The sequence below is a fragment of the Eschrichtius robustus genome, chromosome 16 (genome assembly GCF_028021215.1).
Source record: "Eschrichtius robustus isolate mEscRob2 chromosome 16, mEscRob2.pri, whole genome shotgun sequence".
Taxonomy (NCBI): Eukaryota; Metazoa; Chordata; class Mammalia; order Artiodactyla; family Eschrichtiidae; genus Eschrichtius; species Eschrichtius robustus.
The window spans coordinates 15063864-15200237 of record NC_090839.1 but is presented as its reverse complement, the minus strand read 5'-3'; the positions used below and the strand labels follow the sequence as shown (position 1 = coordinate 15200237).

The window sequence follows — 136374 nt, the reverse complement described above, 5'->3', positions numbered from 1 at the left end:
CAAACAGACCAAGGTTCAAACTAGCCCTCTGACTTACTCTGGGACTTTGGGCAAGTTATTTAAACTTTCTGACTGCAGAAAGAGAAAGACAAATACCATATGATATCACTTATATGTGGAATCTAAAATACGACACAAATGAACATATCTACAAAACAGAAATAGACTCACAGACATAGAGAACAGGCTTGTGGTTGCCAAGGGGGAGGAGGGTGAGGGAGGGATGGATTGGGAGTTTGGGGTTAGCAGATGTAAGCGATTATATAGAGAATGGATAAACAACAAGGTCCTACTGTATAGCACAGGGAACTATATTCAATATCCTGTGATAAACCATAATGGAAAAGAATATGAAAAAGAATGTGTGTATATGTATACTTGAATCACTTTGCTGTACAGTAGAAATTAACACAACATTGTAAATCAACTATACTTCAATAAAATAAAAATTTTTTAAATAAAAAATTAAAAAATAAACTTCTGACTCAGTTTCTTCATCTGAAAAACATGGGACTTCTCAAGGCCACTATGAGGATTAAATGAGATTGTGCATGGAAAGTTCCTAGCTTGGCGCCTGGGACATAGTGCTCAAAAAGTGTTCCCTGTGAACTCCTATGGGGGGGTTTCGTCATTCTTTACTGATGCTTGTGAATCTAAATGAGGCTGCCCTTCTCTGCACTGACCTCTTTGACAAGAGGGCCCCTTGCCTGGGGCCTCCTGCCCCTCTCATCCCACGTGCACCACTCCCCACTTACACTGTGCCCCACCAGACAGCAGTGAGATCCAGAAGGACGACAGGGAGAGGATGCAGGGGTTCATGGTGCTGTCAGGGCTCAGCGCACGTGTGGAGCTAGGGACTTCTACCACCAGATGGTCAGGAAAGGGATGGAGAAGGGAAGACTTGCAAGACTCACTGGCTCTGGTCAAAGAACAGGTCTTGGTCAACCCATACTTGAGGACTGGCAAGTGTCAGAACCTCAGAAAATCCTGCCCAGGGTGAGGATTTATTAGAGGAGGTCATCGAGTGGACGTGACCGCTGGTTGACCCGTGCATGGAATCCGGGCAATCGGAGGCTCCTCACCCCCTCCCCCGTGCTTGGAATGTACCTTCTGCCCACTGTTCCCACAGTGGGAGGTGTTCCAAGGATGCAGCCTTAAGAGAGGGATGCTGTTGAGACCATCTGCACGGTGTACGGTGTACGCGGCTGAACCAGGCTAAGGCCTCCCGGTAAACTTTTAAGCTTCTGGAGGCGGGTGCAGAGATTGGCTGGTCTCGAGCCCGCCCCCAAACAAACAAGTAAGTTCCCTTGCTGGTTAAAACTGCCGCCTACCAATCCCAGTGGTCTGCCTCTTTCTTCTCTCTCTGCCCTCTGTGTGCCCTCCAGAGTAAGGGGCTGGTTTCAAATTTCACCCAGGAAGTTCACAAGGTGAACCAGCAGGAAGCTGAGAATTAGGGAGGGGGAGGTGTGTGGCTTTTCTACCAGGTCAGAAGCTAATTTCAGGGTGTAAGGTTAGGGAGTAGGACCAGGGTCCACAGAGGCCTTACGACTCGCAGGAAGGAAAGGTTCTGATGGCTTCTTTGGTTTAAGGTACAACAGTAGGAAAAGCTGCCTAGAAAGGTCTTGGAGGCGCGCAGCGGGGAGGGGTGGGGTGCTGTAGGGTGCCAGACGTGGGATTTGGCCTCCTCTCAGCCCTTGACCTCCAGCTCCAAGTTCAAATTCAGCCCTTCAGCCCTTTCCTCCTCTCTCTCTCTCTCTCTCTCCCTCCCTCCCTCCCCTTTCTATCTTCCTCTCTCTCTCAGGAACTTGCTACCTATAGGCAGGTCAGCAGCTCCCATGCAGACAGGATGGGCTGCCCCAGATGAGAAGGAAAGACCTGGAAGGGACCCCTCTCCCAGTGCTCAGCCTGAGCTGCACCTGGAGCTCACACCTCCCTCTCCAGTCCTGCTCCCCACCCGGCAGAAAATCATCCTACAGTATTTTAAGATCCCCAGATTATCTTTCATTGAAAACTCTTCCATATTGATTTTTCCAACTAGATGCATGTATAATATTATTTTGATTGTTTTAATAAACAATAATTAACAAATAAACATTGCTTATCCAATAAATAATGATAAGCAAAACAATGGAAGAGGGATTGGCTAAAATGTTCATCAGCCCATCACAGACCCCGCTCCTTCCCAGCTCCCTGCAATGTGAGCCTGGAGCCATGGGTGTCCCTAGGATGACCACCCCGAGGCTCACGCCAGCCACTCATTTTCAGATCAGGCAATGCTGTCATATGTCTCCTCTACTCCAAGAGATGAATGTTCTAAACCAGCAGAAACCAGAATACCACATGCCAGTATGAAGACAGAAGAGGAAAAGGGGGCACAAAAACTCAGCAGTGGTGAGAAGTTTTTTTAAAATTTATACTTCACCTTTTTCCATTAAAGTTGGGAATTACAAAAGCATTTCTGCAATATTCAACATGAGCAGTGATACCTTTTTTTTTTCTTGATACAAAAGCCCTGCCTACTTAGAAATTTCTGTCCAAATTTTAAATGCGTATGTCCTTTGACCCAGTATGGTACACACAGTTCATTACCTACCCATCCCAAAAGCATTCCCTCCTTCCTTCTTGCTAATAGAACCTCGATTTTTTTTTTTTTTTTAATTCTCAGCGCTTTTTTTTTAAGTTGTGTATTTTATTTTTTTTGGCTGCATTGGGTCTTCGTTGCTGCACGTGGGCTTTCTCTAGTTGTGGTGAGCGGGGGCTACTCTTCGTTGCAGTGCACAGGTCTCTCATTGCAGTGGCTTCTCTTGTTGCGGAGCACAGGCGCTAGGCGCTCGGGCTTCAGTAGCTTCAGCACACAGGCTCAGTAGTTGCAGCATGCGGGCCCTAGAGCACGCGGGCTTCAGTAATTGGGGCACATGGGCCCAGTAGTTGTGGCTCGCGGGCTCTAGAGCACAGGCTCAGTAGTTGTGGCACACGGGCTTAGTTACTCCGCGGCATGTGGGATCTTCCCGGACCAGGGATCGAACCCACGTCCCCTGCATTGACAGGCGGATTCTTAACCACTGCGCAACCAGGGAAGTTCCATCAATTTTTTTTTTTTTGGAAGTATAGTTGATTTACAAGGTTGTGTTAATTTCTGCTGTACAGCAAAGTGATTCATTTATATATATATACATTCTTTTTTCATATTCTTTTCCATTATGATGTATCACAGGATATTGAATATAGTTCCCTGTGCTATACAGTAGGACCTTGTTGTTTATCCATTCTAGAACCTCAATTTTTATAGCCACGTGGTCACCTGCCTCAGCCTCAGGGATGAAGCAGGATTAATTTAAGATCTTAGGTCACTTTCCCATTAGCGTTTGCAGATATTTGCTTTCCGGGCCTTCCTTGCAGCTCCAGCCAGTGAGATGACAAGGGAAGCCTGGGAAGGCCGTGACTTCTGGGGAAGCCACTCTCCATCAAGAAAAGGAGAGCATGGTTTGCTGTACAGGTCTTTTCACCACTGCCCTCTACACACAGCTTCCTGTTGTGACATCTAGAGCTGCAGCATCCATCCCATACCCATGAGGTGACCGGCACAAGAACAAAAGCCAGCATACTGAGGATGGTGGAGATGGAAGAAGTGACTCTGGCCATCAGTGTTTCGGTCCAGCTGCTGAACCAGCCTCACTGCCTCTCTCCAGACTCTGACGTGAGAAAATTAAATGTCTTTATTGGCTAAGCCACTATTAGTTGGGTTTTCTATTAATTGCAGCCCAACAAACTCCTAATGGGATAGACTTGGGAATTACATTCATTCTTTCATTCATTCAACAAATATTTACTGAGAGCTTGTTTTTTGCCAGGCTCTATTTAAGAAACTAGAATTCTACTGCTAAGAATTTACCCAGATTTATCTGCAAAACTAGGCCATGATTTTTTTTTTTTTTTTTTAGGCCATGATTTTTATATGTGCAAAAATGTTAATGTCCAACAAGAGGTAACTGGTTAGTTATTTTCATGGAGCTCTATTAAAAGAATGTATGTGATGGCATAAAGGATCTCCAAGATATAGAATATATTTTTTGTCTACATAAAAAATATTCTTTTAAAAAATTATCTTGGTCCCAAGAACCTAAAGACACCCCTCCCTACAGCAAAGCTATCTGGAGGGGACAAAACACCTGTCTTGGAGCCAAGGCCTGGCCCCCAAAGAAGGTGAGCCAAGGTGGGACCATCCAAGTGACTCAAAAAACTAGCCACTCACCCCAGTTCCATTCCCCAACTCATATTCTCCAACAAAAGTAAGGTCAGCGGGGCTTCCCTGGTGGCACAGTGGTTGGGAGTCTGCCTGCCAATGCAGGGGACACGGGTTCGAGCCCTGGTCTGGGAGGATCCCACATGCCGCGGAGCAACTGGGCCCGTGAGCCACAACTACTGAGCCTGCGCGTCTGGAGCCTGTGCTCCGCAACAAGAGAGGCCGCAATAGTGAGAGGCCCGTGCACCGCAATGAAGAGTGGCCCCCACTTGCCGCAACTGGAGAGAGCCCTCGCACAGAAACGAAGACCCAACACAGCCAAAAATAAATAAATAAATAAAGGAGTTTCTTTAAAAAAAAAAAAAAAGTAAGGTCAGCAAGTCCAAAAAGAGGCCTGACTGTCCCACTCCTGGACAAGTCTATGGCAAGTCACCCCGGGTTTGGCTTCCATCCTTCTCCCCCCGGCCACTCCCAACCAGCATCCATTTCCAGTGTTCTCAGAAAGAAGGGATCCCCTATCCTTCCTAAATAAGTCAGTCCCATAATCCCACAGCCACGTTCAGACGCCCTTGCTCTCTTTCCTCACCTTAGCCCTCAAAGAGCACAGACAAGAGGGTCAGCATCGGCCTTTATTGGGGAAAAGAAGCACCACACACCCACTGCCCAAGCCCAGGGCTGGGTTTCCTACGCTCAGGGCAGCAGCAAGAACAGAAACAGAGCAGAGAGGGCAATGAAAGTCCCTGGGGGTGTCACAAGCCCCAGGACATCATCCTCTCCTGGCTACCAGGACAAGGCCCCTGGAGTCACCAAAGAAACTCAGGACACATCAGGACAGCTAGGGCACCGGGATCTCTGCAAGTAGAAAAACATCAGGTCACAACTGTGCCCTCCTGGCTCCAGCTCCCCAACATGTTTTTTTTCCCTTCCACCCTGGAGAAGTTTGGCAAAGATTGCTCTCAAAGGCCTTAAATGGCTCCCTGCTTCCCAGACAATCCAGTCTAAACTGGTATTGAAGACTCTTATCATTCATTGACCAACCTTATATTTCCTGTTCAGAAAACAGCCTGTCTGTTCCCTTACCCACTCTTCTCACCACCTCCATCCCAGCTCCCCAAACACGTCACATACATTACCCCCTCTGTGCCTTTGCTGACCGTCACCAGACCACCCATGCAGCATGTTCTCTGTGCTCTCCTCCCTTGGTCACATCCTGCCTAGGCCTTAGGGCCCAGATCAAATCCTACTTCTAGGAGAAGGACCTTCCCAAGGAGCCACACTTACTCTCATCACCTATACACGCATACTGCCTATACAAGGGTTCTTGATCTGTGACATAGAATCTTTCTCTCCAACTAGACTCTCCAGGGCAAAAACTGTCTTGCCCTTCTGGAGTCCCCACCCAGCACCTAAGCCAGTGCTCTGTACATAGCAGTTAAGGCCGTTGTTATTGATAACAATGGGCTGTACTCACCTAATTCAAAATTAGACCTGATGGTCCGGTTGGGGTTCAGGGCCAGCTCGGGTGACAGGACTGGCGGGACACAGAAACGGCCACAGCCCGACTTGCAGCACTTTTCCCCAGCTTGGCAGTTCTCATCCGCCATGCAGCTGACAATGCACAGGCCCGCCAAAATTTTTGGACAATCACCACCCCGCCCTGTGGGATAAACAGGCATAGGTATAGAGACAGGAGGGTTGGCTCCAATGACTCCAAGTTCCCATCTGGGACTTAGAGGCTCCAGATAAATCCATCCCTGATTCTAACTAGATCTTAACCAAAGATCTGGCTGGGAAACCTTGAAGTTCAAGGATCCGAGCCCCTGCAGGGCCCCAAGAGAGCATCTGGACTAATGATTTCCAAATGGTGTCCCACAGGGAGTTCCCTAGAGGTACCTTGGGACTTGATACCTCTGGGGGTTTGGGGCTGGGGCTGGGTGGGATGCAGAAGGAGCAAGGCTCCCAGAGCACCACCCTCTCCCCCTATGCTTGGGCTTCCTACTAACACCCACTGCCTTCCTCTAGTTCTTTCAATGCCAACATGGGCCCCTTGGTCCTTGGAGGAGGGTTGCTTTGGGTTGAGGGGCTAGGAGGAGTGGAAAGATGAGAACCCTGACTCCTCCCACGAAGAGAAAGAGAAGGAGGCCACAGATGGCTCCCTCCCAAGCCAACCCTGGGACCCCAGGAGCACTCAAGTCTTCCCCAAAGAGCCGACATACCTCCCTTAATGTCTCCATGGCAGGCACGGCCACAGCCGGTGCTGCAGCACTTATGCCCCTGAGGACAGGATGCGTCCCCATCACACAGCTCTTCACACGGAAGGGGGTCGGCAGGACACTCACCGCCAAACTCTGCCATAAAATCAGAGCATTGGGGCCCAGAGGTGTTCAAGCCCCGTGTTTCCAGTTATTTTTATTGGGACTCTGAGTACAAAATACATTTTCCATTGAGTCCCATGTGTATTTTATACCTATTTATGTGTAAAATGTACATATTTATGTGCATACATGTATATGCAATGCTGACACTTTATATTCTATTTCTTTTTTTTTTTTAATGCCGACTGCAAAATACTAAATAGATATCCAGACTCACAGACCGAAAAGCACTGTTGAGGTCTAACACATTGTGGCAAACGCACTAGCTGCCACCGCCATATTCATCCTCCCTCCTTGCTTACTGTGGTCGACATCAACACTGCTGGCTGCTGGAATACATGCTCTTGGGTAGCCCCCTCCCATACTGTCTCTGGGCTTGACTGGGTGACTTGCTTTGACCAACAGGACACCAGCCAAGTATGATGCAAGCAGAGGCTTGAGCAACACTTGCATACTGGGGCTTGAACACTCCCTCTTGGAAACCAGCCACCATGCTGTAAAGCAGCTTGGGCTAGGCTGCGGGATAATGAGACGCCTCCGGAGGGAGAACCTGGAGGAGGAGAGGCCATCCTGGACATTCCAGCCACAGTGGAACTTGCCAGGGAGCTCCCAGCTGCATGAAGGACCTCAGCTGATCCACTGGGTATAAGAACTGCCCGGCTAAGCCCAGCCAAGCCAAGCCAACCCACAAACCCACACAACTGTGAGAAAGAATGCACTGTGTTAATGTTGATGACTTCAGGACTGGGGCTTTGGGGGAAAAAAAAAAAAAAAAAGAATGCACTGTGTTAAGTCGCTAAGTTTGGGGATGGTTTGTTAGGTGGCAATAAATAACTGAAGCACTTGTGAATAGACTCCCAGGCTTGTTCGGAGAGGCAGTGAGGCCAGTCAGCTAAAATGATTTGCTTCCCCCATATTCCCTTGTAACTAGGGGTGACCACAAACTAAGATATAAGCTGGGAAAACTTTTGCATTGTTGGTTCAGGGAATACAACTGTCAAACTGCCCCCTCGTTTCTTGCTTCTTCCAGTCCAAAGACAGACAAGGAATCAGAGCAGCCTTCTTGCAACCAGGAGGCAACCAGTGTGAAGACAAAGTCAAGAACTGCAAAGGAGAGAGAGAGAAATTGCTTCATCGTGAAGCCACCACACCAGCCCTGGCGCTGACTTCAGGACTTCTTGTTATGTGAGAAAGAAAAATCCCTGTTGGTTTCATTTTCTGCTTCACGTAGCCAAACACATTCTTGATGTGCCCTTTCACAGCCCCTAAGAAGATAATGGAACTCAGAGAAGAGAAGGGGTTGGCCCAGAACTGCAGAGTGAGTCAGCGGCAAAGCAGGACAAAACTCAGCTTCTTGGTTTGCAGTGAAGCACTCTTTCTACTACACCATCCTTAAGATATGTGGGCAACAGGCCAGGTCCACGGGGGCAGGCACACCCAAGAAGTCACATCCAAACCAAACCCACTCACCATGACTCATTCCTCTCAGTGTTTATTTCAAGTTTTTTAAATGGAGGGGAAAATGACAGGCAATTCAAGCTTTGTAGAAAACCAAGACAGGACTGGCCCAGTGCCTCTGAGAAAGAACATGTACATACAATTAGACACAGCTGGCTCCGGGAAGTCTGACATGATGGAAGAAGCAAGTATTGGACTCCAAGAGAATACATGCAGCTAAACAATCAAGATATAGTAACCTGGCATCCTAGGATTTTTCGGAATAGCCCCTATTTCAAATATTTTTTGCCATTGCCCGCTTGTGTCACGACTATGTGTCTTGATATTTTTTATTCAGAAAATATGGTCACTGTAACCACCAGATGTATCTCTCCACACCTCCCCACCTGTCTGACAAACACTAAAATCCATTTAACAAGGAACAAAGCCTTTTATCCCACGGTTGAGAAGGCTGGGCATAAAAAAAAATCTCCCTGGTAGGGAGAAACACAGCAAAATAAACTTCTCACCAAGTCATACCGTGTGCCCTAGAGTGGAGGCCTAGAATACCACACTTCCCAGATGTCACCATTTTTCCGTGCCTGACTCTGAAGTAACCAATGCCAGGAGCACCCTGCTACCTCGGCCCTCATCCTCAGGACCAGGCGTAGAGACCAAAGCCCTACCCTCTGCCAGGCCAGGCTTCCTTGAGGTCCCTGGGGTTTTGTCAAATAGTAGAAGCAATGAAGGGACCCCTGGAAGACAGGTTGAAGCCCTGAGGGTCACAGCACATCCCCTCGGACCAGTGCCCAGCAGAGCCACCCAGTCTAATACCCTATCTGATGCTTGAATCCCTGCCAAACAATCCCCTCCTCTCAGCTTGAACAGCTGGAATTAAGGGGGCTTCAATACCTCCAAGCCAGACTATGCCATCCTTATACTCCAGCTAGACAGCCTTAGTTATAAAGGAAGTCCTTCTTTATACTCAACTGAAATCTGTTTCTATTCATTGGTCCTTTTCCTATTCCCAGAGACCTGGCAAAAACATGGCTCATGCCATCTCTTTAGCCATCCTCTGCCTTTCACTGTCTTAGCTTTGCCAGGCTAGGTAAGCTCAGTTCCTCATAACACATGGTTTCCGGTCACCTCACAGGTATGTTAGCAGGAATCAGGATGAGAAATAGGAATGATAGCCAGAACGGGGATGGTCATCCCTAGCCTCCAGATATGCCCCTATCCCAAGATCCCAAGCTATCACCAGAAAAGTAGAATAAAAAGCTGAAGCCTAGGAAATACTCACACTTAGTCTTTACCGTTGCCCCAGCTCCAACCTTCCACTAGGGAAGAACAGCAGCTGCTGGCAGAAAAGTGAAATTTCAAAACTTCTTAAGCCAAGAAGGGCCCTCTGAGCCTTCAGAGCTACTCCTCTTCTCTTGTAAACAGACAGACACCCAGAAGGGGGAAGGATTGGCCTGAGGCCAATGGTCACAGAATTGGGTCCCAAACCCCCAGCTCTGACACTAGGTCCAGTGCCCTTTAATCCACATCATGGTGATCCCCTGCACTCAGCAACGATCACCCAAAACCGAATCAACAAGCACTGGGACTCAGCTCAGTTCTGCCAAAAGACCCAGTGGTAGACAGTTTTAGGGGTTAGGAAAACTTATAAATAAACTAGTGTGCCTGGAACCCCCAAGACCACTCCTAGTTTTGGTGATTCACTAGGACTCACAGGACTCGGCATACAGTTGTACCCATGGCCATGATTTACGACAGCACAAAAATACAAAGCAAAATCATCAAAGGGAAGAGGTGCACGAGGTGAAGTCCAGAGGAAGCCAGGCGCAAGCTTCCAAGAGTCATCTCCCAGGGGAGTCACACAGGATGACTTCATTCCTCCAGTATGGAATTGTGACAATACATGTGAAGTGGTATCTACCAGGGAAGCTCACTGGAGACTTAGGGTTCTTCCTGCAGGCTGGTCACATGGGCGCTCTCTGCCTAGCTCAAACCACTGTTATTAGTTACGGTGGCAGGAACCGTCTCAAAATCCATTCCCAGAAGCCCACCAAGGCCAATCTTGTGAGCAGGCCTTTCTGAGAATATCAGTCTTGGGCCTGCTGTGTCAACTCTTAGCTAGCTGTACAACCAGCAGTGAGGTTTCAGAAAAGGGGACCCAAACACACAGGGAGCCCATGCCATCAATGCATATGAAGGACACAATGTACATGTCGTGGGACTTCCCTGGTGGCGCAGTGGTTATGACTCTGCGCTCCAGGGCTTCCCTGGTAGCTCAGTGCCTAAGAATCTGCCTGCCAACGAAGGGGACGCGAGTTTGAGCCCTGGTCCAGGAAGATCCCACATGCCGAGGAGCAACTAAGCCCATGCGCCACAACTACTGAGCCTGCACTCTAGAGCCTGCAAGCCACAACTACTGAGCCCACGTGCCACAACTACTGAAGCCCGCACACCTAGAGCCTGTGCTCCGCAACAAGAGAAGCCACTGCAATGAGAAGCCCACGCACCGCAAGGAAGAGTAGCCCCTGCTCGCCGCAACTAGAGAAAGCCCGCACGCAGCAACGAAGACCCAATGCAGCCAAAAATAAATAAATAAATAATAAATAAATTTATTTTAAAAGACTCCACACTCCCAGTGCAGGGGACCCTGGTTCGATCCCTGGTCTGGGAACTAGATCCCACATGCATGCCGCAACTAAGAGTTTGCATGCCACAACTAGGGATATGGCAAGCCACAACTAAGGAGCCCGCCTGCCACAACTAAGACCCAACACAAATAAATAAATAAATAAATGTTTTTTAAAAATAATAATAATGCACATGTCGTAATAAGCAAAACAGAGGGTCACGGGGGATCAGGAGGGTTCAACTTTCATGCAGTGGGAGGGGCGCCATGAGGGAGCCAGAGGGGACAACTCTTAGGCCATAATCTGAATCTTCACTCCAAAATCTCCCCCTTCTCAGTAAAGACCACCACCATCACCCAACAGCTCCAGCCAGACACTCACCACCCTTTTTGACACTTCCTTTTCCTCAACACCCACATTTGCTAACTTCTTTCCCCGGGCCTGTCAGCTTCACCCTCAAAAGTACTTCAAGTCTGCCACTCTTCCAGGTCTGCACTGTCACCACCCTGGTCTGAGCCATGATCACCCCCCATCCAGCCTGGCATATTGGCCTCTTAACTGGCCTGCCATCTTCTACATTCGCCCCATCCATTCTTCAGACACCAGCAGAGTAGCCTTTTTAAAATGAAAACTGGATCAGGCCTCTCCTGCTTTTATAGCCCCCTTTAAAGGCCTCCCACTGCACTTACAATAAAGCCTTAGACAGAGGCCCCGGAGACTCCCCCAAAGCCTGGACTCTGCCTCAACTGGAACCACCTTCCTTCTCCATCTCTTTTCTCCAGCCACACTGACCTTTCAACTCCTTAAAATAGTAAGCCCTGCCCTACTCTACTGCTTTTGCCCCTGCAGTTCCCTCTTCATAGCACTCCACCCAATGGCCAGCTCCTTCTCATTCTCCAACTTAAAATGATACCTCCTCTTTCCCTCTCTTTTCTTTCCCTTCATTGCACTCATCACGACTGGTGGTTATTATTGCTCGTTTATGATTATTTACTGTGTCTCACGTCAGAGGGTGAGCTCCATGAGAGCAAGGGCCGTGGCTACCATGCTCACCCCAGGATGCCCAAATGCCAGGTAGGGTAGACACTCAATATGTATTGAATCCATTTATAAGTGAGCAAGTGAATAGACAGGCCAGACCTCAGATAGTCGGGAGGGAACCTGAACAGCGAGGTGCTGGGCATAACTATATGAGCTGTCAGGCATTATTTGGCAGGTTTTGTACAAGTTTCTTATGTACATTTCTTCTCAACTGCATGCTGTAGGCTGAATATTTGTATTCTCCGAAAATTCATATGTTGAAACCTAATCTCCAAAGTGAGGGTATTTGGAAGTGGGGTCTTTGGGAGGTGATTAAGTCAGGAGACTGGAGCCCTCATGAATACTAGTGGCCCTTACTGCCCTTCTGCCACGTGAGGTCACAGCAAAAAGACGGCAGTCGACAAACCAGGAAGCAGGCCCTCCCAGACACTGAACCTGCTAGACCTTGATCTTGGACTTCCCAGCCTCCAGAATTGTAAGAAATAAATTTCTGTTGTTTATAAGCCACCCAGTCTATGGTATTCTGTTATAGCAGCCCAAATGGACACTGCATTATCACTCTATGAGATAAATACCCTTATCTCCATTTTAAGAATGATAAAAATGAGGTTCAAAGAGATGAAAGGACTCGTCCAAGGCCACAGAGCCAGCAAGCAGAGGAGCCCGGTTCAGGCTCAGACCCGAACTGCCTCAGGGGAGCAGGTCCCAGGGTCTACCCTGTGCTCTCAGGCACCCTGACATTCCTCCACGTTACCAAACAGACAGGACAGGCTATGGTAAGCTTCTGGCAAATCAGAGCTTAATGAAAGCAGAGATTATTCACAGCCCAGGAAGGGGAGTTCCCTGTGCAGTGGGCTGTAGCAACGAGTCCCGCTGGGTGAGTGGGCCAGCCCTCCTCCAGGACTGGAACTGTAGAAAAGTAGTTAGCTAATATCCCAGCAGAAATATTACTTCCCACCAGACGAGGAACCCCACTCGGCCAGTGGGCTCTGGGAGAGGTGCAGAGAGATCACGACTCTAACCTGCCAAGCTCCAAGGAAAGAGGAAGCCCCATCTGGGCTGGCCAGGGCCCAGGGCAACTCACCAAGCTGCCTTGCCTGGCTGCCAGCCTCACCCTCAGCCCCCGCAATTCAGCCATCACCTTCAAATACTGCGAAGATTGTACCAGGCCTGACAAGTTGACAATGAATGACCCGCATGAGACAGATTCCCAGGCTCTGGTTCCAGAGCTGGCCCTCCAGAGTCCTGGCAAAGAGTACAACACTCTATTCTCCCTTATGGGCAGGCTGCCCAAGGGAGCTGCTGAAGCCAGGCGCAGACAACGCCACTGGGTACAGGGAAGGGGCCTGCTACCTGGGGAGGTTTGGCTGGAAGGAGGCCAGCCTTCACAGGAACCCTGAGTTCAAAGTAAAAGATGCAGATAATCAATGGCCTGTTCTCTCCTGACAGAAGGCAAAGAACTGGGGACACGAGTGATTAAAGGAGAAGAGACCCCCCAAAAGGGGAAAAAAAGAGGTGAGCTAAATTTCAAGAGCCAACCTAGGAGACAGGAAGCTCTCTGGGTGTATCTAGCCCAGAGGCAAGATCGGAAAGGAGACTTGGATTTCGCCTCTCAAGCCAGCATACCCTTAGGGATGCCTCCTCTACAGAGCCGAGCACAGCCTGCGCCGCAGCGCTTCCGCCTAGCCAGACAGGCAGAATCCCCCTGGTATGGCTCTTGGCATGGGTTCTTATTGCGAGGGCATTTTCCTTCTTTCACTGCAAAAGTTATCGCTTGAGATTGGGGTAACTGGCAAGGCCTCAAGAAACAGGGAATGGAAGGCAAATGTACTTCGGGGACTCTTAGTCTCTCCAAAATTCCTGTCAAAAATATTTCTGGGGCTTCCCTGGTGGCACAGTGGTTAAGAATCTGCCTGCCAATGCAGGGGACACAGGTTCGAGCCCTGGTCCAGGAGGATCCCACATGCCGCGGAGCAACTAAGCCCATGTGCCACAACTACTGAGCCCGCGAGCCTAGAGCCCGTGCTCCGCAACAAGAGAAGACACTGCAATGAGAAGCCCGCGCACCGCAACGAAGAGTAGACCCTGCTCGCCGCAACTAGAGAGAGCCCACGCGCAGCAACGAAGATCCAACGCAGCCAAAAATAAATAAATTAAATTATTTAAATAAATAAATTTAAAACAAAATATTTCTGCAACCACTTTCCCCTTCTCCCACACAGCCGCTAACATGCACCCAGCACCACACACAGACCAGCCACTCTGCAGAGAGAGAGACAGAAAGCTTGGGGCGATCCTATTCTCACCCTAGGGTGAGAGCCCTCAGGAAAAGCTAGAACCTCTAGTAAGCCAGACTGGAAGTGCTATCTCCTTGTCCAGAGAGGACAGAGAAAGCCAGGAAGACCTATCCTGGCTGTCCCAAGAATCTATGCGTCCAGTTCTGTTCTACAGAGAAGACCATCTCCCCAAATGAGGACCCTCACTCTGGGAGGAGGCAGGGGATGACTTCTCCTCTAGTCATTTTCTATTGCTGTTAGCCAGGGATCCCAAATGATAGCTCACCATGCTCTCCTGCAGTCACCCAGGATGCCACGGACCCAAGAGCAAGAAGTGCCTTCAGGAGGAAGAGGCAGCTTGACATGATGATGATGCTGAGGGTAGAGATGAGAACTCAGTTCAGGCCAGACGTGTACACCTTGCCTTATATCAATACATCAACCGAGGGAAGGGCAAGACTAGGGGATTGGTCTCAGGCCAGCCACAAAGTTTTCCGTTTCACTATAATCCCCAAGGATGTCTTCTCCTGACAAGAAGAAAAGTGACTGGTTGCTGGTGTGTGGGAAAATTCCTGGCACTACCAAAAGACACACGTGATGGGAATGATCAAACTCTGCAATATACACAACATCCCTGGACAATGATGAGGAATCTAATGGGCAGCTGAGAAAATGGAGGGATGGCCATTGGATAAAGGATCAAAGAGAGCCCTAGAGGGTTTTGGAAGGACACAGCTACAGCTGTAATGAGAGAGGAAAGGACTAGAGACACAACTAAAGAAAAGAACCAAAGCTAATAAAATGCACTGTGGCTCCTGTCCATCCTAGCAACCTAGAAAACAGAGAATGGAACAGACTGCTTGGAAACTATCCAAAAACTACAGAAAAGCAGTGTTTAGATTTGTTCAGAACTAATATAAATGCACCAAAAACCTACATCTTGGTCCCTCTAGCCCATACAGGGCATTCTTGGACTATATGAAGGTTAGTCGACAAAACCCGAAAGAACAGTTGCTATGACTCAAGTAGTAACCTAGGTCATATATACTCCCTTTCTTTATCTCTTCTTCCTATATTTCTTTTTATTTTTCTTTATCTATTCCTTTGGTCAACCATGATACCTAACAGTGTCCACTGGCATTGCTTAGCCTAATGAGGTTAAAGGGTAAAAACCTCCTTAATAGGGACAAAGAATTTGGTACCAGAAAGTTGCCTTATTGTTTTAAGGCTGATATTGGAGCGTGGAGATAATTAACATTTATTGATGACCTAACATGTGTTTTATACACATTATTTATTTTATGCCTCACAATAATCTTGCAGAAGTAAGAAAACTAGTTCAGAGGGAAAATTAGCCAAGGTCATTAAGCTAGTAAGTGGTGGCTGCTGGAATTTAATAATAGTAATGACAGATAACATTGTTTGAGGGTTTACTACTGCCAAGGTTCTAAGTACTTGACATGAATTAACTCAATTAATCCTCATTGCAACCCTATGTGTTAGGTACTATTATCCCCATTCTACAGATGGGGAAACTGAGGCACAGAAAGAAATGTGGGTCACAGCTAATAAGTAGTAGAACAAAGGTAAGCAGTCCAATCCCATAGTCAATGTTACCACCATATCATAATGGACTTGAACTCAGATCTTTCTAACTGCAAAACTCATGCACTTTCTACTACCCCATATTATGACCTGATAAAAGTAACTTTATCTACCACCCATAAGTAGATCCAATTCTATTCAGGGACGTCTTACCTCTAATGCAGAGCTAAAGGGGCTCTGGGGAACTCCACAGCTGTTAAATCCCTGCATCCCCAGCCCATCCCAGTATCACCCATCTGGGGAGAGAAGCCCAGAATCTTCATTCAGATGCCTTCAGATGCCTTCAGACGCCAAGAGGCAATCCCTGGGGTCAAGGCCTGAAGAGACCGCTGGGTGAGTGGGATGGCATGGGCCAGACCCCCTCTTGTTGGGTTTCGGGATCCTCACATTAGGCCCATCCAATTCCGGGGGCTGAGTGCCAGGCATATTAAAATCTAGTTTTCCGGAGACAACTGCAGACGCCTCGGTACCAAACGCTCCCCTCCGCTCCCCAACACCGGCCCGAGAAAACCTGCTCCCCTCCTCCTGCCCCGCACTTCTCCACGGGCCTTGGCCCGGCCAGAGAAAGATCCTTGACTGAACACCCACAGTTTACACCCGAGGCGCGGCCGCTCCCGAGAGGGAGCCTGGCCAACCTACACACAGGGCCTCTAAGCTTCTGGGACCCGGCGAGACGCGGCGGCTCGGTTCCCCTGGTAACCCTGCCGCTCGCTGCGTCGCGCTTCCGGAGCCTGCGGGCGGCGCGCTCCAATGACGTCACAGGGAGACTTTCCGGCCGGTGGCAGAGTCGGGCTGAACTTGTGGGGGCCGGGGGCGCCATGGGGGCCACTGGCGACGCCGAGCAGCCGCGGGGACCCGGCGGGGCAGAGCGGGGCGGCCCCGAGCTGGGAGACGCCGGCGCAGCGGGGCAGCTGGTTCTCACGGTGAGGGCGCCCCCGGGGAAGCCCCGGCCAGGCCTGGGCTCGGGCCCTACAGGGCCTCGGGCTCCCGGGACCCTGGCCCGCGGGCGGGAGAACGAGGCGGCTGGTGTTGCCAGGGGTTGGCGTTGTCGCAGTGCGACGACCTGGCTTCATATTCTGGTGCCGCCCTCCTAGCTAGGTGACGTGGGCCGGCCCTGTCAAGCCCCTGAGCTCCAGTTTTCTCTTCTCGAAAATGGAGATACTAGTCCCTGCCTCGTAAAGTTGTGGGAAAGGATATAAATGCGGGTAAAGCGCCCAGCGCATCATCTGGCACAGAGTAGGCCCTCGGTAGACACTGATTCCCTTCCTCCACCCGTTCCTGAAAAAGTGGGGTTGGGACTTGGAGGCAGGAAGCTTTTCCTTGGTTCCTGTTCCCTGGCAGGGCCTTCCACTGCCCTCCCCACTACCCCAAGCGGGGAGAGACGGTGAAAGCACCTGAGAAGCAGGGATGTCTAGGTATAACTTAATACCCACCCTCCACCTCCACCCCAGCGTCACGGACCTCGGTGACATCTACTCCCTTGGTCTCCACAGAACCCTTGGAACATAATGATAAAGCACCGGCAGGTGCAGCGGAGGGGCCGCCGGTCACAGATGACAACAAGGTAAGGCTGGCCTTGGGTGGGACTTCCCCTCCCAGGCACTGGCTTGGGAGGCAGCTTTTGGGTCCCCACTGCACAGAGCTGAGAAACAGATCATCAGCCAATAGAAAGAAGAGATTCAGGTTCCATAACTCTGTGTGACCTTGAGCAAGTCATTTCCCTTCTGAACTCGGAAGAGGGGGCATGTTGATTCAACAATGCCCAAGGTCCCTAACATTCACAGGCTCTGTGTTTGAAGCCTCCAAAGAGGCAGAATAGCATGGAAGTTAAGAAAAATGTGGGGCTAATAGTATCCATCTCAGGGAAGGGAGAGAGCACAAGATGGGTCTTTGGGATGCTGGTTATATATGTTTCTTGACCTGAGTAGTGATTAAAATGATGTTCACTAAAACTGTTAAAGTGTATAGATTTTTTCTGTGTTAAGTATTATACTTCTAAAACACTTTAAAAATAATGCCATTCCATAGAGTTATGAGTATGAAATAAAGTCCTGCATCTATGTGGTTTGCAGAGCACCTGGGCACATAGCTAGTTTTCTGTAAAAGCCACATGTTATTGTCATTAAAGGGTCCTATCTCAATAATTGGCTGGGCAGAGTAGGAAAGGATATGTTTGGGACATGCCTCCTGACTGTGTCTCCTTCCTGAATGCAGTTTCACAGATCCTGCCATCTCCATGGATCTCCTCCGAGCTGTCCTGCAGCCTAGCATCAATGAGGAGATCCAGACTGTCTTCAACAAGTACATGAAGGTGAGAAGGACACAAAGATAAAAAATTAACAGGAATAAAGACTCATGGGCAGTCCTTTCCTGCATCACAGTCTCTCTTTCTAGTACACACAGATAATCGAAAGTTTTCCAATTCTGAACCCCCCAAGAATGTTTTTCCTCTTTGGGGGTAATTTGAATTCCTCTTCTTGTTACCAAACCAAACTCGGGTCTTACTGCTTGCCCACGTGCAGTGAAGCCAATCTACTGTCACTGGGTTGTGGTGAAGGAAAGTGCAGCGTTTATTGCAGGGCACCAAGCAAGGAGTCCAGGACAGCTAGTGCTCAAAACACCCCAAGTCCCCGATGGGTTTCAGTAAAGCATTTTTAAAGGCAGAGTGAGGGAGGGGCATCCCAGGGTATGTGATCAGCTCATGCACCATTCTCTGATTGTTGATGGTGAGGTAACAGGGTGGTGTCACAGGGGTTAACATTATTAATCCTTAGGCTCTGGGGGCTATGTGCTCATATTCATCAGGTAGTTCATTTCTTCCCTTTGGTGGTGGATTTAGCATCCATAAGACAATTCAGGAAATGTGCATCAGATACTGTTATCTAGTAGGTACTTCAGGGAGGAGCTAAAGCAGAGGATGTGAGGGAGGGGTCTGTCCCTGGGAAGGCCCCGTAGGGTCCTGCTCCATTACATTTGGCCAAGCTATTGTGAGGATGAAGTGACTTAAGTGTAATGTGCTCAGCACTGTGCTTGGAATGCAGGCGTTTTTACTACTTGGTTAATAATATCACCATTATTACTATTTAAAATTCTTTTCAAGATCTATTAATAAACTTCTGCATGGCTCTACCTGGATGTCCCATGGGTGCTTCAATCCCAGCATATTCAGGACTGAACTCTTTTGTTTTTCTTCCTAAACCTCCTCCTCTTATGTTTATTCATTCATTCAAAAAGTATTTACTGAGCACCTACCATAATGCAAGCACTATGCTAGGCACTTAGGGATGTAGCAGTGAACAAAATGGACAGTGTCCTTACCCTCTTTAAATAAATGTGTACTTTGTCAGGGAATGCCAGAGAGAACGGGAAGAGAGTGACCTGTAGGGAACAGGGATGCTATTTCATAGCTCGTGGCTAGGAAAGCCCTCTGATAAGAGGACATTTGAGCAGAGACCCAAATAAAGTGAGGACAGAACAAGTCGTGCAGATACCTGGAGGGAAAGCAACCCAGGCAGAGGGAACAAGGGCAAAGGACCTGAGGCAGAAGCATGCTTGGCACATTCAAAGCAGCAGAGTGGCTGGAGCCAGCAGAGCCAGAAGGAGAGGTGACCAGACAGGTAACACACTCAGCTCAGGCAGAACTTTAAAGCCGTGGTGAGGACTGTGAATGAAATTTATTACTTGCCGCATCAGGAAACAAAGGATGTTGCAGCCATCAAGCCATCACATTACAGCCACCCCGATGTTGAGCCATGAGGGAACTCAGGATAGAAACAGGATGCCTGCCATCTAGCGGTCAACTGCTGCAGCCACCCTTGACCGTGCACCTTGAGGAGACTCGGGATGAGAAAGCACAGGATACTGGTCCCAGATAGCTGAGGTGCATATCAAAGGAATAATTTCAGTGAGCCCGGACTCTTGCATCTTCCCATGCATAGAAAAGTGCTAAATTCCTTAATTTGAGATGTCTGGTTTTCTTTATTTAAGAGTAATCTTTTGATCTTCCGACTACCTGGTCTTTGTTGCAAAAACTCCTATATCTCCTGGCTCCCCCCACTTGCCTCTTTGGATCAGTCCCTCAGAGCTCTCTGAGATGCTGTGTCCCAGGCTTACGTTCTCAGTTTTGTCCGCTGAATAAAACATAACTCTCAACTTTCAGGTTGTGCATTTTTTTTTCCAGTCGACAGGACTTTGGGTTTTATTACAAGTAAAATAGAGGCTTTTGGAGAGTTTTGAGCAGAGTTCATGATCTGAACACTTTTAAAAAGTCACTCTGACAGTTGTAAAGAGAATAGACTTCAGGAGGACCAATTAGGAGGCTTGAGATGATAGCGGCTTGGGTGTTAGCAGTAAAGGTGTTGGGAAAGAATCAGATTCTGTATGTGTTTTCAGGGTAGCAGCAGGATTTGCTAATGATTCAGATGTGCTGGGTAAAAGAAAAAGAAGTAAACAACTCCCGAGTTATTTGCCAGGGGCAACTGTAAAGATAGGATTGCCATTGACTTGATATGAGGAAGATGGGGACAAGCAGGGGAAATCAGGAGCTCAGTTTTGGATAAGTTTGAATGGGACCATCATTCACTTAGAAACCAGAGTCCAGTGGCTCTGCCCTCTGCTCCATCTTCCATATCCAGTAGCGGGGTCCTGTGCCTTCCACCCCACAATCTGACAAGCATACCCTTATTCCTTGCCTCTGCCTTGGTTCAGGCCTTCATAATTTCTCATTCAGGCTCCCACTGTAATCCCTAACTGCCTCTGTTCTTTCCCTCTTTCAATCCACCCTCCATACAGCTGCCAGTGATCTCTCAAAGGTAAACCCATTGGTGTCACTCCCCTCTTTAAAATCCCTCCACGACCTTCCGTTTTTTTCTGAGTGAAATCCAAATTCCTTAACGTGGCACATATGGTCCCCTGTGATCAGCCACACTCCCCTATATACCTAGTTATTCCTGCCCCTGACTTCTGCACATCCCAGAATGCACCAAGTATTCTCATACCTCTGCACCTTTACATGTGCAAAAATAAAGGGGTTAAGCCCCTAGGAAAAGGCTAGACCAGCATTCAATCCAGGATTGTCTACCTCCAAAGCACTTTCCTTGTTGCTTGTCCCAGTAGTGGATGCCATGATTCAGGAACTTTCTCTCCTGAACAAATGCTGGATAAACACAATTTGTGGCTTCACATAGTCTGCAAAGATAAGTCCTTGCCACACTTGTTTTTATTTTTTTAATTTTATTTTTGGCTGCGTTGGGTCTTCATTGCTGCGTGCAGGCTTTCTCCAGTTGCGGCGAGCGGGGGCCACTCCTCTGTGCGGTGTGCAGGCTTCTCACTGCAGTGGCCTCTTCTGTTGTGGTGCGCGGGCTCCAGTAGTTGTGGCACATGGGCCCAGCAGTTGTGGCGCACAGGCCTAGCCACTCCGCGGCATGTGGGATCTTCCCAGACCAGGGATCGAACCCGTGTCCCCTGCACTGGCAGGCGGACTTCCAACCACTGTGCCACCAGGGAAGCCCCACACTTGTTTTTAGACAAGGTACAAATGACTTGATTACATCACAGCTTCAGATAAGTCCAGGCTCTTGATCGACCTCATCTGATCACTTTGTTTAATGATGTTCCAAATCTCAGCTACCCATTTTCTTAAAAATGTTTAGAAAAATAACTTCTAGAAATGGCTGATTTTATCCAAGACATTGTGAATTTTATTGATTTATTCCTGTTATTACTAAATGCATGCCCCTTTAAAAAGAATATTCTAATAATATAGCCCAGGAAATGGATTTATGGGTGGATAAATGGGATGGGTAAATGGATACATGATAGCAAATATAGCAAAATTGTGGACTAGGTGGTACGTATTAGTATTCATTGACTGAATAAAAGTAAAAACCAAAGTCACTAAAACTCACCTCCCAGAATGCCAAACTGTTAACAATGACACAGTCTCCTATATTTATTTGTGTGTGTGCGTGTGTGTGCGCGTGCACTCACTCATGTTTAAAAAATACGTAGGATTTACGCCAGGGAATTTCCTGGCGGTCCAGTGGTTAGGACTCGGCACTTTCACTGTTGTGGCCCAGGTTCAGTCCCTGGTTGGGGAGCTAAGATCCCACAAGCCACATAGCGCGGCCAAAAAAAAAAAAAAAATACGTAGGATCATTTTACACACACTGTTCTGCAATTCAGTTTTTTCATTTAACAATATATTTTCATCATGTTTCTAGGTCAGTACATAATAGCTCACCCTGATTCTTTTGTAATAGCTGCACAGTAATCTATTGTATGGATGTACCACAATTTAATGAGCTAGTCCCTAGAACATTCGGATTACTTATAGCTTTTCTCTCTTACAAACAATGCTACATTGAGCACTTTGAATGTATATCTTTGTTAACCTGTGAGAGTATTTCTGGGGGATAAATTTCTAAAGATGGAATTGGTGGGTAAAAGTGGAAACATATTTTTCCCTCAAGAAAATTTCTCTCCAGAAAATTTGGTTGTTCTTGTTGTGTTGTTTTTGTTTGTTTTCGTTTTTGTTTTTTTGGCCACACGCCACACAGCAGGATCTTAGTTCCCCAACCAGGGATCAAACCCGTGCCCCCTGCAGTGGAGGCACGAGTCTTAACCACTGGACCGCCAGGGAAGTCCCTCTCTCCAGAAAGTTTGTGCCATTTTGCATTTCTACCAGTAGTGTTTGAGAATTCCTTGTTCATGACTGAATTTCACTCTCATGTCTGGAGGTAGCTTACACTCACCCCTACATATTTGTTGCCCTGCCCACCTCACAGGCTGGTTCTAAAGTATCCAGATCATTTTAACTAGCTTTCACATAGTCAGTAGTCGGTATTGAACCACCAGTATTAATCTCGTTTTTTGTTTTGAAGTCAAACTCACCTGATCATTTCATTTAATTTTGCCTGTAGAATTTTCCTCCTAAACTCTTGAGGTCTCTAATCCAATGCTTTCACAGTCTTCTCCTTGGTTTGATGTTAACAACAAAGGCATATATATAAAATTCTGAACATAAAATGATAGTACTTCCCCATAGTTGTCTCCCACAGGAGGAGCATGCGTTATAGGTTCCAGAATTTTTCTGTTCACCAGAGAGAACCAACACTTTCTTCTAGAGACATGGACTGTTGTTACAAATGTGCTCCGGGTGTCTTGGTTTGGGGCCTCATGTCACCTTATCCCTTGGTGTTTTCAGGCTCAAGCTGTCCCTCTTACCCAATGGAGGAACCTTCTGCCTTTCCTTTCCCCAGCCAGCTGGGACTGCTGACATCCTGGGGCCCTGGCCAAGTCTCACCCCTCCCAGTCTACAGATGTTTCTTTCAGACTGGGCGAAGTCAGAATTCAATTAGGCTTTTCCACTCTCCGGGTCTTTTCTGGCCTCCCTGACCTGTTCATCTCAGGCACTGGTGTGGTTTTTTTTCCTTCTGTGGAAGTAAGACATGTACATTATAGAAACTGAGAAGACAGATAAGCAAAAAAAAAAAAAAAAAATCATATCACAGCTTTTACTCTAATATATTCTTACAGTTATACAGTTTGCTTTTTTGCTGTTTTACATAAATAGGCTCACACTATCCCAGACTATTTTATAACTTGCTTCCTTCACTTGACAAAATATCATGAATACCTTTTCGTGTCAAAAATATATTCTCCTAGGGAATTCCCTGGCGGTCCAGTGGTTAGAACTCTGCACTTTCACTGCCGAGGGCATAGGTTCAATCCCTGATCGGGGAACTAAGATCCCGCAAGCCGTGTGGCACAGCCAAAAAAAAAAAAAAATTAGCTTTATGGCTTTGCCAGAGGAGTTTTACAGCACCTCCAAGATGGTTCTCCTCCTTAAGAGCGTATAGAGTGGGGAAACAGAGCCTGGGATATGAATCTAAGTCTGGCTGATCGCAAAGCCATGATCATAATCACCTTTCCTTTCTTTCTGAGGTTAGGAGGAAAGCTTCTGTTTTATATTCTGTTCCCTTCAAATTGATGCAGATTAGCAGGACTTCTGACCTTGTCTTCTATTGTACTTCTCCCTAGTTCTTCCAGAAGGCCGCACTGAACGTACGCGACAACGTCGGGGAAGAAGTGGATGCAGAGCAGCTGATCCAGGAGGCCTGTCGGAGCTGCCTGGAGCAGGTGAGATCAAAGAGGAAAGAGATGTAGACACAAGGTTTAGCCCTCAGGGCTCAGCAAAGAAATGTGGTCCCATCATCAGTGGTATTTGGAGGGATACCCGGCGAGCTACTTACATCTAGAAAGGGCTTAGAGCTTTGCTGACAGAAGGGAAGGGAGGTAGCTACTAGATGCCAGCTACTGTGGTAGATGCTTTCACCTGCGTTAGTTCATTTACGTCTCAGAAGAAACCTGTACAGAAGGCATGTTTCCATCCCTAGTTTACAGATGAAGAAATTGTGGCTTGGAACAAGCGAGAGATAGAATAGCTAAGGTCTGGCTCTCCTCTGCAAGTGCTTGGTGATTTGATCCTTCAAGTAATCGCAGCCCCTTTTGGTATCATGAGAACTGTCACCCTTTCTGCCTCCCTGCCTCTCGAGGTCAGGAGTCATGACATCAGGTCTAGAAATGGCTGTGTTCTCAAGATAGTAGGGAACCAGTTTGCATGTGTCAGCTGCTGTTATTAATAGGAATTGTCAGCATCACCCAGATTCTGTGCTTGACTGTGAAGCCATTAGCTGTCAGAGATGGAAATTTCTTCATAACCATAGCCACAAGGGCAGGCTTGAGTTCAGTCCCATGAGGGTAATTATCGTGAGATGAGAGAGTAACATCTTCCGGGAGGTTGGCTGACTAGCTACTCAGGCACAGCCTCAGAAATGAGCAAGACCAAGGCCTAGACCTCAGCTTTGAAAAAGCAGAACTCCATCCTGTGAGGGCAGTGAAAGCTGATCTGGTTCTCATAGACTATTAAATTTAAGCTAACCAAATTCATAAGAGGCCATTTCATTAACTCACTCTGGGACTGTAATATGTTATAATCAGTTGTGACATGTGCTGATAATAAAACATGGCAGTTTGCTAACACTAATCTTATAAGTTTGAGCTGAATCAATATTAAATTGATAAAACCTTCACTCTCATTTGCATCCTGAAATGCTTTCTTGAATTTATTTTTCTCTTCACCTAGTATGTGTTGAGGGCCTACTATTTGCCAGGCCCCAGCAGTGCTGTGCAATATGAACACAGTCGTTGCCCCCAGAGCCCTTGACATTACGCCAGTGATCATACAATAGGTCTATAATCAGAAACTGTTATAAGTGCTACAAGCATAGGAGGCGATGAGAGAGTACACTAGAGGGTGCCGAGCCCAGGGGCAGGGCAGAGTGGAGAAAGAAGGAAGCCAGTGTTGTTGGTTTTCAGAGATTGGAGAGGACGGCAGAGCACTGCAAACCAAGTTATAGGTGTGGAATTTTAAGCAGAAGAGCTACCTAATGAAATTTGTATTTTCAAGATCACTCTGGCTGCCATGAGGAGACTGGCTTGGGAATCTGCCATGGAGATTGAAAGGGAAATTTATGAGACCATTCAGGAGTCCCAGTGAAAGGTGAAGATGGAGTTAGGCATTGGGCATAACCTCCACTCGCTGAATGTTCATACCTTTCCAGGCTTCTGAGTCCCCACATCCACTTTCCAGAGTTCCCCCCTTCCAGTACTGATGTAACTGGGAAGCCAGAGTGTGGAACAGAAGATTATGTGGTCAGAACACATGGAATCAGAGCATAGGAAGGTAGAAAGCCCAAAGTCTAACTTAAAAACCGACGAATCAAGAAATTTGGGGGAATTCCCTGGCAGTCCAGTGGTTAGGACTCCACGCTTTCACTGCCAAGGGCCTGGGTTCAGTCCCTGGTCGGGGAACTAAGGTCCCAAAAGCCACGAGGCACGGCCAAAAAAAAAAAGAAAGAAATTCTGAAGAAGGCTTTTAACCTTTCTGACCCTCAATTGCCTCATTTCTAGATTTTGGACTAAGACCACTGTTTTGCTGTGAGGATTAAATGCAATGATACACATAAACCACCAACACCGAACGGCTACGTACAGAGCATACTAGATACTAAATACGTGGCAGTGACATTCACAGTGTGGTACATATTGCTGCCTCACAACAGAGCCTCACTTTCAGGGGGCCAGGATACGTAGAAGCTCCATATCTAAACTGCATGCAGAACTTCTTGTTACAGTAAAAGATTCTTCAGACTGGACATGATAGAATCAGACTAGACTGTTTCTTGGTTTTACTGGGATTAAGACTTGATTGGCTTGTTTTCACTTTTGAAACCCTATCTTGCCCATCTCAGTGGCATTTCCTAATCTCCTTCACTGCCTCTTTACAGCTGTTTCTTAGGGAGAAATGGCTGATCTTATCTATGGCACGTGGCCTTGGGGTTTTTGATTGATTTTGTTTTGCAAAGTAGTTGTTATTTCTTCATTTTATTTATGCAAGTAGTACACATTCACTAAGAAAAATGTGGCATAGTAGCTAAGAATGCAAGATTTCTCTTGATTCTGACTGCGCAGATTTGAGTCCTGGCTTCAGCACTGACTGGCTGTGTGACCTTAGGCAAGTTGCCTCACGTCACTAAACGTCAGATTTCTCATCTGCGAAGTGGAGACAGAGGCTCTACCTCATAGGACTGTTGTGAGAATTAAATGTGGCAGTACTCTTAAAGCATTTAGATCAGTAGCAAAGACTCAATAAATGTTACTTGCTGCTGGTGTTATATTAAAATTAGAAAATATAAATTACAAAGAAGAAAATTAAAATTTCTCATAATCTTACTGCCAACAATAACTTCTATTAACATTTTGATGTGTTTACCATTTTTTCCCCTACGTATGTTTATACACATGTGTGTTCATTCACTGGGACACTGGGAATACAATGGAGAACGAAACAGACCACCCTTGAACCCACAGTCCCCTTCAGAGGCCACGCTATTTCTCTGTTCCCTTTTATAGCCAGACTTTAGAAAAGGTTGCTATCCCTGACTCTACTTTGTCACCTCCCGTTCATTCTATTAGTTCTTTCATTTGTTTTTTTTGTCATCCCCCCCCCCCCACCTAAGCCGTGCGGCACAGCTGATTGAACCAGGGCCCTTGGCAGTGAGAGGGTGGGGTCCTAACCACTGGACTGCCGGGGAATTCCCTGTTTTGGGGGGGTTTGGTTTGTTTCTTTTTCTTTGATTTTTTTTTTCTTTTGTTTTTCTTTTGTTTATTCCATTCATTCTTTCACTCACTTTGTTTTGGCTTCAGTCCCCAACAATTCACGGAAACCCCTCTTATATCAGGGTCACCAGTAACCTCCATGTTGCTCAGCTTACTCAACTTCTTGGTGGCATTCGTCGCAGGGGATCATTTGATGTTTCTTGGAACGCTCCCCTCTTGGCTCCAGTGCCTTGACTTTGCCCCAGCCTCATCGGTCACCCCTCCTCACTTTCCTCAGCCAGCTCTTCTTCTCTACTGCTAACGTGACGTGTTCCCAAGTTCAGTCCTCAGACCTGTCGACTTAAAGAAAAACACACAACAAACACACAACATAAGAGTTGCAAGTTAAGTTTTATTCAGGGACTTCCTGAGGACTATACCTAGAGACAACCTCTCAGTGGCTCTGAGGGAACTGCTCCGAAGAGGTAGTTTATATACGATTTTCGGGGGACTGCAGTCAAGCACACGTCTTGGTGAAAGATGAGTGCTGATCACAAAGAACAGGCATCTCAAGTGAATGGTTTTGCTGCTTTTCTGTGTATGGGAAGATGCAAGAATCTGGGCTCATTGAGATTCTCCCTGAGATATGCATCTAACTGTCTAAGGGCCTGTTTATCCAAAGCACAGAGTGCCTCATCCTGTTTTTCATCCTGAATTTCTCTGGGGTGCACTGTCTACTTGCAGTGGGTTATGACTTAACTCTTGTAGTGCTGAGTGGTGAACAGCGCTCTTTGTTTTGCTTTGTTCACAAATCCCATTTCTTCTGTGGCTGCCTCTCGTTCTAGGTGATTTCATCTAGTCCTGTGGCTTTGAGGCCAATTTAACTGTTGATGATTTCCAAATGTATATCTCAGCCCTGAGCTACTTCCCCTCTTGCCTTCCTCCACTCCATCCTCACAGCAGCCAGACCCATCTTTTTAAAGATGAATCAGATTGTGTCACTCTCCTCCTTAAAACCCTCCAGTGACTTCCCATTGCTGGCAGAATAAACCCTAATGCCTTACCATGACCCACAGAGCCCTACCTAGACCTCTCCTGCGTACTTCTTTAACTTATCTCATCCTACCTCCCCCTCACTGACTACATTATAGCTGTATAGGAATCCTTTCTGCTTCTCCAGCACACTGAGCTCGGGGCCTTTGCACTTGCTGTTCTCACTGCGAGGCATGCTGTTCTCACTGCCTGGCATACCCTTAACTCTTTGCAAAGCTGGTTCCTTCTTTTCGTTAGATTTAGCTTAAATATCACCTCATCAGAGAGGCCTTCCTTGGCCACACCATCTAATGTAGTGCCCCCCACCCCGCCGCCATCTTACTCCCTTCCCACCTCCATTTAATCTCTATCACCTTACTTGTTTATTCAGCCATTTATTTCAATCTGAAATTATTAGTAGTACACATGTTTATTTTCTACCTCCCTCCCATCCCCAACCTCTGCTAAAATCTTGAGCTTTATAGCAGTTAAGACCTGATCTCATTCACCACTGTATTCCCAGACCTAGAATATGACTCTTAATATGTGTACATTGTTTATTGAATGATTGAGTGAATGAATGAACATGGCAAATGAACAAGCAGGGTTCCTGCTGTCATAGAACCTACAGCCTAGTTAGGCAGACAGGTCTGAATTAAATTACCACACAGATGTGTGCAAAATTACACACTGAGATTTGTGCACTCTTCACTGAAAAGGGACAAAGCTTGGAGGAGGAGATCATGAGTTCAGTTTTCAACTTCGCAAATTTGAGACATCTACACATAGACATGGGGCAGACCGTTACATAAATCTGGAACTCAAAGGAGAGGCTACCACTGAAGATAGAAAATTAGGGAGACATCAGATGATAGTTGTTAACTGAAGCCATGAGCATAAATGAGAGCAGACAGAATATCTAATGAAAAGAACCAGATTGAGGAGGATGAGCCAGCAAACAAGGCTAAGAAGGAGTGGCCAGAGGGCTTCCCTGGTGGTGCAGTGGTTAAGAATCCGCCTGCCAATGCAGGGGACACGGGTTCAATCCCTGGTCCGGGAAGATCCCACATGCCGCAGAGCAACTAAGCCCATGCCACAGCTACTGAGCCTGTGCTCTAGAGCCCGTGAGCCACAACTACTGAGCCTGCGTGCCACATCTACTGAAGCCCACACACCTAGAGCCCGTGCTTGGCAACAAGAGAAGCCACCGCAATGAGAAGCTCACACACCGCAAGGAAGAGTAGCCCCCGCTCACCGCAACTAGAGAAAGCCCGCGTGAAGCAACGGAGACCCAACACAGCCAAAAATGAAAATAAATAAAATAAATAAATTTATAATTTAAAAAAAAAAAAAAAAAAAAGGTGGCCAGAGAAGTAGGAGGAAAACCAGGGTGTGTGGCCACAGGAGCCAGTAGAAGACTGTTTCCGGAAGGAGAGAGCTCTCAGGGCTGTCAAATGCTGCTCCGAGCGGTCACGTGATCCTGACTCTGCACAGGCCTGCAAGGCCCTGCCAGCCTCCCCACGCTCCTCGCTCACCACTCTCTCCTTCTCCCATTACTTAGAGGCCATCCTCTTCTTCTTCAAGTGAGCCATGTCTGTTCCCACTTTAGGGCTTTTGCACTCCTTCCCGCGGCGGAAACACGCTTCTCCTCAGCCTTTTCTACACGTGGCTCCTTCTTCACAGCTCAGCTCAGAGGCTCCCTTCTCAGCAAGGCCTTCCCTGACCACCTACTCAAAAGTAGCCCTCCCCTCTGGTGATCTTCCGTCACATCTGCCTAGCTAGGGTTTTTCCTTCTCAGAGAAAAATTCATGATTCGAAATCACCTTGTTTATATGTTTGTTTATTTGCTTATCATCCAAATCACCCACAGAATATGAGCTCCACAGAGTAAGGCCCTTGCTTGTGCTATTTACTGCTGTGTCTCCAGCACTTACATACTAGGCACTCGATATTTATTAAGCGAAAAACAGCAGCTTACTGAGGAATATGTTTAATATCAGTGCATTTAGTTAGAAAAAATATAGAGCATATGTTTACATGGAAAAAAGTGAGGAAGAATTTACATTGAAATGTTAATAGTATTCTGTGGGTACTGAGGTTTCAGATTGGATTTTTTTTAATTTTGCTTATTTACATTTTTCTAATTTTTCAACAATGGTCATGAATTATTCAAGTTTTTTTAAAAAGATATCTATTTGTATACATATCTCAGGGTCCCTTTGTACTGACCATGAAAGAGTTTTAACCCAGTTTGAAGTTGTGTCTATAAAAATGGGGGCAGAGAGGCTTACCCACCAAAATAGTGAGTGTTAACGCTTGGTCTTGTCCCTTCAGGCTAAACTACTGTTTTCAGATGGAGAAAAAGTAATACCCAGATTGACCCATGAGCTTCCAGGGATAAAGGTCAGAGTCACTGTGTCCTCGGGTCTTGGAGGGGGAGACCGATCAGACTGGGAGGCAGGTGAACTCTGTGGCCTAGGGGAGGCTCCACGGACCACCCATTTGTGGGACCAGGTCTAAATAGCATCATGCTGGGAGTCCCAGCTCAGGGAGGGGCTGGAGGGTGTGGTCCAGGGGCTGTGTCTTCTGCAGCCCCAGGGGACCCGCAGTTCCCGGCCACTGGCCTCCCACTGACTCCTCTCCCTTCTCCTGCAGCGTGGCCGGCAGGCAGAAGACGAGTGTGCCCACCGAGGAAGCCCCATTCCCAAAAAGGTAAACCATCTCCTGGTTTTCTGGCTGGGGAGAGGGCCTGCAGCTCCAGCAGGGGGTGGGCTTCCTCAGCACACCTTTGGGCCTTTCTAGCCTGAGAGGCAGGTGCCCTGGGAACAGTCACCCTCCCTATTCACTCTCAGGCGTTATTTGGTCTCGCTGGGAAACCATCTCCTTCAGGTGACCCTGGACCTGCCAGTGGGGTGGGGGCTTCCACAGGGTCAGGCCACTGACACCTGTTCTTTATGGCAGAGGAAGGGACGGCCTCCGGGACACATCCTGTCAAGTGACCGTTCAGCCGCAGGCATGGTGTGAGTAGGGGCCAACAGAGCCAAAGGGAGGAGCTGGGAGGGAGTGGGCCGGGAGGAAAAGAGGCCAGAGTTCTCTGCCTGGCAAAAGCAGATCCATCTGTGCCAGGTCCCCGTGGAGGAGCGCTCTCTAGTCTGAGGGGTGGGGAAAGAAGGCAGTGAGGCGGATGTCGTATCCTGTTTCTACCCCAGAACGGTTCAGCGCAGCTTCATTAAACACCAGAGGTTTTTTTATTGGTAGTGTGTATTGAATGCTTGTAATGTGCCATAACTGGTCTAAATACCTTATATATACTTTATCTTTTAATCCTTACAACCACGCTCTAAGGAAGGTATAATTAATTTTGCAGATAAGGAAACAGAATTACTTGCCCAAAGTCAGACAGCTAATAAAGGGCAAAACTGTACTACATTGCCTCCAGGATGGTCATTTTCAAAGATTTTTGAAGCGACAGAATCTTTTTCTCAAACAGAGCTTTACGTGGGAGCCTAATATGTAAAACAGATAAAGCCACACTGGTCTGGGAATTCCCTGGTTGCCTAGTGGTTAGGATTCTGGGCTTTCACTACCATGGCCTGGGTTCAATCCCTAGTCGGGGAACTGAGATCCCGCAAGCCCACACAACGCGGTGGGGAGGCAGGGAAGCCACACTGGTCTGCCTAAGAGAGATGGAGATAGTTGGAAAGCACCGACTTAGGAGACAGACTAGCGTAATCCTCATACCTTAGATTTGTCCCCTGCCCGAAGCAAGTTCATTCCTCACTAACACAAGATAGGGAGTTGCTGCTGTTATCTCCTCCTGGCAGATGAGAAAACTACAGCCCAGAGAGGTTCGTGGACTTGCCCACACGGCTAGGTGATAGCAGAGCGGGTCCTCGAATGGCTCCTAGTCCCCATGCTTTTTTCCCTTTGCACCTCCTCTAACGAGCACCAGGAAGCAGTCCACCCAGGGCTGGAGTGAGAGTGTGTGAGGAGCTTCCACCAGCAGCAGCAAACCGTTTTCCAGTCCTGGGCCTGATCTTGGAGAATTCACCTTTCTTCTTTCCCTCCAATCAGATGGAAACCAAAATCCTGTGAACCAATTCGTCGGGAAGGCCCTAAGGTATGATTATGTGAGCATGGCAGTGACTGCTGTCCCAAGGAGACCCAATCCAGGCTCTGGGCTCCACCTTGAGGGAAAGGGGCTGGGGGTGGTGAAGGACATGTGCATGCCATTCCAGAGCCATTTTCACCTCCCACCCCACCTCCCAACTCTGGCCTTCCAGAAGCATCCCAAGTAAGGACTGAAATTAGGGGCAAAACAGAGAGAGGGCTTGGTCTTTGCTGAAGCCTTCTCCCTGTAAAAGCTAGTTGTCACTAATATTTATCCAGTACTTAATATGTCATAGGCACTGCCCTAAATCTTTTGTATGGATTCCCTCATTTAATCTTTATAACAACCTTATGAGATAGATTCTGTTACCCTTCTATGGTTCAGGAGCTTTCTTTCCTACCTCCTGGGCAGAAATTATATTATTTTATCTGGTTATCTTATACACTTGATACACCTGAAGACACTAAGGACCACAGAGTTGCCCAAAGTCACGTACTGCGTAAGTGGCAGAGCCAAGTGTCAAACCCAGCCAAGGTCCGTGGACACCAGTCTGTGCTCTTAACTCTGTTGCCTCCAGAACAGTTGTTTGCGAGCTTTTTTAAGAGTAGAATCCTTTCTTCAACTAAAATCATACATGGAAGCCCAGTAAGGTAGGTGAAAGCTCCACTGTCCAGGTTGCAGCTGTGTCCAGTAGAAATGGTCCACCACTTATTGTACTGGCCCTCTGCTTCCACCAGTGACCACACCTTTCTTCTTCAACTCTGCTCCCTTAGAGTCTCCTAGACCTTTCTTTTCCACTCCAAACACCCCTTCTCTCTCTCTGGTGAGTCCTTCCTCAGCAGTGACCCACACAAGTGGGCATTCCCCAGAATTCTCTCCACTGCCCACTTCTCCACCTAAAGTTTCTCTCTGGATCTAAAGCATCCACTTGTATGGTTTCGGGGACTAGTACGTGCTGAAGTTGCCTTACCTCTTTGTTTGTCGCACGCCTCTCTCTCTAGTTTGAAGTTTGTATATCCTACTGTCTGCTAGAGCTCTCGACCTGGAATCTCCATAGAATTTCAAACTCAGCATATCCAAAATTGAAATCAACCTTTCCCCCAGACCTGCTACAACCTTTTCTACTTGAGTCATCTTTGCCTCTTTGTTTCCTTTTTCTCCAGACATCCAGTCAAGTCCCGGATGATGCTACCTCCTAAATACGTTTCTCACAGTTCCTATTCCCTCTTTTTCATCCTACTGCCATCCTAGCTCCGGCCTTCATCTTTCAAAACTGCTCTAATTACAACTGCCTCTAGACTGCCCGCCCAGCCTGTAGTCTCGCCACTTCACGCCCGTTAACCACGTTGCAGAAGAGCGAGCTATCTTGAGCACAAATCCGGCTCTCCCTGTCTAGAGGCCTTCAGTGACTCCCCATCACCGACAGAATGAACGAAATGAAAAGCCGTCCACATGGTGTACAAGGGCCCCCAGCCCCTCTCTGCTTTCCTCTCCAGCCTCATCAACTGCCACTCCCTAATTTGCTCTCTGTCTTTTAGCAACACAATTGCTGTGGTTTCTCCAGCAAGCCAACGCAACTCTCACCTGCCTTTGTTCATGCTGTCCCTCCTTCCTCCCCTCTACTCTGTCCAGCTTGTGCTCTCCCTGTCAGAACCAACTTTGGAATTACCCCTTCAAGGAAGCCGTCCTATTACCCTCCCTTTGGCTCCCATCATGCCTTGCACTCATCTGTGTCACTGCCCATCTCATGATGGTATCATTATCTGTACCTACGTCTGTGGCCCCCTGGAGAACAGAGACTATCTCCAATTCATTCCTTTACCCTCCACCCCACCCCTGCCCCCCTTATGGAGCAGAGGACCTAGCATATTAAAAGTCCTCGGTTTCTTGAATCAGCTGTTTGATGAACAGTGGACAAGGGTGGTGGTAGGAGAGGGCCAGGGAGGAGTGTTTCTGTCCTGCCCAGCAGATAAACCTCAGCCTCACCGGCCTCTCTATTTTTTGCACAGTGGGACCCAGCTCGGCTGAATGAATCTACCACCTTTGTGTTGGGATCTCGAGCCAACAAGTAAGTCTAAAGAGTTTTGGTGCTGAGGGAGGGAAGCTCGGGGGCCCACCACTAGGACCGCAACTGCTGGGATCCTTACCACTCATCTGTTACTTTGCAGGGCCCTAGGGATGGGGGGCACCAGAGGCAGAATCTACATCAAGCACCCACATCTCTTTAAGGTAGGTGAGTGCTGGGAGTCAGGCAGACCAGTGCAGTGGAGTAGGTGGCACTGGGAACTCTCAGTGGCACAGAGGAGCTTGGAGTAAACACTGATCAGGGAGTCAGGACATCTGGGTTCTTGTGCCCCTCTGCCCTTAACCTTTACCTTTGGTAATTTACTCAGCACCTCTGTGCCTCAGTGATAATAGTGACTTTCCTCGTATGTTTATCGTGTACCAAACACGGTTTTAAGTGCTACACTTACATTACCTCTTGGAATTGTCCTTTAAGGTAGGTATTGTTACCCTTATTTTAAAAATTAAAACAAAAAGAAAGATTGAGGAAGGCTAAGTGACTTGCCCAAAATTACTCAGCTAGTAAGTGGTGAGTTAGGATTCTGTCTTCTGCAAAGCCTGAGATCTTAACCACTGCTGTATTCAGTTGTCTATAAGGTACAGAGATTGGAGCAAGGCAGCAGTTCTAACCTTTTTCAAAGACAGGACTCCTCTCCTGAGCTATGCTTTGGTGTCCACTGTTTGAGAAAATCTTGGGGGTGGGGGGGGCATGAATTCACCCTCTTAAATGAATTTGTATTTTATCAGTCACAGAAGCATCCAGATATATTAGAAAAAAAGTAACGTGCATGTGTTCAAGTTACATTTTTTTTTGCGCCTATGTGCAAAGCTTAGTGCCCCTTGTCAGAACTACGCAGCACCTTGGGGTCCCAGAATCATGGGCTCTGTCTACTACATTCTGTGCAAGTTCAAGTTCTTCAAAGGACAGACCTACTTCCTCTATTTTTTCAGTCTTATGTTGTGGAATTCCCAACACCTGGACAATTTGGTGTGCTTGCTGCTACTTCATTTTCCTCTCTTAGTGTCTTCACTCCTGCTGTTCCCTTTGATGGCCTTCCTCCCCTACCCTTTTCTCTGCCTGACTCTTCTGTAAGATCTGTGTCTTCCAAGACCCTTGCTTGCATCATCTGCCAAATGGATATGCTCTTGGACCTACTTCCAATTCCTGTTGCACAATGGTTAAGAGTATCATTTCAGTCCTGGTTCCATTACTTACTAGCTGTGTGACCTTGGGCAAGTGGCTCCACATTTCTGAGACCGTTTTGTCATCTATAAAATCAGAATGATGCAAACCAGCCATTTAGGGTTGGTAGAATTAAGAGAGAATGCAGTAAAATATAGCCATTTTTGGTAATAACTTTAAATGATGGAGTATAAGCTATAAAAATATTGAATCATGTTGTACACTCGAAACTAATAGAATACTGTAAATCAGCTGTACTTCAAGAAAAAAACAACTGACTTCCTCTGTAAAAAAAAAAAAAAAAAGAGAGAGCGAAAGAGAGAAAGCACAGTAAAGCTCCCAGACAGTGCCTGGCCTAGAAAGGGCTCAACAAATGGTCATCATTACCAGCATACATTCCCAATTCTTAGACCCATCATTTTTAATAAACTCCCAACCCACACTGTCATTGCCAGTGGATGCTATCTCATTTTAATCTTTCCAGGCTAATAAGTGGAAGGAAAATATTTTTGCTGTTTTACTTTTAGTTCTTTATTAGTGATAATAAGCATCTTTTCATCCATTTAGAGTCTATTTGTGCTTCTTCTGTAAACTGCCTATTATATCTTTTGCCCATTTTTCTGTCCTTCTAAAGGCATTATTCAAATTTTCTTTTCCTTTTTAACTTTTGTTAAATTATAGAAATAATATGTAAACCCATTCTTGTTGTAAAAAGATTCAAACAATACACTGAAGCTAATAGGGAGCAAAACACAAAGCTCCTCTTAACCCTTGAATCTGACTCTCCTCCCCTAGAGGTCACCCCCAGCAACATGGTAGCATCCTTCAGTCTCCTGTCTATATGTGTGTGAGTGTGTGGGTGTGTCCTTGTCCTTTAGTGATATTTTGTTTATGTTATTGGGCTCATACTATATATATTCTGATTTTTTTTTTCACCCCAAAGTTCATTCATTCACTGAAAAAATATTGAGTGCTGAGCATTCTCAAACTGCCAGAGATACAGCAGTGGACAAACAGACACAGATAACGCCTTGCCCTCATAGAGCTTACATTCTAACGCAGGGCAAGCTATGGTCTGTGGACCAAATCCAACCTGTAGCCTGTTTTTGTCCAACGCAGAGTGGTGACATTTTTTAAGGGTGATTTTTTTTTAAAAAGAAAAAAGAAAAGAAAAGAAAATGAAGATTATGTGACAAAGATGTATGTGGCCACCAAAGCCTAAAATATTGGGTTGGCCTAAAAGTTCGTTTGGGTTTTTCTGTAACATCTTACAGAAAAACCCAAACGAACTTTTAGGCCAACCCAATTTTTTTTTTTTTTTAATATTTATTTATTTACTTTTGGCTGAGTTGGGTCTTAGTTGCGGCACGCAGGCTTCTCTCTAGTTGTGGCATGCGGGGTCCAGAGTGCACGGGCTCTGTAGTTGTGGCACGCGGGCTTAGTTGCCCCACAGCATATGGGATCTCAGTTCCCCGACCAGGGATCGAACCCGCGACCCCTGCATTGGAAGGCAGATTCTTAACCGCTGGACCACCAGGGAAGTCCCTGGCCAACCCAATATTTACAGAAAAAGTGTGCTGGCCACTACAGATCTAGGGAATAATATCTTAGCATTTTGTCCATGTTATTAAGTCTCCCTCATTTTACTTCTAACAACTGTGTAGAATTCATAGAATAGATTTTCTATCATTTATTTCATTGCTCCCTTACTTATAGATGTTGAAGTGTTTTCCGACAGTTTTGCTGTTATAAACAGTGCTGCACCAAACATCCCTGCATACATGTGTGGGTGATTGTGAAGGATAAATCCCTGGAAATGGGATTGCTGGGTCAAGAGGTACACTTTCAAATTTTTGATTAATATTTATATTACTTGGGAAGTGAACTAATTAAACTACAGATTAAAATAATTAAATCTGTAGTAACCATACAGATTTCCCAGCTTGGTCTCCATTTCAAATGATCTGCCTATTTTATAAAACCTACCTTTATTGGGCACTTATGTGTCATATACTATATTTACCACCTTTTATGCACTAGCTCCTTTATTCTTAACAACAACCCTATAAGATAAGTGTTAATACTCTCTGTTTTACAAATAAAGAAGCTGAGACTTGGGGCTTCCCTGGTGGCGCAGTGATTAAGAATCCACCTGCCAATGCGGGAGACATGGGTTTGAGCCCTGGCCTGGGAAGATCCCGCATGCTGCAGAGCAACTAAGCCCATGCGCCACAACTACTGAGCCCACGTGCCACAACTACCAAAGCCCGTGCTCCTAGAGCCCATGCTCCACAATGAGAAGCCACGGCAATGAGAAGCCCATGCACCACAACGAAGAGTAGCCCCCACTCGCCACAACTAGAGAAAGCCCGCGTGCAGCAACAAAGACACAACACAGACAAAAATTAATTAATTAATTAATTTTTTTAAAAAAAATTTGAAATCGTATCAAGTATCTTTTCCGACCACAACGCTAGGAGACTAGATATCAATTACAGGAAAAAAAACTGTAAAAAATAAAAACACATGGAGGCTAAACAATATGCTACTAAATAAGCAAGAGATCACTGAAGGAATCAAAGAGAAAATCAAAAAATACCTAGAAACAAATGACAATGAAAACACAACTACCCAAAACCTATGGGATGCAGCAAAAGCAGTTCTAAGAGGGAAGTTTATAGCAATAAAATCCTACCTTAAGAAACAGGAAGCATCTCAAATAAAAAACCTAACCTTGCACCTAAAGCAATTAGAGAAAGAAGAACAAAAAAACCCCAAAGTTAGCAGAAGGAAAGAAATCATAAAGATCAGATCAGAAATAAATGAAAAAGAAATGAAGGAAACGATAGCAAAGATCAATAAAACTAAAAGCTGGTTCTTTGAGAAGATAAACAAAATTGATAAACCATTAGCCAGACTCATCAAGAAAAAAAGGGAGAAGACTCAAATCAACAGAATTAGAAATGAAAACGAAGAAGTAACAACTGACACTGCAGAAGTACAAAGGATCATGAGAGATTACTACAAGCAACTCTATGCCAATAAAATGGACAACCTGGAAGAAATGGACAAATTCTTAGAAATGCACAACCTGCCGAGACTGAACCAGGAAGAAATAGAAGATATGAACAGACCAATCACAAGCACTGAAATTGAAACTGTGATTAAAAATCTTCCAACAAACAAAAGCCCTAGACCAGATGGCTTCACAGGCAAATTCTATCAAACATTTAGAGAAGAGTTAACACCTATCCTCAAACTCTTCCAAAATATAGCAGAGGGAGGAACACTCCCAAACTCATTCTACGAGGCCACCATCACCCTGATACCAAAACCAGACAAAGATGTCACAAAGAAAGAAAACTACAGGCCAATATCACTGATGAACTTAGATGCAAAAATCCTCAATAAAATACTAGCAGACAGAATCCAACAGCACATTAAAAGGATCATACACCATGATCAAGTGGGGTTTATTCCAGGAATGCAGGGATTCTTCAATATACGCAAATCAACGTGATACACCATATTAACAAATTGAAGGAGAAAAACCATATGATCATCTCAATAGATGCAGAGAAAGCTTTTGACAAAATTCAACACCCATTTATGATAAAAACCCTGCAGAAAGTAGGCATAGAGGGAACTTTCCTCAACATAATAAAGGCCATATATGACAAACCCACAGCCAACATCGTTCTCAATGGTGAAAAACTGAAACCATTTCCACTAAGATCAGGAACAAGACAAGGTTGCCCACTCTCACCACTATTATTCAACATAGTTTTGGAAGTTTTAGCCACAGCAATCAGAGAAGAAAAAGAAATAAAAGGAATCCAAATCGGAAAAGAAAAAGTAAAGCTGTCACTGTTTGCAGATGACATGATACTATACATAGAGAATCCTAAAGATGCTACCAGAAAACTACTAGAGCTAATCAATGAATTTGGTAAAGTAGCAGGATACAAAATTAATGCACAGAAATCTCTGGCATTCCTATACACTAATGATGAAAAATCTGAAAGTGAAATTAAGAAAACACTCCCATTTACCATTGCAACAACAAGAATAAAATATCTAGGAATAAATCTACCTAAGGAGACAAAAGACCTGTATGCAGAAAATTATAAGACACTGATGAAAGAAATTAAAGATGATACAAATAGATGGAGAGATATACCATGTTCTTGGATTGGAAGAATCAACATGGTGAAAATGACTACACTACCCAAAGCAATCTACAGATTCAATGCAATCCCTATCAAACTCCCACTGGCATTTTTCACAGAACTAGAACAAAAAATTTCACAATTTGTATGGAAACACAAAAGACCCCAAATAGCCAAAGCAATCTTGAGAACAAAAAATGGAGCTGGAGGAATCAGGCGCCCTGACTTCAGACTATACTACAAAGCTACAGTAATCAAGTCAGTATGGTACTGGCACAAAAACAGAAATATAGATCAATGGAACAGGATAGAAAGCCCAGAGATAAACCCACGCACACATGGACACCTTATCTTTGATAAAGGAGGCAAGAATATACAGTGGAGAAAAGACAGCCTCTTCAATCAGTGGTGCTGGGAAAACTGGTCAGGTACATGTAAAAGTATGAAATTAGAACACTGCCTAACACCATACACAAAAATAAACTCAAAATGGATTAAAGACCTAAATGTAAGGCCAGACACTATCAAACTCTTAGAGGAAAACATAGGCAGAACACTCTATGACATAAATCACAGCAAGATCCTTTTTGACCCAGCTCCTAGAGAAATGGAAATAAAAACAAAAATAAACAAATGGGACCTAATGAAACTTAAAAGCTTTTGCACAGCAAAGGAAACCATAAACAAGACCAAAAGACAACCCTCAGAATGGGAGAAAATATTTGCAAATGAAGCAACTGACAAAGGATTAATCTCCAAAATTCACAAGCAGCTCATGCAGCTCAATAACAAAAAAGCAAACAACCCAGGACTTCCCTGGTGGCGCAGTTTTTAAGAATCCGCCTGCCAATGCACGGGACACAGGTTCAAGCCCTGGTCTGGGAAGATCCCACATGCCACGGGGCAACTAAGCCTGTGTGCCACAACTACTGAGCCTGTGCTCTACAGCCTGCAAGCCACAGCTACTGACCTCTTGTGCCACAACTGCTGAGGCCCGCGCGCCTAGAGCCTGTGCTCTGCAGCAGGAGAAGCCACCGCAATGAGAGGCCTGCGCACCGCAACGAAGAGTAGCCCCCGCTCGCTGCAACTAGAGAAAGCCCACGCGCAGCAACGAAGACCCAATGCAGCAATAAATAAACAAACAAACCAAACAAATAAATTAATTAATTTAAAAAAAAACAAACAACCCAATCCAAAAATGGGCAGAAGACCTAAATAGACATTTCTCCAGAGAAGATATACAGATTGCCAACAAACACATGAAAGAATTCTCAACATCATTAATCATTAGAGAAATGCAAATCAAAACTACAATGAGATATCATCTCACACGGTCAGAATGGCCATCATCAAAAAATCTAGAAACAATAAATGCTGGAGAGGGTGTGGAGAAAAGGGAACACTCTTGCACTGTTGGTGGGAATGCAAATTGATACAGCCACTATGGAGAACAGTATGGAGGTTCCTTAAAAAACTAAAAAGAGAACTACCATACGACACAGCAATCCCACTACTGGGCATATACCCTGAGAAAACCATAATTCAAAAAGAGTCATGTACCAAAATGTTCATTGCAGCTCTGTTTACAATAGCCAGGACATGGAAGCAACCTAAGTGTCCATCAACAGCTGAATGGATAGAGAAGATGTGGCACATATATACAATAGAATATTACTCAGCCATAAAAAAAAAGAAATGGAGTTATTTGTAGTGAGGTGGATGGACCTAGAGTCTGTCATACAGGGTGAAGTAAGTCAGAAAGAGAAAAATAAATACCGTATGCTAACACATACATATGGAATCTAAGGGAAAAAAAAATGGTCATGAAGAACCTAGGGGTAAGACGGGAATAAAGACACACTAGACCTACTAGAGAATGGACTTGAGGATATAGGAAGGGGGGAGGGTAAACTGTGACAAAGCTCACAAAGAGTGGCATGGACATATATACACTACCAAATGTAAAATAGATAGCTAGTGGGAAGCAGCAGCTACATAACACAGGGAGATCAGCTCGGTGGTTTGTGCCACCTAGAGGGGTGGGATAGGGAGGGTGGGAGGGAGGGAGACGCAAGAGGGAACAGATATGGGAACATATGTATACGTGAAACTGATTCACTTTGTTATAAAGCAGAAACTAACACACCATTGTAAAGCAATTATACTCCAATAAAGATGTTAAAAAAAAAAACTTAAAAAAAAAGAAACTGAGTCTCAAGGAAATCATTGCCTACATTTACACCACCTGATAAGTAGCAGAAACCAGAATTTCTGAACCAAATTCTTTTCTTTATTTCTTTTTTTTTTTTTTCTTTAAACTGCCACCCCCTAAAAGCCCACCAGGCCAGATTGGCCACCCTCACATGCTCACCTGCAACCTTCCCTACCACGTGCATTCCCTGTGGGCTGAGCTCTGAACCCCACAGCTAAGTTCTTAACCACGATGCTATTCTGCCTCCTCCAGGGCATGAAGTGTCCTGATTTTTGTTTTAGAAAATTTGGTCACCATAATAGTCACATGTGTTGTAAGCCACCTCAGATCATTTCTTCAAAGAGGGGTACAGCTCTAAAATAGTAGTCACAGTCTGACCAGTTGCCGGAAGTGCTGTGTTTTGAGAAAGGAAAGGGAGTTCCTTGCTGGTCTGGTGGTTAGGACTCAGCACTTTCACTGCAATGGCCTGGGTTCAATCCTTGGTTGGGGAACTGAGATCCCGCAAGCCACGTGACATGGCCAAAATTCTAAAATTTAAAAAATTTTTCGGATTTCCGTGGCGGTCTAGTAGTTAAGACTCTGCACTTCCAGTCAGAGGGCGCAGGTTCAACCCCCAGTCAGGGAACTAAGATCCTCCATGTCACGTGGCGCAGTCAAAAAAAAAAGGTTAAATTTTGAAAAAAGGAAAGGGGCAGGAATGAGAAGTGTACTAAACCTCGGGGAATTGGGTCCGCTACCCTGGCCTCCTCCTGGGCTCAGCCCTGCTTGCTCTGAAGAGGTTGGTGAACCCTCTCCATCCACCAGGCTAGGACGAGGTCTTGCTGCTAAGAACTGCTCAAGCGCCAAGAGTATGCTCTGGACCAAATGAGAAAAGCCCATCACACCAGGCTAACATCTCCCCCTGTGACTTCATCCTTCACAGTACGCAGCTGACCCCCAGGACAAGCACTGGCTGGCCGAGCAGCATCACATGCGGGCAACAGGGGGGAAGATGGTAAGTATTGCCACACGTGCCACTGCCAGAGACCCACCCTGCCCAGGGACCAGGGCTATTGGTGGCAGCTTACCCCCAAATCTGAGAGACTCCATGCCCAACAAATGTGAGAAAGGAGACTTGTAAGAGTAGAGAGGGCCCATTCCTTCATGCTGAAGACCAGAATGTGATCCCTGGCTTCCCTTGCCTGACCCCAGGTCTCCCACACACCTCCCCCTCCCCTTCCACAGCACACTCATACGTAGATCATATTAGCTGTATGTAAGAATGGCAGGTACAAGACTCCCTGAACACTGCTTTCCCATCATGTGCTGCCCATTGACAGATTTCACTCCTCCATCACAACTCTTCCACCAGACGCAGCTATGGAATCTCTTCTCAACACTGTGCTCCAGGCCGCACCCCTTGTCAGAAGGAATTAGCACATGCAGTGAAACTTGTTTGCCACACCTGGCAGCCCCTTCCAGAATCACTTCTACTTAAAGAGTTCTTAGCTCAAATCAAGCAACAACCTTAGGAAAATCATCGTTGCATGTGTTCTAAAACTATCATGGAGGGATTTGTCCATCACATGCCCTCTCCCCCACCTGAAGACTCTCTTAGTCCCACCGCTGGGACTGCTCCTATTAGGATTCAGTGGCCTCGGGACTTCCCTGGTGGCTAGTGGTTAAGAATCCACCTGCCAATGCAGGGGACACAACTTCCAGCTCTGGTCTGGGAAGATCCCTCATGCCGCGGAGCAGCTAAGCCCGCGAGCCTCAACTCCTGAGCCTGCACACCTAGAGCCTGTGCTCCACAACGAGAGAAGCCACCGCAATGAGAAGCCCACGTACCACAATGAAGAGTAGCCCCCGCTCTCCACAACTAGAGAGAGCCAGTGAGCAGCAGTGAAGATCCAACGCCGCCAAAAATAAATAAATAATTAAATGTATTTTTTAAAAAAGAATTCGATGGCCTCGCAAACCAGTATGCCATCTCCTTTCTGGCAATGAAAGCTATCTTTTATTTTATTTTCTACTATATTTATGCTACACTCTCAAAAAAGATTTCAGGAAACTTAGCATTGACACATACATAAATAAGAAATAGGATAAAAAGGCAAGGCAGGATCTAAAATTAAGCCACAAGAAAGACTAGTTTTAAAAAAGGGATTTTTTAAATTGCCAGCCCAGGAGACCAGTGCAAGTCTATAGGTTTTCAGCTGCAGGCCCCACTCAAGGACACCTGATCTGTCACATAGTTCACAGTGCCCCTAAGATGAAGACAGTCATATGACTCAAGGGACACACAGTTACTCCTGACCCTAAGACTGGAAAGAAATGTCTCCCATAGAAGACTCTCTCGTGATGGACAGCATCCGCCACATGGTAGGCTCACAAGAGGGCTCTCCTGCTGCAGACCATGGTGTTGTGCTACAGCAGTTCTGCAGGCCCCCGGACAACACAGCCCAGTTAACGGACAGCAGTGCGGTTTATCATGTTTTCCCTTTTGCCACGAAGTTCAAAACCAAATTATCTTAGTTCCAGAGTTCACATGTGGCTTCCTCCTAATTTCCTATTTCCATGTATATTTTGCTACCTCTGGCCCTTTCATTTTAAGCCACCTCAGGGTCTCTTTGTAAAAGGGACGATGGCTATAAGTAAATTAATCATCATTCCCCGCTCTCCCACCCATAAATTTTCTACTTGAGTGAAAGATTGTCTCAAGAAACTATTCCCCAGACAGCCTCTCCCTACTTACTCTCCCTTGCTAAGTTATAAACTATGACTACACGCCCCCACCTTCCAGCTCTTACATTAAGGAGACGTTTAATAAAGTATTAATCAAGTTGGACTGAAATGAATCAGAGGCAATGACGACTCTCCTTTGCTCCTGCCCCAGGCCTACCTCCTCATTGAGGAGGACATCCGGGACCTCGCTGCCAGCGATGACTACAGGTAAAACCTGCCCTCCCCTCCCCTGGGATGAGCCTGGACCTACATTCTCCCTTGCTCCAACTCTCCTCCTCAATGTCTCTTCCAGAGGATGCCTGGACCTGAAGTTAGAGGAGCTGAAATCCTTTGTCCTGCCCTCCTGGATGGTTGAGAAGATGCGGAAGTACATGGAGACACTCCGGACAGAGAATGAGCATCGTGCTGTCGAAGCGCCTTTGCAGACCTGAAGCCAGGTTGCCTGGCTACAGCTGGCAGCCCTCCTCCAAGGCCCTCTTACCCACATGGCTGAGGCCACTGCTGGGACTACTCCTAGATGGAGCTCAGAGGCATTAAAGCTATGCCTGGGCTAGTTTGTAGTGACTCACTGCAGAACACCCCCAGACTGGCATGTGGTTCTATATTTGTAAAGTTATTGGGATAAGAAGCAATTAAACAGTTTGTAATAAACACAGATGGTGAGCCTGCTGTGAGCTCTGCCTGTGCATGCTGACAAAACATCAAGGGCTCTAGAGGAAGTGGGTGTAGGAAAAAAGGACCAGGCGCCCTTCCCCCACCCCACGTTATCCCCAGGAAGCCCAGTGCCCCATGCGTATCTGCTTTGTGAGACGAAGCTGGGGACACCATGTACCTTGCCAGTCTTCCCTGTCCCTTTGTTTCTGCTTCGTCACCCAACTAAGGTATGGAAGTAGCAGAATGTGGTGATGGCTGGCACCATGGGAGGTTGATGACAAACCAGAAGAAAAATACAAGGTGGCGTTTGTTACCCCCATTTTACAGGTTAAAACACTAAATTATGTGCCCAAGGTAACACAGCAAACCGTTGGAGAGGCAGCCGATGAACCTGTTTTCCAATGAGGAGTCCCTGGCCCTGGCTATCAGCCTCTAGTTTTTCCCCTCGCCTGAATGTTCAGGCTCTTAAAGCCCCAACCAAAGTGCCCAGGACATTAATAACAGGTGGAGGAGCTGGGGTTTCCGGTTTGAGGGACGAGTACCAGGGCCCCAAGACTGGAGACCCTCCCTTCCCCTGGGAGTAAGGGATCCTGGCCGGTCGTGCCGGGTGTTCACGACAGTAGCCAGGCGTTTGACCTAAAAGGATTCATCCCACGTGGACTTTTTCTAGGCCCTTTAATGGTCGGCGTTTTCCAAAGGCGGCCAGTCCGCTACAGCTTCGTTAATTAATGATAGCCTCACCTGCCAATCGCCCATCAGAAGCAGGATCCCTCCGCCCAATAGTGGTACGCTGGTGGGTGGTTCTAGCAGTTGCCCGGTGACAGAGTGCTCTGGCGCGCCCCATTGGCTGGATCAAACCCAAGCGAGCTGCTGATAGGCCAGCGCTGCCGGAGGGTTACAATTCAAACGCGGGCGGAAGGGTCCGGGAAGCCGCAGTTGCAGCCGCGGTCTCCGTGTAGTCCGAGTTCCTGTCTCCCTTCTCAGCGCCACCCGGATGGCTTCCCAGAACCGCGACCCAGCTGCCGCCAGCGTTGCCGCCGCCCGTAAAGGAGCCGAGCCCAGCGGGGGCGCCGCCCGGGGCCCCGTGGGCAAGAGGTGAGTGGTGCGGAGGTAACAATCGCCGGGCCTGGCACAGCCTGGGCCTTTGGGGCCGAGAGCGAAGACTTCCGGGACCCCCACCTCCTCCTGGAACGGGTGAGATATGGGAGGTAGAGGGACACGCCAGGAGCTCGACTGCTCTTAGAGACCCTCCCGAAGGAGGACGGAAGGGGTATGGCCGCTGCCAGGATCCTCCGTCGGTGAACCAAGATGAAGATGCTTCGGGGACCTTCGGTGTCTTGGCTGGAGGACGGCGGGGGAGGAGGAAGGAAGGAGGGGAGAAATTGAGATCCGGCACGGAGAGAGACGCCAGAGAAGCAGACGAGGTTAAGAATAAGCCAGAGCCGTCCTATGGGAGCCTGGAATTAGGGAGGGTGAGGAGGACTCACTACGACCCTCTTGTGGAACTGGGGGTGACTGTGCCCCCAGCTGAGTCCGACTTCAGGGTAGAGGGAGGCCTCTGTGACAGCTGCTCCAGAGAGATTGGGGTGGGAGGAGATGCACCACCTGGAGCCCTGACCCATCCAGACTCCCAGGTGACCCCGAGTGCTCTTTTTGCAGGCTACAGCAGGAGCTGATGACGCTCATGGTGAGTGACTGATGCCCGGAGCCCCAGCCAGTTGGTCCACCCTCCCACCTCCCAGTCACTTATCAGTAGCCTCCTCTTCTACATCAGGCTCTTTGATAGACATGGGGGTAAAAAGATGAGTCCAGCCTGTTCTCTTTTGGGAAGAGGCTAATCCACCTCACCTACACACCTTTTCTCCAGACAGTCTCTACTCCCAGTCCCATTCTCCCACAATAAAGTTATCCCTGAAATACGGCTCTCATACAAGGCCCTCCCCCTGCCCTGCCTGGTCCTACTTCCCTGGCCTAAGGTTTATCCACACCCAACTCTCCATCCTTCTTAATATTTCGAATCCTGTCGCACCTCAGGATGCTTCCTTCCTGGACGATCTCTTCTACGTTAACCCTGGATATTCAAGTCAAATCCTTCAATGACCATATTGTTTATGTTCCCAGTCCGTGAATAGTCTCTGGGCTTCGTGTGTAACCAGCACTCAGTAGCATGTTGAGTTGACTTCCCAGCAGCCAGCATTGTGGTTACAGAGCTGCCTTCTGCTTCCCTGCACAACCCCTCCCTTCTTTGCCTGGCGATGATCATCCCAATACTCCCCGGAGAGGCATGCTGAGCCCCGAGGATATAGCCATTTCCTCAGGAAAGCCTATCAATTTGGCCTGGTTGCTTTATTTTGGATCAAAATGTGATGAGGTTAAGGAGAAAGGGTTCACCCACTGGCCCCCCAGGAGCGTACGCTTCAGCCCAGCGTGTGTTGTGTTTCCTCCCCAGATGTCTGGCGATAAAGGAATTTCTGCCTTCCCTGAATCAGACAACCTTTTCAAATGGGTGGGGACCATCCATGGAGCAGCTGGCACAGTAAGTATAGGGTTGGGGTAGGTGAGTGTGACTTAGCTGAGACTGGGGAGAGGTGGGAGGTGAAACCCAAGTGCCGGGTCTGCTTCAAGTCTTTTGGCTGGCGGGACACTCCCCTGTGCCTGCTCTCGTGCCCTGAGCCTGTGGCCCTGATCTCCCTCTCTGTAGTAAGAGGCTGTGTTTAAGGCAGGGCTCTCCATCTTAGATGCTGACAGGGGGCCAGACAGCAAGGAAAAGAATGAAGGACAACTGAAGACTTAGGCCAGTGGGCCTTAGACCAAAGGATCACTGATGACCCCAGTGACCAGATATGAGAGAAAGTACCAGACCGGTTTAATGCTTTCTCTTCTGTCAAGTCCCAGACAAACTCAGGGGTCCTGGCAAGTCCCTTATGTGGGGCTTGGGCTGGGAACTGAGGCTCAGGGTGGAAGGGTTACTCCCCGAATCTCTTTCTCCAGGTATATGAAGACCTGAGGTATAAACTGTCCCTGGAGTTCCCCAGTGGCTACCCTTACAATGCACCCACAGTGAAGTTCCTCACGCCCTGCTACCACCCCAACGTGGACACCCAGGGTAACATCTGCCTGGACATCCTGAAAGACAAGTGGTCCGCCCTGTACGACGTCAGGACCATCCTGCTCTCCATCCAGAGCCTTCTCGGAGGTGACTGCCGAGACCGGCCCCTCCCCTGCAACCTGGGAACCTGTCAGAACTCCCCCGGGCGGCCTCTTCTACCCGCACCTGACCGTCCTCTTTCTCTCCACCTGCAGAACCCAACATCGATAGCCCTTTGAACACACATGCCGCTGAGCTCTGGAAAAACCCCACAGGTGAGTCCTTTGTCCTTCTCAGGGCACCAGGCCATCCCTCCCCAACCTTCAAAGCCTCCCTCAAACAACAAAAGGATTCCAGTGACTTGGGAATATGTCCTTGGGGGGCAGGTAACCCAGTTCCACCTCTCCCTTGGTGTTTCTGGTTTGCCTGTTTGCTATAAAATCGGGAAGAACCAACCCTTTCCACATTAATGTAGGTTGGGGAGGCTTTTTAAGTAGAAGGCAAAGCTTTGTGCAAATGACTTGCTCGCTAAGGGCCCCTAGTCCCCTCCCCAGCCTCCCTGGAAACAGAGCCCGTCCAGGAGTCCTGGCTGGGTGGGCAGCAGAGGGTCAATCTGTTGTGCTGGGAAGCCCCTCCCCAAACTCCTCCCATGTTTATATCCTTGCTGCCCTCTTATCCATCTTAACCCCTGTCGTCATCACTCGCTGAGACCTGCCTGTTCTCTTCCAGCCTTTAAGAAGTACCTGCAAGAAACATACTCAAAGCAGGTCTCCAGCCAAGAGCCCTGACCCAGGATGTGCAGCTCTCCTTCTGTTGTCTTTTTATTTTTTTTCCCTTAGATGGTCTGTCCTTTCCTCGATTTCTGTACAGGACCCTGTATCTTATCTGTGGTGTCATTTTTGTTTTGTTTCTGTTTTTTAAATTAAGTGTCTGGTTAAGCCCTTGTGATGAATATATTAAATAAATACATTTTGGGGTTTTTTAACAAGTTGCTGTCTTGTAGGTACCCTAGGGTTGAAAGTGCTCAGGATCGGCAGAGGTCAGGTGTAGGATCTGGGTTCTTGCCCTGCTCCTCTACCCAGGGAGTCGGAGCAGCTGATAGGCTGTAGGGCTGCGCAGTGGGGTGACAGGATTTGTTCCACTGCAGCCTTAGTTATTTTATGGCTCTGCATCTGTTTCCTCATCTATAAAATGGGTGTCACAAAATGCCGATTTCTGGGCGTTCCCTGGCGGTCTAGTGAGTAGGATTCAGCGCTTTCACTCCGTGGCCCAGGTTCAATCCCTGGTCAGGGAACTGAGATCCCATAAGCCGTGCAGTGCAGCCAAAAATATAGATAGATAGATAGATAGATAGATAGATAGATAGATAGATAGATAGATAGATAGATAGATAGATGAAAATTAATTTAAAAAATAAAAAACAATAACAAAATGCCAATTTCTGTGGTGTGATGACATGCACCAAGAATGTTAGCAAATACAGGAGTTGTCCCAGGTGTGTTGCAGATGAGGCTGAAACAGACATTAGGCTGAAACAGCTAGAGCTGTAGAGAGAGTGTGTGTGTGTGAGTGTGTGTGTTGGAGGGGGTTGGGGGGGGGGGATCAGCCACCTACTTTCTGACTGTAGATGTTTTGACCCTGAAAAGGAGCAAGAGGACGTTCAGGTGACCCTACAGCAGGCCCAGGGTCCGCAGAGACAGCCAGGGGAAGCTTTCTGGACTGAGGTCACAACTCGCCCCTTGCCCCAGGTCACCCATAGATGGCTCCATGCTCCACAGGGGCACGTTCACCTCCTGCTCCATCTCCACCAGCAGTTGCTCTGTCTGCTGCACCACTGGCCCATCCGGCCCCTTGGGCCATCTTTCCACTGGCCTGCCACAGGCCTTTGGGGCTCCTGGGAGGAAACCCCTGTGCCGACCAGCTGGGTCCAGGTAGGCTGAGGTGCTGGGCCCAGCCCAGGTCCTGCAGGAAGATCTAGGTGACACACCCAGGTGCGCTCCAACAAGGCCTGAGTGTTGGCTACTCACCTAACCTGGTCAGCTCTGCCTGCAGCTGGTTGTGCAGGCCTGGGGGTGGGGGGAGAAGACAGCAAGGAGGTCATCAGGAAGGTTCTCACCCACACTTCCCTCCTGCTCCAGCTAGCCCGGACCCCTGTGCCCCCAGCGAGCAGCCACATGTGGAATTGGATTGGAGTTGTCAGGTCTGGGATTAGAATTTGGATGTCCTCTAATCAGTTCCTTCATCTCAGATTGTGCTGTTGGCTCCCTCCTTGGGGCTTGGACCGGTGTTGCTCAATCTACTGTGCATGTAAGTCTGCCTGGGTGGGGGACTTGCCGGGTGACGCAGTGGTTAAGAATCCGCCTACCAATGCAGGGGACACGGGTTGGATCCCTGGTCCAGGAAGATCCCACATGCCGCGGAGCAACTAAGCCCGTGCGCCACAACTACTGAGTCTGCGCTCTAGAGCCTGAGAGCCACAACTACTGAGCCCGCGTACCACAACTACTGAAGCCCATGTGCCTAGAGCCCATGCTCCGCATCAGGAGAAGCCACCACAATGAGAAGCACTCGCACCGCAACAGAGTAGCCCCCGCTCGCTGCAACTAGAGAAAGCCCGCGCGCAGCAAGGAAGACCCAAGGCAGCCTAACATAAATTAAAAAAATTAAAAAATAAATCTGCCTGGGATCTTATTCAAATACAAATTTTGATTCAGTTGGTCTGGGTGGGGCCTGAGGCTCTGCATTTCTAATCAGCTCCCGGGTGGTGTCATTGCTGTGCTCTAGTTAAAGGTATAGAGCAGTGTTCTTGAGGTGTGGTCCTTCCACTTTTCATCTGGAACTGGTTAGAAATGTAAATTCTTGGCCCCAATAAGCTCTCCAGGTGATTCTGATGCTCTCTCAAATTGAAAATCACGAGGCTGGGACTTCCCTGGCAGTCCAGTGGTTAAGACTCCTCACTTCCACTGCAAGGGGTGAGTGTTTGATTCCTGGTCAGGGAACTAAGATCCCCCATGCCGTGCCACACAGCCAAAAAAAAAAGACAAACACCAGGCTGGAGGATGTCTGAGATGAGCAGAGCTCAGAACCTGACACTTGGTTCTTAATAAATGCTGGCCAAAGTGGATGTATCTTTGCCTTCCTTAGGAAGCCTCTCTATGTGGTTTCCTGGACCATGGTGTCTGATTCCCCCAGATGGTCACATGACCTACCTGTGTCAGTCACAGAGACCCAACTCTCTACACTGTCGTTCAGAACCAATCAGGGTGTTTCCTGGAATTAATCCCTGTGAGAAAGTAAAATTATTTTACTACTAGGATTGCTAAAAGAGGAGGGAGTCAGTCTGGGCTGCTGGTGGAGATGGCTGCAGATGAAAGAAAGCCAAGCAGAGACAAATAGCTGAGAGATGACACTGAAACTCTGGCCTCCAGTTCACATGTTGACATCCTGGTGTCATGAACCAACAAATCCCTTTTTGGTGTAAGTCATTTTGACTTAGGTTTCTAACACTAGTGCAGTCAGTATTAGAAGGTGTGATGATCATTGTTCCCATTCATTCAGTACAGTGGTTGAGTGCCCACAAGGTAAAGGCCCTATGTTGGGGGCTGGAGATGACGCAGGAAGAGGACACAGTCCTGTCCTCAGGGAGGGTGAAGTTTAGGGAGTAGATAGGCATGTCAATGGTGTAGAATAAGTGGTGGTTAAGGTAGAAGACCTGTGTTAGAATTCCTGATCCACCCCTATGTTACTCGTATACACTTGGGCGCTTATATTTAACCCCTCTGTAAAATGGAAATATTAGTACCTACCTCATAGGATAGATGAAGAACCGTAGAACAGTGTCTGGCACATAGTAAGCGCTCAATAAAAGCTGGGTTTGGGAGTTCCCTGGCAGTCTAGTGGTTAGGATTCTCGGCTTTCACTGCCCATGGCCCAGGTTCAATTCCTGGTCGGGGAACTGAGATCCCGCAAGCTGCGCGGCACGGGGTTGGGTGGGGGGCAGCTGGGTGCTAGGCTCACATGTTGCTATGAAAGCTCAGAGGTGGGGCACCTAATGAAGATGAGAAGGGTCAAGGAGGGCTCTCTCTGGAGAAGGAGATTGGGCTGCGAGGGAGGTAACCAGCAGTTAATGAAGTCTTGAGCAGGGCAGTGACGTGGTCAGATTTGGTTTTGGAAAGATCCTTCTGGCTGCCATCTGTCTAGAGAGTGAATGGCAATGATAATGGCCTGAGTTATGATGCTGAGTGGGCTTGGAGAGGAGGGATGAAGTGGTAAGGAGACTAAGCAGCAGGGCATAGTAAGTAAGTTAGAGGTGGAAAATGAGCTTCAGAATTTGTGACTTGGGTCTCAACCCTGAGGTGGGCAACACGGGAGAATGAGATGGAGGAGGGAGATTTACCAGTTTAAGGCGGGGCCAGTTTGAAGCACTCAGGACGCCCGGGTAGAATTGTCAACAGGTAGATGGTCTTGCTCCTGTTTCCACCACACAGCCATATCATCTAGGTTGTTATCTACTTGTCTGGGTAATTCACCCCACTCTGCCTGAGTTTCCTCACCCATAAAATGGAAATAAGGGCATCTGCCCCTGGGGTTGTGTGGATAAATGAGACAACACCTGCACAGCACACCGTAGGCACTCATAGGGATGATTACTAAACACGAGCACTGCTCCTGGCTGGAAATACAATCCAGGAAACATGAATGAGCCAGAAAGGGGAGAAGACAACAGGGAGTTGGAGAGGGAGGGCTGCAACAATGAATAGGAGTTCAATGTTTCAAGATGATAATGATATTACTAATAGCATTTATTATATGCTGACTCCGTGCCAGGCTCTGTTCTAAGTACTCTGCACACATTAATTTATTCTCACAACCCTGTGAGGTAAGTACTATCACTGTCGCCATTTTACAGATTAGTAAAGGAAGCAGAGTGGTTTGTCACCAGCAGTGAGTTTTCAAACTGAGCGTGAGGAAAGCCAAACTACCACTGCCCTAAATTAGCTTTGACCCAACGCCGGCTATAATTGAGTTGTTTACAAAAGAGCTGTGGGCGCCAGAGTGCAGCCAGTCAGGGCAGGGATCAAGGGAGGACAAGATGGTATCTGAGCTGCGTCTTGGTATCTTGGAGATGGCATTTGAGCTGTGTTGAAGGATTTGCCAAGACTTTAAGAGGAAGAAGGGCATTCCAAGGAGAGAGAACAGCATGTGCAAAGGGTGGAGAGCTTCAAAGTGCACCCCACTTTCACAGCGAGAAGGATCGATTGCCCAGTGGGACTGGAACCGCTCGAGGGAAGGGGTAACTGTGGGAAGGAGGGGAAGGAATTTGGATTTGATTCTAGAAGCACTGGGGACCCTGGAAGCGCCAGGAGCCACCCAGCCCCTCGGCCAAGTTGCCACGCCTAGCGCCAGCTACAGATAGACCGTCGGTAAACTTCCGAGGGCATCGAGCGCCACCTCGGGCTCCCGCGACCCGGCGGCCTTCCGCGTCCCGCTGCGTTCGGACCCGAGGACGCTCGGGTGGCTCCAACCGGGGTGGCGCCCTGGACAGCGGCCCAACCAGGCGGCCCCCGACACCCGATCCATCCCGGTCCTCCCCTTACTCAGGCCACGCGCTTTGCAATGTTTCCTTTTATTCCTTCTAGACACATTCCCAGAAGGGGCCGCGCCTCCCTCCCGGGGCCGGGAGTGGGACCGGGCGGCGATGACGTCCCCACGCCCTAAGGACGCTCGGTCTCCGCGGAGGGGAGGGCCGACTTCTTACTGCACGCCCTCCATCATCTTCAGGAACTCTGCGGGGAAGGAGACGGAGAGGCGGTCAAGGGTCCCCTAGGGGCGAGCAGGTCTGGCCAGGCGCCAGCCTCGCAGAGGGAGTGCCTTGTCATTAGTAGATAAATTGCACAAAACCGCCCAGAGGTCCCCCCTACCCGTCCGCCCCGCCCCGCCCCGCCTTCAAGGCTTGGGACTCCCGCGTGGGCGCCACGACCCCGGACTCTCGAGCCTGGTTCGGTCTTCCGCTCCTCGCGCTCCCCAGACCCTCACCGTCGAAGTCAATGCGGCCGTCGTTGTTCTTGTCACCGTCCTTCATCAGGGATTCGAGCTCCTCGTCCGTCACGTGCTCCCCGGAGGCCCGGAAAATCTCAGCCAGTTCCTCAGCATCGATGTAGCCGTCTGCGTTCCTTCAGGCGGAGGGCCAGGGCGGAGCTCAGGACGGGCAGGGGCGACCTGCCCGGGCCACGCCGGACGCCCCCGCCTACATCCCCACCCCGAGAACCTTCGTGCCCTGCTGGCCAGACTCAGTCGGCTCTGCGCCTCGCTCGGCCCCCAGGCCCCCCATGCACCTGTCAAAGATGCGGAAACACTCAGCCAGCTCCTCCTCAGTCTTCCCCTTGGCGTCCTCTTTCATCTGGCGCACCATCATGACCAAGAACTCCTCGAAGTCGATGGTGCCGCTGCCTGAGGGAAGCAGATGGTGAGTGAGCCTGAGCCCCGGCTGCCAGCTCCTCCACCACCATCCCATCCCGCGGAGGGCCACCCGCTCACCGTCCTCATCCACCTCCTCGATGATGGTGTCCAGCTCCTCTTTGGTGGGTGTCTGGCCCAGCATCCTCATCACCGTGCCCAACTCCTTGACGCTGATGTCCCCGCCACCATCAGCGTCAAACATGTCGAAGGCGGCCTTGAACTCTGCCAGGGCAAGGAGAGCCGAGGGCTGAGGTGAGCCTGGCTGGACCGTCAGCCTCACGTCCACCCTCCCTGCCTGCCTAGACACCAAGCATTGCCCAGCACACAGCTACCCAGCGGCCAGCCCGCCCACCCCCACTCACCGGCGATCATCTCCTCGCTGAGGTAGGACCGGGCCTCAGCCTGCTGGTCCGTCTGCAGGAAACACAGACCATCAAAGAGCAGAAGGGGCAGCCCTGGAGTGCATTCCTGACTTAACCCCGTTCTTCTGCACCCCCATTTCTGTAAGTGCCCTTTAGTCCTCCGGAGAAACAGCTCCAGACTTGCCCCCCCCCACCCCCACTGCGTGCTCCCACAGCACCCAACCCCACTTTTGAAGAACTAGGGAGGGGAATTCCCTGGTGGTCCAGTGGTTAGGACTCTGTTCTTTCACTGCCGAAGGCCTGGGTTCAATCCCTGGTTGGGGAACTAAGATCCCACAAGCTGCGCAGCTCAGTCAAAAAAAAGAAAGAAAGAACTAGGGATTATGCCCTTCTTGCTTGTCAATCAGAGGTCAATTCAGGAAACCCCCAGTAATCTTGGGCAAGTCACTAAATGTCCCCTCATCCCCTCATCTCTTCTTAGCAGTTTTTCAGGGATGAGCTGAAATCAGGGGTGTGAGAAGGCCTTGTAAAGTGCCAGAACGATTCCAACATCATTTTCCAGTTTTCCCTGCCTCTTCGCAATGTCTGGTACTTTAACAGGTGCTCAATAAATGTTTGTTGTCAAATAAATGATAATGCAAGGCAAAGTTACTGAGCACCGACCAAGTGTCAGGCCATAGACCGGGCACTGGGACCCCCAAGAAGTCAGACACATCATCCCTCCCTCCAAGAACTTGCAGAGACAGAGATTGTAAACTTCCTGGCCACGATTCAGTCATTGGAGTAAATGCCACTCCTGCTGGGCGGAGTATGATGTGGGCCTTGTGCAGGTGATGGTAAGATGGCTCTAAGGAGTTTCCACCACGTCCAAGCCCAGCCAGCTAGCTAGGGGACTTTGGACTGAGGCTGGCAACGAAGAAGGGCTGAGGCGTCCAAGGAGCTCTTCAGCTGGCTGGCTGCTGGCTGTCCTTGTCTCCCTCCTCCTCCCATCCCCCCCTCCCCTCCTCCTTGCCTGTGCCAAAAGGGCAGGTTATTTTTAGTCAGGAACGGGCAACAGCAGCTGTCGTCCAGGGTCTAGTTACTCCTTGAAGTGAAGTGGGGAGGGCGATCTCAGATCTCAGAGGAAAAGGACGGCCTCAAAATCATAACCCCTCTCTGGGAGGCTGACATCTCTCTAACTCTGCTCTGTCATCTTCGGCCCCTTCTCATCCCCTTGGAGCTCTTGGGGTCCTGCCCCTGAACTGGTCTGAGGCCCTGCACGCTTCCCATCTTCCAGAGGAGGTTTCCTTCTCTCGCTGGCAGGAAGAGGGTTTGGCAAGGCTTCCAGCCCACCCCCACTGCTCACTGGCTTGCTGGGTGACTCCCTCTCCACCACGAGGGTCCCCCTCTCCACCATCAGGGTGACAAGCTAAGACCCACTCACAGTTCTCTGACCGACATGGCTAGAAGCCTCAGAAGGTCTCAGGGAACCGGCAAGCCTGGAGGCTCAACCCCTGGAACGTCCCAACTCTCCCCTTCCAAGACAAGTCCGAGGCCTTCTTCCCAACCTTCCTCCCAGACACCAGGGTTCCAGGAGCTTTCATATTCCATCTTCAAACATCCAAGTTACTGCCCCACAGAGCACCCAGATCTGGCCTTGAAAGATGCCCAGAAGTGCTCCTGCAAGTAAAAGGATGAAGTCCCTTCTCATCCTTACCATGGTTGCGTGTCACCAGGACTCCTCTGCTGCAGGTCACCTCCTCTGTACTCCACCACCCAAAGATGCCCTGGCCCTCTGTAGCCCCTAGGATTTGTAGGGGCATCCTCTCCTCCCACTTCCCTGCTCCCCAGGACCAGATGCCCTGGCCAATCAGATCCTGGGGTCAGCGAGCACCCCCCTCCCAGAGTCCTAGCCCATTACCTAATTTAGCCAAGGGCCCTTGCAGAGAAATTTAAGCCTCCGAGCAGGTGGCAGGCCTTGACGTCCTAGATTCTTGTGAGGAGAACCCGCCCTGCTCCACCGCCTTAGTGAGCGCCCCCTCAGGAAGCATACTTGCTCCAAGATGGGTGAGGATGATGAGGATAGAGAAAAGTGAGGCAGCATGGCGGAATGCAAGAGCACAAGCCTTGACGTCCAAAGCCCAGGATCCAATTCCTGTCTCTACAAGCCGTGCACACTTGGGCAGGTGGCGATGCCACTCTGAGCTTCAGTTTCCTTATCTGTGAGATGGGGAGAGTCATAACCTCCCTCACAGAGAAACCATGGTAAACGGGAGCCCAGGTATATGTCCCCAAGCTTGTGCCAACTACATAGGGTCAGTGCTTGGCAAGTGGAATGTTTTGTCTTTGAATCAGGGTAAGGGGCGGGGGATAGGAGGAGGGGAAAGTGACAGCCACAGTTATTGAACCTCTGTGACTGGCCACACACTGTGCTAAGCATTTTAACCACATGATCTCATCCAGTACTCATCCTGTGAGGTAGCAACTATGATTATTCCCTTTTCACTGGGGAGCTTTGTAAATCATAAAGGTCTCTAGTCATGTTGGGGATTCTTATTCATACTGACTGAGGGGAAGTTGGGGCAGACTGTCCTCGGGGGACCCGTCTAGAAGGAGAAATGTATAGAGGGGTCCAGGAAACAGGGTGTGCACTTGGAGGAGAAAGAAACATTGAAAGAAGATTCTTCTTTCAAGCTTATCTTCTCCAGGGACAGGGTTTGGGGGATTCACTTTTTTGGGGGGAAGGGGGACCGGGGGAAGTTTCTCTAAGTAGATGAAGGGGCAGCTGGCCCCTTGCTAGAGCTTGAGGAAGAAGTCTGGAGGAGCTCAGCTGACCAGCTGGAGAGTGAAGGAGTTGGCAGATCAAGTCAAGTCCAAGGCGAGCCCACCCTGAGAACGTACAGGGTCCACACGAGGTGTTGCGGGGGATAGACAACATTTATGGACGGTAGCTAAGTCAACAAAAAGAGCACGGAGATGACTAAACACAGGGTCTGGGTCTAGTGAAAGGGGGCTGGCCACCAAGGAAGTCAGATGGACAGTGGCAGCTGGGCCGCCCTCTTGCCCTATACATAGATATTCCCAAGGAAATCTCAGTGGAGCCAGGCCAGGCTAAATAAGGCCTCCCCCAGCCAGGCACAGGGCCTAGGGGCCATGCTCCCCAGGGGATGCCAATTTGGATACAGACATTGGAACCACTTGATCCCTTTGGAACAGAGAGTGTGGAACTTGCAGCAATCCTTTGTTCATTAATTTGTTCTTTCATTTATTCAGAGAAATAGATAAAGTCGAAACTCAGTGTGGCCAAGCAAGGTCCCACTCACCCTTCTGTTCTCATCCCCTTTCCTCTCCCACCTTGCATGCCGCTCTGCTTTCTTCAGACTAAAATAAAGCTCCAACCACCACCCTTTAAAGTTCCCGGGCCCTTGCACATGCTGGGTTTTTTCTGCCAGAAACTCCCATCTTCCCCTTGTTCACCTGCCTACTTCCCTAACCTCTTTCTCGGCTTTAACAATACTTCCTCCAGGATCCTTCCTCCCCTGTACCCAGGCCAAAGGAGTCCAAGGTGGTCTCCAGTATTTTCCTCAGTCATAGCACTGAACACGCCATGGGATCACGACCTGTTCTAAGTTCCACGGACCAGAGACTGTTACCTGCCTGCCAGTGCATTCCCCAGCACCCAGCACTTGGCACTTAGCAAGTGTTCAAAAAATAATATGATCTTTGGAAGAATAAGTGAACGGAATGACATCTGGTTCAATATAAGGAGGACCTTTCTAACAGTGGTGGTTGAATAATAATGGGACCGGGCAGCCTCAGAAGGTAATGAGCCTCCTGTTACTGAATGTATGCAAACAGGAGTTTGATGACCATCTCTCAGGGAGGCTGTGGGGAGAGATCCATACAGAGCCTAAGAGTAGTGGAGAATACAAGACCTCAAAAGATCTCCTAGTTCTGGCCCTGTGTGTATGGCCCAGGGTAACTTTCCTTCACTGAGCTTCAGACTACCCATCTGTAAAATGGAGGTGCTAGACCAGATTTCGGAGCAACCCTCCTCCAGACCCTCATGGCTCTGACAACCCGTGGTTTTGTGAACACCTGCTATGTACCCAGACTTGTGAGGCATTTGCCAAAGTACAGGTTAAGATCCAGCCAATGTTTGGTGAATGGGTGAGTGGTGAATGAGTGAACAAATGAGGTGTGTCTTTGTTGCCCCAACACCCTGCTGGGAAGCTGAATGAAGAGTCATTAAAGCTTTGAGATTACACAGACTTGGCCTTAAATCCCAGCTCCCCTATTTCCTAGCTGTGGATTTTGGGAAAGTCTATTTGCCTCAGTTTCTTCATCTTGAAAATGGACCATTCTTGTCCACTCACAGCCTCCTCCCCAGGATGTTGTGAGGGTGAGATGTGACCCCTTGTAAAGTGCCTAGAACAGGATGGAGGATACAGTGGAACTTCAAGAAATGAGAGCCCTGCCCCTTCTGCACAGAGGGAGGGCAGGGAGTATGTGTTCCATTCAAAGCTATTCCCACACCCCTCTCTCCTGTGCCATTTAAAAAGGGGAGGAGCTACCATCAGAGAGACTTTACTTGTTTGATTGTATAACTAGCAATATCTGCCCTGCTAGGGACTGATAGCTAGGCCTTTTGACGGGAAGGGACAATTAAATTCTTGACCTACTGCTGCCCTCTGGATAAAAAATAAAAACACAGCTCACTAGGGGAGTTGCTGAGATTACCAGGCCTGCAGCGTGAGAAATGAACAGGATGTGGAACTCAGGAGACCTGGGCTGCAGGGCCCTACACTCAGAAACCTCTGGCAAGCTGTATGACTTGGGGAAAGTGACTCAGCCTCTCTGGGTCTCAGTTTCCCCCGTTTGCCTATGTCCTATGTGTGAGGCAGGCTCAAATGAGATTGTAAAAGCTTGTGAACACTGTAGAAACAATAATTATTGTGTAACTTACTATCCTCTTAGTCCCTCGTCTGTGCAAAATTCGTACTTAAATTCGTATTAATTGTTCCTGTTTTACATATGAGAAAACCTAGGCTACTCGAGGTCAGAGGTCAGATTTCATCCCAGATCATTGGGCTTCTCTTGGCCTCGGTTTCCTCACAGGAGAGATGGGCTCCCTACTGCCGCGTAATGACTTCGGAAAGTTAGAGTGCTGGGGATAGATTGGGGCCAGCCTGAGTCTCCGGAGGGTTGGGAGGATTCAAGGAGGGTGTAGGCCCCTCCGGATTGGGGACGATCCCTTACGGGGCCGGGGGCTTGCCCAGGCCTACCCAGGATTCCCAAATCCCTCCTGGAGCGAAGGGCCCGGGACTCCCGGGCGGCTCAGGGAGCAGGCGGGGCCGGAGGCGGGGCGGCGGCAGGAAGGGGCCGGAGCGGCCTGGGCCCGGCGGAACCCGGCGGAGCCCGGTTGCCCTTGGCCAGGCACCGCGGGCTGCACGAGAACCCCGGGGAGCGGGGCGCCCCAGAGTGCACCTCGGGGCGCAGGAGGCCGACCCGCACCAGGGGGCGAAAGAGGCGCCGGGAGAGTCGCGGGACCCTCCACAGGCAGGGGCGGGGCCTCCGCGGCGCCCCTCCCACCCCCAATCCCGGCCCCGCCCCGCCCCCGCCCCGCACTTGGCTGGGGTCCGCCTCCCTCCCCAGCCCGGGACCCAGCGTCGCGAGCTCCCCCCGGGGTGCCATGGCCTCGCGGCTCCTGCACCGGCTGCGGCACGCCCTGACCGGCGACGGCCCCGGGGAGGCAGCGGCCGGCCCCGAGGCCGAGCAGTTCCCGGAGAGCTCGGAACTGGAGGACGACGACGCCGAGGGCCTGTCGTCCCGCCTCAGCGGCACCCTGAGCTTCACCAGTGCCGAGGACGACGAGGACCAGGACGACGAGGACGACGAGGAGGCTGACCCCGACCCGCTGCCCGATGGGGACCGGGAGGCGGGAGAAGACGCAGGCGAGTGCGGGAGGATGGAGGCGGGAACCCTGGGGCTCGATTAGGCCTCCACCCCAGCCGCGTTCCCGAGCTGATCCAGCCGAAACGCAGACACTTCTTTAAGTGCCCCAGCCACCTCTTGGCTGTGTGACCTTGAGAGAGTCACAACACCTGTCTCAGCCAAGTTCCCTTGTGTCAAATAGGGGAAATCACTCCCATCCCGGGTTGTTTAGGGCATGATATGTACAGGGTCTGGGATACAAATGGTAGTAATGTGCTAGCAATATTTTGGGGGTGGAGATATTTATTTAACATCTACTGTCTGCCGGGCAGGTGTTTGGCCCCAGGCCCCCTCTCTGGCCCTCCGTTTCCATTTATGTCAAATGGGGATAAATCCTTTGTCACTCGTTGGGAGGATGAATGAGGTCAGGGCACGTAATTTATGTGGAACCTGGCCCCAGGCCCATCCTGTGCTCATGCAGAACGGAGTCCCCCACCTGATGGGCAGCGGGGCAGTCAGCTCCTGACACGGCAGTTGCAAGATTTCTGGAAGAAGTCCCGGAACACCCTGGTACCCCAGCGGCTGCTCTTTGAGGTGACCAGCGCCAACGTGGTCAAGGACCCGCCCTCCAAGTACGTGGTGAGTGAGGGTCCAGGAATCCCTGGGCTGTGAGTCTAGAAGTCTGGCTAAGAGAAAGTAGGGAAAACGCCAGCTTCCTGGGGGATCTGGCTGTGTAGTTATAAATGGCTGCCCCATTTTACAGATGGGGAAACTGAAGCCAGAAAGGGGATGTAGCTTGAGCAAATCCTCAGGCAAATGACTTAAAACTTTTTTGAGGGACTATGGACCTATCGAGTCCTGATTCTGAGACTAAGAACTAGTGTGCGTGTCCCCTGCTCCCTGGGTTTTGCAAATCGTCGCCAGATGCAAGATACACAAGGAAGAATATTATCTGAGTCAGACTTGAGATCCAAGTTGCATTGGTTAGTGGTTAGAAAAATGGGTTTTGGATCCCAGTTACTACCAGTCGTTTGACTTTGGGTGAATTGTGAAACTTTGACGACCCTGTTTCCTCATCTGAACAAGGGGATAATGCCCAGGATTGTCGCAGAAATCAAATGAGACAGTGCATAGACAGCCCTTAGCGTTGCGCCTGGCATCATGAAGTGCTCGATAAAATGGTAGTTCTATTATTATTACTTAACTTTGGGTTGAAAATGTCTGGCCTCTAGGGCCTGTTGTAGCCTCTTTACAACCCAACACCTGTACAGAATAAGCTTGTCCTAAGGACTGGATTTATGGGATGGGTAGGGTTGGGTTGAAGATCAGTGCAGGGGGGAGGCCCTGATTTCCTGGCTGTGGAAAGGAGAAACACATGGTGAATTCGGTGGTCCCGGTCCTGAAACCCAGCCTGACCTTGCTGGTCATGGCGGCAGCAGCTCCCTGCCTCTCACTTCCCTCCTCTTCACCACCCTCCTCCATTTCTGACTCAGCAGGAAGGGGGCCTGGAGTCCTGTCCCACATCTGGGCTTCTCCACCCCTCTCTGCAGCTCTTAGTGAAAAAAGGGCCACGCCCATGGGGTGACTGCTCCCATTTGAGCAGGGATTGACTCCGATGATCAGATCTTAAGTGGCAAAAGTCCTGGCTGGGGGTCATGCACAGGAAGGGGGCGCCAAGGATCAGTTATCTAGGAGCAGCTGGGAGACAAGGAAGTATGCGGGCAACTCTGGGAAGAGAGTGACAAGATAGAGCCAAGTTTGGCCTGGCCCAGGTCTGGGGAAACGAATCTTCTCTTTGTTCAATGGGGACCCTAAATCCTGCTTTAACATCTCCTGGGGGTTAAGAGCACAGGCTTTGGAATTAGGTCGGCCTGGGTTTGAGTCCCAGCTGGGCCATTTACCAGCTGTGTGGCTTAAGGGAGGTCTTTGAGCCCTTTGCCTTGCTCTTGGGGACTGCTTCCTGAGCTGTCAAACGGAGGTAAGGATGGCTTCCTGGCAGTGCTGTTGTGATGATAAAATAGTAGATGTGAAGTGCTAGGCACAGCACGTGGTGCAGGGTAGGTGCTCAGTGAATGGAGTGACTCTCATTACCTATCTCAGTGGGACAGTATAAGGATCAGATAACGGATCTAGAATGGGTTTCTGTCCAGAAATTACAAATGAAAATAAAAGCTAGATGAGCATAAGGGGTCACTATAGACCAGTGCTCCCTGAAATGTGTTCAGCAGAAAACTGGTTCCCTGGAATATCAATAACTGTTCTTTAAAAAAAAAAAAAAAATTTTACAGTCAATATGCAATATGTTTTGGGAATGCAGAGTTGAACAAGAGTAAAATAAGTTTCTTTATTGTTAAACTTTTTAATCCTGAATATTAATGTACACTGTGAATCTTCAAGGGAAGGATAGAGCAGGCAAACCTAACTGACCAGGGGTGGCTAAGATATTGGCAGTTTCACAGAACAAATTCGAGAGAAAAATCTCGGTTTGGTGTTAGTATGCTTTCAACATCGAACGCTTGCTAATCCCCTCTTTAGACCTGTTAGCTCAGCATGATTACAGATTAATCCATATTTGGGTTCTCGGACCTGGGGGGAAGCTTAGTGGTCATCTCGTTCAGTGTTTCCCAGACCTCCAGCACCCTCACAATACTTGTCCTATCTAAATGCTACTTTTACCATTCTGTGCTTCACGTTTCTCTTCAAATAAACCTATTTTTTTAAAATAAGTTTAAAAGACAACTTTATAGCACAACTGTATATGGAAAGGCTCACTTGCCATAAAGAGAAGATAACCATAAAAATAAAAGCAGTGAAAGTGTCATTAAGCCCTTCCTGGATGCTGCCGCCTAAAGAAGGCCCTGACCTGAGAGTCTCTTTCTGGCTCTTTTCTAAAAATGGAGATGAAAAGGGCTTTTTTAAACCAAACTGAGAGCTTCTCAATGTGCAGTCAGAAAGGTTCACAGAGAATTAGTGGGGGCATCACCTCCTGCCTCTGATTCAGTGTTATTTACTCCAGTGCATACCCCCTAAACCACCCAGGTGCCAACGTTTGCACACGTCCCACACTTAAGTAAACAGTGAGCTGGGCCAGCGCTCCATTCACTAGAGTCGGAAGCGGACCCAAGAAGGGGACTGCCCTGCCTGACATCACATAGTGAGGGAGCACCTGACCTGAGGTTAGAACTTGGGTCCCAGTGCACTTTTCACACTGGTCGCTACTGGGGCTGTCTGAAGACCTGTGTTCTGGGTCTGGATTGGAATAACCTGGCCAGGGATGTGGGGCTATGTATCCTGAGTGGAACAAAGCTCCAAGCTGATCCTAAAGGTTGGCTCTAGAGGCCCAAGAGATGGGCCTGGGTTTCAGCCCTCGGCTGGTTTTCCAGAGGGGCTGTCAGAAGATCTCACTGCCCTATGGGAAGGGAGTACTCCCTAGGAGGGGCAGAGGGGGCGGCTGGACCAGGTGCTGAAGCTCATCTCTGTCTTTTTCTCCCCATGCTGCCTTGGGCCTGGGTCATTTCAGATGAGCCTCAGGTAAGATGAGACTGGGCTCCCCAGCAGCCTCGGGGGTGAAGGGAAGAGGTGGGGGAAGAGAGCTGGAAGTGAGAGGGAAGGGTCCCGGGGATGCCTTGCACCTGCCCTGACCCCCACCCTCCCCCGCAGCTCTACACCCTCGCCGTGATGGGCCCGAGGCCACCGGGTCGCCAGCCAGCCCAGATCTCCCGCCGATACTCGGACTTTGAACGGTTGCACCGAAACCTGCAGCGGCAGTTCCGGGGCCCCATGGCTGCCATCTCCTTCCCCCGCAAGCGCCTGCGCCGGAACTTTACCGCAGAGACCATCGCCCGCCGCAGCCGGGCCTTCGAGCAGTTTTTGGGCCACCTCCAGGCAGTGCCTGAGCTGCGCCAGGCCCCGGACCTGCAGGACTTCTTTGTGCTGCCAGAGCTGCGGCGGGCGCAGAGCCTCACCTGCACTGGCCTCTACCGCGAGGCCCTGGCGCTCTGGGCCAACGCCTGGCAGCTGCAGGCCCAGCTGGGTGTCCCCTCGGGCCCAGACCGCCCTCTGCTGACCCTGGCGGGGCTGGCTGTGTGCCACCAGGAGCTGGAGGACCCTGGGGAGGCCCGGGCATGCTGTGAGAAGGCCCTACAGCTGCTGGGGGACAAGAGCCCTCACCCTTTCCTGGCCCCCTTTCTGGAGGCCCACGTGCGGCTCTCCTGGCACCTGGGCCTAGACAAACACCAATCAGAGGCCCGGCTCCAGGCCCTGCAAGAGGCAGGCCTGACGCCCACGCCACCCCCCAGTCTCAAAGAACTACTCATCAAGGAGGTGCTGGACTAACCACACCTAGACTTAAGGCCACTGTGGGGAGAGGCACTGCCCCAGGATGGGAAGTGGGGTAGGAGCGGATGAGGACACGGACAGCAGTTGGGAGGTGACCAGGGGTGCTGGGAACCCCTAGAAGTTCCACAAAGGATTTGTAGCAGACTGAAGAAATGTGCTTCTTCTGTTGAGCTGGGCTCAGGACAAGCTTTGGCTAGGATGGTGCAGGGAGAAAGTCTGGTGCAGCCTCTCCAGCTTATGAATATCTGGGGGCTGTGCCCCAGGTCAGGGTCAATGGTCCCTTTTCCTTGGCCCTCCAAGCCAGCCTGGCTAAGGGCCAGGGACTCTGGCCCAGGAGTCCTGGCGTTGATGGCTGGAGGGAGGGCTGCAGTTCCGGCCCAGGAGTCCAGGGGTTGATGGCTGGAGGGAGGGCTGCAGTTCTGGCCCAGGGGGATTAAAAGGCCAGCAGCTCCACTGGTATAAGTCTCTTTATTCCATGTTCAGGACCAAAGGCCCAGCCCTGTATGGTAACTCCTGCCTCAGGAGTCGGGGGAGAAGGGAGATCCTTGAAGCCCCAGACCAAGCTGGTACCTCTGGCTACAGCTTGCTCTTTGAGTCCCGGGGCTTCACTCGGATCACGCCCTCCTGGGCACAGGACATAGCCAGGACCCCGTCCCGACGCCACAGCCGCCCATGAACTAGGCCCCGGGAGCCACCTGCAAAGATAAGGGAGAGAACGGCCTTCTGTCTCCTTCCACCCAGCCAAATGCCCTCCTTGGAAAACGTACAGCTCAGGTTGGGCCACCCCGTGCCAGGGTACGCTCAGCGTTGTGGTCACTCCCAATCTCCAAGCACCCTTTTAGGAGCCTATTATGGTTGGTCATTTGGGGTAACTCCTCCCATGGGAATCCCACTTGATGGTTTAAAAGCACTTTCAATTATCTGCTGGCTTCCTCAAAAAAATCCCAAGGGGAGACGTTCTGAGAACAGTCTGGTTCAGTAGCTCAGTGAACCAGATCTGCCCCACTTCTGGCCACCTGCGTGAGGAAACCCATCAGTTCCCTTTATAATAAATCAAACCAGGCCCTCCGGGCTGGTAATTCATTCAAACAAACAAACCAACAAAAACCCCACCTCCATCCCCTCAGGGACAAAGGGGCTCGGAGGACAGGACGTGGACAGGACGCCCTCCCCACGTGGAGATTCTCCCGTGCTAGCCCAGGGCCTCAGTCTGATATTTAGGAAGGGAGCTGCTGGTTTCTCTTATATGCAGAACAGCTCACTTAGGCCTCACGGTGACCAAGTGAAGCAGGCCTTGTCCCATGTTCCAGGTGATGCCACTCAAGTCCAGAGAGGCTCAGGAACTTGGCCTTAAGGATCAGGCCAAACATGAACCCGAGAGTCCCAACTTCAAGGTGGTGGCCCCTTTATTGTGATGCTGTTGGTGCTGGAGAGCCCCCCTTCCCTGAGTATAAAAAGCCCCTCAAGTTTTGTCCCTGTTTCACAAAGCAAGGCTTTTCTTTGTTTGAAATGCACTTCCTTGGAAAGGAACCCAGGGCTCTGAGACTAGGCACTGATGAACGAGTCTGGGTTTCTCTCAACACTATAAGGAGTATCCAAGCGGTGGGGCCCTTAGAGAATGCTGAGTGCCCTGACCCTCAACCAGGTTAATTGTCAGAATCACTTAGGGAGCTTTTTTTTTTTTTTTAATTTTTTGGCCGCGCCATGCAGCATGCGGGATCTTAGTTCCCCGACCAGGGATCAAACCTGTGCCCCCTGCAGTGAAAGCACGGAGTCTTAACCACTGGACCGTCAGGGAAGTCCCGGGAGCTTCTTAAAAATAGTTTCCTGGATCTCGTTCAAGACCTGCAGAGTCAGAATCTTGGGGATGGAATCTGAGAATGTTCCAAAAAATCTCCCCCAAGTGGTGATCTGATGGGCCACCAGCTTTGGATACCTCTGTTTTTTTTTTTGTTTTTTTGTTTTTTTGTTTTTTTTTTTGGATACCTCTGTTTTAATGCAACCCTATTTGTTTAGATGGGGAAAGAGGCTCAGAGAGGAGATGGGACTTGCCCAAGATCACACAGGGAATCTGAAGTGGTTCTGGGACTAGAACTGAGTCTCTGAGATAAACTGAATCATATTCCCAGCATGTTACAGAAATTAAGAGCTGAGCAGGTGTCCCATCCTCAGGCCTCACCCTGTCATTTTGAAGACAAGGATGCCACAGCCTAGGGAAGCAGAAGAGGAAGTGAGTGATCTGTGTGGTGCTCCGTAGAAAGTGGGTGGGGGACAGCATCACCCAAGAAAGCAGGCTCCCTGCCCTCCCAGGGTCAGCACCCTCATCCCCCAGGGTCCCACACTCACCGGCCCAGGGGCTCTCACACTCATAGAGCATCCAGTGGTCAGCTCGGAAAGGGGCGTGGAACCACATGGAGTGATCCAAGGAGACCATGAAGTGCACCTTGTGCTGCCACTGGTGGGGCAGCAGTGCTGTGCCCAGGAAGGCATAGTCCGAGATATAGGCTGCCACGCAGCAGTGCATCTTCATGTCGCCCTCCCCTGCAACAGATTCCGGCCCCATCAGCCCTGGGCTCCTGGGCTTTACAGCTCAGGACCTGCAGGGAGGTAGGGAGAAAGGGGCTGCCGTGCATAGGTGTGCAGACTGTTCACTGCCCAAGGGCACCTGGCCCAAGGTGCGTGCGTGTGATGGGGGATAAGGGAGACAGGGATGGGAGGGGGGCAGGTCCAAGTGAGGATTGAAATCCAGTCTTCAGTCCCCAAGTCTCCCACCCTGGACCCCCAAAGTGTCTTCTTCCAATTTGCACAAAGGCACCTGATGCTTAGCAGGAGACCTGGGGAAGAATCTTGGCAAGGTGCCTTGCCTTCCCCAGAAGGGGCCAACATTAGGATTATAGTCACCTGCCCGTTCTCCCCATGCAAAGGGCTGAGCCAACCTCCCCATCATGCAGATAAGTAAACAGGCCCAGAGTGGGGAAGTAACATGCCCAAGGCCACAAAGGGCAAATGAGGTACAGGTCTAGGCCCCCGGAGAGCGTTTCCTTTCAGGCCATGGGGTCCTCTTACCAATGTAGCCCCGGGCTCGCACCCAGAACATCTGTTTGGGCTCCATGCTCTGCAGCTGGCTCAGAGTGGGTAGGTTTACCAGCTTGATCTCAATGGGCACTTCCTGGGCAGCAATTCGGTTCAGCCCCACTCGGTACTTCTCTTGGAGGTTAGGGTCCCTGAAAGTAAAGGGGAGAGGGATGGGGAGACCCAGGGAGATGGGGAGCCTGTCCTCTGAGCCGCCTCTTCTGACCCCCCTCATTCCATCACAGGGACTCCTGACTTATCCCCAAAGCTCCCCTCCCCTCTGGCAGGCAAGATAGGATAGATTTGCATCCTTTCTTTGCCACTTATGAGCCCTGTGGCCTGGTGCAAGTTAGTCATCGCTCAGCCTTTTTTCCCATCTGCAAAATGTGGATAATGACAGTCACCTACCTCATAGTAAATACTGTGGAGGAGCCAAATAACGCATAGAAGCCAACACATCTAGTCATGCGGTGTACCCTGTGACAGGCCCCGTTCCAGGCATTTCACACACATGAACTCACCCGTCAACACCTCTGTGAGGTCCATGCTGTTATCACTGCCATCTGGTAAGTGAAGTAAGCACAGAGGGTGCAGGTAGCCTGCTCAGGAAGTGGAGGGGCGCGGGATTCGGACCCAGCCAGTCTGGCTCCTCGGTTCACACTCTTAACCACTCCTCTATTCTAACACTCAGGAAACAGGCTGCCCTACTTGGACTGACTGACCTAACCCTGAGCAACTGGGGACACTGTGTTCCAGGGGGAGGAGCCCATTTCCAGGGAAGCCCCTTTGCCACAGTAAGGACCACCCCTTGTGCCCCTAGGCTCTTCTCCGGTATTTCCGTTTCCATCCCTATCCTTTCGAGCCCTGTCTGACAGAACCTTCTGTGATGATGGTATGGTCTGTAGCTGCACTGACCGCTGTGGCAGCCACGAGCCACATGTAGCTGTTGAGGGCTTGAAATGTGGCCAGTGCGACCCAGGACCAGAACTGAATTAATTCTATTTAACGTTAATTAACTTAATACAGTCACCTGTGGTTAGCGGCTTCCTTATGGGACACGCAGCTCTAGATTCAGGGACCTTTAAGAACAATGTCCTCCTTTCATTTCTCAAACATTTTGGAGCTCTGACCGCATACCAGGCTCCATGGTTATTCCTCTCTGTCAAGAGTGATGTAACTACAATTTACTGAGCACTCACTGAGGGCCTTGTTATCTTGTGTAATCCTCACAGCAGCCTTATAAGGTAGAAATTCTGACTGGCACCATTTTACAACTGAGGACACAGGCTCAGAGTGGAAAAGCAAATTGCCAAACTCACACAGCTGGCAGGGACAGAGTCTAGATTTGAACCCAGGCTTTTCCTAGGTGCAGATGCACATCTGTTCCATCACACCGGGCTGACAGCCCCGACTGCGGCACAAGGCAGCGGGGCTCTCCTTACGATAGAGCTGTAAAGTCTGCAGGGCAGAAACAGCCATTCCCATTTTTTAGATGAAGAAGCAAGGCTCTGAGAGGCTGAGGAGTTGAGCAAAGCTACACAGCAGGTGGGCACTAATAGAGGTGGAGCCCTGGCCCAAATCTATAATCAAGCTGGACCCTGTGGGTACCTCTGTCAAGTTTACGATTAACCTCCTTATCTGAACCTTTATTCCTTTAATTGTTCAAAACCCGTTCTCCTCAAGATTGAGGAGGGGAACTGTACCCGAGCAGGACCCTAGGGGCCTTCCTGGGACAGGCCCTTCCCCCATATCCTCTGCTTTACTCTCTGAAGTACCTAGATAACAGTATATGATGCACATTTCCCGAATTGTTTTACAGGTGCTAACCACACCCCTCCAGCCAAATGAAAGATGTTAACTACTTGATGACCACAAGCACACAGCCCCAGGCCTCCTGGAGCCTAAGGACTAACAATGTTAACCCCTGTGACGCTGCCCTCTTACCTCACCATCAGCCAATCAGAGAACTGTGCATGAGCTGATCATGTACCCTGCGACCCTCCTCCTTTACCTGGCTTTTAAAAATGCTTTGCCAAAACCCTTCAGGAGGGACTTCCCTGGTGGCACAGTGGTTAAGAATCCATCTGCCAATGCAGGGGACATGGGTTCGATCCCTGGTCCAAGAAGATCCCAGGACTTCCCTGGTGGCACAGTGGTTAAGAATCCATCTGCCAATGCAGGGGACATGGGTTCGATCCCTGGTCCAAGAAGATCCCACACGCTGCGGAGCAACTAGGCCCGTACGCCACAACTATTGAGCCTGCGCTCTAGAGCCCTTCAGGGAGCTCGGAGGTTTTTTAGAGCATGAGCCACCCATCTCCTTGTATGGCCTTGGAATAAACCTTTCTCTGCTCCAGACTCCGATGTTTTGGTTGGTTTGGGCTCACTGTGCAAGTCGGGCACATGGACTCGCGATAACAAATCCACGTGACTTGTCCTGTGTCAGGACCCAGAGCTCTTTCTACTGCCCCAGCATTTTTCCAACTTTATTAGCTGTGATCCGAGTAAGAAACCTATTCTACCAGGTGACATTCAAAATATTTAACATGCACTAAGGCAAAGGCAGCAGGGCCACAGCGCTGCAGCAGGGACCCTCACCCCTGGCAGGCATTAACTCCTAGGCTGCTGGATCATGGGTGACCCTGGAGGAGAAGGGGGACCACTCAGGGACTGGGGAGGTATTTACCAACAATTATAGAAGTACTTCAGTATTTAAACAGTAGGAAAGCTGTAACAGTACCTGAACTGGCTGAATAGGAAGGCCTGCATTTCACACCATGATCCAACACCCACCCATGGGCACACATGCTCTCACACACAACTGAAACTAACGTTTCACAAAAGGATGCCTACCCTTACTACAGGCAATACACTCTAGTATCTTCTTTTCTAGTCTAGCTTCCCCGCGCCCCGGCCATGCCTCATGGCCTGTGGGATCTTAGTTCCCCAACCAGGGGTCGAACCTGTGTCCCCTGCAGTAGAAGCACAGAACCCTAACCACTGGACTGCCAGGGAATTCCCTAGTCCAGCTTTTTAAAATGCTGGCCGAGATCAACTAAAGGACCCCGTGGCCTGCTAACAGGTGGCGACTGCAGTTTGAACACTGTCCTGGGACCTTGAGGTCTCTCACCTTAAATACTGGTTAATGAGGGCCTCATGGCCAAGCAGCTCTTCCGGCGGGGGCACGGTAGGCATGGAGAACTGGTGCTGCACAGGGCTGGGCTGGGCCTTCTGGAAGGAGACCTGGCAGATGAAGATGGGCCTGCCGTGTTGCACAGCCTTCACGGAGCGCACGGAGAAGCTCACCCCTGTTCGTGTACGTTCCACCTGGTACAGCACCGGCACCTTCGGGTCCCCTGCAGCAGGCAAAGGGCACACAGCACACGGTGAGCCCAAGTGAGCCCCGTAGGCCCGCTCACCGTCACCATGGCTGGACAGGCCCCTCTGTTGCTTGTTCTCCATTCCTTTTCTGCTTGGTAGCTACTGACTGAGGCCTGATGAAGCCCAGGTACCGGGGAGAGAACCCTACACCCTATCATTGGGATGCTCCCAGTGCAGGTGGAGATCCTCTCCGTCAATAGCACAGGACAGAAGGGACACTGCCAGATTCCCTGCTTTCAAAGCCCGGCTCTGACACTCACCAGCTGTGTGACCTTGGGAAAGTCACTTAACCTCTTAGAGCAGTTAACCCATCTGTGAAATGAGGATCATCATAGTGTTCATACCTCTCAGGATTTTAATGAGGATTAAATTAATTCGGAGTCATAAAGTATTCAGAATAATATCTGGCACGTAGTAAGTGCTCTGTGTTTGTTCAATAAAATACTCTCAGCTTTTGTCTTGTTCCCTCTGTGACTGGGATCTTGTCATGAACCCGGTACCATTCTTCTAGATCAGGGGTCAGCAAATCTGACCTGCTGCTTGTTTTGTTTTTGTTTTTCTTTTCTTTCTTTCTTTTTTTTTTTTTTGAGAACAAGCAAAGGTTATTTATTCAGAGTTTAGTGCATCAAGGGAGTCAGCCACAATCACTTCCGCTTGGAAGAGACTCAAAGGTAGACGGAGGAGCGGGAAAGCTTTATAGTGAAAAAAATGGTTTCAGGTATGCCCTGCTTGGAGGCTGCTGGCATGGTGATAGGCAGGCTAACTAAAACCAGGGCAGCCTATGTAATTGGTGAGGGGTGCATGTTTGGCTTTCCCCAGTTAGTCCTAAGTTGGAAGCAGGGGCAAAAATTAGGGAAGCTCTCAGTTATTCATCAAGTCCTGGCCATTAGGGGCTGGTCCTTACAGGGACTATGGTTTGGCTTCCTGGACTGGCTGCTAGAAATGGTGGTCTGACTTCCTCCAAGCCTGACTTGTAGATAGTAGGTCGGCTTCCTGTGCTAGTTGCTACCAGTTGTGGCTCAGGGTTCTATTTTTATATATGGTTTGGCCATTGTCTGATATTCATTCTCCCAGGAAAAGCCTACTGTCAGTCCCTTCATCCTTAATGCAAGTGGAAGTCACCTGACCCTTCTCCTTTGCTATCTGTGCTCACAAGGCAGGATGGGAGACACTGGCCCCAGCGTGAGGACTATTAAGCCTCAGTGAACAGGTCGGGGAGGGTTTTTAGAGAGAGTCTTCCTGGTGTCCCTGAAGTCCTTTAGTCTGAGTCAGACCGACCTTGGAGAACCCTGACATCTAGGTGGTAGGATGTCTTGGGGATGATTTTCAACTTTGAGATGAAAGAAGCAGGTCTAGAGAAGCATTGCTTCCTCCACCCCATCCCAACGGGGAGCCCGCCAGGCACTGGGGGCTCATTCAACAGCAATAAACACGCCTATGAAGCCCTGAAGCCCAGCAGGTTTGCTCAGGTCTGTTAGCCGGCAATGCCAAAGGGGCATTTTTAATCAGAAAGGGGGCTCCTCAAGGCCAAAGGCCTTTGAGAAGGGCTTCCCAAGAGTCCAGAAACGAGACAGCTACATAAGCAGTCTGATTTCAGGGGCTGGGAAGGAGGCCTCCCCTCCCTATCAACGAACTATTAAAAAAAAAAAAAAAGCTGTCATCCAATCCTTGGGCTGCAGCTAAAATTCAGTATTTTCAGTTACTAGTGATTTACCTTTCAGTGTGAATGAGTTCCAGACCTGTTCTTTAAAATTTGTATTGGAACAGAGCTGGTAGGCTCTGCAGTGTATTGAAGGAAGTGAGATAACAGTTATGGAGTGAGTGCATTCGTTATGTGGGCCTGAAACAGACAGCCAGATACTTCTCCAGCAAAGATGGGTTTCTTCAGGATCAGCAGAGAATTGCAATTCGGGGTCTGCAGCCACGGTGAGCCACACGCAAGTCCCCGTCCAGCAAGAGGAGAACGCTTTTACAGAGGGGAAAAGGGAGGGCTATAGTATAGTGCAATTGGGAGGGCCCTAGTAAACAAAGAGCCCATGGTTTTTCATTGGCTGAGTCCTTGCCAGAAAGAAGGAGTCTTTTTCCTGTCGGGCTCTGCTATTGTTACAGGGCATGAGCGATCCCCCCTCTGGTCTCCCAGCTCTACTTAATGGAGGTTTCTGTTTACGAATTTTTTTACTGTTGCTAAGGTATCTTTTCTCACATTGGTCTCACATTAACTATGCAAAGTGGGTCTTATCACCATTGTATAGATAGGGAAACTGATGCCATAAATAACATTTTTTGGAATACAGCCAAGCCCATTTGTTTACATATTATCTGCTATTGCTTTTGCCCACAAAACCTAAAATATTTACTCTGCCTTTACAGAATAATGTTTTTTGACTCCTGCTCAAGATTCTCCATGCTTTAAACCTATACCAAGTCAGATAACACCTGTATTACATTCTTCTACCTATCTAGAGAAATACTTTTTTTTTTAATTTTATTTTTGGCTGCAGTGGGTCTTTGATGCTGCGCGCGGGCTTTTCTCTAGTTGTGGTGAGCGGAGGCTACTCTTCATTGCGGTGCGCAGGCTTCTCATTGCAGTGGCTTCTCTTGTTGTGGAGCACGGGCTCTAGGCGCACGGGCTTCAGTAGTTGTGGCTCGCGGGCTCTAGAGCGCAGGCTCAGTAGTTGTGGCACGCGGGCTTAGTTGCTCCGCGGCATGTGGGATCTTCCCGGACCAGGGCTCAAACCCATGTTGCCTGAATTGGCAGGCGGATTCTCAACCACTGCGCCACCAGGGAAGCCCTGAGAAATACTTTTTTTAATCAAAAAACGAACAAACAAAACACCCAAACTGACTCACATTCTATACTGGGCTTTTAGAAAGAGAATTGCTATGATAAATGGCCAAGGACCAACACCTCCACCTCCCAGTATCTTTTAATTAAAACTATTAGCAACATTGTAAAGCAACTGTACTCCAATAAAAACATTTTAAAATATATCTATATATCATTGGAGCACCACCATTGTTTATGAATCTTGATGTACCTGGTAGAGGGTCACATCACAAACTAATAAGAGAGCTTCCCTTTTTGCCTTGCTGGCAGGAAGCTTGGAACTAATTTTTGTATAAAACTGCAATGATATGCCTTAGCCTAGTATTTTGACACAATTATTTCCCCCAAATCTCGTTACTACTAGCCTCCTGGCCCTTGACTTTTATTTATTATTACTTTGGAAAATTTTGTCCCAGGGAATTCCTTGGCGGTCCAGTGGTTAGGACTCCGCGCTTTCACTGCTGAGGGCACGAGTTCAATCCCTGGTCTGGGAACTAAGATCCCACAAGCCGTGCGGCCCGACCAAAAGATAAAAAAATTCAAAACTTAATATCCTTCTTAAAAAAATTTTTTTTGCCCCAAATGTTTTATTTTTTTCCCATACTTAATTTTTTTGCAGACTATATTCCATTATAGGTTATTACAAGATATTGAATATAATTTTCTGTGCTACACAGTAAATCTTTGTCGCTTATCTATTTTATGTATAGTAGTTTGTATCTGTTAATCCCATACTCCTAATCTGCCTTGACTTTTATTTTATTTTAAAAATTAATTAATTGATTTATTTTTGGCCGCACCACACGGCTTGCGGGATCTTAGTTCCCCGACCAGGGATCGAACCCAGGCCCTCAGCAGTGAAAGCGTGGAGTCCTAACCACTGGACCGCCAGGGAATTCTGACTTTTATTTTAACAGTTCTATAATAGCTACCAATTATTGTAAGTTGTCTTGCAGCCTTTCAAGAAGCAGATAGGGACACAAATAATTGGTGATTATTTTGAAATAGCAGTGTTGGCACGGTTCATTTCATGCTGCCCCTGGATGGAGAACTTCCAAGGAAGTGGATGTTTCCCCCAGAACCTGAGATGGGCTCTCCCATGGTTTGGAATTATTTCCCAAGAGGGAAGGAGAAAATCGCAGAAGGAGAACAAAGTGCAGAGCTTGGAGCCAACAAAGCAACTCAGGTTCAAATCCTGGCTTTGCCTACCTGAGCATTATGGGAGCTTCTTACATAACCTCTTTGGGTCCAAGGTTCCTTATACATAGAATAGTGGCAGGAATGCTGTTTACTTAAGAGGATTAAACAAGATAATGTACATAGCTGCGTACTGTAACATGCAAATTTTAATTATTCCCATAAGTTCATTATCAAAAAGTAATGATAATTACCATTTATGGAAAACCCACATCATGCCAGGCCCTGCACTAGATACTTTACCTGCAAAGACTAAGAATTCTTTTCAGAAACCAGATGATGAAACTGATTCAGCGGGATCAGGTAATGCCCCCACCCCCCCAAAACGAAACAAAACCGTCTCACTGGGCTAGAAGGATTACAATATCAAAAGGCCAGCACTTTTGGAGTTTACAACCAAACTGAGGGAACAAAGGGCACATCTGCTCCCAGCCAGCCAAAGTTGAGAACAGGGCTCGCCCCAAGGTAAGTATTCAAATGCTTTATAGCAATGACTGTCATGGAAGTAAAGGAAGTAAAAGGATGGGGAGTGAGGGGCATGGGAACATAGTATGAAAAGGTGTATTTACTATTAACTATTTTATACTTGTAAAATGAAGGTGGAAACCCATTGTCTTTTTTAATACAGATCACATATCATAAAGTTTCATAAATTCTTCTCAGCTGATGGGACCATGCAGAAGACAGAGACTCTTAATATTGGGAGCATCTGCCTAGGAGTGAGATTTTTATGTTTCTCAAAAGGGAGCATGGGTTTTAAAAGATTACTCTCTCCTCCTTCATTCGATCCCAGAGCTGTAAGCAGCTACAGAGATCTTGCTTGGCCCCGCCCCTTCTGCATTTTTCAGGTGGGATGAAGGAGGGGTGGGGGAGGGTGGTTATATCTCACTCAAGGTCGCCTGGTGAATCAATGGCAAAGCTCCGACTAGACCCAAGGTCTCTTGTTTCCCAGGCTGGTCTCTTCTCCAAGTTAAGCTGCCTGCCTCAAACTCCCAGCAGAGGTTTCAGCACCCCTCTGAGGACCCAGCACAGGACTGGCACCAGAAGGTGTATGAAGAATAAAGAACAAAAGACCCACTGGGAACAGTTAAGCACCAAAGTCTTGTGCCACTGTGGGCCAGAAAACAAGTACCCGGTATCTCAGCAGGTATGGGGTCTAAGGCTCTTCCGGGCCCCAGGCCTTCTTTCTCTCTAGGCTTCCCTAAGGGCGATCAATTAACCCTCTCCCTCACCACCCCCCTCCCCTCCCCTTCCTCCTCTACCTCTCTCCCTCTTTCTCCTCAGTCTGCTCCCCAAGGCCAGAAAGAAGTGGCTGCTGGGCCACCAGTGCTGGGGTGGGTTAGGGAGGGGCTGGTTTACCTTTCCGAACAAAGTAACAGTGCAGGGAATGCACGTGGACATCTTCACTCACAGACTTGGCTGCAGCCACCAAAGCCTGGCCCACGATCTGACCCCCAAACAGCCGCTGGGTTGAGGGTACCCAGTAATGCCTTCCTCTGTGGGGAGAGGGGGAAAAACAGGAAAGACTTGGGTGCTGGGCCATATCCCACAATCTTCAATGAGCCTCTAGTGCAGGATCTCTTAACCTGATTGGGGTTTGGGATCCTTTGAGAATCTGGTGAAAGCCTTTCCCCAGGCAAATATCCTAACACCACTCTACCTACAACTTCAAGGCCTTAAGGATGCCCCAAACTTCTGTGGACTTCAGTTAAGGATAATGAACCAATCCCCATATTTTATACCATGAGAACAGGAATCAGAGAGGGAAACTGACTTGAGCAAGGTCACACACACACAGCTCAACCATTGCCATCCTGAGCAGTATCCGGGTCTTTTGAGCCCAAGTCCAGTGTTTCTTCCATTGCCCATACCAGGGTAAGGCATAAGCCTCTCAAGCCCTTGAGTAGACCAAGATGAACCCCACAAGCTGCGGGGGGTGGGCTGCATTAAGGTCTGCCACTTACACCCCTCAACTTGACAGCCCAGTTCTTTTTTTTTTTTTGGATTTGGCAGTGTTTCCCTCAATATGAAACGAAGGAACAACAAAGGTTCAGCTAACAAAAAAATAAACAATTTGCAGTACATAAGTTAAAAAAAAATGTGAATTTTGTCAAAAGCTTTTTCTGCATCTATTGAGATGATCATATGGTTTTTCTTCTTCAGTTTGTTAATATGGTGTATCACATTGATTGATTTGCGTATATTGAAGAATCCTTGCATCCCTGGGATAAATCCCACTTGATCGTGGTGTATGATCCTTTTAATGTGTTGTTGGATTCTGTTTGCCAGTATTTTGTTGAGGATTTTTGCATCTATATTCATCAGTGATATCGGTCTGTAATTTTCTTTCTTTGTAGTGTCTTTGTCCGGTTTTGGTATCAGGGTGATGGTGGCCTCATAGAATGAGTTTGGGAGTGTTCCTTCCTCTGCAATTTTTTGGAAGAGTTTGAGAAGGATAGGTGTTAGCTCTTCTCTAAATGTTTGATAGAATTCACCTGTGAAGCCATCTGGTCCTGGACTTTTGTTTGTTGGAAAATTTTTAATCACAGTTTCAATTTCATTGCTTGTGATTGGTCTGTTCATATTTTCTGTTTCTTCCTGGGTCAGTCTTGGAAGGTTATACCTTTCTAAGAATTTGTCCATTTCTTCCAAGTTGTCCATTTTATTGGCATAAAGTTGCTTGTAGTAGTCTCTTAGGATGCTTCGTATTTCTGCGGTGTCTGTTGTAACTTCTCCTTTTTCATTTCTGATTATATTGATTTGAGTCCTCTCCCTATTTTTCTTGATGAGTCTGGCTAATGGCTTATCAATTTTGTTTATCTTCTCAAAGAACCAGCTTTTAGTTTTATTGATCTTTGCTATTGTTTTCTTTGTTTCGATTTCATTTATTTCTGCTCTGATCTTTATGATTTATTATCTTTATTTATTATCTTTATGATTTATTAAAAGAACTAGATTTAGAGCTTGAAGGGCCCTCAGACTTCAATTGTAACCCCTTCAGTGCACAGATGAGGAAACTGAGGCCCCAGAGGTGAAAAGTCTTGCCCATTGCATGAGCCCAGTGGAGGATTAAGAATTTAGGTCTCCAGCTTCCCACTGCCCAGCCCAGCATTTTTCATGTAATGCATTGCAAATAGCCCTCCAGGGAGTTATTTGTAATTGGTTTAAGTGGGGCTAAGTTAATACCTAAGATAGCTTCCAATAAGCCAGGAGGAGCCTTGGAAGTCCAAACTATTAAATCCTCAGTTACAGTCAAGAATTTAATCTGCATCAGGAAGGAAACTGGCTCAGGCCTCAGAATGAATAAAGAGCTACTAGACCCCACCTAGTGGTGGTGGGGATGGGGAATGTAAGAGGAAATTATAGTGACTATGAAGGAGCTGCGGATAAGTTTGTGCCCTTGGACAAATCACTGCCCTTTCTGGACTGGCTCTCCCTGGGACATGATTCCTCAGGGGAGGCTGCTGAGAAGGATACCTTGGGTCACCATTTTTTGCCTAGATTACCAGGACCTCCCAGGGGTGGGACTGCACAGACCCCCGCGCCGAGGAGGAAGCCGGGGCAGCTTTGTCAGGCACAGGTTCCCTCCCAATCGCGGCACAGGCATCTCGCGCAGAGCCCATCCTCGTCCAGGGGGGTACGAGCAGGGGCAATGGGGTGGCAGCAGGCAAGATCAGGAGCCTCTGACCCAGTGCGTGGGTGCGGGCCCGATGCGGCCGGCTACCTGAAGAGATCCTCGTCTAGCAGCTCGAGGTTGAGCACGCTGGTGACCAGGACGCTGCGGAGGTCCCTGGGTGGATCGCTGCCGCCCTGTTCGTCCTCTAGGGCCTGCGGGGACGACATGTAGCCCACTTGCTGCCGGCCCAGGACCCTGCGCTCGGGGGCACACGCGGAGTCCCGGACAGAACGCGCAGCCTCCAGCAGAAGCTAAGTAACCGGAAGTCCCCCGCAAGCCCTGAGAAAGTGGGATGCAGGTTATGATTGGTCGGTGCTCCTGTCAGTCTTCGGGTGAGTGTGCCCACCTGCTCTCCAGCGATTGGAGAAAATGAGTGCCAGTCCGGGGAACCCGTGCGTGATTGGATGTGACAGTGAGGGGGCGGAGCCCCGGGACCGGTTAATAAGGGCTGAGTGTCATTTCCCCTCTGTCAGAGAGCAAAGACGCCCCCCAACACACGGTAACCGTATCAGGCCGAGGGCTTCTCCTGAGCTCCGTTAACAGGCCACCCAATAGGGGCCCACCCTTAAGGCATCCTGGGCCCACGCCAGCCGGTAGACCCTCAGAGGTGACCTCTGACCCCTGGTGTTTATCTTGGTGCAGCCCCTGGTGTGGGCAGAGGGGGCGGCCATGGAGCTAGGCAGCTGCTTCAAGACCTACGAGGACTTCAAGGAGTGCTTCAGCGCCTACAAAAAGGAGAACAGGTGCTCCTTCATTCTCAGGGACTGCGTCTCCGTTCGCTTCCACAACCTCAACCATGGCACCTGCATCCGCGAGGACATCCTGTAAGGGGGGGGGCGGGGGCGGGAGCGGGGCAGGAGGGTGGGGAGGAGGCCGGATGGTCCCCAGGAGGGCGGCCTGGAGGAGGAGGGAGTGCAGCTGGGCCCCTGTCTCTTTGAGGATTCCACAGGCACTTATTGAGCACCTGCTGTGTGCCTGGTGAAAAGCGCAAAACTCCATAGGCATCGCTTTTTGACCACCCGCTTCACTTTCGATCACTCACGCCTTCATTCACAGCTTTTATGGAATTCATAATAGCTGCAGTTTGTCCCATGTTTTGAGCACCTCCCGTATCCCAGACACAAAGTATGGCCTTCACAAATAGATAAAAACGCCTTGGCGAGAATTTTCTTCATCAGTCTTCTATTTACAAAGCAGTAACACTGGTCATTTATTGGGTAGTTTGTTCATTCATTCATTCGTTTGTTCGTTCTGTGAATGGTTCTTGAGCTCCTGAGATACACAACCGTTTTTCAAACACTTCCCATGTCCCAGGCAGCGTTCTCTATTCTGTTTTACCCCACAGGGCTGTAGTGAAAATTATAGGCAAGTGTTATTTTTTCCATTTGGCAGATGAGAAAAAAAGCTTGGAGGCTAAGCTAAGGGTTGAAAACTCAATTGCCTTAAGGACTCAGGTGAAACAGCCCAGTGTAAGAAAATTTAACTTTTAATTTAACTATACAAAAAGGAATGATGAAATAACCAGGTGTTTGTGCTAGGGAGAACAGAAGTGTGAACTGGGCAAAATGGCGAGCAGGCCAATTAACTCCAGCTGATGGCTGCCATGTGAAAATGAAGATCCAGTGTTCCCAGATTTGGGACAAGTGGAGTCAGCAATCCAGGCTTTATGCGAATGTGTCCACTTTTTTTTTTTTTTAATTTTTTTTTTTTTTTTTAGATTTATTTATTGATTGATTGATTGATTGGGTCTTCGTTTCTGTGCGAGGGCTTTCTCTAGATGCGGCAAGCGGGGGCCACTCTTCATTGCGGTGCGCGGGCCTCTCACTACCGTGGCCTCTCTTGTTGCGGAGCACAGGCTTCAGACGCGCAGGCTCAGTAGTTGTGGCTCACGGGCCTAGTCGCTCCGCGGCATGTGGGATCTTCCCAGACCAGAGCTCGAACCCGTGTCCCCTGCATTAGCAGGCAGATTCTCAACCACTGCGCCACCAGGGAAGCCCCATGTCCACTTTTTAAAAATTGAAAATCAATTCAAATGTAAACACACACTCTATAGGCCAGCTCAGAGAGTCAAAGTGTATCTGAGTTTGAGACCTCTGGGTTGAGGCGTTTGGCCAAAGCTCACTCTCTAAGCAGGCAGGCTGTGTTTTTTTCCCCTACCCTGAAGTCCAGTGCTGTGCTGGGTACAGCTAACATAAAGATGAATAAGTAACTAAACCTGCCCTCAAAGAGCTTGAGGTGGCATAGAGCTGGACTTAGGTAAACCAACTAGCATGTGATAAATGCTTTAAAAGAGACGTGCAGAAGAAGTGACAGATGCCTGGGAAGACGGGAAAGGCTTCGCACTGGAAGTAATGGTTTCTGCTGGGTTGTGAATGAAGGCACAGGGCTAGCGTAGAAGTTCAATGGTTAATATCAAGTATCACAGAGGGGTTTGACCAGAAGGAGCTGTGGAGCGAGGGCACAGATCCATCAAAGAAGGTGGCATGTTGGAGAAACAGTGTGGGATGCCATGCTTGACTGGAGGCTGTGTCAGTTGCAGTTTATGTAAAAGGTCTGTAAGTACCATTGTGAGGTGTTTGGACTTTGATCTCTGCCGGTAGCATCTTTCTAAGCAGCCAAAGAATACCAAAAAATGCCCTGCTTTCAAACTGCTTGCAGTCCAGATAAAGTGCTGTAGCCTCCCGTTGCCCTCATGATTAAGTCCAGGACGGTTACTAAGCTGGCTCGCCAGACCATCTGACCCTTCTGACCTCCCCATCTTGCACCATGTGCTCCATCTACACCGGGTCTTACTCCACATTCAGCTCCTGTCCCAAGCCCACAGCTTCCTGGTCCTTGCACTTACCACGTCTGCTGGTTAGAATAACCTTGCCCATCCACTTATCTTAGCTCCCTTTTCCTCAGACATTAGTTGTTTTTTTATACTATCCTCTCTGTACTACATATCCTGAACTACAATTTACTTAACATTTTTCTTGAAATTCTTCTAATATTCAAAGAAACTTTAGAACCAATCTAAGCAATAATATATAAGAAGTAACAGTATAGTGGCAAAAAGATAGTATATATTTCTAAATAACTATTAAATATTCTTGTCTGAGGTCATTTTGGGCTGCTTGTGGAAAACTCTGTCTTAGCTAATTGTTACTTTTCCTTCAGTTATTAGCATAATTTCCAGGAAACCTTTTTTTTTTAAATTAATTAATTAATTTATTTATTTTTTGGCTGTGTTGGGTCTTTGTTGCTGTGCGTGGGCTTTCTCTAGTTGCATTGAGCGGGGGCTACTGTTTGTTGCGGTGCACTGGCTTCTCATTGCAGTGGCTTCTCTTGTGGAGCACAGGCTCTAGAGGTGCGGGCTTCAGTAGTTGTGGCACGTGGGCTCAGTATTTGTGGCTCGCAGGCTCTAGAGCGCAGGCTCAGTAGTTGTGGCACACGGGCTTAGTTGCTCCGCGGCATGTGGGATCTTCCCGGACCAGGGCTCGAACCCATGTCCCCTGCATTGGCAGGCGGATTCTTAACCACTGCGCCACCAGGGAAGTCCCAGGAAGCCTTTCTTAACTCCCTGAAGATTAGGTTAGATGCTCCTGCTTTATGTTCTGACAGCGCCTGTTACAGTTATTTGCACATCGTTAAGGAACACAGTTTACAGAGGTTTCCCTGGTTTGCTGAGCTCTTCCAGGAAGGGACTCTGGTTTACTATTTTTTGCATTCTCACTGATTAACACCATGCTGCTTGCATAGAATCTAGTCCAAACACCTCATAATCACACCTGAACACCCTTCAGGTGGATGGTCTCCAGGGTCTAGCACAGGACTTGTCCCATAGCAGGCCTTAAGTAACTGTTGAATGAATGAGTCATCAAGTGTTAAATGTGTAATTCAGCGAAACTGGTGCTGCAGGGACTCAGAGAAAAATCACAGTGGGCTCGGGAAGCAAGTGAGAAAGGGAGGCTTGAGCTGGGCTCCATAGATGGGGAGGTGTCAGGAGGTGTATTTGCTGCTCTAACAAATTATCACAAACGTAGTGGTTTTAACAACACAAATTTAGTATCTTACTGTTCTATAGGTTAGAAGTCAGGCACAGATCTGACTGGACTAAAACCAAGGTGTCAGCAGAGCTGCATTTCTTTCTGTAGTCCCTAGAGGAGAATCTGTTTCTGAGTCTTTTCCAGCTTCTAGAAGCTGCCCAAACTCCTTGACTCATGGTCCCCTCCCTCCATCTTCAAAGCCAACAGGGGTTGGTGGAGTCCTCACGTCACATCACTCTGACCCTGCTTCGTCCCATCTCCCTCTCTGGCTCCCCTTCTGCCTCCCTCTTCCATTTTTTTAGGACCCTGTGCAGATAATCTAGGATAATTTACCTTTAAAAAATCAGCTAATTAGCAACCTTGATTCCATCTTCAATCTTAATTCCCCTTTGCCATGTAACCTAACATATTCACAGGTTTTAGAGATTAGGAAATGGACGTCTTTGGGGGACCATTCTGCCTATCACAGGAAGGTTAACATCCTGGAGGGAGAAATGGTGTGTGAGCTAGTGCAGATATTAACATGCTGTACTTGGAAGGCAGTGAGGAGACCTGCTTGGCTGGAAGGAAGATTTATGCTGGAGCAGTGCGAAAGAGAATGGAAGGGACTCAGCTAACAGATCAGAGGTTCGGATTGGTTTTATTTTTGTTTTTGCAGGCTGAACAATTTAAAAAATGAATTTGTTTTTGAGTGGTCAATATAGTCATTTAATTTTTTAAAAATTTCAAATTACATCAAAGGGTCTAAAAGTCAGTGTCCCTTCCACTGTGTTATCTAGAGACAACCACTATTATCTTCCTGAGATACCCGTGAGCCTGAACAAACATATCTTTTCTTTTAATCTAATTTAATTTATTTTTTTATACAGCAGGTTCTCATTAGTTATCCACTTTATACATATTAGTGTATACATGTCAATCCCAATCTCCCAATTCATTCCACCACCACCACCACCACCACCACCACCCCCCGCCACTTTCCCCCCTTGGTGTCCATACATTTGTTCTCTACATCTGTGTCTCAATTTCTGCCCCGCAAACCGGTTCATCTGTACCATTTTTCTAGGTTCCACATATATGCGTTAATATATGATATTTGTTTTTTTCTTTTCTGACTTACTTCACTCTGTATGACAGTCTCTAGATCCCTCCACGTCTCTACAAATGATCCAATTTCGTTCCTTTTTATGGCTGAGTAATATTGCATTGTATATATGTACCACATCTTCTTTATCCATTCGTCTGTCGATGGGCATTTAGGTTGCTTCCATGACCTGGCTATTGTAAATAGTGCTGCAATGAACATTGGTGTGCCTGTGTCTTTTTGAATTATGGTTTTCTCAGGGTAGTATGCCCAGTAGTGGGATTGCTGGGTCATATGGTAATTCTATTTTTAGTTTTTTAAGGAACCTCCATACTGTTCTCCATAGTGGCTGTATCAATTTACAGTCCCACCAACAGTGCAAGAGGATTCCCTCTTCTCCACACCCTCTCCAGCATTTGTTGTTTGTAGATTTTCTGGTGATGCCCATTCTAACTGGTGTGAGGTGATACCTCATTGTAGTTTTGATTTGCAGTTCTCTAATAATTAGTGATGTTGAGCAGCTTTTCATGTGCTTCTTGGCTATCTGTATGTCTTCTTTGGAGAAATGTCTATTTAAGTCTTCTGCCCATTTTTTGATTGGGTTGTTTGCTTTTTTAATATTGAGCTGCATGAGCTGAACAAACATCTTGTGTGTACATATGCATCCTTTCTTTTTTTAACACAGGTGGCTGCATACTATTTTTTTTTCTCTTTTCCTTAATTAATTAATTAATTTATTTATTAATTTTGGCTGTGTTGGGTCTTCGTTTCTGTGCGAGGGCTTTCTCCAGTTGCGGCGAGCGGGGGCCACTCTTCATCGCGGTGCACAGGCCTCTCACTGTCGCGGCCTCTCCCATTGCGGAGCACAGGCTCCAGACGCGCAGGCTCAGTAGTTGTGGCTCACGGGCCTAGCTGCTCCGCGGCATGTGGGATCTTCCCGGACCGGGGCACGAACCCGTGTCCCCTGCATTGGCAGGCGGATTCTTAACCACTGCGCCACCAGGGGAGCCCCTGCATACTATTTATACACATCATTCTGCACCTTTGCTTTTCTCACTTGTCAGCGTATTTTGGAGATTATTCCACATCACTTATTCCATTGTATGAGCCCTTTAATTCATTGATTTTACCAATCGTTAACTGAAAACTTTCTCCATGCTAGTGTCTGAGACACAGTGTTGAAAAGATAAATTGAGTCCCTGCCCTCATGGAACTTCCCCTCCAGTCAGGGAGACAAATATTAAACTCTAATCACAGAAATAATGGTTTCTTTAAAATAGTAGTAAAAGGGAATTCCTGGCGGTCCAGTGGTTAGAACTCCACGCTTTCACTGCCAAAGGCCCGGGTTTAATTTCTGGTCAGGGAACCAAGATCCTGAAAGCTGTGCAATGCAACCAAAAAATAAAAATAAATAAAATAAAATAGTAGTAAGAGTGCCGAAGGAAAAGTCTAGGGTGCCAGGTGGGGAATGACAGGGACCTGTAATCTGGTGGGTAGAGTCGGGGTGTTGGCTGACAATACCAGTGTAGGCTCTTGATGAGGAGAAAACAGCCATAGTTTACAAAGCACGTTCACTTCGTTATCTGACTTGGTCCTCTGAATCTCCTTGTCAGAAGTAGGGTTTATTTCCATTAAATGAGTTAATACATGTAAAATGTGTACCACAGGGCCTAGTACATAGAAAATATTCCATAAATAATATTGCCATTATAATAATATTATTGTGCAGATGGGGAAACAGCCAGGAGAAGTTGAACGTTAAGAGGACTGAAAGTTCTGCCTTTCTGCTTTATGTTAAGGCTCAGAGTTTCATTATGTAACTCTTTGAAGGCTGTTACCTCCTAGTTCCACATTCTTTTTTTTTTTTTTTTTTTTTTTATTTATGGCTGTGTTGGGTCTTCGTTTCTGTGCGAGGGCTTTCTCTAGTTGCGGCAAGTGGGGGCCACTCTTCATCGCGGTGCGCGGGCCTCTCACCATCGCGGCCTCTCTTGTTGAGGAGCACAGACTCCAGACGCGCAGGCTCACTGATTGTGGCTCACGGGCCCAGCTGCTCCACGGCATGTGGGATCCTCCCAGACCAGGGCTCGAACCCGTGTCCCCTGCATTGGCAGGCAGACTCTCAACCACTGCGCCACCAGGGAAGCCCCTAGTTCCACATTCTTGAGCAAAAGGGAGGAGAGAGGCTGGATACAGTAAAGGCAAGGCCAGGGGCAGGGCCTGAGGTAATCAAGACTTGGAAGAGGAAAGTAATAAGAGAACCTGTAACAAAAAAAGCACCCTCCCGCCCAAAATCACCTGGTGGGAGCCAGGGAAGTCCGAATTTTTCATACAGTTACAGCCAAGAAAAATGAGAATGGGCAGAAAGGAGTGGGCAAGTAGAAGCAGGGAGTGGGGTAAGATTTCAAGGAACTATAAGAAAGCTTCAAGGTGTTAGAACTGAAGGTCAGACCAAGGCTGTTTATTGCCAGAGCTCTTAAGTCCCCTCCTTAACCACTGGGTTGTAACAGCGTTCCAGTATTGATTCATTCAACAAACTTCTAGTAAGAGGTAAACAGGTTTACCCCCAGGCATTGAGCTGGGGTAAAAAGATGAGTAAAGTCTGGGCTCTACCCTTGAGGATGATTATGTGCCGCAGCTCAGGCCTTTAGCACAGAGGGGTGACTGCTCGGTGGGATGTTGTAAAGGATCTTCTTGGATCACGTGTTGGATACTGGCTCTGTGCAGAGCACACTGACTTGGGCTTTTTGAGTGATGTACGGGTGTGTGGAATGAGCGCTTCTCTTGTGGGACTGGAGGGCAGGTGGGGGAAAAGTCTTCAGGGGGTAATTTAGCAGAACACAGTGTTTCCCGCAACTACTGGTGGTCAGGTGAGATGATTTTAATATTAAGTATTTATGTTCATATCTAAGCATAAAGATCCTTATTAAGTAAAGTGAGCTGATTTAAAGAAAACCATTTGAGGGGACTTCCCTGGAGGTCCAGTGGTTAAGACTCCTCACTTCCCTGGTCGGAGAACTAAGATCCCACATGCCGCGCAGTGTGGCCAAAAAAATAAAATAAACCATTTGAAAATACTAATGCAGAAGTTACAGGAGTGGCTATGGGAGATGTAAAGGGGGTTCGTGATTCCTTGAAGTTCAGGAGAAGCTGGCATATCAGTTTAAAAAGTGAGAGCTCTGAAGTCAGAAAGACAGGCTTCCCTGGTGGCACAGTGGTTAAGAATCTGCCTGCCAATGCAGGGAACACGAGTTCGAGCCCTGGTCCAGGAAGATCCCACATGCCGCGGAGCAACTAAGCCCGTGCGCTACAACTACTGAGCCTGCGCTCTAGAGCCTGCGAGCCACAACTACTGAGCCCGTGAGCCACAACTACTGAAGCCCGCGCGCCCAGAGCCCGTGCTCTGCAACAAGAGAAGCCACCGCAATGAGAAGCCCACGCACCGCAACCAAGAGTAGCCCCCGCTCGCCGCAACTAGAGAAAGCCCGTGCACAACAACAAAGACCCAACACAGCCAAAAATTTAAAAAATAATAATAATTATTATATATATATATATATATATATATAAAAACAAAAAAAAGAAAGACAGGCTTTAACCCTGACCTTGGGCAAGACTTTTAATCTCCGTGACACAGTTTCATCCTCTGTAAAATGAGGAGGATGTGGTGAAGATTAAATAAAATACATGTAGTTGCTGAAGCATAGTGCTCAGTAAATATTTGCCAAAGTCATAACTGTAGTACATGATGGAAAGGAGTAGGGTTTTTTTCCCCTTAAATAAATAAATATTTATTTATTTAGGCTGCCCCGCGGCTTAGTTGCGGCATGCAGGATCTTCGTTGCAGCATGCGGGCTTCTTATTTGCGGCATGCGGGATCTAGTTCCCTGACCAGGGATGGAACCCAGGACCCCTGCATGGGGCGTGCAGTCTTACCCACTGGACCACCAGGGAACCCCCGGTAATTTTTTTAAATTTAATTAATTAATTTATTTATTTATTTGGCTGCGTTGGGTCTTCATTGCTGCGCGCAGGCTTTCTCTAGTTGTGGCGAGCGGGGGCTACTCTTCATTGCGGTGCGCGGGCTTCTCATTGCGTTGGCTTCTCTTGTTGCGGAGCATGGGCTCTAGGCACGTGGGCTTCAGTAGTTGTGGCTCACGGGCTCAGTAGTTGTGGCGCACGGGCTTAGTTGCTCTGCAGCGTGTGGGATCTTCCCGGAGCAGGGTTCGAACCCGTGTCCCCTGCATTGGCAGGCAGATTCTTTTTTTTTTTTAATAAATTTTATTTTATTTTATTTACTTATTATTTTTGGCTGCGTTGGGTCTTTGTTGCTGCCTGTGTGCTTTCTCTCGTTGCGGTGAGCGGGGACTACTCTTCCTTGCGGTGCATGGGCTTCTCATTGCGGTGGCTTCTCTTGTTGCGGAGCACGGGCTCTAGGCGCATGGGCTTCAGTAGTTGTGGCTCGCGAGCTCTAGAGTGCAGCCTCAGTAGTTGTGGCGCACGGGCTTAGTTGCTCCGCGGCATGTGGGATCTTCGCGGACCAGCGATTGAACCCGTGTCCCCTGCATTGGCAGGCGGATTCTTAACCACTGCGCCACCAGGGAAGTTCAAGCCCCGGTATTTTTAAGAGTCAGAAAAATGTGTTGTGGGAGGTACTACTAAATAACCCAAAGTCCCAATCGACTGGGAGATTCTGTGATTTTATGCCCAGTTTTCCTTCCCATATTTTTACATACGGCTGTTGTGTTTTTCTTTTTGTTACGTCTTTGGGGGATTGATAGTCTTCAAACCGTGAAGTATTCCAATATCTCTCTCCATTGCTGTTCAGTTTAATAGCTACCTTTTTTGAATACTTTTTTGGAACATGTTCCAGACACTCTGCTGAGAACTTTACAGACATTGTTTTGTTTAATCCTCATCACACCCTTTGAACTAAGCCCTTGTTATCTGAGTTTTCATTTTTCCACGTATCACTAATCACAAGGCTCTGTAGGAAAGCACAAATCTTGCTAAGAAACTAGCCACTTTTAAAATTAGTCACTACTTAGTCATTCCTTCCTGCTTATCCTACCGGTTCCGTCAACATCTATGGTAGTGAGTTTCTGGCAAATGAATAGATGTGGTAAACATAAGGATTATACAGTGCAAATAAAACTGATTGCAAACTGAAATTGCACGTCTTCCAAGAGCTGTAGGACTTGGTGAAGTCCCTGAAAGTAATGATAGAGAAATCCTTACATCACCTGCAGCCTTATGCCAGTTGACAAATGGAGAAGGGAAATTAGCAGGACAATGATACGTACAGATGTGAAAAGCAAAGGATTTGCATAGCAAAAAATTAAATTAGGCCCTTGGGAAACGTGATAAAGCCCAGGAATATTTTGGTAAAATTGACCCTTACATATTGCAAAAGTAAGACAGGAAATAAAGTATCAGAGTGTTTGGGGGAGATATACCAAGAAAAAAAAAAGTTGATGCTTTAAGTGGTTCTTTGATTATTCTAAGAATTGGCAGATAGCTGCCATTATAACTTAAATTTCATTAAATATAATATTTTCATAATTTTCATCTCATTTTTTAAAAGATTGCTCAAATCTTTTTTTCCCACTAATTTCCTGTGAAATGTGGTTTCTGGCGAAGTTTTTTTGGCTGTAATTAACCGAAAACCCTGACTCAAAATGCTTTATTTCTTAGCCCAGAGAAGGTGATTGTTTCAGCGGCCCAGGCTTTTCCCTTCTTTCCACTCTGCCATCCTCAGGTCTCAGCTTTGCCCTCAGGATGGCTCGCCACATGGCACAAATGTAGGAGTCACATCCAGAAGAAAAAGCCTGCCTTGGTTTCCTGCAGATTTCCTATCATGTTTCTTTGTGCAGAATTGGGCCAGTATCCATGGCCATTCCTAATGAGATTACCTTAATTAGCTTAGAGTAGCCCCGAAGCACTTAGCTATGTGGGAGAGGAATGGCAACCCGAATATAATTGGCCTTCAGTTAGGAAGGAAGGAAGGAGGGGGCTAAGGGATGTTGGGTTGGCCACCAACTGATCCTGCTACAGCCTTTTTTTTTTTTTTAATTGAAGAATAGTTGATGTACAATATTATATAAGTTACAGGTGTACAATATAGTGATTTACAATTTTCAAAGGTTTTACTCCTTTTATACTTATTATAAAATATTGGCTATATTCCCCATGTTGCACAATATGTCCTTGTAGCTTATTTATACATAATAGTTTGTACCACTTAATCCCCTACCCCCTATATTTTCCCTCCCCGCTTCCCTCTCCCCACTGTTAACCACTAGTCTGTTCCCTATGTCTGTGAGTCTACTTCTTTTTTGTTATATTCACTAGTTTGTTGTCTTTTTTAGATTCCACATATAAGTGATATCATACAGTAGTTATCTTTCTCTGTCTGCCACAGCCTTTTAAATGAATTCACTTTTAGTGGTACTGATTATTCTTGGATCAGGTACTGATTATTCATAGATCAGTACTCTTGTTATTTCTATATTTATAGATAAGAATTGGAGGCTGAGAGGAAGTGAAGTGACTTGTCCAAGTTCACATAGCTAAGTGGTAAAGCTGGAATTTAAACTCAGATCTTCTGGCTCCAGAGTCTTGTTCCTAACTCAGGTTATGTTGTCTAAAATGGCTTGACTCCACCTGTAAAAATTCTGTTCATTGCTCAAGGTGCAATTTACATGCAACAAGGACACAAATCTTATGTGAAATTAATCAAAAGCTTTAGATCTGTTCCAATCCCTATAGTCAGGGTAAATCACTCTTTATTCAATTATAGGTATATTGCTTGTACCTCTATTTAACCATTCACTTAGTTTTGGCTTTACTGCCCATCTATGTAATAATCTGTCTGCTCACTAGACTTTGAGAGTAGAGACTATCTAATTTGTCTCTGTAGCCTTCTGAGCAACTAGTGTAGTGTTTGGTACATAGTAGGACTTAGTAAATGTTTGAAATTAAACAAGGGACTTGTCCAAAGTTATAGTTAGTAATAGTGCTGGGATAGAAGCCAAGTCACCTGACAGAACTCTCCCAGTGATCTTCCTAATGTGCTACTCATGTGATAAGGAGAATTTTCTGCGTCATGCAATCACTCATTTAATGTTCATTCAGGATGTGTGTTCAGAGCACCTAGTCTGTGCCAGGTGCAGTGCCAGGCACTGGGAGTACACTGGGGGCACAGTCCAGGTAGAGGAAATAAACATGTACAGAGTACATTGAAAGGAAGCAAGACTGGCTGACTCCCTTCCTCCAGGTCCTGGCTGAGCACACTTGGATGTAAGCACTGAGGGAGATTCAGAAAAGTGTAAAACCCCATCCCTGTCTTGAAGAGAGTCTGTGCTTTCACCTGGGAGATAGAAATAAGTACAGATTAAAATTACTACCGTGCTCAAAGAATTCTTACAAAAGATTTGTGTATTTCACTGTGTGTAAATTATACTCAATACCAGAGATTAAGGGAAGCAGGGGAATTCCCTGGCGGTCCGGTGGTTAGGACTTGGCACTTTCAGTGCTGAGGGCCCGGGTTCAATCCCTGGTCAGGGAACTAAGATCCTGCAAGCCACATGGCGCAGCCAAAAAATTTAAAAATTAAAATTAAAAAAAAGATTAAGGGAAGCAGGAAAAAATAACAGAGGCTTTAACCTGGTACCCTTTAAGTTTGACGCGCATGGTGCACGTCACGCACCAAACAAGGACAGTATGTTTAGAGATCTTTAAGGAAGTTATTGAACCTGAACAATCAAGGCGTTGAGGGTCAAGCTGAGGAGGGTAAAAATGAGAATTCAGAGAGGGAGAAGTATTTTGAAAGAAGACAGGCAGCATAATGGTTAACTACATAAACTGTAGCCAAGCAGGCTTAGTTCAAATCCCAGGTCGTCCAGTTTTAGCTGGAGTATTAAATCCCAGATTCTCATCCTTGAGAACCTCTTTAAGCCTGTTGCCCCATCTGTAAAATGTGCACGATAGAACCCTTTTCTTAGTGTAGAAGGATGCATGTAAGGGGCTTACATGTAGCCTGGCATATAATAATTCTTAATATATGTAATAGTGGGAAGAAAGAATTTAAAAGACTTACCACACTGGATATAGACATGGAGAAGGAGGAATTAAAAAGAATGCCAACGTCTCCACCCTGGGAGGTGCAATCATTAATAGAACCAGGAAAGGTGGAAAGAGCTTTATGGTTGGCACTCACCAGTATCTTTTTTTTGGAAAAAAAGATAGGTTAACAAGCATATACTATGAGCACATAAAGTCAATATAAAGTGATGAGCTAAGATCTGTGCTAAGATGTTGAGCCAGCAGAAGGGTAGGGCCCAATCTGAGGGCTTGGGAGAGGCGTTCTAGGAAAGATGGTAGTTGCACGTAGTCCCGAAGGATGAGTTAGCTCTGAGATGAAGACAGATGGGTAGGGCATTCCAGACAGAAAGACAACCCGAGCAAAGGCATAGAGGTGAGACACAGTGTAGTGAACATGGGAAGTAGTAGACAGTTTGTCTTTCTAGGGTACAATAAAACAAGACAGTTGGGGCAGTGGAAAACAGGCGGAAGAGTTAGGCAGAGGCTGCACCGCGGTCACCCCTCGCTGGCCTTGCCGTACTACTGGGCTGCTCCCTGAGCTAGGGATGGTGTTGCCGCCCTGGCACTGCGCACACCACAAGTGCAGGCATTTTCAGCCTCAGGCCCCTCCGCCCTGTTATTTCAGGCGTGACATCCTATTTTTCTAAGCTTGCCCCACAGGATGAGCAAACAGGACCAGCTGGGCCAGAGTGTTTGGAAGGGGGTTGGTGAGATGCCCAGGCTGTGTCATGTCATGCCAGGGGCTGAGATTTTTTCCCCCCCTTCCCCGATCTTTGGGTTAGGACACTCTCTGAGGAGGCAGGGGTGTGACCCGTCCCACCCACCTGTGGTCCCTGAGTCATTCATCCAGCACATCTTTGACAAGCATCTGCTGAAGGAACAGCAGTAGTGTTAGGTGCTTGGAATACACTGAGGACTGACTTGCTCTTGCCACTTGAAAACAACCCCATCCAATTGGAAAGACACGCATAAATGCCCAAGAAAAGGTCACAAGGCTTAGGAGCTGTAGTAACAATAGATGACTTTTATTTAGAATAAATGAAAGGCTGAACCAGGCTCTGGGCTAAATCTTATGTCTGTGGCTTATTTAATTCTCATAACAACCCTAATTAGTTTCATTTTATGATGAGTTGTGCAGTTACTCTGCACACAGAGAGGTGAAGTAACTTGCCCAAGGTCAAACAGCTTCTGAGTGATAGAGCCTGGATTCAAATCCAGAGAGTCAGCTTCCAGCATATCCACTGTTTAACCACTACCACTACCCAGAAAATCTGCTAAGCCTTTTCCTTTAAATAAATGCTATGAATCTGAAGTAAGGAGCAATTACTGTGGCTTGAGGGCCTCCATAAAGGTTTCCTGGAGAAGGTGGGGCCTGATTTGGGCCTTGAAGCATGGGTTGAATGAGGATAGGAAGGGGAAAAGAGCAGATATTCAATTTAATTACTGTTCTCCTTTGAATCAGCACTTGCAGCCTAGAATGGCAAAGCTAGCAGGATCCTAAAGATCATCTAGCCCAGGGGTTCTCACTGTCTTAGGATGTGGACATTTTTCTTTAAGTCAACGGTGAACCCAGATCCCACATACACCCTAACCCCTGAGGCCTCTTTTATTTTTGCTGCCTAGAGGAGAAGGCAGAGGAGGCAATGGCTCCCTAAAGGCAGGAATGAAGGGGCCACTTTAAACAGTGAGTAACAGCTCTGCTGCTGCCTCTTATCTATTTTCCCTTGTATCTTTGTCTCAGATCGAATTGTTGACAACTACAGATGGGAAACTGAGAGTAAGTAAAAGGAATTGGGGCTTAGAACTTCTGTAGATGAACATGAAGGGTGTTTTAGTTGGGTGGGGTCTTGAAGAAAGACCTGAATACTTTGGGACTGGAGAGAAAACGTAAACCTTTCCTACATCCTGTATTGCACTGTGGTCTCCTGGTAATGTATCAGCTGCTATAAGTCCCTGCAGGGCGTTGACTTGTAAGAGAAAGGGGGTGGTCAGCACCTTTTTCATTTTTACCTCTGCCTTCCCTAGATATGTGCAGGTGAAATTTGTCTGTATTCGGACCCAGTCAAACAGGAAGAGAACAGCAGTGGCGACTATGTGCCCAGCATACTTGCTCCTGCGGTACAATGAGAAACTGGATAGACTATTTATCAGTGAACTCAACACACAGCATATACACGTTGACTCCAAAACCGCGGGTCCTAGAGGAGACGCCACTGGCAAATCTCAGAAGAAACTCCAGCCTGCACAGCCCACGATCAACAAAGACCTTGGCACAGCTGAGAAGTCCCTGGCTGAGCCATCATTTTGCTTAGATAAGGTCCAAACACCCTCAAAGCCAGAGCAGGAGGGCATCACTCCTTCTGACCTGGCCAAGATAGCCAAAGTGATGAAGAACTTTCTTAAGGTGGATGTGGGTTCCATGGCCTCCTTCAGTGTGGGCAGCAGCCAAGACCTGGACAGGCTCAGCTTCCAGAGCAGCAAGATGAGCGACCTCTTCATCCGCTTCCCTGAGAATCTCTTGCTGCACCGGGTGGAGAATGCCCAGGGCCACATCCTCTACGCTTTCTTGGTGGAGAGCAAAGAACGAGAGGGGCGAGTGGTACACTTTGCGGTGCTCAAGGCCGAGACAGCCACCTCCGTGGCCAAGATGCTGAGTATCTTCACAGAGTTCAATTCAGATTGGCCTAAGGTCAAGGTGGTCTTCGTGGACCCGTCCTTCCCTCATCGAGCCATCCTGCAGGAGATCTTCCCTACTGCCCGCATCCTCCTCTCCATCTATCACACGACCCGACTCTTGGAGAAGAAGTTGCATCGTAGTTCAGCAGATCCATCCTTTAAAAGGCTCATGAAGGAAGCCCTGCGGGAGGCCGTGTTTGTCACTTCCGAGGCCAGCCTGCAAAATCTCTGCCAGATGTCCCAAGCCCTGCTCGATGAGCGGCTCTTCAGCTTCCTTCAGGCCCACTGGTTCTCCTGTGAACTGCTGTGGTACATGCACGTCAGGAAGGGCCTGCATGCCTGTAACACCTACATGGACAGCCTGGACGTCGTCACCAGCAAGGTGTCGAGCCTCTTCCGGGAACAGCAGTCCCTGCTGGACTGCATCCTCCGCTTTGTGGATTACATAGACTTCTTTAACACCAAAGGCTTGAAGAACTTGCCCACTGCTCCCCCCAGGTTAAAGAGAGCCCGGTCAGCAAGCATGGCACCAAAGTCCAAGAAGGCTTCTGGAATCTGCGGAGGGAGCCTCAGCAGGCTGCCCGTGCAAGAGGCACAGCCAGAGCCGCAGCAGGTGCAGGCGCCGCGGCAGCAGCCCCAGGGGCAGCCCTCCCAGGGCGGCATGCTAGACTCCTTACTCCAGAGTGGCTCCGATCTGGCCTACAAGCTATGCCACAATGAGTGGGCGGTGGTGCAGAACTCCACGCACCTGGTGGACGTGGCTGGCTGCTCCGTGGACGTGCAGCTGCTAGAGGACTCCCACCTGGCGAGCAAAGACGGCTGCAGCTGCAGCTGCTCCTTTCAACAGCGGTACCACCTGCCGTGCCGGCACATTTTGGCCCTGCTGCACACCAGCCAGAGGCCCGTGGGCGAAGCCATGGTGTGCCGCCGGTGGCAGAAGAGGTACCAGCACCTCCTCGGGCCCAGCGGGGAGCTCCGGGACCCTGTCCTGATGCCGAACGCAGGCCAGCCAGGGGAGAAAGGCCGGAACGACATGATTCAGGACCTAAGCAGGGAGCTCGCGAACCTGCTGATGCAGAGTGAGGGACCAGAGCTGGAGGAGCGCTGTTCCACCTTGCGCAAGATTGTGGACATCTGGGCGGCCCCCTGCCAGCCTCCTGAGCCCAGTCAGCGGCCGGGGGACTTCAAGGATGTGGGCCGCCTCCCTTTCCTCTGGGGAAAGCAGGAGGAAGGGGAGGGACTCGCTCCTCCTGGAGCCACAATTCACGACTGAAGCACTTGCACTGGCGCAATGGGCCACAGGCCACTGTCCCTGGAAGTCTGAGAGCTCAAAGCGGGCAGGACATGCTAGGGGTCAGCGTTTTAACCAATGTCTTCCTAGGTAGGGTGAGGAAAATTGTTCCAACAGGAAGAAGCAGGACCCCACTATGTGACAGTCCTTTGAATCTACCCCTTTTCTGCCCTACCTTTGATTTTCCTCGGGAGCCTCATTCATTGTTCAAGGCCAAAGTTATCTCCATGCTGAAGGGTCATCCCTTGTTCTCCCTCAACCCCTGAATTTAGATCTTATTCACTATATAGAGATGAAACCCTGCCCCAGGTTAGGGTGAGATAAAACGGACCTGCTGAAAGAGCCTGGTTTCAGGGACAAAAGGAAGGAGGGTGATCCTTGGCTGTTGCTGCTCTTTACAAAGAATTTGTTATTTGTACCTATTTTTATTCATATTAAAGTTTTTGTTTTGTTTTTGTTTTTTAAATAAAAGCAAAGAAGCAGGGGAAGTGCGTTCCGCCTGAACAGGGAAGGAATGTGATGGGGGTTGTGGAACCAAATGGAGCCTGACGCCTCAGATTCAATGAGTAGCAATCCGCCCCTTACTTCACCCTCTTCCTGCAACCAAGCCTTCAACATTGATTTCAGGCTGCCTCATATTCTAGCAGGAAGAAGCCAGATAGATTGGGAGGGAAGAAACCTGGGCCTGAGACTTGACTGCCGTCAACTTGCTGGGAGACTGTGGGCAAGTCCCTAATTTCTTTGACCCCAGTTTCCTCATCTGTAAAAATTAGTGTGTTGGCCTGTTCTAATTCCAATTTCCCCTCTAGATTCAATGCAGTTTTAAGCACCAACACCGACTTTTGTTGTTGGTAGTTTGCAGTGTTAATCACCTAAAGCCTGGTAGCCACCCAGCTTTCCAAGAGCCATCTTCATGGGAACCGAGGTCAAAAGATGACCTTAACAGTCACAGCGCTGTGCTGGAGCTTGCCTGCAAAATACTGGAGGGGGTTGGGCTGGGCAACACCGGAGTTCAGCTCTCTCAAGGTCTGGGTCTCTTTAATTCCAAGAGTTGGGCCCCTTGACCCCTGTTGGAGAGGCAGAATTTGAGACCTGGCCCTCAAGTCTCCCCATGAGGCAGAAGACACTGTACCATAACATAGGCACCCCTTCCTACCCTCCTGGGGTTTTGTAATTTGACCAGAAAAGAAAAAAATCCGTGAACCACTGCTATTTATTTTTTCTTTTTGGCTTCGGAGGGAGCTTCCATAGTAACACACCCTTCCTGTGCTCTTCCCACACGTGAGGCTCCGAAGTTTCAGCCTCAGCGCTCAGACTCGCCAGGATGCTAGTGTCTTCAGGCTCTCATTGGTTGCCGCCAGCCGGGCCCCTCGTAACTCTGGTAACGGCACCCGCCCACGAGTCGTCGGGCTACGGTTGGTCGGTGCGCCAAAGACCGAAAGCGAATTCCTCAGGCCATTGGCCAGAGTCACGGCGAAGCTGGTGCCGCGGTTGGTGAGCTCAGAGGTCAGTCAGAGTCAGAGGCAGGGTCAAATAGGGAGAAATGGCGACGGAGCCAAGCTGTGGGTGAGTAATTTCTGAAGGGGTGGAGGTGTGAGGCAGCTGATGACCGCAGTCACCATGACACAGCTCCCAAAGGGGTGGGAGGTTGACTTCTCTTCTGGCTCCGGCCAGACTCCGAATGGGAACGTCAGACATCCACATCCTCCCACCCGGGTTAGAGGTGAGAGGTCAGAGGCCACATCCTCTCTCTGTCTCTGGTTTGTGAACCTCAGGTACCGTGGAAAGCAGCCAGAATCCCGAGCCAAAGACTCAGCTTCCAGCTACTTATAGAGTAATGGTGGGCACGTCACTTAACCTCTTTGAGCCTCAGTTTCTCATCTGTAAAATGGAGACAGTAACCCTGTTTGGGGGCTAAATAGAGGAAACATGTGAACATAGTATTGCAGTTAATAGAGGGATTTACGTAGAGGGAGAAGAGACTATGAACATTTGTTAACCCCGTTTTATGGTTGAAGGGATTGAGGCTCAGAGAGGTCACTGACTTGCCCAAGATCACCCAGCAAGTTTGGGGCAATTGCAGTTCTCTTGTATACACCAGGACCAATGAAAGAATGGAGGCCAAGAAGTAATTTGTAAATATAAAGTGCAATACAAATATTTAAAATGCTCTTTAAGGAAAGGAAAGAAACAAAAAAACAAAAAAGGCAGCTCTGGCCTTCACACTCATTTAAATCTCATGGAACCAAATCTTTCCATGCTGGCTTCTCATCAATTAGCTCTCAGCTCCAAGTCATCCTCCAACCACCCCCCAGAGAGGACTTCACTGGTTACTTTCGCTAAAGTATCCTTCCCTCCTCCAGCTTACTATTAGCCCGTTTTGTGGTCTTTGTAAACTTCATTATCTGATATATCCTTGTTTGTTTACATGTTTGTTGCATATCCCCCAGAACAGTGGTGATACATAGTATCAGCAATAAAATGTTGTCTGGATGCATAATTGAAGAGCCAAGCCCCTACTGTCTCCTTAAACCTCTGTTCCTCTCCATAGGCCCATCTTTGGAGCAAGATCTGGGAACTACAGTCAGCCTCAAGCCTCGACTTAGTTGGAGCTTGAGAGAGAGTGAGAGCCTTCCATACAGCAGCCTCGCAGAGCAGATATTTTGACCTTGGCATCTAGACATCTCCCATGTCCCCCATGGCCCTGACAATGCTGAATGAGCTCCTGATTGAGGACCCAAGCCCACCTCTGCTGCTCTATCAGCTTAGCAAGACTGCCCAGTTAGACGCCCTCAACTATCAAAGCTGCTTTATGCAGGGGGTCTTTGCCCATTTTCCTGAAATCTTATTTATCCACCGGACCTATAACCCAAGGGGCAAGGTGTTATATACCTTCCTGGTGGATGGACCTCGGGTGCAGCTGGAGGGTCACCTTGCCCGGGCAGTCTACTTCGCCATTCCTGCCAAGGAGGATGCTGAAGGCTTGGCCCAGATGTTCCAGGTATTCAAGAAGTTTAACCCAGCATGGGAGAGAGTCTGTACCATCCTGGTGGATCCCCACTTCCTCCTGCTGCCCACCCTCGCTATGGAGTTCCCCACAGCTGAGGTCCTGCTCTCAGCCTTCCACATCTGTAAGTTCCTCCAGGGCAAGTTCTATCAACTCTCCCTCGAACAGCCTGTGGAGAGGGTCCTCCTGACCTCCCTGCAGAGCACGATGTGCTCGGCCACAGCTGGAAACTTGAGGAAGTTGTATACACTCCTGAGCACCTGCATCCCGCCGGCCCAGCTGCCGGAGCTCCACTCACACTGGCTGCTCAACGACCGCATCTGGCTGGCCCACCGCTGGAGAAGCCGAGCCGAGAGCAGCCACTACTTCCAGGGCCTGGAGGTCACCGCCCACGTCCTCAGCCAGTTCTTTGGCACCACCCCATCTGTGGAAAAAGGCATGACCGCCCTGCTCCAATACCTGCAGCAGAACTCGGGAGACAAGGCGAGTTTCAGCCTGGGCCTGAGTCCCCCGAACAATCATCCCCCTTCGGATGGCGGCCCCGAAAGCCCCAACGTGGAACAGTTGGTAGAAGCCCGCATCCAACACTCCCTTAATGCCATCTGCACGGGGCCGGCCGCCCAGCTCTGCCTGGGCGAGCTTGCCGTGGTCCAGAAATCCATGCACCTCATCGGCTCTGGTTCCGAAAAGGTGAACATACAGATCCTGGAGGACACCCATAGGGTGCAGCCCCAGACCCCGGCCAGCTGCAGCTGCTACTTTAACCAGGCCTTCCGTCTGCCCTGCCGCCACATCCTCACCATGCTCAGTGCCCGCCGCCAGGTGCTCCAGCCAGACATGCTGCCAGCTGGGTGGACGGCAGGCTGTGCTGGCAGCCTCGGTGACATCGTGGGCAGCAAGTGGAGTGACACCCTGGATAAGCACTTGGCCGTGGCGCTCCTCACAGAGGAGGTGGGTCAGCTCCTGCAGCACTGCAGTCAGGAGGAGTTTGAACGGCGGTACAGCACCCTGCGCGAGCTGGCCGACAGCTGGATCGGCCCTTATGAGCAGGTCCAACTCTGAGTACCCTCGACGCCCAGAGGTGCTCATCCGCAAAGTATCTGCTCACATCCCCCCTACACACACCCACACACATATTCACACGGTCGTACTTCCACGGGCCCTCCTTCCAGGGAAGAAGGACAAGGTTTTCTCTTCCACTGCAGCCTGCTACCTACAATGTGTCTAGTTCCCTAAGACAGGAGGCGGCAAACCTTTCCCATAAAGGGCCCGCTAGTAAATATTCTAGACTTGCTGGCCACGTACAGCCTCTGTTGTATATTCCTGGTTCTTTGTTTTTGTTGTGTGGGGTTTTTTTTGTTGTTTTTTTGTTTTGTTTTTCCTTTTTAACAACCTTTTCAAAAGGTAAAGACCATTCTTAGCTCAAGGGCTTTATAAAAACAGGTAACCCCTGCTCTAAGATAAGCGATAAGACACTGAGTGGAGATCAAGGGTCGGGACTTGGTAACAGCTTCCCCAGTCATGAGATGACACCTCACCCACAGAGGAAAAGGCCCCCAGAGGCAGCGGCTCAGCCAGGCTCCCAGCCTCACCACGCCTCACCCTGCCCCATCCTGAGGTCATTAAAGTTGAATGTTGTCTGTTTTAGCATTTGTCTAGTGTTTTGTCTTGTAGAAAGCAGTTTAGGAAATACTATGGAACGAATAGACTTTGGAGTCTGACATTACATGCAAATCCTGGTATCTTCCCTGTCTGATTTTTGAGGCCTGGTGCTGCCTTTTACTAGCTATGCGACTTAAGTCACGTCACCTCTCTAAGCCTCAATTTGTTCATCTGTAAAAATGGAGATCCCCAGAGCACTGGTAAGATTAAAGGTGAGTGGGCATGTAATGGGCCTGATGCCCAGTGGGTGCTCAAATATGAGTTAATTTTCCTTCCTTGCCTGTGGTCCTATCACCTGCCCTCAGCAGGGTGAGAAACAAAAGGCAAGAGGAAAAGTCACATTGCCTAGGGCTTTGTACAAGAACTTTTGATCGAGTACCAAAACAGTACAAAAAGAAGCCTCCACTCCCCAAGCAGGGCCTCCTACCTTGGTAATTTTCATTGTAACCAATCTGACAAGACCTATGGCCTGGCTTAACGGTTTCTGGAAACTTCCTGGGGTCTGGGCCCTGATGGGCTGGTGTTTGTCAGAGTGGCTCAAACCACCACCCTATCCGCATCCCTGCCATAGACACCACCGACCCTGCCTGCCCAAAAACCATACGGAGAAGCCACCCTATGTGTCTGGTGCTATTTCATCCCGCTGCAAGCAGGAGCCAGGAGGTTGGCCCCTCCGGGATCTCACTAGGGCCACCGTGCCCCCTCCACAGCCCCCGCTGGCTCTGGATGGGCCATCATGAAAGCTTGAGCTGCCCGGATCAGGTCCTCTTCCCGTAGGCCTGGGACAGGCACGGTGGGGATGCCAGCGATCATCATGGCCAAAGTAAGGATGCAGATGTCGGGCTGGGAGCCGGCCTCCTTCCCTCCTGCCTCAGAGGGCAGCCCACACAGCAGGGGCCCAGGCCTGCTGGGGCCACCCAGGTAGGGAGCTCTGCTTCTGGAGCAGCCATCCTCCCAGCCCAGGCTCTCCGGCTGCCTCGCGTGGGGGAACTTGTGGCAGTACCGGCTGTACTCCCTCCGCCGCAGTGGCTCCCAGCTAGTCCCCCCAGGGCAGCGCCTGGCTTCTGGCACTGCCAGGGCCGGGCCCCAGGCCTGGGCAACGGGTGTCGCCTGCTCAGCTTTCTGGCTCAGTGGGCCTTGTCCACCAGAGGCCACCACCACTGGCTCTACAGGACTATAGAGGCCAAGGGATGAGCCCAGAGAAGCAGCCCCACCTGCAGAGACAGGAACGGGATGGAATGTTATTCTTGGTCTCTTTGAGGAGGAGGCTCTGAGGGGCAGGGCATAGGAGCAGAGCACTGGGACCGGGGGCAATTAAGATTAAGACCAGCCCAAGAGGGCTGTCCAGTGGTTGGGAATTAGGTTTTACTCATAGCCACAGCCCCAGTCAGTCCCTAATGCAGACGGGTGATGGAGAAGTGTTTGCTGAATGAATGAATGAGCAAGTGGGTAGCTATTGGCAAGGACTTCTGGAATAGCTTTCTTCCAAGAGAATTGACTCCAGGTCCAGCCCAAAAATGCCCAGCAGAACCTCCACCTCCCCAGAGCCAGGAAGCAGGTTCTCAGGGGAGGTTGTAGTACACCCTCCAGTTCCAGGAGCCCCCTCTCACCTTGGCTGGAAGATGGAAGACCTGGATGAGTTTGTGGAGACATGAAGTAGGACATGGCTGCTCTAAAGCCCCTGTTTGTGAGGGAACAGTCGTCTGCCTCCTGTCCTACCCTCTCCGCCCTTCTAGAATGTCACCTCATAGTCCCTCCCTTTTACACCTGGAACCCAGCTCATTGACCTGTTCATTCTAGAACGTGTACATGACAATGGATAGTGTTAAAAGAGCACTGGACCAGGAACTGGGCATTCTAGGTTCTTGCCTTTACCTTGGGCAAGTCACCTGGACAGTTTTGTTCCTTGACATCCTCAGCTGTAAGATGGGGGTAATGACTGCCCACTACCTCACCAGAAGTTATGAGGGTCAAATAAGATCATTTGTATGGAAGCAAATGATCAGCGATACAATTAAAGGAGTCTGGTGCTTTGTGCTCTGTAGGGTGAGAGAAGGAATACTCTGCATTCATTCATTTGCTGTGTGACCTTGGACGAATACATTCCCATCTCTGGGCTTCAGGTTCCCATCTGTGAAATGAAGTACTTGGTCTAGGGCACTGGTTCTCACCCCAAGCTGCACATTAGATGCTCTTGGAAGCTTTTAGAAATCCTGATGCCCAGACTTATCCCAGGGTCAATTAAATCATAATCCCAATTAGCAGTATTTTTTCAAAGTTCCTCAAGTGGTTATAACACGTGCCAAACTTGAGACCTCTGTTCTAGGGAAATGCTTCTCAATCCTGGCTGTACCTTAGAATCTCTAGGGGAGCTTTTACAAAAACAATGTCTAGCCCTCATCCTTTGACAAATCCAATGAGAATCTCCAGAGATGGGGTCTGGGGCACCAGCAATCTAAGTATCCCAGATACAGAGTAGCCAGGCTAGGAACCACTGGTCTAGGTGATGTCAAAACGCTCTCTCATTCTCTCACCTGCCCTGCTGACCCCCAGTGATTCTAAAAGAAGTGCCCCTCACAGGCTTCAGGGGCAAGGAGACCCTCCAAGGATCTGCATCAGCAACGACTGTGTTTATTTCCATCCTGGCTGGTATCAGTATGGCCAGCTTCAGGGCAACCACACCTCTGGGGCCAGGATGCATTCACGTGGCCCTGCTCCAGGGTGGCTGCAGGCCTTCACTCATACTTGCAGAAATCCTTAAGTCCTTTGGGCAGGTGGAGCCCATCAATGGCCAACCGGTGCACCACACTCCTCTGGATCACTAGGCGGCACAGAGTCTGCAGGGACGGCACTGTGGAAAGAAGGTTGTCAAAGGCAAAAGGAAGGCGAGGGTGGGGTCGGGGCTGAGACCTAGATCTAGGTCTTGGTTCCCTCTTTGTCGTTAACTTGGGCAAGTCCCTTCACTCTCCAGGCCCAGCCTGGCATGGGGTTATTCACATGATTGAGATAAGCACCTCTTTCACAACACTTTCCCAGTTCTGCAGCCCTATTTCCATTATAGCACCCATCCTGCTCCCTTCCCCCTCGCTTAGCAGCTTCTGGGGGCAGGAGTGGTGTCTGATTAACCTGTGCAACCCCCAGCCTCCAGCACAGGCCCGACACAGAGAGGGTTCTCGTTCACTGTATTCGTGAAACGTCATCAGATGTATAAATAAAAGGCTTAACAGGGCTATCGTGAACCAGACCTCAGGATTAAGAAGCTCTCACATGGGGTTTAAAAGTGATGCCTTTAAACTGGTATGCCCAAATCGATGAGCATTTGTCTAATAAAAGAGCACATAATTCTCAAAGAGGACCAAAATCTAAAATCGGTGTAGAATTCATGCCCTAGGTTAATGCAGAAAATATTGGCAAAGCCAGAAAGGGAGTTAGAGGGCATCCTAATCAATCACAGCCAAGATGGGTAAATTGAGGCCCAGAGCCAGGGAAAGTGACTTGTCCAAGATCACAAGTAGAGGCAGAATCTGAAGTCAGATTCCCCAACTTCTAAAATAATGCTGGACAAACCAAGGCCGTGCTCCCTGGTTCAGGAGTCCTAGCAGGTTCCTGTCCCGACACTGGGCCAGGAGGGGTCGCTGCCCAGGGTGTGGGATACCTACAGCCATACTCGACCTGGACCAGGCGCACGCTCTTGGTGGAGGCGAAGACGTCCACCACTGCGTAGAGGGGCTGGGCGGCTGGCAGCCCCCGGGCGCTGGGGCCCATGTCCTCGCCGTTGATGACGATATGCATGTCAGCCGTGCCGTCGGGGCGCGGGCAGAAGAGAACGCCCAGGCGGCTCCGGCGCGCGGTCGGAGGCAGCATGTTTAGCTCATAGAGCTGGTCCAAGAGGTGGCTGTACAGCCCGGGCCGGCTGCGGCCCACCAGGCGGTCGCGGGGAATGCGAAACTGCTCAATGCACAGATGCGGTTCCACCAGGAGGGGTGGGGGGCAGCTGGGGGCCAGCGCCTCCGCCTCCGGGCGGCCCTCCCGGGGCACGCGGTTGTGATGGCGCGTGATGGCGAAGACCCAGGTGTGGCCGAGGCTGACCAGGTCGGGCAGCGAAAACTCGGGCACGGCGTCCAGACTGGCGGGGTCCAGCGCAGTCAGGCCGAGGCGCAGGTGCCCGCACCAGCCCAGCTCTTTCTCCTCGATCTCCACCAGGAACACCTGGCCGGGGGCCAGCGGCTCGCGACTGAAGCACACGCCGTGGGCGAAGCTCTCCACGCGTGTGGCCCGCGTCCCGGAGGGGTCCACGCGGATGTTGGCACCGTGTACCGGGTGGAAGCGGGTGGGAGGGGGCTCGGGGCGCGCGGGTCCCCAGGGCGCACCCAGTTCCACGGGGTCGGAGGCAGCAGCCATCTCCCAGCCATGAGGCAGGCCAGCGGGCGCCGGGGGCTATTTTGGGCAGCGGGCTCAGATGGTGACCGCGGGGGCACCATGTAAGGTACCGCCCCCCTGACTCCCTTCCCCGAGGCTCTGCCCAGGGGTCCTAGCGCCGCTTGCTCAGCCATCCCGCTTAGAACGGAGTCCCCGGGAGGCTGGGGGATCCTGGCCATCCACACCTGGGTCATCTGACCGCCGGCGCCCGGGATACGACCTGCGAGGCCCACTGACCTTCACCTGGCTTGACCACCGCCGCCACCGCCCCCTGCGTCTTCCGGGTGCTCAGGAACCGGGGGGCGGGATGGGCAGGAGGAAGACTGTCACATGACGCTGGAGCACACATGACTCGCAGTACACATGACTTCCAGTCGCGGGCCACCTCCGGGAGAGCAAGGACGCGAGGGAGCAGAGGTGAGGGGAATCCGGAGGCTGGAAGGGATCCCGGAGGCTGGAAGGGATCCAGGAGCCCCCGGGGCGGGGCGCGGCGCGGCGCGGCGCGGCGCGGCGCGGCGGAGGAAGCTCAGCGGGTGGGAGCTGGGACTGGGCCGGGGCTTCCCTCGCCGATGAGCCGCCAGCTCCTCCCCAGGGGCGGCTGAGCAGCGAGCGAGCGAGTAAACAGCCGGCACCTCTTCCTGCTGCAGATGGTCCGAGCCGCGCTGTCGCCGCCATTCATCCTGCCGCTGCTGCTGCTCTCCTGGGCGCCCCGAAGCGAGGCAGCCCCCGACCAGGACGAGATCCAGTACCTGCCAGGGCTGGCCAAGCAGCCGTCTTTCCGCCAGTACTCTGGCTACCTCAGAGGCTCCGGCTCCAAGCACCTCCACTACTGGTCTGCAGCCCTGCCTCCCAGGGCGGGGTTGGGAGGGACACTGCGATGCCCAAAGGGGGAGATGATAGGGAGGGGGGTGTTCTTTTTTTTTAAATATAAATTTATTTTATTTATTTACTTATTTTGGCTGTGTTGGGTCTTCGTTGCTGCATGCAGGCTTTCTCTAGTTGCGGCGAGCGGGGGCTACTCTTCGTTGCGGTGCACGGGCTTCTCATTGCGGTGGCTTCTGTCGTTGTGGAGCACAGGCTCTAGGCGCGCGGGCTTCAGTAGTTGTGGCACGCGGGCTCAGTAGTTGTGGCTCCCTGGCTCTAGAGCACAGGCTCTGTGGTTGTGCCTCACGGGCTTAGTTGCTCCGTGGCATGTGGGATCTTCCCGGACCAGGGATCGAACCCTTGTCCTCTGCATCGGCAGACGGATTCTCAACCACTGCGCCACCAGGGAAGCCTGGGCGGGGGTGGGGGTGGGGTGGGGGGGGTGGTTCTTAAGACCCTGAAGGAGCCTGGGAGCAGGGAGGGCTGTAAGGAGCCATCCCCCCGCCTGCACCCATCCTAGCCTGACTCCCTCCCAGGTTTGTGGAGTCCCAGAAGGATCCCAAGAGCAGCCCTGTGGTGCTGTGGCTCAATGGAGGGCCGGGCTGTAGCTCCCTAGACGGCCTCCTCACCGAGCACGGCCCCTTCCTGGTGAGTGGAAAGCAGCTCAGTAACCCCTGGTAAGGGGCAGGGAGGGGACAGTTCCCAAAGGAAAAAAGTGGGGAAGAGGGAGAAAAGGACTTTGTGATCTTCTGAAAATGTGTCCCTTTCCTGAGCCTCAGTTTCTTCATCTGTACCATTGGCTTGACTATTAGTACCTTTCAGGGATCTTGCCCGATTGTACAGTACTCAGCACGGTGGCCCTTTCCCTACCCCCAGCTGGCTCTCGGGACTTAGCCATCTCTTTCCTCCGCAGATCCAGCCAGACGGTGCCACTCTGGAGTACAACCCCTATTCCTGGAACCTGGTATCGCTGCCGCTGTGGGTCCTGTGGGGGTGTCTGGGCACTGGGATGGGGTGGGGAGCCTTCCTTAGCCCGTTTCCACTTCCCCTGTAGATTGCCAATGTGTTATACCTCGAGTCCCCAGCTGGGGTGGGCTTTTCCTACTCCGATGACAAGTCTTACGCAACCAATGACACCGAGGTGAGTCTGCTGCCTGCCCACGTGCCCCAGCCTTGCTGGGTGGCACGATGCGGGGAGAGAAAGAGCATGCCCTTGGAGTCCATCCGTGGCTCTGTTGCGTGCTAGGTGGTGTGGTTTGGACAAGTCACATCCTGTTGCACAAACAGGGTGCGTTGGTGTCATTGTCTCTGAGATTCTTTCTAGCTCAAACCCCAGCACTTCCCGATTGCCTCCATCCTGCCATCCCCAGGTGGCCCAGAGCAATTTTGAAGCCCTTAAAGATTTCTTCGGCCTCTTCCCGGAATACAAGGACAACGAGCTTTTCCTGACGGGAGAGAGCTACGCCGGCGTCTACATCCCCACCCTGGCAGTGTTGGTCATGCAGGACCCCAGCATGAACCTTCAGGTGCAGGGAGGCTGCAGGAGGGAAGGGAGGCATCTTGGGGTCATAGCCCTGTGGTTAGCAAGGTCAAACAGGTCAGCGCCTCCACTGCAACCCAGCCTTCCTTCATAACATCCCTGCCACTAGCTGGCCTCTCCCCGGCCTGTGTGCCTTCCACAACAGGGGGCCTACTCATCAAGCTGCCAGCTCCATTCTTTACGTTGAGTGGCCTCCCCCACCCACCCACTCCCACAAACCAGCCTGGGTTTCAGTTTCCAGACTGCTGCAGGTCTGGGTGCGGGTCAAGGGAGGCTCTTCTTCCTCACCGTCCAGATGAGCTGACGCCCTGGGTGTTTCACAGGGTCTGGCTGTGGGCAATGGACTCTCCTGCTATGAGCAGAATGACAACTCCCTGGTCTATTTCGCCTACTACCATGGCCTTCTGGGAAACAGGTATGGGAGGGGACCGCTGGGCAATGTCTGGGGCGCGGCAGGTCATGGGACCTCAGGTCTGTCCTCCAGGCACGTGATATCCTGGGTCCTACCCTGGTTGATGAGCAGAAGGTGGGGGCTGGGTTTATTAGAAACGTTTTGGTGCTGAAAGGCCAAAGCACAGACATCAGAGTGTAAAGGGACGAAGGAGGGCTGCAGCATGGCCCAGGGCAGCCAGGTTTGGGAGCTACATACCACGCCCTGTGATAAATGTCCTTGTTCCCTGGGATTAGGTTCCTTGGGTCCAGGCCGTGATGGGAGGTTGAGAAGATGGGGTTTTCGCCTTCTCTGCCCACCATGGGCCTCAGCAAATCTCACTCATCTCCTACAGGCTCTGGTCTTCCCTCCAGACCCACTGCTGCTCTCAAAACAAGTGTAACTTCTACGACAACAAAGACCCAGAATGCGTGACCAATGTGAGGTTCTGCCCCTGCCCTCCGTCACCCTGACAGCCCCCATCCTGAGAAGGGGACCACATCCCCTTTGGGGACTCCTCCCCCCCCATCCCCCTGTTGTTTCTTATCCTGCACCCTTCAGCAATTCGACGTTCTCTGGGACACATGAGTATGGATGTGTTTCCACACCACTTCCTGTGACTTCCCTGTGAGGGGAAAGGGCTTCTCACTCATCCATCGTCTGCGATGTGCCAGGACTGTGCTCAACTATGGCAGTGTGGATTGTTCCATCTTCAAGAGTCTCCTTCAAGGGAGATGGTATTAGGCACATTTTCCAGATAAGGAAACTGAGGCCAAGCATGTTGAAGTCACTTGCCTGAAGTCACAGTGCTAGGAAGTAGAGGCATTAGGATTTGGACCCGGGACTAGCAGATTCCTTCCACTGAGCCTCAGTTTCCCTGCCTGTGAAGAAAGGGGGGGAAGGGTAGTGACCAAGCGAAGTAGGAGAGCAATAAATCTTGGGGCGCTGTTGGGGAGGTCATGGGGAGGCCAGGATTCTGTAAAGCATGGTGGCTTTTGGGGTGTCATTGCAGCTTCAGGAAGTGTCCCACATCGTGGGCAGCTCTGGCCTCAACGTCTACAACCTCTACGCTCCATGTGCTGGGGGGGTGCCCAGCCATCCAAGGTGGGCCCTGCCGTGTGTCCCTTGGGCCAACCCCAGTCCCATCTGGAGGCTGAGGCACTCATCCCCCGACCTCGCTTGCAGGTACGAGAAGGACGCCGTCGTGATCCAGGATCTGGGCAACATCTTCACTCGCCTGCCACCCAAGCGGATGTGGCGTCAGGTGTGCAAGGGCCCACGCTTACCTCCCAGCAGGGTGGGGAGGGACAGGGCAGGGAAGCGAAGATCCTGACCCTCTGTGCGCCCCCAGGCACTGCTGCATTATGCGGGAAAGGTGCGCCTGGACCCCCCCTGCACCAACACCACAGCCGCCTCCACCTACCTCAACTACCCTCTCGTGCGGAAGGCCCTCCACATCCCCAAGCAGCTGCCCCACTGGGACGTGTGCAAGTGGGTTTCTGTGACCGCTCGTGGCCTGGGGGATGGCGGGCTGTTGGGACTCGTGGGCATCAGAAAGGTTCCCAGGGATCCTTTGGCTAGGGTTTCTCAATGGGGACACAGAGGGCGTTCGGGGTGTGACAGTGAATTGTACAATAGGATGTTCAAGGTCCCCTTGGCAGTGAAAACGCAGGAGTCCTAACCACTGGACCTCCAGGGAATCCCCCCAGCCACTTCATTCTTTTTTTTTTTTTTTTTTTGTAATCCTTGGCTGTGTCGGGTCTTCGTTGCGGTGCATGGGCTTCTCTCTAGTTGTAGCGCACGGGCTTCTCTCTAGTTGTGGCGCGTGGGCTCTGTAGTTTGCAGCAGGCAGGCTCTCTCGTTGAGGCGTGCGAGCTCAGTAGTTGTGGCACGGGCTTAGTTGCCCCGAGGCATGTGGGATCTTAGTTCCCCGACCAGGGATCCAACCCACGTCCCCTGCATTGGAAGGCGGATTCTTTACCACTGGACCACCAGGGAAGTCCCAGCCACTTCATTCTTAAGTAGCCACATTGGTTGTTAAAATATCAATTACTTAAATGGTCTTTAGTAAAAAGACACTCCCATCCCCAGCCCCTCCCTGACTCCAGTACCACCTTAGCTGCCCACATCTCCTATGACTCCTACAAGTAAGAGGGTGACGCCTGGCACAGCAGGGGCCACTCAGGTCCATTCTGATTGGTCAGCACGAGCCCTTATGCACTAATGCCAGTTGCACCCCAGCCATTGTAACAAAGTGTCCCTGTATATTTCTAAATGGAGGAGAGTTGGGGACCTCTGAATTCCAGCCCTCCCCCGCCCCCGCCATCTAGATAAGTCCTAGAGAGGTTACATGCCCAAGGAGGGACTGAATCCCAGCTATCAGCCTCTTAGGCTGGAGCTTGGGAATAGCAAGGGGTAGGGGAGGGCGTCTGATCTATTGTCCCTTTTTCTCCGCCAACCTGGACCTGGTCTTCCTGCCCGCGTGCTCCTGCAGCTTCCTGGTGAATATCCAGTACCGCCGTCTCTACCAAACCATGTGTTCCCAGTACCTGAAGCTGCTGGCCGCACAGGTGAGTGGGGGCAGCACAGCTGGGTCCACCAGCAGCCTCAGGACCCTGGAGCAGTGTGGCGAGGCGGGGGCTCCTTCAGGGCGCCACTCAGGACAGGGGAAGCTGAAACTCCAAGAAGTGAAGTCACTTGCCCTAGGTCCTGTGGTCAGCAGGGTCAGGATTTGAACCTGGCTCTGTCCCCACCTTATGCTGCTCTGCTGGAGGGGGCAGAGAGGTCTGCATCAGCCAAGGAGCCGTTAGGGTGAGAAGAGCTAGTCAGATCGTGTTACAGAGAGGCAGACTGGGGTCTGAGGTGGGAGAGGGCCTTGTCCAAGGTCACCTAGGAGATACTGGCAGAGCCGGGGTAGGACCAGGTTCTGTACAGCACAGTGGTTCGAGCATGGGCTCTGGGGTCAGACTGCCTGAGTACAAGTCCCTTTACTAGCCTACTAGCCAGGTGACTCTGGGCAAGTTTCCCATATATCTTGAGACTTGATTTCCCCATCCATAAAATGGGGTTACTGATGGTATCTACTACCTTCATAGGGAAATCATTTAGCAGAGCACTGGGCAGGTAGGAAGTGGTCAGAAAACACAAGCGTTTCCTGGTTTATGCTATTTAGCTGGGCCTCTTGAATTCCCTGAGGGGTAGGGCTTGAACCGGGGAAGGGCTGGGGTTTGGGCTTATTCCAAACCCCCCATTTTTCCCCTGCCCTGCTTCAGAAATACCGGATCCTGCTCTACAACGGAGATGTGGACATGGCCTGCAATTTCATGGGAGATGAGTGGTTTGTGGATTCCCTCAACCAGAAGGTGAGGCCGGGGTCCCAGCCCCGGGGTTGGGCCGGTACAGGGGTAGTGCAGCGTGGCTCTGGCAGACAGAGGGGGCAAACCTGGAGGAGTTCCCGGTCCCTGAGGTCTTGCTGGTGGCTGTGAGCAGAGATGATGGGGCAGCTACAGGCTGCTAAGTCTTTCCTGGTGGGGCAGATGGAGGTACAGCGCCGGCCCTGGTTGGTGGACTACGGGGACGGCGGGGAGCAGATCGCTGGCTTCGTGAAGGAGTTCTCCCACATCGCCTTTCTTACCATCAAGGTAGGGCCTGGGCCTGGTGAGGACTACGGGGGCTGGAGGGGAGGGGCCAGGACCCGCCTGTCCTTTCCTTCTGACCTCCTTTTATGCTGGGTTACCATCTGGCCCGTGGAAGGGCAAGTTTTCGGGGGGAAGATGGGAAAAACATGGATTGGGGGAGCAGGAAGGCCACTGGCTAGAGGGGTCCAGTAGGATGAAAGAAGCACCCCAGGGCAGGGGTTGTACAGGGAAGGAATCTCACAAAGCTTTGCCCTTCAGGGTGCCGGACACATGGTCCCCACTGACAAGCCCCAGGCTGCCCTCACCATGTTCTCCCGCTTCCTGAATAAGCAGCCATACTGATGACCACGGGGAGCAGCCCCCCCACTGCCTGATCCAGCCCTTCCCAGCCTCTCCTGCCAGAAGGGGGGGTCCTCCTTTATGCGAAATGCCCCTGTGGGGCAGATCCCTGCCTCCAGAACTGCCCCCACCCCCCTCCACAGCCCTGTGCATCCTAGACCTGGCCCCAGCGCCTCACATATACAGTCTGGGGGGAGTTTGCACTTTATAACTCACTGGGGTGAGGACTGGCCCCCTCCCTACTTAAAGAATGCCCTCAATGCACTGATCGCATCCCAGGAACACAACAGAGCTCAGGACAGCCCACGGGGAGGGTGGACGGACTGTAATTGATGGATTGACTGTGATTATGGAATTAAATTGGGTACAGCTTAAAACCCCATCTTCTCTGTGGCACTGGGGGTTAGAGGACACTAGAGGCTGCGACGGGGTGAAGGAGGGGATGAGAGACGGTGGAGTCCTGAATGCAGCTGCCAGGGTCGGGGTTGAGGACTCAGACAGCTGCCATGGAGGGTGGCGGGGCACTGGGTGCTCGGGGGTCCCTGGTGTTGGCAGGCCGGTTCTTCTCAATCACCTCTCGCAGCCCTTTGGCAAAGTGGAGGTCAGCCCCAATGGTGAGGAAACCCTGCGCAGGGAGGCAGAGAAGGGAGTCTCTTCACTCCATTACCGAGAGCAGGGTTTAGAGACGGAGGCAAGAGTCCCTGGCCTCAATCTAGTGGGAGAGGTGGAGCAGCAGAGCGGTTCTTATAACTCCCTGTGAAGGGTGCTGAAACAGAGGCTGCAGGAGCACAGCCTGTGGAGGTCAAGGAGGGCTTCCTGGAGGAGATGAGCTCTTAGCCAAGACCCGAAAGATTAGTAGGCACCGGGGGTAGAATCAGGGAAGAGTGTTCCAAGGTGAGGACACAGCCAGTGCAAAGGGCTGGAGGAATCTGATGTTAAGATTAAAATGAGAAGAGGCAGTTGATAAGGGAGAAGCTAGGATCAGGTCACGGAGGGCACACGAGAGCTGTAGAGGGAGGGGAAGGCTCTGCCCTCCTTCCCCATCGCACCCCTACTCACCACGTGGTTTGTCACTACCTCGCGCACAAAGTCAATACCCTCAGGGAGTGGGATCTGCACCCCACGCCAGGTCCGCTCTGTGGGTGGGAACAGCCAGCTCAGTCTGGGCCCACCTGGCTCCCCTGTCCTTTCCCCCTCCCTCCTCACTTCCCCCAACCCTACCATTGAGCATGGGCATCACCCCGATCTGCAGCATGGTCTTCAGAGGGGCCTGCAGTGGGATCAGCTGGGAGGGAGGAGGGAGGAAGTCAGGGCAGCCCGTAGAGGGTGGGCTCGCCTTCGCTGCCCACCTCAACCCCAGCCCTGGCCCACCCCCCCATTCCCAGCTCACTGCCAGCGACTCTAATGCAGACTGGTTTGAGTAGATTCGGAACCTGTGGGAAAAAAAGAAGGGTCCAGTGGGCACAAGCCCTTGGAAGTTCCACCTTCTCCAGGCCACTCAGGCCTACCCACCCAAAGCCCCTGAGTTTCCGTCTTAGATGTTACACCTACAAACCTTTCCAGGGGGTTCTACCAATTTCCAGGTGTGTATCCTTCGGTGAGTCATTTCTCCCTCTTTGAGTCGCCTTTTCTCCAAGTCTGCTACTTTTTTTTTCCAGTTTTTTTTGTTTGTTTGTTTAATTTCAAGTCTGCTACTTTTTATTTGTGGAGTACCTCCTATAAGCTAGACTTCTGCTGATGGCTTTACACGTGTTGTTTACGTTTATTTAGCAAAACTTTCAGTGCTTACTCCCTGCCAGATACTATGCATGTTAAAAAGTTAAATATTATTAAACTATTTTAAAATGCCACCTCATAACAACCCTAAGAAATTGGCACTATTACAATTTGCACTTTATAGAGGAGGCAGATGAGGCCCAGAGAGATTAAGTAATTTGCGTAAGGTCACATAGCTGGCAAACTGCAGAACCTGCCTCCAGAATCTAGACTCTTAACCTCTACCCTGCATTATCTCATTTAACTCCCCAGAACAACGCTGTCCAATAGAACTTTCTGTAAAATGTTCTATATCTGCACTGTCCACACAGTAACCATTAGCTACATGTGATTATAGAAATGAGCAACTGAGGAACTATTTAATTGTAATTAAATGTAAATAGCCACATGTGGCTAGTGTCTGCCACATTGGACGGCACGTCCTTGGAAAGTAGGTGCTACTATTTTCTATATTTAATGCATGAAGAAAATGAAGCTCAGAAAGATAAAGTGACTTGTTTTAAGATCACAAAGCTAAGATGTGCAAAATCCATGTTCTCATGCACTTTGCCGTGTGACTGTAGGTGTGTCATTTAACCTTGCTGGGCCAGCTTGGTCATCTCTCATAATACCTGCTCTGGCTGCCTCTGGGTGGTGAGAATGCAGAGAAACTACACTAAAATGAAACACTTTGTATGCGTTAACAAGACCCCGGCTCTCCAGTGGCTTATAGGTATGACTGGATTTTAGCTCCCCAGTATTTTTGGGCAGGTGTGATTATCCGGAAGACACTGAGGCTCAGAGAGGTTACAGGCTCGCCCACCTGCGCAGGTCCAGCTGTGTGCGCAGCACCTTCCCCCGGAGTGCCATCTTGGCGCTGAGACGGACATCCTGTGTAAGAAGGTAGGGAGGGTGGTGTTACGGCCCCAAAGGGTGTCCGCAGTCCTCCTCCCCGATCCCTCGCAGCCCCGACCCTGGTGTCCATACCATGGTCATGCTGGACAGCTTGACCTCGGGCTGGTCGGGTGGGACCAGGGCGATGGTGACACTGGCAGTGACAGAGATGGTGGTGCCCGAGGGCTTGATGGTGCAGCGTGGTGGCGCCGTGACCCGCAGCTCCAGCTTCAGCGGAGAGTCGATCTCTGCCGGGCTCTGGGGGCAGAGCAGGGAGGACAGGTCAAGTTCCAGACGGGTCAAGTCCTCCTCCCTGGTGAGTCCACGGGGAGGAGGGGGTGGCTCTACCATCTGGGAGCCCAGAGACACAAATGGGAAGACTGGTCTGGCTTCCGGAACCCTCCAGAACTGTGTCCAGCCTCTGCCTTTGCTCAGACAAGGGAATGTCTCATTCTAGGAATGCCTCCTTCCTTCTCTTTCTGCTTTCCTGAGTTCTCAGGATTCAGGACCCATCTCCAATCCAGACTCCTCCGGGACAGTCTCTTTGCGTTAAATATCCCGGGCAATTCCCTGGTAGTCCAGTGGTTAGGACTCGGTGCTTTCACTGCCATGGCCTCAGGTTCAATCCCTGGTCGGGGAACTAGGATCCTGCAAGCCACGCAGCATGGCCAAAAAAAAAAAAAGAAATCTCAAGCTCCCTGCCATACCTCTTTTCTTGAAACTGCTGAGCTATTTCTTCTACAGGTAGTGTAGTGACCAAGTGCTTACTTTTCACCAAACACTTCACATGTGTTAGCTCATTTAAACCTCACAGTAACTGTGTGAAGCAGGTATTAAATTACACCCATTTTTGAGATGGGGAAATTGAGGCACAGAGGTTAAGCAACTTGTCCAAGTTGTTATTTAGTTGCAGAACTGGGACTCAGACCCAGGCAGTCTGGCAACAGAGTCCATGCTCTTAACAACACTTGGCCACGATCATGATGATGACAAGGATAGCATTCATAGCAGCTGGTGTTGACTGAGCACTTCCTCTGTTGTTGTAATTGCTCCAAATGTATTAATGCATTTAATCCTCATGACAACTCTGGGAGGTTGCATAGTATAGAGGAGAGAGGCAAGGTGACTTGGAATCACACAGATTCCTATCTGGGTTCAAATCTCAGCTCCATCATTTACAAGGCAGAACCAAGGACAGGTCCTTTAATGATCACTGAACTATGTCTTTAAAAATTTTAACTCCCCATTAAACAAGGGAAGATAAGCAAAAAGGATAATACATCAGTCGCTGTGAAAGCCCCTACACTGGCCGAGCTTGGGTTCTCAGCCCACCCTCCTCATGGCTTTGTGAAGGAGACGGAGCGGGAGCAGCAAGCCCCCTTCACAGACCTGGAAACAGGCTTGGCCAGGTGAGGGGATGTGGCCACAGGCAGGAGGCCAGGCCTTCTGTCTACTCCACAGCTGCCACTGGGGGGCTCTACTTGCCTTACCAGTCCCATCACGGGTGTGCGGATGGCATGCCCACCCCCCTGGCCAGGTTCCTACCTCCCGCTGACACTCACCAGCAGGACGATGTTCCCAAAGTAGGTGGCCCTCAGCAGCATGTCCAGATCATGGGGCACCTGGACCGGGGAATTGGGGATAAGGCAGAAGCTCCATCACAGGCCCCCTCTTGCCCATCCCACAAACAGACGCTGGCATACCTTGGCCCCCACCAGCGACAGCTTCAGGGCCCCTGCCCGGAAGTAGCTCTCCATGGCAGAGTCGAAGAAGAACTCAGAGAAGGCCACGTATACCATCCGCTCTTCCTCGGGCAGCTGGGGCTCCACCGCCTGATTGCGCAGGCTCCAGTTGCCGTCGGCCAGGGGAAAGAAGGCCCCCTGGGGTTGGAGGATCAGGGTCAGGGCCAAGGCAGACTAGCCCAGCACCCAGATGTCTCCAGGCTCTGTGGGGATGGTGGGGGGTTGGACCCGGTTGCTGTCCTTGGGGGACTCAACAGGTACTTTTCTCAAAAAGCATGGAAAGGAAGGTAAGCAGGAGTGCTTCAAGGGAGCAATCCCATCACACTGGAGAAGGGAGGCTCAGCAAAGGGTTCAAGGAGGAGGTAGCACTCGAGTGGGCCTTGAGACTAGATGGTAGTAAAGATGGCAGCTGCTGCCTACACATACACAGTAATTCTTCTGTGCCCCTTACCTAGACCAACTCCTTTAATCCACATAACACCCCATGAGCTTATCTTTTCTTTTTTTTTTCTTAATTGTTTGGCCTTGCCAGGCGGCATGTGGGATCTTAATACCCTGACCAGGGATCGAACCTGTGCCCCCTGCAGTGGAAGCATGGAGTCTTAACCACTGGACCGCCAGGGAAGTCCCGAGATTATCTTTGCTTACTGTATTATTTCCATTTACGTATTAGGAAACAGGCACAGAAAGGTTAAGCCACTGGCTTAAGATCACACAGCTAGTAAGTGGCAGAGCTGGGAGCTGGCCTTCAGGCATTCTAGCTCCAGAGTCTGTGCTCTGAAACTCTACTACACTCCACTGGGAGGAGCAATGGTAATGGCCACATACTAGTTGGGTGGCCTTGGACAGGTGCCATCGCCTCCCTGAGCAAGTCTCCACATCCCTAAAATGAGTATAACGTCACTACCTGATTTACAGGGTTGTGAGAGGATGAAATGAGATTGTGTGCGTTAGAACTGAATGTTCAGTTCCTTCAGGGAAGATGGGGGAAGACAGGGCATGAGCAAAGGCCCTGAGGTAGGAAGCGAAGGGCATTTTTTGGAACTAGTAGCTGCAGAGGAACAGGATGAAGTTAGAAAGTTGGGGCCAGACAAGATGAACAAGGCTGAGTGCCAGACCCAGGAGCTGAACCTGATTCTGTAGCCAGTGGGAAGCCACTGCATCCCCAGCAATGGAGGGGCCACGTCATAGCTGTGCTTTAGGGAACTAAAACCAGCAACATAGGGCAGAAGGAGGGGGTCTGGTTACACACACCAGCCGGACAGCTCACCCGGAATTCCATGTCCAGACTGCTGGCGGAGGCCACGGGATCCTTCAGGAGGGAGTAGTCAATGCCAACGAGCTCGTCCACAGCGCTGCGCACTGCGGGGAGGGGCTTGAGTCACGAAAAGCTGTGTGATGCTGGGCAGGGTGCTTAAGCTCTCTGGGCCTCAGTTGCTCATTCATAGAATGGTGATTATACTACTTCCCTCATAGGGTTGTTATGAGGATCAAATTAGTTTTACGTGGAAGGCATTTAGTGCCTGGTGTGCAGGAAGTGCTCAACAATGTTAGCTATTATTATTATTGTGGGGATTTTGTGGTTGTTTTGTTTTTTGGGTTTTTTTTTTTTTTTTTTTTTTTTTGTGGTCACACTGGGCGACTTTCGGGATCTTAGTTCCCCGACCAGGGATTAAACTCGGGGCCACAGCAGTGAAAGCGCTGAATCCTAACCACTCGACCGCCAGGGAACTCCCTATTATTATTGTTATTGTTGTTGTTGTTATCACTACTCCTACTACTATCAGTACATAGGTTTCATCAAGTCACTAAACAAGATGGCAAGGGATTCCCTTCTGTCATTGGTTTCCCCTGCCTTCTCCTTCCTGTCCCGTGCCCCTTGTATGTGGCATGATGATCTCATAGCTTAGGAAAAGAGAATTCACGTTAATTGAGCTCCTATTATGTGCCCGGTGATGAACACAAATGAGGCCCCAACAGCAAGCACATATTAAGGATCTTGACAGCCATGCCCTCAGTCAACCCTCAGCAACCCAGGGGAGTGGTCCTCAGCCAGGCAAGGAAACCAAGTGAGAAAAGTGAGTACTTACCCTGGGTCACACAGGAAGGCAGAGGCCACATTTGAACCCAGGCCTGTTCCATCACAGGGCTTGGAAGGGGCCTACTCAGGTGCTACCTGATAGCTGCGCACCCAGCCTCCTCCCCAGCCCCACTCCAGCTCCAAGGCCGGGCCCAGAGCTCTCAGTCCCACCCGCACCAACTCACCAGGCACGGTGTCCAGCAGGGAGTTGAGAAGCACGGTCCCTGCATGGTAGAGCACGGGGCAGATCTGGGAGGTGGGGGCCAGAGTCAAGGTCTTTGAAAGAGAGGGCAGGCCCACCCCCGCTGTCCCCCAACACCACCTGCCCCCCACTCGCCACTGCCCACACCTGCTGGTTGAGGAGGAAGCGTATCCCCGAGGTGATGAACATGGAGAGGAATTCATACACCTTCCTGTGAGGAGAGGAGAGGCCAGGTGAATCCAGACCCTGCCCCACCCCCAAACCAGGTCTGGGAGAAATCACAGCGACCAGAGATGGTGGGGGGTGGGGGGAATACCCCTACTTTGACTTAAGTTACCACCTCTTTGATGGAGGTTTTCCATGACTTGGGCTCAAATCCCCTTCTCCAGGCTGATTCTCAAGACCTCCTCTCCCACCCTGTCCCCCACCAGCCAAATGAAGCTACCCAGAGTTTCTCAAATCTCCTCTGAGCATCCTCAGCTCCATATGCTTACTCATGTCCTCCCTTACACCCTCAATGCTCCTGTCCTGTATTTCCCCGTCTGGATGCAGATGCTTCCTCTCCTAGGCAGTCCTCCCGGATTACCCTCCTCTGAACCCCCCCCCCTTCCCCAGAGTACTTTCTTGGTCCCTCTCTCAAGGCCCCAATGACAAATGTTTTGTCCCTCCAGTCAGGCTCTGTGCTCCTTTCTAAATCCTCAGGGCCTGGCATACACTTTGTTGAATAAATAAAAAATTGACCAAATTGACCAACACCAGATAATAAATCCACCATTTTCTCTCCCCCACCCTCTTCCAGAACCAGCACAAATTCCCCTTCTCAGCCCCAAACCTGGAACTATGTTATTATTTTTGTTATTAGTAGTAAGAGCTACCAATTATTGAGAACCAAGTACACGCCCACTGTGTACACTGGTCCTCACAATGGTTCTTACCTAAGTGGCTAGCCCGTACTATATGTCAGGTACTGTTCTAAATATTTTTGTATAGATTAAGATAAACAGTCCTCACAGCTCATAAAATAGGTCCTATTACCATCCCCATCTTACAGAGCTTCAGCGACTTGCCCAAGGTCATACAGCCAGGAAGTGGTGGCGCTGAGATTTGGACCCAGTTAGTCTGACTCCCAAGCCTGCACATTGTGCGTTGCACTAGGCAGATGGGCTGTGGGTCTCAAATGGCGTGCACTGGGGTTGGGGACGGGGCTTACTTGAAGGTTCCCCCAAAGGCTGCATGCATTCTGGAGACAGAGGCCTGGCAGGAGACGTTGGACACTTTGATCCGGCCAGTGGGATCCCGGGAGAGCTGCAGAGCGGTGTGGATGGACACACCCTCGGCGGAGGCGTTGATATATCCCCCATCGTAGCTGCGGTGGGGGCGGGGGTGGGGGGTTAATGTTCACTCCGGCTTAGAGCTTAACCAAGTCTTCACTGCCCTCCTCCTCGCCCCCCTACATCATGACTGCTCTTAATAAGACTTTACTTACTTCTGCACAGTATACCAGACGGTCTATGAATTGGGTAAGATTGTCCCTATTGTACAGATGAGGAAACTGAGGCTCAGACAGGCTAAGGGGGATTTCCCTGGTGGCGCAGCGGTCAAGAATCCGCCTGCCAATGCAGGGGACACGGGTTTGATCCCTGGTCTGGGAAGGTCCCACATGCTGCGGAGCAGCTAAGCCCGTGCGCCACAACTACTGAGCCTGCGCTCTAGAGCCCGTGCTCCGCAACAAGAGAAGCCATCGCAATGAGAAGCCCGCGCACCGCAACGAAGAGTCACCCCCGCTCGCCGCAACTAGAGAAAGCCCGCAAGCAGCAACGAAGACCCAACGCAGCCAGAAAAAAAAAAAAAAAAGGCTAAGGGATTGTCCACAGCACCCCCAGTCCTCCTGATCCGCCCTCCACTGCCCTGAGGGTGCCAGGTCCTCACAAGAACCAGTAGAGGAGCTGTCTCCGGAAGCGCAGCCCCAAGGAGCCATTGTTGATCTGTAGCATCAGCTCCTGCTCTGGCTGGAAATGGAGCTCAGAGGATGTCAGCTGCAGCTCCATGACCTTCACCCTGTGGGAGGAGACCTCAGGGTCAGATTCAGGACCAAGAAAAGGGGACCTCACCCAACCACAGCAAATTCATTCCCTCCTCTTCCGGTCCAGGCCTGGGGAAGATGCGGTGGGTAGAATGAATTCTTCCATTGCCCCTCACGTACCCAGCCTGTGCTTGGGTGGCGAAAACTTGGACTTGGGTGGCTCAGAGACTTAACTTCTCATGACCCAGGTGTTAAAAGTGAGCTTCACCCCCTCTCTTAGAAGTCTTGTTGCACTTCCTTCCCTCCCCCACCCTGGGATTGCTAGACCCTATCCCCACTATCCTAAACCACAGGCCTTTATCTCCGGTTCCTCTTACCTCTCCCATTAGCTCCACCCGGGTGCCCTACATCCCACTCTCATCCACTGGCAATTTTCTTGACTCCGCCTCTCTGGAGCTCTTTGGCCAGCCTCAATTCCACAGGTTAGGCTTCACTTTTCTTGGTCCCTACTACATTTTAGGCCACGCCCACCTGCTTGGTCCCGCCTCTGTAGGCAGGCTAGGCCTTTATCTTTTCGGGCCTCATTCGGTGTCTTAAGTCCAGCCTCCTCGATTTGGCCACGCCCACGTGACACTCAGCACTCCTGTCTTCGAGACTCCGTAGGTATTTCCTCGCCCCCTACCAAGACCCCGCCCCCTCGGCCCCCACTTACTCAGATATATTGTAGTAGAAGTGGCCCTCTCGGCCCCGCAGGTCCGGAATGGTGATGGTCTCCAGCTCTTGCTCCAGAAAGCGCAAACCCTCCTGCTTCACTGAAGCAGCAGTGAGACCCTTAGCTCCTGCACCCGCTGCCGGTGCCACTCCACCCACAGCCGCCCCGGCCCGCCCCCACGTCTTACCTAGCTCAAGCGCCGTGGAGGTGATGCGGATCTTGCAGCCGGGGAGCTCGGCCTGAGCGCCTGCCAGCAGCGCTAGAAACAGGGCCCCGAAGAGGGCCATGGCGAGCGGGCCTGGGGGTGGGGTGGGATCGCGGGAGTCATCCGGGTCTCTAAAACCCACTCCTCGGATGGCCAACCAAAAGAGCGGGCTGGCCGGGATCGTTAAGCTTGAGATAACTCTTCGGGGAACTTGGAACCAATAATATTGCCTCCATTTGACAGACGCGGAAACTGAGGCTCATGCGACGTGCGCTCTGGCTCCCAGAGGATTTGGGGCACGGGGGAGAGGAAGGGGACCTCCTCGGCTCGCTTTTGCAACCACCGCATGACGAGTGTGGACCTCCCGGGGACCAAGCTCACCCCCCCCCACCCCACAACAACCTCCCTCTTCCTCTGCGGCGGGCGGGCGCGGCTTGCACGTTACCATGGGAACGGCTGCACGCGCATTCCTGGGGGGTGGCTTGCGGTCTCCTAGGCCCCGAGCCGGAGAAGCAAAGGGAGAAAGCCGCCGGCCCGACCTCCGGCTCCCGGGTCTCCCGGCTCCTCCAGGTCCTAAATACCTGTCGTCGGGCTTCTGCCTGGTGCCCCCCATTTCAGCGCCCTCCTTCAGGGGAGCTCTTCCCCACCCCGGGTTCAGCAGACCACGCGGCCGGGCGAGGGTCTGGGGGTGGATGGGGACTAGCCCCAACTCACTAAAAGGTGGAGCTGGTGGTCGGCGCGGTCACGTGGGGCGGCGGGCAAAGCAGGGGATCCAGGCGGCGGGGTCTGGCGGGCAGCGCTGTTCCAGCCGCCTTTATAAAGACGGGCCTCCCCGACCCCCCTCCTCTCTCCCACTCTCCCCTCCTCCCTCGGGGGTTGGGAGGGAATGGGGCGGGACGCTGGCAGCCGGGAGGGTGGAGAGGGCTGTACGGAGCCCCGTGACAAGCCTGGCCGTTGTCAAGACAAGTGGGGGACCCAAGCCCAGCAGGAGAGAGGGAAGTGCAGAAGTCGGCCCGCCCAACCCCAGTAATCCCTGCTTTGCTGGGACCTTGCTTCAAATTCCGGTTACCCATCTCCTCTTGCCTGATCCTGGACAAGACACTTCACTTGGGTTCCTCCTCAGTTTCCTCATCCAGCAAAATGTGTGTGACAATAGGAACTACCTCTTAGGCCCAGGGCAAGCCACAGAGTCAATGCCCAAGGCATGTTTTTTTCCTTCCCTTCCACCCAGAATCATCTCAGTACCTCTCCTGGCCAGGTTTCACTATGGGAAGCCCCACGGCCACCCCACTCCCACTGTCTCTGTGTCACTGCCTGCGGACCTTAAGGGCCCAGGGACCTCTCCCACTGGGGTTCATCCAAATACTGCCAGCCCAGGAAGACAGCACAGAAACTGCTGGAATCACCTGGAGGGAGGTTTGGCATTTCCCCAGGGACTGTGGATATTTGGTGAGACTTTGGAGCTAGGTTCTCTGCACGTGTACTGCCTATCGGTGTTCCCAGCTCCTAGGACGGACACAGAGTGGGTGCTTGCTAACTTTTTGTTATCAAATGCATGAAAGCGGAAAGGAGAAACGATCATTAATGTCTGTTGAACACGTATTTGGTACAAAGCACGAATCCAGGCATGATGACCAACTCCTCCTAATTTGCCCAGAACTTTCCCAGATTTTGAAACAGAAAGTCTCCCTTCCAGGGAGCCCCCTCAGTCCCAGGGAAACCAGGATGGTTGGTCACCCGAGATCCAGATTAACTTGTTTAATCTTCTTTTATTTATTTTTTGTTTGTTTGTTTGTATTTATTTTTGGCTGTGTTGGGTCCTTTGTTGCTGCGCGCGGGCTTTCTTTAGTTGCGGCGAGTGGGGGCTGCTCTTCGTTGCAGTGCGCGGACTTCTCATTGAAATGGCTTCTCTTGTGGCAGAGCACGGGCTCTAGGTGCGCGGGCTTCAGTAGTTGTGGCACGCGGGCTCAGTAGTTGTGGCGCACGGGCTTTGTTGTTCTGCAGCGCGTGGGATCTTCCCGGGCCAGGGCTCGAACCCGTGTTCCCTGCACTGGCAGGCGGATTCCTAACCACTGCGCCACCAGGGAAGCCCTATTTAATCTTCTTAACAACCTGTGAGGTTGGCATTATTATGAACCCTCTTTAGCAGGAAACTAGAGGTAAAGACAATCCTTGGCTAGTACTGGGGAGCCCAGAGACTGTTCATGGCAGGGTGGGAGGTTGGAAGTGAGTGTTTACAGCCCAGTAGTTAAGTGCTTCGACTGTGTTCGAAGGGTTCAAATCCTAGGCTGTCAATCTTGGATGTATGACCTTGGACCCCTTACTTTAGCATCTGTAAACCTCAATTTCCACATCCTAAAATGGATACAATTAGATTATTGCAAGAATAAATTAAACAGGCATAGTGCATGTGCCGGGCATGATAACGGCACACCGTTAACGCCATTAACCAATAAATGCTAGCTAGCTATTGTGATTAGGGGAAGAGATCACAAGCAAACAAGGCAGAAAGGGTGTAGGAGGGGAACAGAGAAAGTGCTAAGGATATCCAGAAGAGGAAGTGCCTATACGCCTTTGAACTCTAGTAACCCTCACTCTTCCCGGAGTCTGGCTGAAGCAGAAAACCTGGTGAATGTTAGTTTTTCTTTCCTCTCGTTTTCTTAACTGGAATGCAAGCTGTCTTTGTATCATTGTTATCTCTTACAGGGTCTTGGCCCCTGTAATTCACTGTCCCCAGAGCAACCCCAGTGAACTTTAAATGTAGCAGTGTGACACTGGGCCAGTGGTTTAACCTCCCTGGGCCTTTGTTTCCTCATCTATAAAATGAGGACAATCAAAGTACCTCCTTAGGGTTGCTTGTGAGGATTAAATGAGTTAATGCATGTAAAGGGCTTAGTAAGCACCTGGCATTTATTAAGGGCTCAAAAAGTCACTACAATTATTAGCATCATTAGCTATCATTCAGTGGCTTTCCACCACACTTGAAATAAACTGCCTCCATGCCCTGATTTCTAGACACATGAAAGGACCTTTCCCTGTCTCCTTTCCCACCACTCTCATCTTTTTCCTTCTGCTCCAGCCACACTGACTTTTTGGTTCCTTGAACATGCAAGTGAAATTCTTTGCTCAGGTCCTTTGTAGTTGCTGTTCCCTCTGCCTAGAATGCTTTTCCCTCTGATCTTCTCATGGCTTGGCTCCTTGTCATTTTGGTCTCGGCTTAAATGGCCCTTCTTCAGAGAGGCCTTCCCTGCCTACCTAGGAGTTAACTCTCAATCACATCAGCCTGGTTTATTTTCTTTATAGGTCTTATTCCTATTTAATATTGGTTTATTGTCTGTCTCCGTGAGAGCTGGGATCTTGTTCACCACTTATTTCTGTGCTAAAACAGTGCCTGGTACAGATTAGGTACTGACTATATATTTGCTGAGTAACTGAACTGGTTTTGGAGCCCTTGAGTATCCCCGGGGAGCAGGCGATACCTACACCACCCTGGGATTCTTTACCAACTCCCACCTCTGTGAGTCTCAGTCAGACTGACTCTAAACATAGCCTTGACCTGGGCTGGCAGACGAGAAGGTACAGTCTCTGACCTTGATTTCAGGGACTTGCCTACTCAGCCTGCCCCTCTCTGTCACACGGATTTCCCCTCTCTCCCACAACTTGTGCCCCCGACCTCACACTTCAGAGTGACGCTGTCAGACGTGCAGCCCCACGCGGAGTTTTGGCAGCCTTCCCTGAGTCCTCACCGCTTGGCCTGAAAGATGGAGCGATCAGAATCCCCAAATCCCTTTCCACTTTCACTCCTGGATATGAGAAGATAAGAGAAGCCTTCTCAGCACTCAAAGCGACAGGAAAGAAATGATTTTCTAGCCTTTATTTTGCACCCAGCACAGTGATGATAGTGCAAAAAACCAGAATAGGAAAGCTGTTAAGTACTTTGGATCCAGGCAGACCTGGTTCAAATCCTGCTTCTGCCATTTTCTAAAGCAGAGGTCAGCAAGCTTTTCCTGTAAAGGGAGAGATAGTACATATTTTAGGCTTTGCAGGCCCTTTAATCTCTGTCACAGCTCCACTCCACTATTGTAGCATGAAAGAAGCCATAAACAATGCTATAAGGAAGAGTATAGTTTGCCTATCCCTGTTCTAGAATAAATTAAAAAGTAAGTCTCTTTATGAGTCTCAGTTTCCACATCTGTAATGGGATGATCTAATACCTGCCTCCCTCCCTGGGTGGCAGTGAGATTTTAATGTCATAAAGTATAAAGTGTGAATCTAGTACTTGGCACACCAAAGGGCTCAATAAATGTCTCTGGTAAGGTTATTGGTATCAAGCAGTTGTTTAACAAACAAAAAGTGCTTTGCAAATAGGAACTCACTGAAACCTCAAAACATCCTGCAAAATAGGTATATCGTCATCCCCACTTTACAGATGTGGAAACTGAAGTCCAGAGAGGTGAAGTAATCAGCTCAAGTCAGTCTGGCTCCAGAGCCCACGCTCTTCACCACTACAGTCTATCGTCTTTCTTTCTTTTCTTTTTTTTAAAATGTAATGTGTCTATCCCTTTCTCTTATTTTTTTAAATTTTTATTTATTTATTTATTTATTTTTGGCTGTGTTGGGTCTTCGTTTCTGTGCGAGGGCTTTCTCCAGCCGTGGCAAGTGGGGGCCCCTCCTCATCGCGATGCGCGGGCCTCTTCACTGTCGCGGCCTCTCTTGTTGCAGAGCACAGGCTCCAGACGCGCAGGCTCAGTAGTTGTGGCTCACGGGTCCAGTTGCTCCGTGGCACGTGGGATCCTCCCAGACCAGGGCTCGAACCCGTGTCCCCTGCATCGGCAGGCAGATTCTCAACCACTGCGCCACCAGGGAAGCCTCCGTCTTTCTTTTTGAATGATCCCATTTAATCCTCACAGCCATCCCTCGAGGTAGCTAGTATTGTCCCTGTTTTGCAGATTGAGATACTGAGGTACAGCAGGAGGAAGTAACTGGTCCCAGTAAATAAACACAGGCTCTACTGACCACAGGTTACCAAGTTGGATTTCTACCCAAGAAGTCAACACTTGGGTAGCCCAGCTCCCCGCTCCCTCTCCCTGTCTCCAGCTGTGTTTTCTTTGGATCCTTGCATGGCTTGGAGAAGCTGCGTCAGCCCATCTCCCCTTCTGACCATTTCCCCACCCCCAAGGCCCACCCAAGCTACCCCTCAGGAAATGATCCTCCTCCCTCTCACTCTGCCTGAGCCCACGAGCCCTGCAGCCTGTGTGCGCGCGCTGCTCAGCATGGGTGTGCCTGGGAACATGTGATGGGGGCCCAGTTGGAATAAGGGGAGGGGTGCATTGGGGGGGGAGCAGATGTCAGATCAGGAGACCCTGATTACGTCTCTGCAAGCCACCTGTTTCCAGAACGCAGCTGGACAGAACTGCCCCCATGGAAACCAGACATTTACCAAATGGACAGAGAGAAATAATGGACCAGGGCTTTCTGGGTTCAGCCAGGGTGGAGCTGTTGACTGCCTTTCTGTGGCTTCTAAAACTTAGAGACCTGGTCTTTTGGTTTCTCCTTTTCTTTCCCATTTCCTCCTTTTTCGGGGGAAGGAGCCGGCCATTTGGGCCTCGAAGGCCCTTCCAGGTTTGAAACTCAAGAATTCTAACACTTCTTGTGGGGTGCTGCTTCCCCAGCTCCTGGGTCCTTTGCACCCCGTCCCCAGTACCTTTCCAGCTCCGCTCTGATGTTGACCTCTGGCAGCTCACTCATTCTCTCTGATTTCTTCTTTGTTTTCTTCATGCTGCACCTTCCTTTCCAGTTTCTATGCCTCTTGCAGCCTGTAAACTGAGTCTGACTCATGGGGGCCTCTCTCTCCATGGTCCTCTAAGCCTCCTGCCCTTGCTCGCATTAGTCACTCGGCATGGGCTTCCCACCCTCTCAGCGATTTGAGGATAGGGTGGAGGATCCACAGCAGTGCTATCTAGATGTTTGGAGTTCGTAAGCCAGTAATAAAATTTCAAAGGACCTGAAGGGAGGGCACAAGAAGATGTGGTGACTTTTCCTTTTGATAATAAGGATGGGCCACCTCTTTGGCCTAAGCTTGTCTCTGTTTTTGCAGGGACTTCCTAAAGGTTGCAAGAAGCATCCTGAACATTACAGCGCCTTGAATTTTTCTGAGATGCCCTAATACTACAGTCTCAGGGGCCCCACATACACAGTCTTTGATGTAACAAGGATGGCCAACTCCCCAGCTTTGAATCATGAGGACATTGCAGTCCCCCCAGTCTTCCTCCTCTTCCATCGAGCTAGATCTCTATTTTAGCATCCCCACCTCTGGCCCTAATTCTGCTCCTCTCCCAGTGTTCTCCAGCTCAGGTCATGACACCATCCTTCAGCAAGATGCTCAAGTCAAAAATGTAGGCATTGGGAATTCCCTAGCGGTACAGTGGTTAGGATTCCACACTTCCACTGCCAGGAGCCTGGGTTCTATCCCTGGTCAGGGCGCAGCAAAAACAAACAAACAAACAAAAAACCAGGTGTCATCCTTGCCTCCTTTTTTTCCCCTCCTACCCCATGTCAGCAAATGCTGGTGTCTCTAACTTCAAAAGGTGTCCCACATCTACACACATCTCTCCATTTGCACCAACACCAGTCCAAGCTGTTTTCCTTTTTTCTCTGGATAACTCTCCTCATCTCCCCACCTCACTATTGCTCCTATAGGTCTAGTTTCCCTGCACCAACCAAAGTGATCTTTGAAAAGTAGAAGTCGGGGCTTCCCTGGTAGCTTAGTGGTTAAGAATCCGCCTGCCAATGCAGGGGACACGAGTTCGAGCCCTGGTCCAGGAAGATCTCACGTGCCGCAGAGCAACTAAGCCCGTGCACCACAACTACTGAGCCTGCGCTCTAGAGCCCGCGAGCCACAACTACTGAGCCCGTGTGCCACAACTACTGAAGCCCGCGCACCTAGAGCCGGTGCTCCGCAACAAGAGAAGCCACCGCAATGAGAAGCTCATGCACCGCAGCGAAGAGTAGCCCCGCTCGCTGCAACTAGAGAAAGCCGTGCGCAGCAACGAAGACCCAATGCAGCCAAAAAACAATTAATTGATTAATTAATTATTTTTTTAAAAAGTAGAAATCCATAGCGTGTTACTACCCTGCTCAAACCCCTCCTCCGTTCACTCCCCATCGCATGCAAAATAAAACTCGGACTCTGGCCATGACCCCCAAAAAACCCTAGGTGATCTAGCTCTTGCCTACCTTCCTCTCCAGCTCCACATTCTACCACTGTTTGGAACACACCAAACCCACTCAGTCTCAAGCTTTCCACAAACTCTTCCCTCTACCAGAAACATCTTTGCACACAGACCTTTGCATGACTAGCTTCCTTCACTGACCCAGATCTCTACTCAAATGCCACCCCCACTGAGAGGCGCCCTCCCCATCATTACCTGTCCTTCTGTTTAATTCTTTATTGTCTGTTTCTTCCAGGAGACTGTCAGCTCCATGGGGGTAGGAGCCTGACACTTATTCATAGCTGTATCCCTAGTGCCCAGGGTCTGGTACCTGGAAAGTGGGCGGTTATTATCATCTGCAGACCCTCCAAAAGGAGGAGATTTTATCACGGACTGTGTAGCCCTGGCCTAATTCCCCCCTGAGCCTCTAAGCTCCCTGTGCTTCCTGCTGGCACCACCAACCTCCTTGTATTTCCCCAGGGTTATCTGGAGCTGGTCTGCAGCCAGGAATGTCATACTTTCCTAATCTCTTGAGAGGCCTGAACAATCCCTAACGTCATGGGAGGTGACCCATTAGGATCTCATCTGGCTGCGCAGAAATCAGGACCCCTGGACCCAACCCACTCCCAGGCCCCTTCACTTCACATTCCAACAACCCATCTGCTCTGGGACTGCATGTGCCTTCTTGAGAGTTTTCTCGTTTCTTATCCCCAAGCCCCTATATTTCTTGATGTGGGAGAGGCCGCTGGCCAGCTTGAGCTCCCTCTCGGTGAAGTCGGACAGAACTTCAGGCCGAAAGTTAGATCACTGGTTCTCAACCCATCTGCACATTAGTAGCTTTTCAAGTAGGGAGGTTTCTGCTTCGTTTTGTTATGTTTTGAATACATATGCCTGGGCCCCAACCCACAAGATTCTGATTTAACTGGTCTGGGGTGGAGCCAGGGCATCCATGGGTGTTTTTTTTGTTTTTGTTTTTGTTTTTTATTAAAGAGGTGAATTTTGTTTTAAATTAATTAATTTATTTATGGCTGCGTTGGGTCTTCGTTGCTGCGCGGGCTTTCTCTAGTTGCGGCTAGCAGGGGCTACCCTTTGTTGAGGTGCGTGGGCTTCTCGCTGCAGTGGCTTCTCTTGTTGCAGAGCACAGGCTCTAGGCGTGCGGGCTTCAGTAGTTGTGGCACACAGGTGCAGTAGTTGTGACGCACAGGCTTAGTTGCTCCACGGCCTGTGGGATCTTCCCGGAACAGGGCCCGAACCCATGTCCCCTACATTGGCAGGCGGATTCTTAACCACAGCGCCACCAGGGAAGTCCCCGTGGGTGTTTTCAAGAAGTTCCTCAGCAGGGACTTCCCTGGCGGTCAGTGGTTAGGACTCCATGCTTCCACTGCAGGGGACACGAGTTCGATCCCTGGTCGGGGAACTAAGATCCTGCAAGCCGCGTGGTGTGGCCGAAAGAGAAAATAATAGTAATAATAAATTTTAAAAAATAGTTCCTCAGCATGATATAATATAAAAGACTGACAATAATAAGTATTGGCGAGGACATGGAGAAATCAGAACCCTCATACTTTGCTGCTAGGGATATAAAATGGTGCAGCTGCTTTGGAAAACATTTGGCAGTTTCTTAGAAAGTTAAACATAAATGTACTATATATACAACAATTCCACTTCTAGGCGTTCACTCAACAAAAAGGAAAACATATGTTCACACAACACCTGTACATGAATGTTCACAGAAGCACAATTCGTAATAGCCAAAAAGTGGAAACAATCCAAATGTCCATCAGCTGGTGAACAGATAAACAAAATGTGGTCTATCTGTACAAGGGAATACTGTTCAGAAATAAAAAAGAATGAGCTACTGATAAATGCTAAAACCTGGATGAATCTCAAAAATATTCTGCAAAGTGAAAGAACCAAGACATAAAGGCTACAGTTTGTATGATTTTTTTTTTTTTTTTTTTTTTTGCCGTGCCGCACAGCTATGCGGGATGCGGGATCTTAGTTCCCTGACCAGGGAACCCGGGTCGCCTGCAGTGGAAGTGCGGAGTCCCAAACACTGGACCACCAGGGAAGTCCCTGTATGATTCCATTTATATGAAAGGTCCAGAAAAGTCAAATCTATGGAGGCAGAAAGCAGATTAGTTGTTACCTGGGACTGGGGCGTGGAAAGAGGGGTTGACTGCAAACAGGAACAAGAGATCTTTCTTTTGGCAGGAGATGTTCTGAGTTGTGATGGTTGCACAACTGTGTAAATTTACCAAAAACCACCGAATTGCTATTTGAAACAAATAAATCTCATGGTATTTAAATTATACCCAAATAAGGGGTTGAGATCTCTGGGTTAGAAGCCAAGTGTTCTAGAAACTCCTCAGCTGGGGCCCAGGATCCGTTGGTGTCCTCCTCCTCCCCTCTCTAGGTCACTGTTTCCTCTGATCTCAGACTTTCAGGAAGTTGCCAGCTGACACCCTGGCTTCTTTTTTGGAGAAGTCTGGGATTTAATTCTGCAGACTCAGCTCGTATGGGTGTAAACATCCTGGCTCTTGGCCAGGCTGCCCGAAGTAGAAAAATGGGCATCGGAGGGAGTGGGTGGGAGGGTGGAGGAGACCACCACAGGTGCCCCCCACCCCATCCTGAGATGACTGAAACACCACCTGGGGATGCTGGGCCCTAACCCAGAACAGGGACTGGATTTGGGTTCCAAGGCCCATTCCCAGGCAGCGCTCAGACCGACTAGTTCTGCAAACATAGCACACGTTTTCACACCTCCAGGCCTTGGCCATACCCTTCCCCCTTCCTTGCCCACCTGGAAAATCCTACTCTTCCAGCAAAATTCGTTTCACTGTTATCTCTTCTGAAGCCTTCTCCTTTGCACACCTACTCCCCTGGTCGTCCCAGTAGAGCCCTTATCTCCCTGTAGCAGAGGGTGTATTTATGTGTCTGCCTCCCCACTCCTCCGTGGGCTCCCTGAAGATGGAGAGCCTGTCTCAAAGTTCTGGGGCAGCCTCAACACATATCAGGCAGTGAAGAAATGGAAGGGGGCCTCACACCACATCAGACACTCACTGGGCCATGGAGACCAGAGGAGGCGCCCCGTTGCCCTCATCTATTCTTGGCCTAACTGGCTTCTCTCATCTGGTCCCAGAATGGCCAGAGAGCCACTCCCTGTGGAAACCACGGCTTGGGTGGCAGCCTGCTTCCAAAGCTTTCCTAGGGCCAGGCCCACTCGCCTTGGAAACTGCCTTAGTGATACTTCAACTGCAGAACAGGGTCTCAGGGCAGCTCAGGCTTGGCCTTGGTGGGGAGGAAAGCAACCTGGAACACGGTCATGTTGGAGCCTCCCTTCCCCAACTGCCAGGACCTCAGGGCTTAAAATGTATGGTTTTCTCTCAGCAGCTTCTTGCCATAGTGGGAAAGAACAGGGAGGTGAAGGTGTGTGGCACCCCGAGCCTGTATGTTTATGTTTCCGCTTTAACATGGAGATGGCTTTGTCCTGATTTGAAGCCAAGGTCCTCAGAGGCCCTGATAACAGGCTCCCGCTGATGCCAAAAACTCGGCCTCTGTGCACCAGTGCCCAGCTGAATCTCGGAGACAGAGTTTTGGGTGAAGTAGAAAAGAATAGCTTTATTGCTTTGCCAGGCAAAGGGGGAAACAGCGGGCTCATGCCCCTCAAAACTGTGTGTCCCAACCTGGGAGGATTTGGTGAGGAGTTTTTTATAGCAGTGGTTCAAGGGCGAGGTTGCTGCTAAGGGTTAGGGTGTTTGCAGGGCCTGCACTCCTTTAATCTGGCCTCAGGTGGTCTCCTCCTCATGAACTTCTCTGGTTCCTTTAAACTGGAATGAAGAATGCTAACATCTTCCATTTGTTGGGGGTTTTAGTTCTGTAAAGACCTCAAAAATATTATGTGTATCCCTTGAGGTGGAACAGGGACCCTGCCCCAAGGCTGCACTATTGTTTCTTTCTTTCTTTTTTTTTTAAACATGTCAAATCTTTTATTTTTTTATAAATTTATTTATTTTATTTATTTATTTTTGGCTGCGTTGGGTCTTCGTTGCTGCACGTGGGCTTTCTCTAGTTGCGGCGAGCGGGGGCTACTCTTCGTTGCGGTGCGCGGGCTTCTCATTGCGGTGGCTTCTCTTGTGGCGGAGCACGGGCTCTAGGCGCACGGGCTTCAGTAGTTGTGGCTAACAGGCTCAGTAGTTGTGGCTCGCGGCCTCTAGAGCGCAGGCTCAGTAGTTGTGGCACACGGGCTTAGTTGCTCCGCGGCATGTGGGATCTTCCCAGACCAGGGCTCGAACCTGTGTCCCCTGCATTGGCAGGCAGATTCTTAACCACTGCGCCACCAGGGAAGCCTGATCACTATTGTTTCTTGACTGCTCCTCCCTTGCCTCTGTATCCCCTCTCTTTCCTGATTAGTAACTGTTTGAAAAGCTTCTATGCTCAGGAGCCCCACAGGGTCCTGCTCGGTTTCACGGCCAGGACTGGCTATGTCTGGAGGAGCTCTGTTTACCATCTCTCCCAACCCAGATCTGCTGTCTAGCGAGGCTTCTACAGAAAAGTTGATGGAGTGCTTGAAAGCCCCAGGATGTTTGGTTGACCTGCTCAAACCATCTTGGGAGTACAGGACCCCAGGCTGCTGGCAGGGACTCTGCCACATTGTGCAACTCATGTTTTTCTTGGTGTCCCAAAGGGTGCTGCCTTGGTGTTCCCACCACAGAAACCAGAGCCTGGAATAGAGATGGGGATACCTGAAAAAGTCACTAAGACTTCAACCCAGTGTGGTCTGTCTGTGGTCAACAAATATTTACAGAGGCTTGGGCACAGCGCCGGGTCTGGGGACTGCAGGGGTGACAAGCCCTGTCCCCGCCCTTAAGCAGTTCACAGCCTCGTGGACGGAGAAAATGGACAAACACTGAGCACAGGCCATTAGGAGAATACAGAAGAGGAGACCTGACCTAGCCTAGCCTGGGTGCAGGCGAGTTCAGGGAAGGCTGCCTGGTGGAGGCAACATCTCAGTTAAGATGAAGGCTGAATTAGGCAAAGGGGAAGGAAAAGTGAGAGCAAACAGCATGTGGAAAGGCCCAGGGTCAAGTGAGAACTCGGCACATTTAGGGAAATTATAAGGATCACTGGGACCAGATGAAGGAGAGATGGTTTGAAGGTCCAGACTGTGAATAACATGACTGTATGTAAAGTGCTTGGTGCAGCCCCTAGCAAACGCCCTGCCATAGTAGCTCTCATAACTATAGTCTTGGAAGCCAAGGTAAGGGTTTGGGACTTTATTGTGCAGTCAGTGGGGAGACATTCAAGGGTTTTAAGGCCAGGGTGACTTGGTCAGATTTGCAGTATGACCAGACTTAAAGAGATCCCCGTGACTGCATGGTGGCTTATGGACCACGAGAGAAGCAAGGCTGGAGGATCAGAAGACCAGTTTGGGGACTGATCTCCAAACCAGCAGTAATTCAGAAAAGAGGTACAGGGTGGGGGCTTCCAATATCCCCCAACAGTAGAGTAGAGAAATATACATTGGAAGACAGGATACAGCAATGAAAATTAACTATAGCTACACGCAACAATTTAGATGGGTCTTACAAGTGCAATGTTGAGCAAAAGAAGGCAAACACATATAATTCCATTTATATAAAGTTTGAGGAACAGGTGAAATGAAGGGTTAGTCTTTAGGGATGCGTGCTTAGGCGGTAAAGCTATAAAAGCATGGACGTGATTATGGCAAAAGTAGTGGGAACAGTGATTACCCTGTGCTTCGCAATATCTTGACCTGAGTGATATTTACCACATTCACTCTGTGACAAATCATCTACCTTTTAGAAATTTCATGTAATGTCTGAAACATTTATATTTCTAAAAATCTTATATTTGTATTTGTATGGAAATATGTATGGAAATATGTTAATATAAATGTTTCAGACATAAAAAAAAAAAATCATCTACCTTTCTGTTTTGTGTGCCTTCCTGCATGTGTACTATTTTTTAAAAAATATTTATTTATTTATTTGGCTGTACCAGGTCTTAGTTGCGGCATGAGGGATCTAGTTGCCTGACCAGGGATTGAACCCCGGGCCCCCTGCATTGAGAGAAGCGTGGAGTCTTAACAACTGGACCACCAAGTTAGTCCCTATGTGTACTATTCTTCACAAGAAAAAGATTTTAAAAATAATGGGGCTTGCTCTACGTAGTAGAAATGATAGAGAGAAGGGATGAGGATATAATGGGAAGAACAAGTTTGAGGAGGCAAAGAAAGTGAAGAGCAGTATTTAACACTCTGAGGTAGAGAAACCTACAAGATGTTGAAGTGGAAATGTCCAGGACCACTATGTGAGCTCAGACAAGTCACTTGCCCCGAGTCCAGATTCCCTTCTCCACAAGAGAGAGAAGCAGTGTGGTTTTAAGGAATCAGCCTCAGGTTTTGGTGTTAAGAACCCTGACCTTAAAATCCCAGTTCTCTTACTTCATGGCTGTGAACCTGGACAATCACTTCACCCCTGCCCCCTCCCCCAGCTTCAGTTTCCTCATGTGTAGATTTGATTTAATCTTTTCTACTCTCAGGGTTCTTGCAGAGGACTACATGGTAAAACAGGATAGGCACTTGGGAAGTTTGATGCTTTGATAATTAAGAGAATCTGAACAAGGAATGAAAAACTACGTTGAAAACATGAAGGCACGAACAGGTAACCATCACTATATGATTTTTACACTCCAGCGTTAATAAGAACTAGCTGGTGAGCTTGTAAAACTGGGCATTCTGTAAGTCTAGAGTGACCATATAATTTATCGTCCAAACCAGGGCCCTTTTGAGAAAGGAAGCCATTTTAATAATTATGCCAGGACAACAGACATAAATCAAGACTGTCCCAGGCAAAGCAGGACATGTGGTTCCCCTGTCTGTCTGAGGTGGGGACCCTGCATCTGATCGCCTGTCAAGCCTCTCAGGTGAACTGTGAGGACAGGATCGCTGCACCTGCTGTGCCTACAAGGAGCTGGTTTATTTTCAGAGGTCTCAGATCTACGTGGAGCAAGCCTCAAACCCCGTGAGGTGATAAGAGTTAACATCTGTTAGTGTCAGTTGCTGTGCTGAGTACTTCCACAGGCACCATCCCAGTTAATTCTCACCAAACCTTGATGAGGTAGGCAGCCTTATCCTCCATTAGAGGAAACTAAAGCTTAAAGAGGTTAAGCAACTCCTTCAAGGCCACACATCTACATCTAGGGT

The 136374-nt window shown here is 49.6% G+C and overlaps 12 protein-coding genes across 17 annotated transcripts; 6 read left to right on the top strand and 6 right to left on the bottom strand.

Annotated features, from left to right (window-relative positions):
• Positions 1-4859: 4859 nt before the first annotated feature.
• On the bottom strand, positions 4860-16334 carry WFDC3 (WAP four-disulfide core domain 3). 3 transcript variants are annotated; one of them, XM_068524554.1, is made up of 5 exons: positions 15776-16334; positions 14304-14392; positions 6460-6591; positions 5715-5900; positions 4860-5095 (listed from the first exon to the last, which is right to left on the bottom strand). In XM_068524554.1, exons 2-5 carry the CDS (start codon positions 14380-14382, stop codon positions 5079-5081), a joined length of 414 nt encoding a protein of 137 aa, XP_068380655.1. In that variant the 5' UTR covers positions 14383-14392; positions 15776-16334; the 3' UTR covers positions 4860-5078. The 3 variants fall into 3 exon arrangements, with proteins under 3 accessions (XP_068380655.1, XP_068380656.1, XP_068380657.1); XM_068524555.1 differs by having other exon boundaries at positions 16262-16324; XM_068524556.1 differs by having other exon boundaries at positions 16258-16298.
• A 55-nt stretch (positions 16335-16389) lies between these two features.
• On the top strand, positions 16390-44951 carry DNTTIP1 (deoxynucleotidyltransferase terminal interacting protein 1). Its single transcript, XM_068524577.1, has 13 exons — positions 16390-16545; positions 17116-17186; positions 17837-17933; positions 23663-23761; positions 30149-30217; positions 30470-30526; positions 30776-30834; positions 31889-31934; positions 33935-33993; positions 34094-34154; positions 42476-42547; positions 44429-44484; positions 44570-44951. The coding sequence occupies exons 1-13, from the start codon at positions 16441-16443 to the stop codon at positions 44706-44708; spliced, it is 990 nt and encodes a 329-aa protein (XP_068380678.1). The 5' UTR covers positions 16390-16440; the 3' UTR covers positions 44709-44951.
• Positions 44952-45850: 899 nt separating this feature from the next.
• Positions 45851-49007, top strand: UBE2C (ubiquitin conjugating enzyme E2 C). The gene is made up of 6 exons (XM_068565770.1): positions 45851-46026; positions 46591-46618; positions 47381-47467; positions 47923-48127; positions 48235-48294; positions 48749-49007. The coding sequence occupies exons 1-6, from the start codon at positions 45926-45928 to the stop codon at positions 48805-48807; spliced, it is 540 nt and encodes a 179-aa protein (XP_068421871.1). The 5' UTR covers positions 45851-45925; the 3' UTR covers positions 48808-49007.
• A 4719-nt stretch (positions 49008-53726) lies between these two features.
• On the bottom strand, positions 53727-56590 carry TNNC2 (troponin C2, fast skeletal type). The gene is made up of 6 exons (XM_068565771.1): positions 56537-56590; positions 54841-54892; positions 54557-54700; positions 54355-54469; positions 54056-54192; positions 53727-53805 (listed from the first exon to the last, which is right to left on the bottom strand). Exons 1-6 carry the CDS (start codon positions 56537-56539, stop codon positions 53774-53776), a joined length of 483 nt encoding a protein of 160 aa, XP_068421872.1. The 5' UTR covers positions 56540-56590; the 3' UTR covers positions 53727-53773.
• Positions 56591-60237: 3647 nt separating this feature from the next.
• On the top strand, positions 60238-65553 carry SNX21 (sorting nexin family member 21). The gene is made up of 3 exons (XM_068524877.1): positions 60238-60773; positions 61214-61392; positions 64414-65553. Exons 1-3 carry the CDS (start codon positions 60512-60514, stop codon positions 65086-65088), a joined length of 1116 nt encoding a protein of 371 aa, XP_068380978.1. The 5' UTR covers positions 60238-60511; the 3' UTR covers positions 65089-65553.
• Positions 65541-79508, bottom strand: ACOT8 (acyl-CoA thioesterase 8). Its single transcript, XM_068524876.1, has 6 exons — positions 79293-79508; positions 76928-77064; positions 71294-71519; positions 68158-68315; positions 67438-67632; positions 65541-65786 (listed from the first exon to the last, which is right to left on the bottom strand). The coding sequence occupies exons 1-6, from the start codon at positions 79409-79411 to the stop codon at positions 65668-65670; spliced, it is 954 nt and encodes a 317-aa protein (XP_068380977.1). The 5' UTR covers positions 79412-79508; the 3' UTR covers positions 65541-65667.
• On the top strand, positions 76598-96879 carry ZSWIM3 (zinc finger SWIM-type containing 3). 3 transcript variants are annotated; one of them, XM_068524873.1, is made up of 3 exons: positions 79992-80068; positions 88157-88314; positions 94482-96879. In XM_068524873.1, the coding sequence occupies exons 2-3, from the start codon at positions 88181-88183 to the stop codon at positions 96403-96405; spliced, it is 2058 nt and encodes a 685-aa protein (XP_068380974.1). In that variant the 5' UTR covers positions 79992-80068; positions 88157-88180; the 3' UTR covers positions 96406-96879. The 3 variants fall into 3 exon arrangements, with proteins under 3 accessions (XP_068380975.1, XP_068380973.1, XP_068380974.1); XM_068524874.1 differs by lacking the exons at positions 79992-80068; positions 88157-88314 and adding an exon at positions 76598-76715; XM_068524872.1 differs by lacking the exon at positions 88157-88314 and having other exon boundaries at positions 79724-80068.
• A 684-nt stretch (positions 96880-97563) lies between these two features.
• On the top strand, positions 97564-101080 carry ZSWIM1 (zinc finger SWIM-type containing 1). Its single transcript, XM_068524875.1, has 2 exons — positions 97564-97989; positions 98975-101080. Exon 2 carries the CDS (start codon positions 99113-99115, stop codon positions 100490-100492), a length of 1380 nt encoding a protein of 459 aa, XP_068380976.1. The 5' UTR covers positions 97564-97989; positions 98975-99112; the 3' UTR covers positions 100493-101080.
• A 696-nt stretch (positions 101081-101776) lies between these two features.
• SPATA25 (spermatogenesis associated 25) lies at positions 101777-102875 on the bottom strand. Its single transcript, XM_068524586.1, has 2 exons — positions 102703-102875; positions 101777-102306 (listed from the first exon to the last, which is right to left on the bottom strand). The coding sequence occupies exons 1-2, from the start codon at positions 102755-102757 to the stop codon at positions 101777-101779; spliced, it is 585 nt and encodes a 194-aa protein (XP_068380687.1). The 5' UTR covers positions 102758-102875.
• Positions 102876-103327: 452 nt separating this feature from the next.
• On the bottom strand, positions 103328-105830 carry NEURL2 (neuralized E3 ubiquitin protein ligase 2). The gene is made up of 2 exons (XM_068565396.1): positions 104752-105830; positions 103328-103943 (listed from the first exon to the last, which is right to left on the bottom strand). Exons 1-2 carry the CDS (start codon positions 105491-105493, stop codon positions 103828-103830), a joined length of 858 nt encoding a protein of 285 aa, XP_068421497.1. The 5' UTR covers positions 105494-105830; the 3' UTR covers positions 103328-103827.
• A 3-nt stretch (positions 105831-105833) lies between these two features.
• Positions 105834-112699, top strand: CTSA (cathepsin A). The gene is made up of 15 exons (XM_068565395.1): positions 105834-105928; positions 106159-106343; positions 106912-107023; positions 107289-107339; positions 107430-107516; positions 107746-107901; positions 108239-108330; positions 108701-108785; positions 109358-109449; positions 109531-109609; positions 109697-109836; positions 110840-110915; positions 111618-111707; positions 111882-111986; positions 112242-112699. The coding sequence occupies exons 1-15, from the start codon at positions 105875-105877 to the stop codon at positions 112323-112325; spliced, it is 1488 nt and encodes a 495-aa protein (XP_068421496.1). The 5' UTR covers positions 105834-105874; the 3' UTR covers positions 112326-112699.
• Positions 112633-122771, bottom strand: PLTP (phospholipid transfer protein). 2 transcript variants are annotated; one of them, XM_068565393.1, is made up of 16 exons: positions 122650-122771; positions 121918-122028; positions 121731-121830; positions 120925-121053; positions 120206-120361; positions 119143-119206; positions 118979-119042; positions 117984-118075; positions 116675-116851; positions 116534-116593; positions 115065-115229; positions 114901-114968; positions 113713-113755; positions 113544-113607; positions 113382-113458; positions 112633-112947 (listed from the first exon to the last, which is right to left on the bottom strand). In XM_068565393.1, exons 2-16 carry the CDS (start codon positions 122015-122017, stop codon positions 112816-112818), a joined length of 1491 nt encoding a protein of 496 aa, XP_068421494.1. In that variant the 5' UTR covers positions 122018-122028; positions 122650-122771; the 3' UTR covers positions 112633-112815. The 2 variants fall into 2 exon arrangements, with proteins under 2 accessions (XP_068421494.1, XP_068421495.1); XM_068565394.1 differs by lacking the exon at positions 122650-122771 and having other exon boundaries at positions 121918-122193.
• Between the last annotated feature and the right edge of the window lie 13603 nt (positions 122772-136374).

Bases quoted from the DNA above. Each gene is read 5' to 3' on its own strand.
- WFDC3 (XM_068524554.1), bottom strand. From the start codon at position 14,382: ATGTCAAGCTGCCTCTTCCTCCTGAAGGCACTTCTTGCTCTTGGGTCC. The intron at 6,592-14,303 runs GTGAGCTATCAT...ATTTTATGGCAG, and splicing joins GGTGACTGCAGGAGAGCATG to AGTTTGGCGGTGAGTGTCCT. The intron at 5,901-6,459 runs GTATGTCGGCTC...TTTATCCCACAG, and splicing joins CCATGGAGACATTAAGGGAG to GGCGGGGTGGTGATTGTCCA.
- DNTTIP1 (XM_068524577.1), top strand. From the start codon at position 16,441: ATGGGGGCCACTGGCGACGCCGAGCAGCCGCGGGGACCCGGCGGGGCA. The intron at 17,934-23,662 runs GTGAGAAGGACA...ACTTCTCCCTAG, and splicing joins TCTTCAACAAGTACATGAAG to TTCTTCCAGAAGGCCGCACT. The intron at 30,527-30,775 runs GTAAACCATCTC...TCTTTATGGCAG, and splicing joins GAAGCCCCATTCCCAAAAAG to AGGAAGGGACGGCCTCCGGG.
- UBE2C (XM_068565770.1), top strand. From the start codon at position 45,926: ATGGCTTCCCAGAACCGCGACCCAGCTGCCGCCAGCGTTGCCGCCGCC. The intron at 46,619-47,380 runs GTGAGTGACTGA...TTTCCTCCCCAG, and splicing joins AGGAGCTGATGACGCTCATG to ATGTCTGGCGATAAAGGAAT. The intron at 47,468-47,922 runs GTAAGTATAGGG...CTCTTTCTCCAG, and splicing joins TCCATGGAGCAGCTGGCACA to GTATATGAAGACCTGAGGTA.
- TNNC2 (XM_068565771.1), bottom strand. The intron at 54,470-54,556 runs GTGAGCGGGTGG...TGCTTCCCTCAG, and splicing joins CGAGGAGGTGGATGAGGACG to GCAGCGGCACCATCGACTTC. The intron at 53,806-54,055 runs GTGAGGGTCTGG...CCTTCCCCGCAG, and splicing joins CGGCCGCATTGACTTCGACG to AGTTCCTGAAGATGATGGAG.
- SNX21 (XM_068524877.1), top strand. From the start codon at position 60,512: ATGGCCTCGCGGCTCCTGCACCGGCTGCGGCACGCCCTGACCGGCGAC. The intron at 60,774-61,213 runs GCGAGTGCGGGA...ACCTGGCCCCAG, and splicing joins GGAGGCGGGAGAAGACGCAG to GCCCATCCTGTGCTCATGCA. The intron at 61,393-64,413 runs GTGAGTGAGGGT...CCTCCCCCGCAG, and splicing joins ACCCGCCCTCCAAGTACGTG to CTCTACACCCTCGCCGTGAT.
- ACOT8 (XM_068524876.1), bottom strand. From the start codon at position 79,411: ATGTCGTCCCCGCAGGCCCTAGAGGACGAACAGGGCGGCAGCGATCCA. The intron at 71,520-76,927 runs GTAAACCAGCCC...TGCCTGCTGCAG, and splicing joins CTGTTACTTTGTTCGGAAAG to GGGACCCGAAGGTGCCGGTG. The intron at 67,633-68,157 runs GTAAGAGGACCC...AATCTGTTGCAG, and splicing joins GCGAGCCCGGGGCTACATTG to GGGAGGGCGACATGAAGATG.
- ZSWIM3 (XM_068524872.1), top strand. From the start codon at position 79,914: ATGGAGCTAGGCAGCTGCTTCAAGACCTACGAGGACTTCAAGGAGTGC. The intron at 80,069-94,481 runs GTAAGGGGGGGG...TGCCTTCCCTAG, and splicing joins TGCATCCGCGAGGACATCCT to ATATGTGCAGGTGAAATTTG.
- ZSWIM1 (XM_068524875.1), top strand. From the start codon at position 99,113: ATGTCCCCCATGGCCCTGACAATGCTGAATGAGCTCCTGATTGAGGAC.
- SPATA25 (XM_068524586.1), bottom strand. From the start codon at position 102,757: ATGTCCTACTTCATGTCTCCACAAACTCATCCAGGTCTTCCATCTTCC. The intron at 102,307-102,702 runs GTGAGAGGGGGC...CTGTCTCTGCAG, and splicing joins TCTTCCATCTTCCAGCCAAG to GTGGGGCTGCTTCTCTGGGC.
- NEURL2 (XM_068565396.1), bottom strand. From the start codon at position 105,493: ATGGCTGCTGCCTCCGACCCCGTGGAACTGGGTGCGCCCTGGGGACCC. The intron at 103,944-104,751 runs GTAGGTATCCCA...TTCTTTCCACAG, and splicing joins GGTCCAGGTCGAGTATGGCT to TGCCGTCCCTGCAGACTCTG.
- CTSA (XM_068565395.1), top strand. From the start codon at position 105,875: ATGACTTCCAGTCGCGGGCCACCTCCGGGAGAGCAAGGACGCGAGGGA. The intron at 110,916-111,617 runs GTGAGTGGGGGC...GCCCTGCTTCAG, and splicing joins TGAAGCTGCTGGCCGCACAG to AAATACCGGATCCTGCTCTA. The intron at 111,987-112,241 runs GTAGGGCCTGGG...TTTGCCCTTCAG, and splicing joins TCGCCTTTCTTACCATCAAG to GGTGCCGGACACATGGTCCC.
- PLTP (XM_068565393.1), bottom strand. From the start codon at position 122,017: ATGGCCCTCTTCGGGGCCCTGTTTCTAGCGCTGCTGGCAGGCGCTCAG. The intron at 116,594-116,674 runs GTATGCCAGCGT...TCCCCGGTCCAG, and splicing joins TGTCGCTGGTGGGGGCCAAG to GTGCCCCATGATCTGGACAT. The intron at 113,756-114,900 runs GTGGGCGAGCCT...TTTTTCCCACAG, and splicing joins ACACAGCTGGACCTGCGCAG to GTTCCGAATCTACTCAAACC.